The sequence below is a fragment of the Jaculus jaculus genome, chromosome 5 (assembly GCF_020740685.1).
Source record: "Jaculus jaculus isolate mJacJac1 chromosome 5, mJacJac1.mat.Y.cur, whole genome shotgun sequence".
NCBI classification, from domain to species: domain Eukaryota; kingdom Metazoa; phylum Chordata; class Mammalia; order Rodentia; family Dipodidae; genus Jaculus; species Jaculus jaculus.
In genome coordinates this window covers 89983604-90127782 of record NC_059106.1, presented here as the reverse complement: position 1 = coordinate 90127782, position 144179 = coordinate 89983604, and the positions used below count along the sequence as shown (strand labels likewise).

Sequence of the window (144179 nt, the reverse complement as noted above, 5' to 3'; positions counted from 1 at the left end):
TGGAGGTAAGGCTGATGAGCTACCTTGAGGCTGTGGGATTCTGAGGATGCCCTGGACCCCCTTTTGGTGGAGCCAGAGAGCTCCAATTTGTTGGAGCCCATTTATGGGATAGACTGCCATCTGATGGGACTGGAAAGCTCCAATTTGGTGGAGCCTGAGAGCTCCAGTCTGACTCTGGTTTTGGTAAATGCTGACAGGTCACACCTGTCTGGCAGAGCCTGTTTATGGGATAGGCTGCCCTCACCAGTGTTTTGGTTTCTTTTTTGCTTCCTGGGAAATTTGTTTTTCTGTCTGTGTCTTGTCTATCCTTTTCTGGTTTCTTGAAAGTTATATTGAAAGTACTATGGGACAGGCAACCAGTACCCCACTGGACCTACTCCAGTCACATTTCAAGGATTTTAGATACCTGGCGGACAATCCGGGTTTAACAGTAGGGTCGGGGAAACTAACCATCTTTTGCAGAAATGAATGGCCTACTTTCAATGTGGAATGGCCAGAGGGAGGCAGCTTCCACCTCCCCACCATTTATAAAGTTAAAGATATCGTGTGTGGGAGTCCTGGGCATCCTGACAAGGTCCCATACATCACAGCCTGGCAATACCTGATAGAAAGCCCCCTTCCTTGGTTGAGCCCCTTTTTGCTGCCAGCCCCACCCATCTTGTCTATAAGGAGTCTAAACCACTGGAGGATCATAAGCTGGCAGTCCTGTCCCCTTCTGCCCCTGAAGAGGACCTCTACCCACCTTCCTATGTGCCTGCACTAGGAACTGCACCACAAGTGGCAGCTGACAATCTGGGCCCAAGGGAAAAAGGAGTAAACATGATCAGTCCTCCTCATACATGGGCCCAAACCGCAAGATAGGCAGACCTCACAGCATTTGCACTGCCCTTGCAAGCAGTAGGCCCCCCTGATCAGGACGGCCAACAGTTCATGGCCCATATCTCCTTCTCCACTAGTGACCTGTATAATTGGAAGATGCAAAATACCAAGTTTTCAGATAAACCCTCAGTCCTCCTAGACTTGTTAGATTCTATAATGATAGCTCACCAGCCCACCTGGGACTACTGTCAGCAGCTTTTGCAGGTTCTCTTTACAACAGAGAAAAGGGAACAGATTCTAGCCACTGCCTGCAAGCTAGTTCCTGGACATAATGACCAACCTATGATTGTGCAGGCTGTCATGAATGCAGCCTTCCCCTTAGCCCTCCCTGACGAGGACCCCAGTAACCCTGAAGGTAAGGAGAAACTCAAAGCCTACCACCATATTCTGAATGGGGGTCTCCAAGAGGCTGCTAGGAAGTACACAAATTTATCTAAGGTAGGGCAGGTTATACAAGGTAAGGAGGAAAGCCCAGGGACCTTTTTTAGGGAGACTACTAGAAGCATACTGGACCTACGCACCACTGTACCCAGAAGCAAGAGAAAACCATGCTGCCATGAACATGGCCTTTGTCAACCAGGTGGCACCAGACATTTGCAGAAAACTCAAATGACTGGACAGTTTCACAGGGAAGCAGATATCAGAAAATGTAACAATAGCAGAAAAAGTTTATAATAATAGAGAGACTCCAGAAGATAAACAAACTAGAGGCTTGGCCAAAATATTACTGGCTGCCACTGGAAAATCTGACCCAAGGGGATTAAAAAATGGCTTATGGGAGACACAGGGGCAAACCAGCCCCACAATTGAGAGGGGAAGGGCAACACTGACCCCATCTCCAAAAAGACCAATGTGATTATTGTAAAGAGATGGGACAATGGAAAAATGAATGTCTGCAAAGACAAAGGGACAAAAATCCTAAAATCCTGGAGATAGGAGAACTCAGTGACTGAGGGTGTCAGGGCTCATGTACCTTCCATGAGCCCTTGGTAACTTGAAGGTGAAGGAGAAACCAGTAGACTTTCTAGTTAATACTGGAGCTCAGAATTTGATCCTGAATCAGCCCATGGGACCCCTGTCCACCAAAAGGGCATGGGTCCAGGGAGCCACTGGGAAAAGTCAATATTCATGGACTATCTGAAAAGAAGTGGACTTAGGAATGGGATGGGTAACCCATTCATTCATGGTCATCCCTGGGTGCCCATATCCACTCCTGAGGTGAGACCTCTTGACTAAATGGGGCACAAATCCATTTCAGCCCCAAGGGAGTACAGGTTCTTAATCAGAATGGTCCTGTACATGTGTTGACTGTGTTCCTGGAAGGAGAATATAAACTCTATACCTCTCCCTCCCAAACCACCCCTGAAAGCCCATATCTGGGGGAACTATGGGAAAGGATTCCAAGTGTATGGGCAGAAAGAAATCAGACTATGCTGGCCAAGTATCAGGCCCCAATCATGGTCCAACTAAGGGTTAATGCTAGCCCAATCAGAGTCTGCCAATACCCTATGCCCTGGGAGGCCAAACTGGGAATAACACCTCACATAAATCAACTTTGGGAACAAGGGATATTAGTCCCTTGACAGTCTGCCTGGAATACTCTCCTGCCAGTAAAGAAGCCCCATTCCAATGACGACCAGCCTGTGCAGGATCTGAAGGAAATTAATAAATGGATGGAGGACATCCAACCCATAGTGCCAAACCCTTACACTCTGCTAAGCACTCTGTTGCCTGAACGCAATGTGTATATGGTGCTGGACCTCAAGGATGCATTCTTCAGTTTGCCACTGGCCTCAGCCAGTCAATAACCTCTGTTTGCCTTTGAATGGTGCGATCCAGAACATGGATTCAATGGACTTGGACCAGACTGCCACATGGATTTAAAAACTCACCCACCATCTTTGATGAGGTACTCCATGAGGATCTGGGTGAGTACCGCCAGGCCCATCCCCAAATAACCTTGTTGCAGTACGTAGATGACCTTCTCATAGCAGCCTCAGATGAAGAAGCCTGCCGCTCAGCCACAGAGGCCTTGCTGAGAGAATTGGACCGCATGGGATACTGGATACTGAGTTTCATCCAGAAAGGTGCAGCTTTGCCAGAGGGAAGTAATGTATCTTGGGTACGTACTCAAAGGGGCCAATGCCTGTTGTCTCAAGCACACAAGGAGACAGTCCTCAACATTTCCTACCCAAAAACCTGGTTACGGGTATGTGAGTCCTTGGGGTCAGAGGGGTTTTGTAGACTCTGAATACACAGATTCACAGAGATTGCCAAGCCTCTATATGAGACCATGAAAGGATAGGAAAATTCCCTTGAATGGGCCCCAGAAAGGGGAAAGGAAAGGTCTTCCTCCAGTTGAAAAAGGCCCTCCTTGAAGCCCCGGCATTAACTTTTCCAGACATCCACAAACCTTTCCATCTTTCCGTTGATGAAAACAAAGGCATAGCCAACGGGGTACTTACTCAAACTCTTGGCCCCTAGAAGAGGCCAACTGCTTACTATCAAAGGAATTAGACCCAGTAGCAATGGGATTGCCCCCATGCCTCTGAATAATAGCAGCCACCACCTTATTGGTCAAAGACTCAGATAAACTGACTTTGGGCCAAACCCTGAGAGTAACTACTCCTCACACTATTTTTTTTTTTTTTCAAAAAAAATATGGAACGTTTCACGAATTTGCGTGTCATCCTTGCGCAGGGGCCATGCTAATCTTCTCTGTATCGTTCCAATTTTAGTATATGTGCTGCCGAAGCGAGCACTACTCCTCACACTATTGAAAGAGTGCTAAAGCAGCCCCCTGACAGGTGGCTGACCAGTGTCAAACTGACTCATTGTCTGGCTTTTCTTCTCAATCCCCCATGGGTCCAATTTGTCACCAGTCAGGCCCTCAATCCTGCAACCGTGTTACCTGAACTGGACCTGGACAGTCCCATACATGACTGCTCAGAGATCTTGAGCAGTTTACAAGGGACCTGACCAGAGTTCAAGGACGTTCCCCTTAAAGTGGCAGAGCTGACCTGGTATACAGATGGAAGTAGCTTCCTTAAGGAGGGTGTCCTGTATGCATGAGCTTCAGTGACAACAGAAGAAACAACTGTATGGTCAGAAGCCCTCCCATGGTATATGGGACATTTTGAACTCAGAAAAGGGCAAAGGGAAGGAGAAACACCCAATCACTGCCAGTTTAATTTAATTAGGATCTCCTTTAGGGTCCCATTCATTCTTTCTACATGTCCTGAACTCTGGGGATGATACACACAATGGAGTCTCCAATTTGTCCCCACAATTTTAACTATGGCTTGGGTTACCTGTGAGATGAAGGCTGGTACATTGTCTGACCCCAAAGAACAGGTAAACCATACCTTGGAATTATGGCATCTAATAATTTCTTGGTCACAGTTGTGGCAATCTCATTCTTAGTTAGAAAAGCCTCAGAATCCTCAAAAGGTGTCTATAAATACTAGTAAATACCTGTATCCATATAAACCAGGTTTTATCTCTGTAAAGTCAATTTCCCAATTTACTCCTGGTCGGGTTCCTCTTTCCCTGATTTCTGATCAAGAAACTTCACTTTTTGCATTTACCAGGTGGCAGGCATGGCATCGGGCTATGGCTTGTGCTGCCATTTTTCTCAAGTCAAAAACTTTATGGTGGGCCCATCTAAGTAAGACCTCAAGCTTGTTTTCTCCTAAATGAGTGCTCTGATGTATTTGTCTGATGAGTTGGCTAGCAAAGTCTGATGGGAGGATGATCCTTCCATCAGGAGTCTTATACCCTTCTTGTTAACTGAATTTGATGAAAGACTCCTCTCCTTCTTACAAGCTTTATTTCAGGAAACATCTCTGGCCTCAGCTGCAGGCCATCCATGAGAAGGCACCTCCACCTCCACCCCACAGATTCAGGCCTGGACATCTAGTGCTCATCAAAAGACACTGAAAGGAGACTCTTGAACCTGGCTGGAAGGGACCCCTCACCATGTTCCTGACAATCTCAACTGCTGTCAAGGTGGACAGTGTCCCCGTCTGGATACATCACTCACACATGAAGCCTGTTGATCCACATGCAGGTCCGAACAACTATGCACCTGAAGAGAATCCAGGACTGCAGTGAGCCATTGCACATCCACAGGATCCACTCAAACTGAGGATTCATAAGCTAGAGACTCAGCAATGATGCTTATGGTTATGTTTCTTACTATGTTTGCTTGCTGCTCAGTACTCTAGGCATCCCCCACGAACCTCGCCCCCCATCACTGTAACCCACATGAGCCTTATACTCTCACCTGGATAATCTCTAACCCCACCACTGTGACTATTATCAACTACATCTCCTGACTGGCCCCACCATATACATGGTGGCCAGAATTCACGGTAGACTTATGTAATATCTTTGAAGGGAAATGGGAACCTAGTGACCAACAACCCTTTCGGATGCACTCACCCAGCTAGGAGGCAATGAAATTGAGCCTTAATTATTTACATTTGTCCTGGGAGTGACCTGAAAACAGCCCAAAAGTCTAGATGTGGGGTCCCCAACTATTACTACTGCACCTCCTGGATATGTGAAACAACTGGCACCTTTATATGGGTGTCTTCTAACAAAGGAAAAGACTTAATTACACTAGAGAGGGCCACATGGGGAAAAATACAAAACACCTTATAAATGGGACATGTAAGAAAAAACAATGCAACCCCCTAACCATCAGATTTACAGAGAAGAGCAAAAGGACTCGAAATTGTACCTATGGTAGGACATGGGGACTCAAACAATACATAACAGGGACAAATGCTGGTGCTCTATTCACTATTAGAATGGCAGTTGATCCAGTGGGCCCTCCCCGACCCCTAGGGCCCAACAAAGTGTTGGAACCACCTCAAGTCCCACCTCAAAAAAACATAGTCCCCTCCCTAATTGCTCACATTTCTAGAACCCCATCCCCATTCCCCAACATTGAACCAGTGGCTCATGTGTTCCCTCCACTCAACATTGGACCAATGAAACTATTGGAGGCAACTTATAAGGTCCTCAACTCCTCTAGACCTGAATTTATTAGGGCCTGCTGGTTGTGTCTCAACCCACAACCCCCTTTCTATGAAGACATAGCAGTACCAGAAAGTTATTACATGGCTACAGAGGCAATAGCCTACCATTGGCAACAATCAGGAAAAGGAAAATTAACCCTCCAGTGACAGGCAATGGGCTTTGCATTGGAGATCAGGTTATCCCATCTATTCAAACTCAGTATCATACTGGTTCTGGGTACTTAACTCCCCCAGAAGATAGATGGTGGGCTTGTACTATAGGATTAACCCCCTTTGTGTATACCAAAGTCCTTAACCAACAGGAGACTTCTGTGTATTAGTACAGCTGATTCCCCAGATAGTCTACTACTCCGACCAAGACGTTCCTTCACAATTAGAGCCAATGGGACCGGGGAAAAAAGATATTGTTACTGCTGTTTTATTGTCTTCTCTTCTAGGCCCTGGTTTAGCTATGACAATAGGCATCAGTACCTCCACTTTGGTGCTTCAAGACAAAAATTATAAATACCTAAGGTCAGCCATCAATGCAGATTTAGAACAATTAGAAAAATCAATCACCTACTTACAAGACTCTCCGCCTTAGCTGAGGTAGTACTGCAAACCAGAAGAGAACTAGACCTACTGTTCCTCCAACAAGGTGGTCTCTGTGCCACCTTAAAGGAAGAATGTTGTTTCTATGTTAGTCACTCTGGTGTTATAAAAGAATCCATGGCCATACTTAGAAAAAGACTATGTGAAAGAAAATTAGAAAAAGAACAATCTCAAGGATGGTATGAGTCCATGTTCTATTCGACCCCCTGGTTAACAACTTTAATTTCTGCCCTAACTGGTCCCCTTATTCTTTTACTGCTTGCCCTCACCTGCAGACCTTGTATCATTAATGCTTTGGTCAAATTTGTTAAGGATTGCTTAGCCACCATCAAGTTAATTGTTCTGAGACAACAGTACCAACCTTTGGAGCCTTTAGATACATCTCAAAGAGTTGAGATGAGGCCATACTCAAGGGGGAATGAAGGGACCAAACTGATGCTTTAACAGGCTTCAGTAAGGTGCCGCTCTAACTAGGCCTAAGTTTCAGTTTCCTGGAGAGGCAGTCAGGACTTCTGGAAAGGCTATCTTCCCTGACATGTGGCTGGGAAGATACTGCCCAGAGGCTGAGTCAGTTCATGGACATGTCCAGACATGTCCCTTCCATGCCTTCTGCCCCAACCAATCAGAGACACAGAAGTGTAACTGCTGCTTGCCTAGCCAATCATTTTAAAAATTATCTAACCTGCCTGAAATTTGCCTGCCAAAACCTTAGGACCAATCAAAAGAATACAAGTACAGTTACTGTTCAAATTAGCCAATCATGTTAGAAAAGACTAAGCCCACCAAAATTCCTCTAGCTGTGCTTTAAAGGAGCCTGTGAGTTCCTCTCAGGGTCACCATTTTGCATGAGTGATTGACCCCTGCATGCTGGTTGGTTCTGCAGAATAAATGCTCTTTGATTTTACATACTATTTGAGTCTGCGGTCTTTCTTCAGCCATCCTCGGACTCTTACACTTGACAGACTTCTTGAAGGGGGATTCTACCTACTTTACTCTCCTAGAGGCTCCAGAAGCCCACCACATTATTGGTTGGATATTGAGCTCATTGTCATCCATAAGCCTGCAGCCCTGGCCTCCTGGTTGGGCAGCTGCTGGCCCCAGAGAAGCCCAGAAGCAAAAGCTGGAACACTTCTTTAGACTTTAAAAATACTTAGGGCTGGAGAGATGGATTTGCTGATTAAGGCACTTGCCTGCGAATCCTAAGGATCCAGGTTTGGCTCCCCGGAACCCCCATGAGCCAGATACACATGGTGACACATGCATCTGGAGTTCATTTGTAGTGGCTGGAGTCCTAGCTGTAACCATTCTCTTTTTCTCCCTAATAAATTAAAAAAAAAATAGTCAAAAATAATTATAGAAAATAGGGGCAGTAAATGGTAAGGCTTATTTGAAACACATAAAAAAAACTTTTGCTAAATCAGGTATGGTGGTGACATCTATACTTCCAGCACTTATGAGGCTGAGGTAGAAGGATCGATGTGAGTTGGAGGGTAGCCTAGGCTACAGAGTGCATTCCAGGTCAGCCTGGGCTAGAAAGATCCTACCTCAAAAACAGCAGCAAAGTCTTTTGTCATGTAGATAGAAAGCACATAATCTGTCAATGGAATAATCCCAGATAATTTATGTAGTTTAAATAAAATTAAAATCATAAAACACTAAAATTTTTTGATAGGGCTGGAGAGATGGCTTAGTGGTTAATCATTTGCCTGTGAAGCCTAAAGGACCCTGGTTCAAGGCTTGATTTCCCAGGACCCACGTTAGCCAGATGCACAAGGAGGCACATGTGTCTGGAGTTCGTTTGCAGTGGCTGGAGACCCTGGCGCTCCCATTTTCTCACTCTCTCTATCTGCCTCTTTCTCTCTGTCTGTGGCTCTCAAATAAATAAAGATAAGTAACAAAACTTTAAAATTTTTGATAAAACGTGTAAATTCTAAATTATCAGAAATGATTGAGACTGTATTTTCTTATATTCCTTTCTGCCAGGAATAAATGACGATTAGTTTTCTAACAGTTTTCTTAGAAATACCAGGAAGCTATGATGACCAAAGCAACACTAACCCTGAACTCTATCTTTGGATTCCTTTTAAATCCCATACATTTGCTTAGTATTATTTCTCACATTTTTTACATACTCTCTGACAGATACTAGCACTGTTATTTTTATCCTATTTCCAAGTTCTGACTAGAATGGTCTTGGGGTTGTATGTTAATATTATTTACTGTTTAACCATTGACTAAGAGAGAGGTAGGAATCAGACCTCATGGATGTATCACTTCCCATTTTGGCCACGAGTTACAATCTCTTCCCATAGTTGTTACAGCCATCCAAGTTGACTTGGGAATTACCATTTCTTTATGGTGACCTCTTTAAAGAGAATAAAATAATTATAAATGAAAGCAATCCCTGTGTGGTTGAAAGTTATCTGATGTTTAATATATTTTATAAGTACAGATTATAAAACATAAGTGTAAGTTAACTTTAAGAATTTGCATTTATGTCAATAATAGAAAAATATTTTTGAAAAATAAATGAGTAACAAATATATATAGATATCTTCACACATACACACACACAAACACACACACACACATATATATGAATATATAAATATATACATGGTGAAGGTATGTTTGTATCTCATTGAACAGTATTTTATTAATTTTCAAAATAGTATTACTTTGTATGACAGTTTAAATGTTTTATTATATCCAAAGTGCTTTTGTTTTGGCTTTAATAAAAAGCAAAGACTAAATATTTTATATATCATAAAAATATTTTTTTTCAGGTTCTTTCTCCACCTAACAAATTAAAACCCATAATGACAAGACCGATTTGGTTGAGAATGATGAGAAATGAATAGATTTTTGCTGTGATCTTTTTGACAATGTTGCAATTAAGCTGCCAAAAGCTAAGAGAGAAAGAACACATGTGCACACTGTATTTGACTAAAGAAAGGCTGTTCTAGGAGAGAGCACATTATGTACAACAGACTCAAGGAAACAATTAGTGCATCTGACATATAATAGGTGGTGTGCAGTGAGCTATTGTACTGGAAATAGCTGCATATTGAGTGTTGTATCCACTTCACACAGTTTTCAGGCTTAGATCTTTGTGTATGAAAAGAATGAAAATATTAACATCTTAATAAGTTAATAATAGAATAAATGCTGCTTTAAATACACTGATGATCCAAACATTTACATGGCCTCTTTTTAAATTTAATTTAATTAATTTGTTTGACAGATTGAAAGAGTGAGAAAGATAGAGAGAAAGAGAGAGAATGGACACACCAGGGTCTCCAGCTCCTGCAAACTAACTCCAGATGCATGTACCACCTTGTGCCTCTGGCTAACGTGGATCCTGGGGAATTGAACTTGAGTCCTTTGGCTTTTCAGGCAAACACCTTAACTGCTAAGCCATATCTCCAGCCCTACATGGCCCCTTTTAAAAATATCATGCATCAGAAGATGACGTTTCAGTAGACAGTTCTGGGTTCCTGAAGCTGCCACATTTATTGAAGTCTCATGCTTCTATATCTTTTGGGGCTTGTAAAATTATAGGAAATATTAGTGTAAATGTTAACAGCTATGATTATCTGAGAAGGATGGCTGGTTTATACAGCTTATCTCTGCAATTTATTTTAAAAAATATAAGCCTTATATGAGTTTTTGTCTCTTTCTTTGCTTTTCTTTCTTTCTTTTTTTTTGAGAGCAGTACTCACTGTAGACCAGGCTGACCTGGAACTCACTCTTCTGCAGCCCAGGTTGGTTTTGACCTCTTGGTGATCCTCCTACCTCACCTGGGATTACAGATGTGAGCTGCCATATAGAAATTCCTCATATAATTGTAATAAATATTAAACTTCATGAGCACTTGTGGCCATTTTTAAATGCTAGTGAGAAAACTAAGCTCACAAAGAAAAATTTGCTTATCTAAACAATAATAGTTAAATAGACAAAAGAATAAGTTTTGACAATTTTTGAAAGGCATAGGCAACATTAGCATGTAGCATCAACAGATTTTTTTTAAGTTATTTATTTATTTGCAAGCAGAAGGAGAGAGAGAGAAAACAGGTGAGTCACTGCAAATGAACTCCAGATACATGTGCCAGTTTGTGCATCTTGCTATATATGGGTACTGAGGAATCAAACCCAGGCCATTAGGCTTTGCAACCAAGCATCTTTATCAGAGTTATCTCTTCAGCCCAAGAGATTCTTATAACCTGTCTTAGAGAATCAGGAGACATGAAGGGTATTGAATTTCTTTATTTTGACATAGCACAATTTAACTAAAGTAGCAATACTCCCATGTACTTTGGAGTAATTCTTAGTTTCCTTCCTCTAAAACAGGGGTAAGTAGGACTCTGTGAGTTAAAAGTCATGCAAGGCCTTTCAGAAGATAACAGAATACTTAACATAAAAATGGAATACAATTTATTAGTTTTCTTTTCAGCAAATACAGGCAATTTGGTAAATTAAATTAAAAAAATATATTGAGTTGTGCACATCTTGCTTTATAGGCAAAATTGTGAGCATGACTCTTTTTCAACACATGCAAAATCTATTCAAAATCTATTCAAACTATTCAAAAGGATGGATTATTTATATGGCAACAAATATATAACTTTCAATTAAAAGCCAAAAAAAAAAAAAAAAAAAGGAATACAAATGTTTTCTCTAATTGTGAGGTAACTGCTCTCAGTACATTTTCTCTCACACTTAAGACAGGCAAAATCCAGTGCCTGAAAACACTAGCTGGTGGTACCTGGAGCTATAAACCACTTCACTATTAGAGTCTAGTTCACCAGCAAAGACAGAAGGAAGGCAAAGCTCAACAGACATGTGGAGACACTCCTTTCTCCATCTTGGTGTGGTCAAGGAAGGAACACTTCAGCTGGTGATCAACTTCCATTTTCTACCGCAGTGAGAGGATGAAGGCGTCAGACAGCAGGTACTGCATGTACGTACCATGCCATATATACACTCCTGGGAATGAAACCACCCCAATACACTTCTCTTCTCCTTCCTCCCACCACCTTCATGCTTATGTTCTACTGAACCCTTTCTCTTCTCTTAAAATTTATGTATTTTGGGCTGGGGAAATGGCTTAGTGATTAAGGCATTTGCCTGCAAAGCCTAAGGACCACGGTTTGATTCCCCAGGACCCACGTAAGCCAGATGCAGAAGGGGGCACATGTGTTTACAGTTTGTTTGCAGTGGCTAAAGGCCCTGGCTTGCCTATTCTTTCTCTCTCTCTCTGTCTCTCACATAAATAAATAAAATTTAAAAATTGTATATTTATTTATTTATATTTATTCATTCATTCATTTGAGAAAGACACAAAAAGAGACAGGTAAGAGTTATTATGAGCATGCCAGGGCATCCTGCCACTGCCAACAAACTCCAGACACATGCATCAATTTGTGTATCTAGCTTTATGTGGTTACTAGGGATGGAACCCTGCCCTTCAGGCTTTTCAAGCAAATGTCTGTAACCACCGAGCCATTTTTACATCCCCTGAACCTCTTCTTCTTCCCAATTCATCCCTCATTCTGGCTTGATGTCTTTTTTCTTTCTTTCATCTTTGCATGTGATCCACTGAGTTTAATTAAGATTGTTTGCATTAGAATTGATAGGGGATTACTTATCACAGCACATAAAATTTACCAGTGGCTACACCACTGAAGAAAAGTTCTCCAGATTCCTTAGCAACCATTAACTTCCAATGACTCCATGGAGAAGGATGGAAGTCTCATGTCCTCCTCCACCATCTATAACAGAATAATAATGGGCCCAATATTGTAGAGGCAATGAGAACTGTGTAGTAAGTCATGAATGCAATGGCTGTATCATGTTCAGAAGACAGTATTCTCAAGCACTCCTTTTCATCATTTGGTTCTTATATTTTTCACCCCCTCTTCCACAATATTTCATGAGCATTGTTGGGAGTGATACAGATGTCTCAGTGTGTGCTGAACACTTAATACTTACTTATCTTTAGCATTTTGAAGGGTTCTAAGTCTTCTCATTAGTTACAGCTAACTGAAAAAAGGACTTCTTTGACCAAAGGTGAGAATGACACTAACTTGTGCTGATAGACATAAGTAATTAGAGGGCAACTCAAGGGACACAACATACCTAGTTACATAAAAAAGAGTATCTTCTCTCCTAGGGCCTATGACCTCCTAAACCATAAATTTTTGACCAGGATTTTATTTTCAGGCATGAATTCTTTCTTAGGTGCTGGACTAAAATCCAATCTGAGAGCTGTTGAGAGTCCCCATAGCAATCGTGCCAGTATTGCACCAGTGTGCACATCTTGCCCTGCTGGTTGGTTGTGCAGTTCTCAGGACACACTTCTGGGTAAGAACACTGATGGCTTTTCTTCCCCAGCAGCCTGTATCGTACCTTCCAGCATTATGACAACTAGCCAGCAAAGAGGAAGCTTTAAGTTTAGTTCCAATTTGATTTCTTAGTTTCCTGCAGCCAAAGTGTGTGGGGCATTCAGAATAGGGTCTTATCCTTTTAGTTGAGGCAGTCAACCAAGATCATTTCCAATAGCCTGTATGGTTTGAGGGTACGCAGAGGCCTCTCTGACTGCTGTGATTTGAACATAATAGGTTCCCCATTGGCTCATGTGCTTGAACACTTGGTCTATAGCTTTTAGTGAGAGGATTCTAGAACCTTTAGAAAGTCAAGCCTTTCTGGTGGACATGGGTCACTGAAGGTGGGGACTTAAAGTTTAATAATACAGCCCCACTTGCTGTTCTCTCCCTCTTTTTCTTGTATGCTGGTATGACATTGTTGCATAGGCTTCCCACTGTAGCCTGACCTATCTCCCCCTCCAACATGCATATTCTTTTGTGCTGACACTGAAGTTTTTGTACTGTTTCAAGGCCATATTCTGTATTGCAGCCCCTATTGTAAATGATTCTATGCTTATTTTTATCTCTATAGTGCAACTGCACACATCTGCCCACTAGTTAACTAGTATATTTTTGTTTCTGTAAAACTTGCCTATTTCATATTCAAAGTCTCTGGCATCAGGCTGGGGCTCTGAGCTCAGAAAACAAGCAATAATGAATAGCTCAAGATAAGGTATATAAACTCTTAGCCATCAGAGCTCAGGGTCCAGGCATTAGAATAGATTTTCCTTGGCCCACACTGGTATGAAAATAAACTGATTCTCCACTCAGTCTCTGGTTCCAATTCTGTGTGCCTTAGCTTCCTGTATCATTAGATCTTCCTTCTAAATTTGGTATAATTTTTCAGTAAGTCATTCAGACATTGAGCATCTTTTTTTAATTTTTATTTTTTTGTTTATTTTCATTTATTCGAAAGTGACAGAGAGACAAGGAGGCAGATAGAGTGCGAGAGAGACAATGGGCACGCCAGGGCTTCCAGCCACTGCAAATGAACGTGCGTCCCCTTGTGCATCTGGCTAACGTGGGTCCTGGGGAATTGAGCCTTGAACCGTGGTCCTTATGCTTCACAGGCAAGCGCTTAACTGCTAAGCCACCTTTCCAGCCCACATTGAGCATCTTTTTGTGGGTAGATATAATTATTTTTCAATCTCATTACTTCTTATTGAGTCTGGTTACAATGTTTCTACCTTTAGTTTTTGCAAGTCATCTTGTAATGTATCATTTACTCTATATTTTTTCAACTTTGTGATATATATTTCAATGATTTTCATTGCTATTTTCTGGATTTTGTTGGAGCCCATTTTAACCACTCCCCCTTTTATTGATAATTTTGTTGTTTTCTTTCTTTTTATTTGGTTATTCTTTTTTTGTTGTTCATTTTTACTTATTTATTTATTTGAGAGCGACAGATGCAGAGAGAAAGGCAGAAAAAGAGAGAGAGTGAGAGAGAGAGAGAGAGAGGGGTGGGGGAGAATGGGTGCGTCAAGACCTCCTGTCACTGCAAATGAACTCCAGATGCGTGCACCCCTTTGTGCATCTGGCTAACGTGGGTCCTGGGGAATTGAGCGTCAAACTGGGGTCCTTAGGCTTCACAGGCAAGTGCTTAACCTCTAAGCCATCTCTCCAGCTTTTATTTGGTTATTCTTGCTAGTGGTTGGTCAACCTTATTAATCTTTTCAAAGAGCCAACATTGATTAATTCTATATATTGCACTTTTAGTGTCTATCTCATAATTTCTGCCCTGATCTTTATTATTTCTTATTGTCTGCCACATTTGAGTCTGGTTTCTTCTTGTTTTTCTATAGCTTTGAGGTGCATCATTAGGTTATTTATGTAAGATATGTATGTGTGTGTGTGTGTGTGTGTGTGTGTGTGCACGTGTGTGCATGCCTGTGCACACTTATAGCTCTAAAGATGCCTATTAGGATTGTCTTGGCTGTGCTCCAGAGGTCCTGGCAAGTTATATTCTCATTTTCATTTGATTCTAAGATTTTTTAAAAAAAAATCCTTTCTACCATCTTCGGTAAACCATATATCCTTCATGAGTATATCATTATTCAGTCTCCAAGTATTTGTGTATTTTCTCAGGTTAGTCTTGCTATTAATTTGTAATTTTATTCCATACTGTTTTCTTCAGTGCAAGTCTGGTTGTCATGAATTGCCTTTCTTCTCTTTGTCTTAAAATATTATTGCTATCCCATCTATATTAAAGAAAATTTTGGTGGTTATTGCAGTCTTTTCTAGTGTTTACTTTTAAGTATTTAAATATAGCATTTCTTGCTTTCCTGGCTTCTAAGAATGCTGATGACAAATATGTTTTTTCTGATGTTTCTGTTTTTATATGTGAGTTGATGTTTTTCTCTTACAGCTTTATGTATTGCTTCTTTGCTTTGTGTTTGTGGCAGTTTGAGATGGTTTCTCTAGCCTCATGTGTTTTGAATACTTGGTCCTAAGTTGGTAGCACCTTAAGAAGTGGAGTTTTGCTGGAGAGGGTGTATCACTAGGGACACACCTGGAAGTTTATTAGCTAGCTTGCTAGTGCTCAGCAGCTCACTCTTTGTTTCCTGCCAGGTTCCATGGTAAGATGTGATGTACTCTCACTGCCTCTGCTCTACTATATTTTTCCTGCCAGAATGAAGCTTCTCCTTGAGACTGTAACCCCCAAGTAAGCCCTTTCTTGCCTCAAACTTCTTTTGGTGGGGTGTTTTATCTCAGTAATTAAAGGTAACTGCCACAGTACTCTTGACATCTTCACTGTGATATGCCTTGAGATGGTCTTTTCTGGTCATGTCTGTTTGGTGTTCTATATGATTCCTGTATTTGGATGCCTATTTATTTTTTTTTGTTTTTGTTTTGGGGAATTTATAATTTCATTGAATAGCTTCTCAAAGTCATTTGATTTTTATCTCAGGTTCTTCTCCCTGATGAATCTAAGGATTGCACACATGAGTGCATCTCAGACATTTCTCTTGAAAGTTTTAGATATTTCTTGATATTTATTCATTAGAAAAGTCTGTATGTATTTTTTCAAACTTTTCCTCCATTCTTTTATTTTTTATTTTAAATTTTATTTTATTTATTTAGTTATTTATTTGACAGACAGGAAGAGGGAGAGAGAGAGAATGGGCACACCAGGGTCTCCAGCCACTGCAAACAAACTCCAGACCCATGACCATCTTTACATTTGGCTAACGTGGATCCTGGGGAATCAAACCTGGGTCCTTTTGTTTTACAGGCAAATGTCTTAACCACTAAGCCATCCCTCTAGCCCACTCTTTTTCTATTCTTAATACATATTCCTCTGCTTGGTTTTGTCTGTTGTCCAAAGCAAAAGAAGCTTAGGAATCTATTACATATGCACACTGTACTGAATCTTGCTTCCAATATGACCAGATTCCAAGTTTAATGCATATCTACAATTAGCCAAGCCTCTTCTTACTGGCTTTCTGTTCTGTCTGTCCACTTTGTGTTATTTTGGATCCTCCATTACTGTCTTGAGAACTACTATAGATTCTTTTACTCCAATTTATATTAATGTAAAGTTTATATCCTCATTTGGATACACAGCCATGACAATAAGAATGAATAGTTCTAATTATGCTGTTCTTTTTAATGTGTTTCATGCATAATGCTCATATTTTTTCTTACAAATCTCAAATGAAAAATACCATTGGGGTAAACCTTTCCCTGGGGTAATGTGAACATAAATATCCCCAGACAGCACAGGCAACAGACCAAAGGGCAATTATACCAAAACAGTTTTGGTGAACCAATGAGTTTCTTGGGGTTACTTGAAGAGCAGGGTGAGGAGTTGATTACAGGAGCACAGATGACTCAGACAGATGATAGATTACCAAAAACCCACTCCAGGATAGGTGACAACTCAGGGAAGTTGCATCTGTGGAACACACTGTACCACTTGTAGGCAGCTCAATAGGACAATCTGATCCCCAGTCATTTCTTTCCCTTTTATATAGCCTTAGGGTAGGATCTTGTAACCATTCCCCAAACTATTTTACTTCCAGAGTCCCTGGAACGTCCTTCTTGCCCCTCTGAGGGAGGAATGTTTCAGTTTCTAATTAATAATCATAGCAAGTGGTTGAGTGACCTTTAAGTTTCAGGTCTCCCAGACTTAACTTCCTAAACCAGAGCCTCATTCTTATCTTAAATTTAGAGGAATTTTCTACACAACAATTACATTTGTGATTCACTTTGACTTTAGATTCTTGTTTAGAAAGAGCATGTTAAGATTTTAGGCATCCTTATTTTGTTTATAGTTTTTGCCAGTTACTCTGTAGTCACCTTACCTCTTGTCAATTTAGTTTCTCATTTTCTTAGATCCACAAAAATGTCACTTGTATTTATATTTTCATATTCACTATCTGTTTAAATAAAATTCCGTAGGAATTCTGTTCCAAAACAAACCCAGTACCAGTGTGGATGCAACACCAGAGTTTGTGTTGCCTGTCACCACACACCCCATTGAGTGGAGACAGGAAATGAATCTTAAACAAACAAACAAACAAACAAAAAAAAAAAACCCAACTATTTCCAAGCAGAGAAAGACAGACAGAGAATGAATGGGTCAGGACCTCTAGCCACTGCAAACAAACTCCAGATGCATGTGCCCCTTTGTGCATCTGGCTTTAAAATGGATATTGAGGAATTGAACTTGAGTGGTTAGCTTTTGCAGGCAAGCACCTTACTTGGTGAGCTGTCTCTCCATTCCCACAATATGCAGCTTCAAACTACATTATTAAGACCAAACCAGTGATCTGCAAAGACAGTGGATTAATATTATAGAGATCCTGCATACATTACTCTCTTTCACCTAGCAAACTTCATAAGGAATGGGAATATAGAGGTTGGTTGTTCCAGTCATTAATCTTGTCTCTCCGGTTAGCCTTGCCTCTGGAGTTCATGGTGTTGGTGCTTCTCTCCTTATTGTCTCCTACATTTTTCCTTCATTATCATCCCTCTCTATGTGCAGCAGGTTTGCATACTCCCAAGGTCACCAAGGTTTGAATCTTCCCTTCAAGTTACCACTTGTGTTAGGGGTTAACTCAGAACAAACCATGTGCAATGTGTATTTGCTGAGAAATTTACCAGGTGTACATGTAGATTGGTCTTGACAATGTGAAGTAAAGATGCACGTTTATAATACAAAATGTACACATGCTCCTACTTGCCCCCTAGTATCACTGGTGGCTTATCTCCAGTCAACCATTTTATTTCATTTCATTTCTATTTACCTTCAATTTCTAGTTTGAACACATCTACATTCCCCATGGTAGTGGTATCAAGCTGTGAAACTTATTTCTGTTATTCAAATGTCATGGTTTCTTGTGTCTAAGTTATTTTCTAGAGAGAACATTAAATGGTCTCTGAAGAAAGAAAAAAAATGCAGCATTATAATTTCTTGTTTCAAAAACATACCAGTACAAATTCTCATGAGTACACCTTCATTAACACACAGCAGGATAAAATGAGTAATGGTAACAAGTTGCACAACAAGAATCTACTTTTGACATTGTATAAGAATAATACTAACCCTATGTGGCACTTATACCTAAATTCTATTTCATTGATCCACATGTGTTTTTTTCTTTGCCAGAATAAAATAGTTTTTAATCACTATGTCTCTGTAGCATAATTTGAGTTAAATATGATGATACTTCTAACATAGGCCAGAGGATAGTGTTGGGTCTTCTCTTCTATATTAGTCATCTGCATATTTCTTTGAGATGGAGTCTCTTACTGTACTCAGATTTGCCATTTTTGGCTAACCAGTGATCTCCAGCAATTGTTTTGCCTTTGCTTCCCAGAAAACCAGAGTTACAGGTATATGTTGTTATTTACTATTGAATTTCATATATTTTCAACATTAACCATTTGTCAGATTAATTTTTAGTCACTTTTGTTCCTTCATTTTAATAGGTTGTGTCTTGATGGTGTTCATTGTTTCCTTTGGTAGAATATATAAATTTTAAAAAATATCTCCTGATGAGTCTCTCAATTTCATTGGTACCTCCTGTAATGTCTCCTTTTTCTTGTTTAATATTGATTTGGCTCTTCTATGTCTCTTTTGGTTAAATTGCCTAAGGATTTGTCATCTTGTTTAGCTTTTTTAGCTGTTTCATTAAGTTTTGCTTTTTTGTTTTTATTTTTAAATTGATTCCTGCCATGATCTTTGTTTTTGAAGTAAGGTTTCACTCTAGCTCAGGAGGACCTGGAACTCACTCTGTAGATCCAGGCTTGCCTTGAACTTACGGCAATCCTCTTACCTTTGCCTCCAGAGTGCTGGGATTAAAGGCATGTGCCATCACACTTGCCTCTGCCCTGATCTTAATTATTTACTTTCATATAATACTTTTGGGTTTGGTTTCCTTATTCTTCTAAGGCTTTTAGATGCATCATTAAGTTATTTATTTGATCTCTCTCTGTTTTTTTGTGTGTTTGTGTGTGTTTGTTTTTGTTTCTTGAAGTAGGGTTTCATTCTAGTCTAGGCTGACCTGGAATTCACTGTGTAGTCTCAGGGTGGCCTTGAACTCATGGTGGCGATCCTCCTACCTCTGCCTCCTATTTTTTGATGTTACTTACTCCTGTACTTTAATGAACATCTCTTTCCCTATATTTGGGAAATTTTCTTCTATAATTTTATTGGAAGTATTTTTTCTATGCCCTTGGACTCAAATTATTCTCCTTTTATGCCAACTATTTGAATTTGGTCTTTTCATGGTACCTTACATATCTCTCTCACTCTGCTCATATAGTTTCTTAGATTTTTCACTGTTTGTAAATAATTGTTCCAATTAGTCTGCCTTGTCTTCCAGAGCTGATAGCCTGTCTTTCACTTTACACATGATATTTGTACAACTTTTCATGGAGCCTTTTGTTTGACTCATTTCCAGCCAGCTTCATTTCAGTTTGGTTTTACTTTAGGATTTCTATCTCTCTACTAAGTTCTATTTTCATATCCAGCTTTGACTTTCTCATTTACTTGTATATTATGTTCTCTTTGAATTCACTTTGGTGTTCTTGTCCTCTGAATTCATTTAGGTTTTCATTCATCTATTTATCAATGTTTTTTTAAAATCCTTTGGACATATGTATAATCATTTTTTCCAAGTCCTTTGGCATTTTCTGTAAGTAGCTCTCATAGGGGTCATCTAGTATAGGATTGATATTTGGTGGGAGAAATGGATTGGCTTTTTCCCCCTATGTTATCTGTTTTGTGTTGAGAAGAAGGTAAAATGTCCCCAGAGTGTCAGGGAAAACATGACTAGGATTTTAGCTAACATCTAAAGAAGAGATACAGAGGATGAAAGAAAAGGTTACACTTTTTCAATTATAACTCAGTAAACCTCTGAGGATCTGTAAGCAACTGCACAGAGGGAGAGCTTCTCAGGACATACATACATTATCTCCTTAAGAGGATCCCTATTCCTCCATCTTCCTTAGCATGTTTTTAGTTAAGGAGTGGCCTCAGCTAAATCAGGTAAGTGATTGATAGGCTTCCTTCGATTAACTCTTAAGATAAAGGATCATAGTATGTCTTTGTGATTTTAAGTTTTGGGCAGTTTAAAATGTCATGTTTCTATCCAAGGCCAGAACATTTGTTCCTTTGGCCAAGAGGACATAGCCTTTATCTTAATGAATTTAAATAAAAGTTCAGAGAACCCCGTCATTCTCACTTTTATATGACATCTTAAATCCCAATGTGAAGCAATTATATTGCTTTCCTTTTTAATGCTATCAAGGAAGTTGAAGGTGAAGTCTGCTCATGTCTGTCTAACTACAACATACCCACAGTTGATATCAATGGGCAGCAAAGGACAATATGATGACTCAGCAATACCATCAGAGAATCTTCCTAGTCCCTTTAGCTAGAATCAGATTTAGATACTTAACACGGGACATACAGAGCTGGGCTTTAGATTCTAAATTGTGTATTCCCTGTCATCAAGATAGTTAAGAAGTGCCGGGCGTGGTGGCGCATGCCTTTAATCCCAGCACTCAGGAGGCAGAGGTAGGAGGATTGACATGAGTTCGAGGCCACCCTGAGACTCCATAGTGAATTCCAGGTCAGTCTGGGCTAGAATGAGACCCTACCTCGAAAAAACAACAACAACAAAAAAAGATAGTTAAGAGGGATCTGCATCCCATTCTTTTCTTCCTTCAGTCTGGCACAAAGGAGGATATCATCTATGTATTGTGAAACTTTAACTTCTTGATAAACAAAATGAACAAGATCCTATTAGTGGGCTTAGTGTGATGGTTAATCTATGATTGTCAACTTGATAAGATTTAAAATCATTATAGGAAGAAGTCTCTAATCATGTCTGTGAGGGTTTTTCTAGATTAGAGTAGTTGAAGTCGGGGGACTTACATTAACTATGAGTGGTATCATTCCATGGACTGAATTCCTGGACTACATAAAAAGGAGAATGCTATCTGAGCATTCAGCAGTCATCATTCAGCTCTACTTCCTCCATGCTGATGTGAATATGTAATGCTAGTTTCCTGCCTGCCATGCTTTCCTTATCATGATATATTCTACCCTCTGAGACTATAAGGTGATATAAACCCTTTTCCTTCCATAATCTGCTTCTGGTCAGATATTTTGTCCCAGCAGTGAGAAAGTAAGTGATACACTTGACCAAGAAAGTGAAGACTATCCCTGATTCCTTATTCCAATACTGTCCAAGTTGATAGAGTGGATTGAGAAGAAAGGAAAACATATAGATAATGTGAGTTTGCTTCTAGTGGACTGCAAAAGAATTCATTCTTTACATCAAGAATTGAATACCAATCAGTACCAAAATTTGAGCCAATAATGTGTAAGGATTAGGTACTATTGGGACACTGGGTATTATAGCTTTGTTAATGAGAGAGAGGTCATGTATTAATCTCCTAAAACCATTAGGCTTTTGGACTATTAGTATAGGGTTATTTTAGTCAAAGACCTTGATGTTTTAAATTGTCTATTGCTGGTAGCAGGTATTTTCACATCTCTGATCTTAAAAAGTATTGCTCCTGATGGGAGAAGGAAGAAAGATTTTTGAGTCAATTATACAGGTTTATCAGGCTTAACTGGTATTTTCTTCAGTGGTCCACTCCTCAGGGTTAACATTTATCTCCATTAGGGGGAAACATACTACTGGCTCAGAGGCCAAAAGGATGGGAATTTACTACTTAGCAAGAAAGTTTCACTCTGATAATGGAGAAAGAGACACTGACATAATCAGAAAGGCATGTAAGAAAAATCAATTCTCCCCAATTACAACTATAAGGCGTGGAAAAACATCTGGCCATGTGTTTTCCAGAGATGTCTACCACAGTCACAGTTTGGGAAGCAGTATGGCCAGGGTTAGAGAAAAAGAGAAACTATGAGGCTCCAGTATGTAGAAGGAGATTAATGGGCTTCACTTCTATGTTGAGAGCTACCCAGGGTTCTTGATAATTTGAGTAGTGGGAGCCAGAGAGGAAGCCTCAGGCCCTACACTTGGAACATTTTACGGAGTTGTTACTGCCTTTGAAAGTCTTTGCCTTTGAGGACAGTCAGTTCTATAATGGTTCCCTTGTCATAAAGGACAGGATTGGGGTGGTGGTTTCCTCTGGGGATGCTCTGTTTGGAAGTATCCCACAGCTTATACATGCAGTAGTCTCTAGATTTTTCCCTTGAGTTTCTAAGTTGGTTTTGTTTTAAAACTGCTATTGAAGCCTGAGCCTGAGTCATTTATCCTCCTCCTGACTGGTCTCCAAATTCTGGTAATGAAAGTATGTAGTATCTAGAGAACTCTCAGGCATAATATCCACTCATTGTAACCTTCCCCTGATGTCTAAGGCTGACTGAGTTAAAAATATAAGACCTGGGCTGGAGATATATGGCTTAGTGGTTAAGTGCTTGCTTGTGAAGCCTAAGGACCCTGGTTCGAGGCTCAATTCTCCAGGACCCACGTTAGCCAGATGCATAAGGGGGGGGGGCACACGTCTGGAGTTCATTTGCAGTGGTTGGAGGCCCTGGCATGCCCATTCTCTCCCTCTCCTCCACTTTCTCTTTCTGTCTGTTGCTGTCAAACAAATAAAAAAATATATGTATAAGACCTGAAACTCTAAATGAATGTAAGAAAAAAATAGGAAAGCTTTCCAAGATATAGGACTAAATAATACCTCATTTATCCAGGAAATTAAACACTCAGCCACTGCGATGTCATGAAACTAAAAAGTTGTTATACAGACAAACATACCATAAGCAGAGCCAATAGACAACCCATAAAATGGGAGAAAATCTGTACTTGGAATAGAGGCTTAATATCTAGAACCTACAAAGAACTCAAAAAAAAAACCAAAACTGAGCAATAAAAAAATCAAAAATCAATCCACTCAGAAAATGGGACAGAGAACTGAACAAACAGTTCTCAAAGGAAGAAATTTAAATAGCTGTTACTTCTTTACTTGTTTCTTTGGAAATGTTGAATATCCTTAGTCATCAGGGGAATGCAAATTAAAACAGCTTTGAGATTCTATCTTACTTCAGCCAGGATGGCAGTCATCAAACATTCAAATAACAACAAATGTTGGTGAAGATGTTGGGAAAGGGGAACACTTACTCACTGCTGGTAGGAGTACAAACTTGTACAACCATTCAGTATGGAGCTTCCTGAAGAAGATGGAAACAGATCTACCATTTGACCTTTGACCTAGGCATTCTTTACCCTAAGAACTCGACTCTACTTTAGAGATACTTGCTCAACTATGTTTATCACTGCTCTATTCACAATAGCTAGGAATTGTAATCAAACCTGATGCTCATTGACTAATGAATGGATAATGGATAATGAAGGTGCGGAATTCGACTCAGTCATAAGGCAACTGAATCTTTGATTACAAATCTTCCTGTTGGAAAATCAGGATAGGTTGGTGTGCTTGATCAAAATAGCCTGAAGCCTTTCTTTTTTAAATTAAAATTTTAGTATTTATTTATTTATTTGAGAGTGACAGAGAGAGAAAGAGGCAGATAGAGAGCGAGAGAGAGAATGGGGCCAGGGCTACCAGCCACAGCAAATGAACTCCAGACGCGTGTGCCCCCTTGTGCATCTGGCTAATGTGGGTCCTGGGGAATCGAGCCTCGAACTGGGGTCCTTAGGCTTCACGGGCAAGTGCTTAACCGCTATGCCATCTCTCCAGCCCAGCCTGAAGCCTTTCAACAAACTCAGTGGGGTTTCATTCAGCTTTTGCATGACTAATGGAAGTCTGAAATAATTAAGGGGCTTTAAACAGGTCCTGTGCAGCCCCTGTTAAAGGCGTGTTTGAAAACGTCTACATCTTTATTCTTCTTTCCCTTTTACTCCTTCTGATTCATAGTTCCAATCAGGATCAACCAGGGGAATAGCTTTAACCTGTTGCAAAGTGGAGAATGGGAATTACTGAAATAGTTTGTCCCCTGAGGGAAGAGGCTGCTGAGTTCAGGTCAGTCTTACTGACTTGCCTCCTGGGAGTAGAGGTTTAGTTAGGCCAGTTTAATTTGTGTCAGACCCATGTTCTTGTCCCCATGACATAAAGATATCATATCCATACTTTATAGCTGCCTGTGACTTGTTTCTAAGGTCTGATTTAGGAGTAGTATTATGTCCTCCCATGTTACTCTATTGATAGCAGTCAAATTCTGACATGTCATGTCTCAACCGAATGAGAGAGATCTTCAAATAACTTTCTTAAATCTGTTTTAATCTGTTTGAGGGTCTGTAATTTGATTAGGACATGAACCCCGTTTAGTCCATGTTCTCCTGCTAGCTCTTGCAGAGTGGAAAGAGAGGTTGGAAACTCCAAGGTTGCAGACTGAATGTTCTAAAAGAGGGACTAATGAAAGAGAAGAAGGCTTTATTTATTGGCAGGGGAACAGGGTGGTACTGGAGCTGTAGCAGACTCCCATTCATGTTTAGTCATTTTGACAGAGGGAATCTGTCCCTTGAGGAAGATCCACATAATGCAGTCATGGCTACCACCAGGTCCAAACTTACCTTTTAGGTTTGACAAAGACCTGAATTTTCCCACAATATAAAAAACAGTTTGTATAGAAGAGATTTCTTACCATTTATCATTCTCAAGACCAAAAAGGTATAGTTAAAAAAAAATCGTATCATAATTTATACTCCACAAGTGGCCATGCCTCCTCATCTTCCAGTTTTTAGTCAGGCCATGCAGTGGAACAGAGAAAGATTATATGTTTTTTTTCTGTAAGCTCTTGGGATCAAAGGAGTCTTCATTTCTCAGGATGCACTCTAGAAGTGTGAATGTGGTTGAGGACTTGTTATACATTCTGAAAGAAGGGGAGGCAACAAGAAACATTTCTCTGTTAGTCCCTACCCTCTATCATCCTTCAGGGCATCTGGCAAAGCTGGAGCTTAATTCATTTCTAATCACCAATAACCTAGAAAGGAAAGTGGAGCCAGAGTATCCAGGCTCATTCCTACCTGGCACTTTTCTTCCTTACCCAGAAACTTCCTTTGTCCTTTACAAAACCAGTGCTCCATGATTAATCTATGGACACCAGACTACCTAGCACAATGTGTAGTCTCAGAATAAATGAATACCTAAAGATATAGTCATGAAACTCAGGAAGGAACCTACTCATCCATTCTTTTGACAGTTAGGAAAATGAGAGGCAGTATTTGTTCTAGGGAAGTCTTTTCTCAGACAGGGTGGTATAAAGGCATGTTTCCTCTTAGCTGTTTCCCAGGATCTACTCAGAGGAATCATAAGTGAATGGATGAGGGTAGTCATGGGCACAATTACAATAACACCTGGGAAGATATTCTATTCATCGTAAGTACCCTTTTCAGTCTCTGTGTTCTATAAAGAACATCTCCTCTCAATTAGATGGTGATCACAAGCCAAATAGTAACTGTGCTCTCTTGGGAGAGAGAAACTTACCCAATTGATGAGTTCCAGATACTCCAGTTTGATAGAAAAGTGGACTCATACCAGAACTGGATACTCAACTGAGCAGTCAGGGTCTAGGTTATACCAAAGAGACCTTTAGTTGTCCACCAAAGAGTAGCCTCAGCCAGGAATCCTGGCTCCTCAGTTGTCTTCATGGTTTTCCCACAGAAATGTACATCTGGAGGTGTCATTTTGAAAGGAATCCAAGACCCTCTCTAGACCCTTCCTTTGCTAAGGAAAATATATACAGGGTGTGTAAGTGCCAACAGCTTAGACTCCAAGTGGAATCCAGGAAAGATGCCAGGGTATCTCTTATCTGGGTCTTTTGAGATCTGAAGCTTCAGTAATCTTTTTTTTTTTTTTTTTTTTTTCCTAGCTGATGGGTGCTCAAAGTGATAGAGGCATCAGCTATAAGAATAGGTTAAAAAATGCAAGATTGCAGGTTTAACCAATTTCACTTACCCCTCTTATTTTGGTGGAACCTCCAATATGCATCACCACTTTTCTGCTTCTGGTTGAGTTTGTTGTCTTATCATCATGAAGAGTGACAGAAAAAGGACAAGCAGGCAGAGTTTTATTGAATAAGGAAAGGTAATATCTTCCTGTGACAGGAAGGGAACATGGAACTTAGTTACCAAGATGGAGATCTTAGGGTTTTTATGTGTTGGAGAACAAAGAAAGTAGTTTGATCGGTCTTAAAGAGGACTCTCCAATCCGGATAGGGACCTCAACTAGGTCTGAGGGTGTTTTTCCTTCCCTTCTCCCTTTCAGATATCACACTAAGTGAGAAGAAATGGGTCAGCCTTGTTGCCTGAAATAATCTGTATTCTGGACTTTTTTTCTCTGGGACTGATAGTTGTACCCAACCCAAAGGCATCTTTATCAGGCTATTCCAGTTGGGGGGGGGGTCTGAGGTCTGTGTCTAGACTATAGGATGTCACAACAGGATGCTCTCATGGGATGTCACTAGTGTTTGTCAGGGTGTGTGGATACTTATTGGTTGTTTGGGCCTAACACACAAAATGGGGGCTGCCTTGCTCCTAATGCTAAGGGAGTTGAGAAGTGATGGGGCCAATTACTCTCCAGACTCACATGAATAAGGTTCTCAAGTTTGTGTCACATGCTGAAGAAGAATTAAGTCATGAAGGTGAGGAGGGCAAAGGTAGTCTTTACTAAGGAAAATATAGAAAAAGACTGGAGGAAAAGTGGGAGAAATAAAGAATACATTGCTGGGTCAGGCGCTTGGAGCTGGAAAAAGTACAAAGTGTAACTGTTATCCAAAGAAGAGATAGAAAGGGAAAATAAAAGGAAAAGTTAAGCTTTTAAATTTGATGTTTTGGTTTGATTCCCAGTGCGCATATAAAGTCAGATACACAAAGGCACACATGCATCTGGAGTTTGTTTGCAGCATCTGGAGGCCCTGGCATGTTCATTTCTCTCTTCTTCTCTCTCACTCTCTGCTTGCAAGTAAATTAAAAAAAAAAATAAAAACAGAAGAGTTTTGTATTTGTAAATTTTCTTTTTTTTCCAGTGGGTAGTATTTTATTTTTTTATTACTTTATTTTTTTTAAGTTAGTTTTCTTTTTTTTTTAATATTTTTTTTTTGTTCATTTTTTATTTATTTATTTGAGAGCGACAGGCACAGGGAGAAAGACAGATAGAGGGAGAGAGATAGAATGGGCGCGCCAGGGCTTCCAGCCACTGCAAACGAACTCCAGACGCCTGCGCCCCCTTGTGCATCTGGCTAACGTGAGACCTGGGGAACCGAGCCTTGAACCGGGGTCCTTAGGCTTCACAGGCAAGCGCTTAACTGCTAAGCCATCTCTCCAGCCCTAAGTTAGTTTTCTATTCTGCAAGTACAGGCAGTTTGGTACCATTATTAGGTGTATTTGTAAATTTTCTAACAGCACCAATAATAGTAATAGTAGTAATAATAATAACAACAATAATAAAACACTGAAAGGGGTTATCAAGTAAGAAAAGAGGTGTAAGGGCACTAAATATAAAATGTATTTCTGGTAAATAAGATTTGAAAAAATAAAGTGGTTTTAGATGAAAAAGGACCTTTTATGGTTGGATCAGTTACTTTCTTGTTCCTAGGACAAAATACCCATTGAGAAACAGCTTAAGGAAGGAATGGATTTATTTTCAGTTTAAAGTTTTGAGGGGGAGATTTTTCATGGTGGCATCTCATCACCAGGGAGGAAGTAGAAACCGAGAGAAAGAATGTCAAGCAATGCTGACCTGTAATAGCTCAAGGCCTGTCCCTAGCAAGTCTCCACCTCCTAAAGATTCCACAAATCCCCAGACAGTGCCAGCAACTAGGATTAAGTATTCAAAAACTTGAGGCCATAAGGGACATTATGCATTCAAACTACCAGAATTGTAAAATGAGATTTTTTTCTAAAGTAAAGGATTGTTCCAAATGGAAGTACAGAGATGAAAAAACAACAGCAACAACAACTAGAAGTTTAAAGTATGGTGCAAAGTAGGTTTTGAGAGTGAAATTTGAAGAAAGATGACATGATTATAACTAAATTGATATAATTAATTGTTATTAAATTCCTAAGGTCATAATTTAATACCCTGAGATAATACTTATGATAACTTCTATTTACAACAATGGTTTTTCTTAAATACTGACTTGCTCCTATGAAAAAAAAATGACTTGCTAATATAAAAATGGCTTAAAACCAAGTGTTTTATCCTTTCATTAAATGAGACATTTAAAAACTATGATTAAATTTTATGTAAATGTTAAGTGTGTCTGCTTTTCCATTGGATAAAGCCTTCATTTGTTATGTGGCCACTGCCTTAGCATTAAATTCTATTTAATATAATTATTCCTACTTTGGGAGTTCCAGATAAGTTACATAATCATAAAACTTATTTTAGAGGACAAAAGTTTAAATTTATTTGTAAAATTTGGCCTCCTATACAAAAATCTTCACTTTGCCTATGATCATCAATCCTCCACAGTGATGATTAAATAACAAAGTGCACAAATTGTCAAAAGTAACTAAATCTTTGTCTCCTTAGCTTAAGACACTTGCATTAGTTCTTCTAAATCTTTTATGAACCCTTTTGGAAAACAGCCATTATCTCTCATAAAACAAATACCGAGAATTCTATAAAAATTAAATGATAGGGCTGGAGAGATGGCTTAGCGGTTAAGCGCTTGCCTGTGAAGCCTAAGGACACTGGTTCAAGGCTCAATTCCCCAGGACCCACATTAGCCAGATGCACAAGGGGGCGCATGCATCTGGAGTTAGTTTGCAGTGGCTGGAGGCCCTGGCACGCCCATTCTCTCTCCCTCTGCCTCTTTCTCTCTCTCTGTCTGTTGCTCTCAAATAAATAAATAAAATAAACAAAAAAATTAAAAATTAAATGATAATATATTAGCCATAATTTTTTTTTGTTTGTTTTTCCAAGCTAGGCTGACCTGGAATTCACTATGCAATCTCAGGCTGTCCTCAAACTCATAGCAATCCTCCTACCTCTGCCTCCCAAGTGCTAGGATTAAAGGCATGAGCTACCACATCCTTAGCTATCATTATTAAAGGAAAATATATATTATAATAAGGGACTTCCCCCCCCCTTTGGTGTTTCAAGGAAGGGTTTCACTCTAGCCCAGGTTGAGCTGGAACTCAGTAGGTAGTCTCAGGGTGGCCTTTAACTCATGGTGATCCTCCTACCTTTGCCCCCCGAGGGCTGAGATTAAAGGTATGTGTCACCATGCCTGACAATAATGGCCTTAAAAATATTTATTTATTTGCAAGCAAAGTGATAGAAGAGAGACAAAAGAGAATGGGTGTTCCAGGGCCTCCAGCTGCTGCAAATGACCTCCAGATGCATGTACCACTTTGTGCATCAGGCTTTTATGTGGGTATTGGGGAATTGAACCCAGATCATTAGGCTTTGCAAGCAAGCACCTTAACGTTTATCTTAGCCATCTCTCCATCTCCATATGGGAATTTTCATTATGATAATAAGCATTTAGAATTTGGAGTCTTTCCACAGTAAGCTTTTTGGAAACTACCTAGAAAACCAGGTACTTTTTAAACTGAAATAAAAGTGAAATCACATCAAAGAGTCCCTTCTGTCTGGAAGGAGAGAACTCTTATCAGGTACTTTTATCCTGCAACACTTCAAGATATGAACTCTTAGATTTGTGTTACTGGCCTCAGACTTCTGAACATACATCTATATGGACTTCAGTGATGGATGGCACTCATCTCCAGTTTACATGCACAATTAAGTGCTCCATGTAACTCAGCACTTCTAACTCTTACTTCTCTATGACTCCTAAATAAATTTACACTAAATATGTAAAAATTTGTCTAAAGTATTTGAAATTAACTTTGGGTATTCCTAAGTGATGAAAATAGTTTTAATTTTGATTTTGTTGAAGCTATAAATGAAAAGGATATTATATGCTTTCCTTAATCATGTTTTTGGTATACCTACTTGTTGGCTGAGACTTCTCATCTTACAAAAAACAAGATTTCATGTTTAAAAGGATTTAAGACTGTTTCACAATATTATGTATAATTTGAATACAAAAAGTCTAGTTCAAAGAATATTTATTTATTTATTTGCAAGCTGAGAGATATGGAGAGGGAGAAAGAGAGAGACAGAGAGAGAATGGGCGCATCAGGGCCTTCAACTGCTGTAAACAAGCTCCAGATACATGCACTGCCTTGTGCTTGTGGCTTACTTGGGACCTGGACAACTGATCCTGGGTCCTTAGGCTTCACAGGCAAGCACCTTAACCACTGAGCAATCTCTTCAGCCCAAAATATAGTTTTTAAGTTATCAAAGATTTATTCAAAGCTTCAAAAAAGAGCTCCATGATGGGGTATCTCTATTTTAAATCTAAGCTCTTTGAGTCAAAAATAAGCTTTTCATGCATTAATATTATTAATTAATTAATTTATTCATTCATTTGAAAGAGAGGGAGAGAGAAGTAGAGGAAGAGGCAGATAGAGAGAGAATGAACATACCAGGCCCTCCAGCCACTGTAAACAAACCTCAGATGCATGTGCAGCCTTGGGCATCTGGTTTACGTGGATACTGAAGAATTGAACCTAGGTCATTAGGCTTTGCAGGCAAATACATTAACCACTAATTCCTTTCCTACATTAAAAAGTAGAAGAATATTAACTGAGCCAATCCTTTAGGATTATCTTTCTATTGATCTTAAAAGTGTTAAAATACCTTAATGTAATGTTGCTTCATTTACTTTTGCTAGAGCTACCCAATGATTTGTCTTAACACTTGTTACCCAAACTATATGAAAGACACTAATCTCTCATAATAATGATATTTGTTTTTTCAACATAGAAGCTGATATTTCTTGTGTAAATGAATATTTAAGGTGTCCTCTTGTACAGTTAACCTGGATGAAAATTTAATTGAACAATATTTATATTTTACTAACAAAAATGACATAAGTATCTGGGTGTGGTGGCGCACGACTTTAATCCCAGCACTAGGGAGGCAGAGGTGGGAGGATCGCCGAGAGTTCGAGGCCACCCTGAGACTACATAGTGAATTCCAGGTCAGCCTGAGCCACAGTGAGACCCTACCTTGAAAAACCAAAAAAAAAAAAAAAGGCATTAGTGATATTATAAAGTGAATTCCACTAGTCTCATTTCTTTTTTTCTAACTGTAAAATAAATAACAAAATTTGGGTTAGCATCTAAAACCTGTAAATTTATTTTCCTGACATGTCTCACCTTTTGTTTTTAAGCTTATCATTGAGAATATTTGGTACATAGGAAATACAATGTTCTTAAGACAAGTTAAAGTGAAACTGCCTTGTTTGCTAATGTCTTCTGTAATGTGACTTTCCTTTTGTATTCTAAAACTAATATTTAGTACAACAGTAAGATTATGGATTAGATTAGATTATTGCCTTAAGTAAGAATTCCAATCATTTATGTATCATATATTTACTACAATTAAAAGCTATTCAGTTCACAGAAAATCATAGTTATAGATGCAAACTGGCCAGGAGAAAAACTAGATTTCAAAGATAATAATGTGTTTTAAGTCCTACAAACATCAAATAAAAGTATTTTGTAGAATGCAAAAAACTGAAGACACAGGGGAGAATGTACAATCAAAGTAGTTTAAAATATATAATATATATTTTTAATTGATTAAAATACCTATTTCCCTCATCTGGTACCTTTACTTCTTTAGGCCATAGTGTTTTCTACATTACCTTTTAAGTTATAATTCTCTTACTATATATCAGGCATAAATGTTATATCAAATATACATAATAAAAAAGATCTATTCCAGCTTCTAATGGCTATAGATGTAATGGCTTGACTAGCTATTTGTCTCCTCTGAAGACTGTTTTTCTGTTTACTGCTCAGACTTCATAGCAACATGTGAAATGAAATAATATTTAAAATAGTTTTTTACTTCTGCATACACAAAAATGCATTGCTTTGCCAACAGGGGAGCTGTGAACTCAAATTTCCAAAAAGACTGGAGTTTGGGACCAATGTAGCCACATTGAATAAATCTCCATTATCTGCTTTTTAGTATTAAATTGCCTTTTTAAATTGGCTTATGGTGGACAGGTGGCCACAACTAATTTGTTAGGCATGCCAGAGCATGGGTCTGACCATCACTCCAATAACAATTTCATTCAGAATCATTGCACGGAAGCTTAACAAAAAGCTGAGAGACAGCAGAATAATATCATACAGTTTAGGAGGAATGGTAACTGACTCCCACCTTAATTTATTTCTCTTTCCACCCCCTTAACAGAGTAAAATCCATTTCAGCTTATAATATCAATCTAAAATTAGGCTTCCTAAATAATTACAAAAAGGGCCATGTTATTTACAAAGTTTATGATCCAGGGTAAGCTCCCAAGAAGGTAATAGTATCATATTACCTTCTCCAAGAGAAGAAATGGGCTTACCAAACCCAGGAAGTACAGGAAGAGCCCACATCGTTTAAAGTTTTGAGTGGTGATTATTGGTATAGTATGGCATATGTTTCCCCAGCATAACATAATCGCCATCTTGAGAAAGATTCACATGACTCCATAGCCATGACAATAACAGGTCCATAGCAAGGTCTATGGCATGATAACAGAGCTATTGGGTTGCCCTAGTAAATGGATGGGAGGGCTCCAGGATCCTCACATGGGATTCCAGTCATTACTCCCTCCTGTCCATGTCCCCATATCAAGTGATCTTAAAAGATTGTTAAGAGTATATAGGAAGTGGAAAGTTAACTGAAAAGGAGACTCCTTGATGCAGATTCTCAAGAGGTGTCATCTATGATGAGATGGGCCTTCGGAGCAATTCAGCTAGTTTGGGGCTAACCACACTCCTGTAAGTAACTCCTCACCCAAGCTCTGCAAATCAGCCCAATAAACTCATTGCTTTTGAAGTTGGGCTTTTGTGGAATAGTTACTTTGGTCACTTGTCTGTGCCCTGTCAGATTAATGCAGCACTGCCTTTTTAGAATGGAGTTTTGAGGGCCTTTGATCTCAGTCTTTCTCTCAATTAATCAAAGAAATTCATGCTAAGATGAGTTTTGAATTCTGGAGATTCAGGAACAGAGATGGAGAAGTTTAACCTGTTTCCTGAGAGTCTTTACAGCTTTCAGATCAAAAAGAAGCTTGGGGCTGGGAGATGGCTCACTGGTTTATAGCCTGTCAGGTCAGGTTCTCTAGAACCAAGGTGAAGCTGGATGCAAAGTGGTGCATGCATCTGTGATCCCACTGCAACTATGATGGAAGATTCCAAAGCGCACAGGCTAGTCTAATGTTCATTTTCAGTCAGCAAGTTCATTTTCAGTGGTAATAGACTCTGTTAAAAGAGGTGGGGGACAGACACCTCAAAGTTGCCCTCTGACATCCACATATGTATCATGACACATGTGCACCCCCATAAATAAATAAAAAAGTTTAACTGAAGAAAAGATAGAGCTTAATGCTGCCGCTTGTGTTCTTAAGTTGTCCAAACTTATTTGCTGTGGTACAAGTGAGGGCAATGCATGGCTATCACTCAGTCCAATGGCGAGTACTGGGATGAAGCTTATTATTGCGTGCTTCCCCTAAAAAGCATAAGTACAGCTTTCTTGTACTCTTTTCTACAACTACTTAGTAGTTACCTAATAGTCTGAACTTATAAAACTTTTTTCCTCTGGGGTGAACAAATCTCATTATGTAAAGTGATTTTGAAATGCTTTAGTCATTGCTTTCATGATATAGGTACAACTTAAAAGAGTGTATCGGTGATTCATTTAGCTAAAATGGGTTGCCCAAATTGACTTTTGTCAAAAACAACCTAAGAGAAGAGAATTGATTAATTCAGGACCGCACATCTCAACTGACATCTCCATTTATGGTATAAGTACATGCCACTCTTTTAAAGGTAAGGTCCATTGAAAAACAGAAAATAAAATTTTCTATATTTTACATTGGAAAGCTTGCTTTGTAGGTTATAGAGGTATAGAGGTATAGAGTTGACCTTTGACAAAAAAGTGACTCATGCTCCCAATCCTGACTAAGAGTGATTAGTCTTCCTTTTTAAAAAATCTGTTAGCATTTTCAGAAAATTGAAGCATAATTGCACATGTTGGATGATGCAATTTAATAAAGGTGAAATTCCCTGAGGACTTTCCATAGCTGTCACCCTATAACATCCAGCAGCTTGCTCCTCTACTCCATCACAAAATATCAAACGTCCTTTTAAAGCTCTGGGAATCTTGAGAACTGAGAGCCCACCCCCTTCTACACACTACTGTGGTGACATACTGCATTTTCTTGCTATACTCAGACCTAGTCACTCCTAGATTTACAGTTCCACCTTGTTCTAGGGGTCCCCTCCACTGATCCAATTGTTTACTCCTTTTATATTCCTCTAAACCCCTTTCACTGTGCCACTAGTTCCTGATATATGCTAAACAGTCTTCTATGGCCTTAGCTGTATCAATGTATTTTCCTTAACCAAACTTCCAAGAATTATTCAACCATAAGAACTTGCTCATCTTCTCAAATCACATGAATCTCTAGGTAAAAGCATGGGAAACTGTGGTTGTTAATACCTGAACCAGTTGCCTCAAATGGATTTCTCTCACTGATCTTGTACTTTCTTTCTCCCGCTCCAAGTTGTTCTGTTTTAAAACATCTCTGCATATGCTTTATTGGAATACCATACCTTATGGTAATTCTTGTTGGCATATTATAGATGGTGAGCACAACTGGTTTATTATTCTTACGCTGTAGCTCTTTCAGTATCAACCTAAACTTATTTGCCTTTCTCATAAGTGTTTAAAAACTTTCCTTTCTAGGTTTAATGTCCTGATCTGTTTATCTTCCATTACTCTTAGCAAATTATTTGTATGTTTCAGTCACCCAGTATATGGAAAAAAATCTTCTGAATCTTCTACCTATAGCAGGAGCATTCCTCATTTTGTGTTCTAGATCTCTGTTTCATTCTTGTACATCTCCAATTTATTCAATATTTAAAATTGTAAACGTGACATTCTCATCTGCAGGCACCTCATTTTCTTTTTCTATTTTTTTTTTTTTTCGAGGTAGGGTTTCACTCTAGCCCAGGCTGACCTGGAATTCACTATGGAGTTTCAGGGTGACCTCGAACTCATGGCGATCCTCCTACCTCTGCCTCCCGGGTGCTGGGATTAAAAGCATGCACCACTACACCCAACCACCTCATTTTCTTACTGGTAAATTGAAACACTTAATAGTGATCAGATGGTTATTATCTTCCTCATCTTAAATTGATTCTCAATTTGTCAGCTTCTATGTTCTACCCACAATCAGCAACCTTTATTATTTTTACAATATTTATGATTTTTGTACAGCCAGTTTTCACTGCTGACCACTTGTGTTAGTCACTATTCATATCTGTGACAAAATATGCAAGAAAATAACTTAAGGGAAGAGGAATTTTGTATTTCTCACCTTTTCAGATGCCTCAGCCCATGGTCTGCTAGCTCTGTTGTTCATAGGCCTGTGGCCAGGTAGAAACAACATAGCAGAATGGTGTGGGGGCTTCCATGGACAGCTCCTGACATCCAACCTCATGGCAGCCAGGAAGCAAATGGAAAGGGATCCAAGATAAAATATACCTTCCCTTGGCAGTCCATCCTAGTCAGTCTCCAACTCCTCTCAGCACATCCATTATGAGCTTGTGACAGGGTTGGTCCGTTGAAGTAGCTAATACCCAAAGGATCTAGTCCCAATAGCACCACTAGCTGGAGACCAAGTCGCCACATAGGCCTCTGTTGCATTTTATGTTCAAATCATAACACTATTTTATGGGTTTATTATAGACCTTGAAATCAAATGCTTACTTTAATACTTGTTATTTTGCTTGTTATTTTAACTATCTTGGGGCTCATATGTTTCATGTGAGTTTTAGAAATTATTTTTTCTATTTCTGTGAAGAATACCATGGGAATATGAATGAAGATTTCTTTTAATGTCTAGGTTACTTTTGAAAATATAGCTGTTTTCAAAATGTCAACACTGCTGATCCATGAGCATGGGAGGTCCTTCTGCTTTTTAGTATCTTCTTCAATTTCCCTCTAAAGTGATTTACATTTTATTGTAGAGGAGTTTCACATATTTGGTTAGGTTTATTCCAGGTATTGTTATTTTTAATGTTTGGTATAATGTTTTTGATAATGTTTGATAATTTTATTTTTGTATTATTGATAACATTTTAAATAAAATTATTTTCCTGAGTATATAGAAAAGCTATTGCTTTTTCTATGTTTATTTTATACTTCTGAAAGTACTTATGAATTCTAACAGTTTTCTGGTAGAATTTTTACACTCTTGTGTACAGGATCATATCATCTTCAATATGTAAAAATTTGACTTTTCCTTTCCCATATGTATCTCTTGTCTTATGGATCTATCTCATTCTTTAAGAACTATTATCCATAAGAGTTGGATAGGGTGATGGTTTTTCATTCTAGATTTTAATGAAAATATTTAATTTTTTTCCATATTAAGCATCATGTCAACAATAGGTTTGTTATCTTTGACATGTTGAGGTGCACTCATTCTTTTCCTAAATTTCTAGGGTTTTTTTTTTATCATAAAGTTATGTTGGGCTTTGTCAAAGAACTTTTCTGGATATATTGATTTGGTCAAGTAATTTTGTTTTTGAGTTTATTAATATAATGTGTTACATTAACTTGACTATGTTGAACAACCCTTATATTACTGGGAATATATTTTAGTACAATAAAGGCTATTTAATACAAACATATAGCCAACACCATATTGAATGGAGAAAAAAATTGAAGCACTTACACTAAGACCTAGAAGAAGACAAGGGTAGACCTACTCCTACTGCTATATAATATAGTAGCTGAAGTCTTAGCTAGAGTGCTAATACAAGAGAAAGAAAAAAAAAGGGGGGTATAAATTGGAAAGGAACAAGTCAAATTATTCTAATTTGCAGATGATATGATTCTTATAAGGTTCAGGAGTGACCAAGACCACAGAGACCACTCTGAGGCAAAGATGGAAGCTTTTATTCAGGAAAAACACAAGCTGCCAGGACTGACTCTCAAGAGTGGAGCAGTCAGTTTTGGGATTACAGATAGTGAGCTGTAGAGGGGGAAGGTGAGGAAGGGAAGGAACTCCTTTGTTCTTTACATTAGCCATAGGGTGTGAGACCAGAAGTGAGGAGGTGGGAGATAAGGGGCAGGAAACCTAGACCTGGGGCTTGTTAGGCAAGGAAGGGATGGTGGCTGGGTGGTTCCTTGAGGAATGTGAATGACACAGTTCCTTGTCTCTGTTGCCCGCCTGCTGTTCTCGGTGACTCTATTTTGTCCTGACCTAACAATTTTATATATAAGAGAGTCTAAAAACTCCATCAGAAAACTCTTAGAGCCAATAAACACTTTCAGCAAAGTGGAAGGTTACAGAATTCACATGCAAAGACCACTAGCCTTCTTATAAAACAATGTTAAATATACTGAGAAAGAAATCAGAGAAACACTCCCATTCAATACAGCCATAAAGTTAAATATCTTGGAATATCCCTAATAAATAAGTGAAAGGCCTCTACAATGAAACTTTAAAATACTAAAGAAAGAAACTGAAAAAGACATCAGAAGATGGAAAGATCTCTCATGCTTATGGATTTGAAGAATTAATATTGTGAAAATAGCTAAAATGGCCTCCAGCTGAAAGCGGGATGATGGCTATCATCATTCCTGATTGCATGTTATAGACTGCACAAGCATAACATAGCATGGTGCTGACACAGAAAGAAACACTTAGATCAGTGGATAGAATACAAAATCCAGGTATCTATCTCAGTTAGTATAGAGGCTATAATCATACATTGGAGAAAAGATAGCATTTTCAACAAATGTTGGTGAGAAACTGGATATCTGCATGTAGGATAATTATATATATATACACTTATCTTCCACCACGAATAAAAATGAACTCCAAATGAACCAAGGATCTCAACATGAGACCTGAAACCCTGGAGGAAAAGTAGGAGTATTTAAAGATACAGGCATAGAGGACTTTCCAATTGCTGCTTTCTTTGGAAGTTAATACAATGGGGTGACATGGGAATTTGAGGACATCTCTGAGAGTTACAGAGCTTTTCTCAGTTTTTGGTTGGGCAGTGACTCAGGATATGGGTGTTGGACACTCACAGTCACATAACGCTTCCAGAGTCAGTGACCTCCTTGTTTTTGTCTCATTATTTTCAATGAATGAGACCTGAATACCAGAAGATAAAGTTTAGAAAGACATTATTGTACAGATTATAGAGCTCAATACCAAGGAAGAGGACAGTACTCAAGAGTTCCTGCCCAAGAGACAGGAGGGGGTTTCTGAAAATGGGAAATCCCACTATGAGACCCACATTGGGGTGGTTTACAGGGGTTTTCTGGATGGGCAGGTGAACTGGTTACTCTAACCCCAATTCCAGGTGTCTAGGTACTTCCAGGTCATTAGGTAATGGAGTGATCTCTGTTACTCTCAGAGTTCCCTACCCATCCTCTACTCCCTTGCCACCTAACTAAGATTCAACAGTCCATCTAGCTAGCCTGGATCCTTCCCTGAGAACTGGTCCTCACCCTCATGAGCCACACCCAAGGGCCTTGACATAAAGGCCAGGTCACATTCTCATTCATTCACTCTCTCTCTCTGTTTTTTTTTTTTTTTTTTCATGAAGATACATATTTCCCTATACTGAAACTCTATCTCTTTCTATCTGTGTCATCTGACTTTTATCTTATTTCTTTTATATATGTACCTTTCTTTCTGCTGCTTTTTCTTTCCCTCTTCCCTTGCTTCTTGGCTCACTCCAGGCTCCCCTCCCATTGCTGATCCACCATGAGAGACCATTACATCTGGGCTGGCAGAGCTACAATCTATCACCAATTGTGATTTTTCTGTCTTCACAATGACCTCCTTGCCTAAAACTCTTGCTTTGAGCAATCAGTAAATTCTGTATTCCCAAAAGTGTGGTATTGGTCCTATAAATTTTGAACCTTAACATTTTAACAATCTCATCTCTTAAGTTTCTGTTTTAGGAAAGTAAGAGATAAAACTTTAGGCAACTACTCACATCAACTGGTGAGATATTAGGGGACAAAAAGATAAGAAAAAAAGAAACCTAGAAAACAGATTCTCTCTTACAGGCTCAAGATATTCCTCACTTTAACTTTTGGGGCTCTTCTACCTTTAAAATGTTTTAATAGCTGTCAATCACCTGTTCAAGAGACAACCCCTCATCTAAATATATGCTAAGAAGGTTGGAGGAACAGTTGTAACCTTAATGAAATAGTTTAGTATACCTACAAAAGCCCCTCCCTCATTGCAGTTGCTTACAGATTTTCACTGCTAAGCACTCCTGTTTCCCCTGACTCTTAACTCAGGAGGCATGAGAGGCATAACTTTCCCTTTCTTTCTCTTCTTTGGATACCATTTGAACTGCTAATCAAAGTTGCCCTAACACTTTGGGGTATTTCCTCCTTTTTCTCAATAAATATCCTTTGCCTTACTCACCATTTATCATTCATGTGACTGATGTTTTTATGATTATGAGATCAACAACTGAACAGCATGAAAAGCTGCTGCCTGCACACCTGCACTCACACACAAACACACATATCCATCATGCACACACATATGTACACATATTGCACACAAAGACTTTTTTAAAGTTTTAAAAGAAATTCATAAATTGAACCTGTATGGTTATTTGCTCCTATACTCCCAAAACTCAAGAGTTCAAGGCCAAACTGGGTTACAAAACAAGGGAGAGATAAGGAGAGAAAGAAAGAAAGAAAGAAAGAAAGAAAGAAAGAAAGAAAGAAAGAAAGAAAGAGAATTGTATTGTTGTTAAAGAGAAACAGACAACATAAATGATTCTTATTATGAAGCCATTATAAATAAGAGTTGATTGGGATAAAACTTTTGCTCATATTTATAGCATTTACACATCTTTTGAGTACTGATACAGGAAACCTATTATGTGTGAGGTTTGTATGGAGGATAATTTGAAAATGTTTCAAACTTAATTTTTTGTATGACATTATGAATCTGAGATATAAGAGGCATTTCTCCCCACAAGGTATCTGTGAGGAAGAGAAATGTATAAGAAGTATGAAATTATAATGTAATTATACTGGGAGAACCAAAGATTTCTAAAAAGCGACACTAGTGTCTCTCCCTTGAGATGACTGTCAAACTACTGAGATATTGAGTCCAAGGAATGAGAATTTCCCCAGGAATCTTCTCCTGTTGAAGGAAAAGAATGGGGCTCTGGTACAGCCTGAGGAAACTTAACTCCTGGAAAGAGATTTCACACAGTGCTGACAATTTGCAGGAAAGGACATAACATAATGGGTAAAGGATAGGTGAGACTACCTAGTTATTCATGCCTCTTGCCTTGAAACCAAAACCTCGTCTCAGGATCCCAAAGATAGACTTGGAGGGTAAGTAATCTACTTTTTTTTGTTGTTCATCTTCTCAATTTGATCACATTGAATAAACCTTTCTTCTATGCTTTGCAGTTTACTTGTTTCTTTAATTGGTAAATGGAGGATTAGTGGTCAAGCCTAGTTTCATAGGGATTCCAGAGCCTGGGCTTTGGTTTTAAAAGTTCTGATAACAATACTGTTTGCTGAATTGTTGAACACATTGAGTTGTTTATTACAGTGGATTTCATGAAACTATGCTTTAAAGGTACAGCTTGAGAAGGATTGAGAAGTGGCTTTGACATTTTAAATTTCTCTTGATATATATATATATATATATATATAATATACATATATATTAGATATACTTGATATATATATATATATATGATATACTTGATACATATATATTAGATATACTTGATATATATATTAGATATTCTCCCTCTCTCTCTCTCTCTCTCTCTCTCTCTCTCTCTCTATATATATATATATATATATATATATATATATATTAGAGAGAGGATGGGCCTACCAGGGCCACTGCAAACCAGCTTCAGATGCATGACCATTTTGTGGTCTTACATATATATTGGATAATTGAGCCTGGGCCATCAGACTGGGAAAGCAAGGGCCTTTAACCACTGAACTGTCTTCCCAGATGAATTTTATTTTAAAATGCCAACATCATATGTTAAGGTTTTGAAGGTTTGATTTGAGGAATCAAAAATAAAAATTTTGTCATTTTCCTTCTTTTCAAAAGTAGAAGTATTGAGGAAAACCAAGCCTTTAAGAGAGTATGTAGGAATGATACAGATAAGAATTCCCCAAACAATCAAACAAAAGGTAAACCTAAAACTATTGTTTTGATATATTATATTAGAAAATCACAAAATATAATTTTAAAGTTAAATATTGTTAGGATTCTGGAAACAGAGGCTCTAAGGCCAAATATTTAGGTGTGGAGAATTTATTTATTAAAGACTTAGAGTAGAGTTGTTCGAAGTAGGGAAGATCATTTTGGGAGAATGGTGAGATAGAAAAAGAGGGAGAGACAGAAATACTGAGATTTGCATGTTCCCTGAAAGCAAGAGAGCTAGGAAAGAAGAGGGAAAGAGGAATGTTTGAGGTGGTTTTTATATCTATCCCCTTGGGTGTGAGGGGAACTGACCTTAGATGGGAGTCAGGTGGTGTACAGAGGTATGGATTGAGGAAAATGGCCTCCCCCCCTCTTAGCCTAAAGGTATCCTCAATTACCATCCCATGTTGTAGACCCAGGTTTAGCATGGTTAGGTGACTGGGGAAAGGAGGGATGGGTAGAGAGTTTAAGATCCTAACAAATATTTTGTGAGACTATCTATAAACATGTTTTGGAATATTAGAACTGCCCCCTATAAGCTCTACTCCACTGTCAGTCTTATTTTGCTTGTTTGTTTTCCTTGTGTTTTGTTTATATTTTGAGACAAGGTCTTGATATGTGGACCAGGTTCATCAGAACTTATGGCAATCTTCCTGTATTAGCCTTTCAAGGACTGTAATTATAGGCATATTCCACCATGCCCTGCCACATTCAGGTTTCCTTATGCTAGCCTTTGGCTATCAACAATATTATCACCACTCTTTCATTTTTCCAGTGAGGCAGTATGGCAACTGATCCAGTCTCACCTAAGATGGCTGCAAGCAACACTCTCCAGCTGCAGCTTCCAGCTTCTTAGAGCTTAGCATGCCTTGGTTGTCTGGACCCCTTCTGGATCAGCCTCTTGAGTCTACCAACCAATCAGGTCTCTCCCCGAGTCTGATGATAAGGTTCATCCTAATTGAATGTCTGACCCATATAAAAGGAGCCTAACTGCATGTGTAAATTTCTTAGACCTGCTTTATTCTCCTTGCACCTGACTCTCTTGGTCTTTGCTTAGGTAAGCTCTTCCTATTCCTAGCCAGGCTGAGAAGGGAGAGGTTTTCTTTAATTTTTCTGAGCATTTTCCTGATGGTTTTCTACATGCATTTTGTTCCTGGATGCATTCTTGCATTGCTACATATACAATCTCTTTTTATGAGTCCTTTCATGCTTCTTAGTCTCTTCTGATAAACCTATGTGATGGGGATCTTTTGATTTGAGCACTCATGCTTTGCCTTCTCTCTTTCTCTTTCTTTGTGTATGTTTGCAGACTTTTCTTTATGTGAGGAAGGTTTTCTTCATCTCCCCACTTCATTTCAGCCAGGCTGGGAAAGGGGAGAACCTCCTTTGTGCTTAGGATTCCTACTTGCCCTCCCTCTGGATCTTAAGTCTCCCTAAAAATAAGCCTTATAATTCATAATTTACCACACTCTGAATCCATGCTTTGCTACTAAAGATAAGAACCCAAAAGTTGGGGTCCAAAGGCCTTGAATCTTTTTTAGATGGTATGACTTTGTACTAAGATAAAATAACTAGGTTTTTCTAATACAGAGAAAAGAAAGATAAAGACAAAACTAGAGTGCTTCAGCATGCTGCAGAAAGTCAGAGTAAGTTACACAAAGTGTGTGAAATATGAAGGTTTTGTGTATGTATATGTATGTATGACACACACACACATACACACACACGTGTGTGTGGATGTGTGCATAGAAAAACAGAAAACTAAATAGTGTATTTACAGTGGGTTCAAGAAGCAAAGCCTGGGCTGGAGAGATGGCTTAGCAGTTAAGGTGCTTGCCTACAAAGCCTAAGGACCCATGTTCCACTCTCCAGATCCCATGTTAGCCAGATGCACAAAGGTGAGGCAAGCACAAAGTTGTACATGCCCACTATTGGTGCAAGTGTGTCTGGTATTATGTTGCAATGGCCAAGGCCCTGGTGCCACTTCTGTCTCTCTATCTCTAAAAACAAAACAAAAGAAAAGAAAACAAAACAACAACACAAAAAAGGCAAAGCCCCAAAGAAGAATAGTAAAAATGGTAAATACCAAGAGCTAAATTGAAACAAACACAATAGCTTAAGAAAAACCCTTGACAATGAGAGATTAATATGATATAGGTGTCAACTTAGAAACAGAAAATAGGACATCGGGCATCAAGAGATTCTTTGTAAAGATGTCACTAAGACAAGAAGTATGAAAGCCAAAACAGTTTGAGTTAACCTTTCTCTAGGGAGGTCTAAAGGAAGACAAGGAAGATTCCAAGTTGAACACAGATAGTTTAAATAAACCATGTGACCTTAAGGTGTACTGCAGGATGTAAAGTATAGGTAAGTTTGTGTACTGTCCAACAGGTATTTTTCTTTAACTGGGGTCTCCTGTAGAGAAAAAGATATTGAAATAGATGAGCTTTGCCCACTAACTTGTCCTCTTCTATTCTCTAAGGAGTAGCTTCAAGCTCCAGAACTCCAGCCATTTTGGGGGGCTAGACATGTCAGCTAGACATTGCTTGCAATATCATCAAAGGAAAGAGGCACTGGCATGCTTTTCTCCTTTCATATGAGTAACAGACCCACCTGCAGCTTGTATTTCCTTAGAGTAAGAATCAGTCTAACCCCCATAGTTTTCAAATTTTTCAGGGTGTGGTGGTTTGATTCAGGTGTCCAACATAAACTTAGGTATTCTGAATGCCAGTCTACCCAGTTGATGGCAATTGGAAATTAAAATCTCCTGGAGGTGGTATATTGTTGGGGATGGGCTTATGGGTGTTATAGCTAGTTTCCCCATGCCAGCATTTGGCACACTCTCCTATTGATGTTGTCCACCTGATGTTGGCGAGGGGCTGATGTCTACCAACTGCTCATGTCATCATTTTGCCCTGCCATCATGGAGCTCCTCCTCAAGTCTATAAGACAAAATAAATCTTTCTTTTTCCCCACAAGCTGCTCTTGGTTGGGTGATTTCTGCCAGCAATGTGAACCTGTCTGCAACAGTACAGTTGGTACCAGAGGAGGGGGATTGATGCTAGACACTTGACTGTGTGGCTTTGGCCTTTTGGAGCTGATTTTCAAGAGGAATGTGAAGGATTTGAAACCTTGTCCTAAGAGATGCCTTACAGCACTGTAAGTATGGCTTGATGGACTATTCTGTTCAGAGCTGAAAGACTTGAGTGCAGTAAGAACTATGGACATAAGGCTTATGAGGGTAAAAAGGAGCTTTGTCTGGACTGGGCTAGAAGCAGTTTGTGTGAGAGGCTTGCTGTTATTCCCATGTTCCTGAGAACCTGAGCAGGGTTACAGTGTGTAGAAAAGGACTGGTGTGTGCAGAGGGATATGGCACAGAAAGAAATTTTGGGGCTGAAACTGCTGCCTGTTCAGTTGTAATTGTATGAGAGATTATAACCTTTGAGATAGGGGTGATAGGAAGAATGTAGACTCTTTTCAAGGGGCCTGAATGCACAAAGAGTGTCCTATTCTTCAAAGTCTGCATATTCTCCCCTGAATTAACAAATTGACACCTTATCTGGTATTATGTAGTATAAGAATTGTAGGAAAGAGGGGGTAATTGAATTTGCAACATGGTCTTGTGTTTTGGAAATGGCCATGGGCAGTGTCTAGCAGGTTTGCTGGATTGCCTGCATGGAGACCAGATGGAGCTGTGAGGATGAAATGTGGATTGCAGTAGAGACCCAGTGGAGATGCCAGGACCACAGATGGCTGCTAAAGAAAGCTGCTGGACCTGGATGATGTTTTCTGGGACTGTGAGTAGCCTAGATAGAGGGGCAGATGTTGGAACTCCAGAGATTTGCTGCTAATTAGAATTATTGAACTAGGAGACTCATCACTGGCTAGAGTTGGTAGACTTGGAGCTACAGAGTTTGATATTTGCCCTGGCTGTTTGAAATCTTGTATTGGCTGAATATTTCTTTGCTATGCCCATTGCCATCTTTTGTAGTGTCAATGTTTATTCTGTGCCAATATTTTTTTGGGGGGGATTATGGCTCAGTCAAAAGACTTTGGATTATGGGAATGTTTGAACATCATTAGGATTGATTAAAAAGTCTGGGGCTTTTAAAGTCATACTAGATGCACTGTATTTTATATCATGTATGGATATCGGTTTATGGGGTTCAGGGATTGAATATGGTGGTTTGAAACAGATGTACCCATAAACTTCAGTATTCTGAATTCTAGTCTCCCCAGCTGATGGCAATTAGAAATTAATGCCTCCCGGAGGTGGTGTATTGTTGGGTGTGGGCTTATGGGTTGTATAGCCAGTTTCCCCATACCAGTGTTTGCCACATTCTCCTATTGCTGTTGTCCACTTGATGTTGGTAAAGGGGGAATGTCCACCCTTTGCTCATGTTGTCTTTTCCCCCTGCCATCATGGAGCTTCCCCTCTGGTCTGTAAAACAAAGAAAACCTTTTTTCCACTCCTCAAGCTGCTCTTGGTCAGGTTATTTCTGCCAGCAATGTGAACCTGACTGCAACACAGGGCAAGCCACAGTGCAGTCTATGTCTTTGCCCTAAGTTATAGGCCAATACATCTTCCCTCATACCAGACCTACTGCTGCTGTTTCGTTTTACTATCCAAAGTCTATTCTCCAAATTTGCTAACCCAAAATATCTATGCTAAGATGCTTTAGTAACAAAGGAACCTTAAAGCCTCATAAACTCAGCTTCTGGACACAAAGCAATGACATGGCAGCCCTGACTCTTCTACAGGGTTAAAAATAACTATGGTCGTTTGATTCAGGTGTTCCCCCATAAACTCATGTATTCTGAATGCTAGATTCCAAGCTGGTGGCAATTTGGGAACTGGAGCATTGCTGAAGGAGGTGTGTTGTTAGGGGTGGGCTTGTGGGTTTTAGATCCAGCTTCCTTTTGCTAGTGTTTGGCCCACTATCCTGCTGCTTACTGTTGCTACCTGCTGTGGCAAGGAGGCCATGTCCAGCCTCTGCTCACCCATCTTTCCTCTGCCATCATGGAATTTCCCAACAAAACTATAAGTAAGCCAAAACGATCACTTTCCTTCCAACAGCTACTTTTGGTTGGGTGTTTGTGCCAGCAACAAGAAGCCAGCAACAAGAAGATAACTGCAACAATAACCACAGGCTGACCAAAGATAGTCTAACAGATTTCTCAAGAGTTAACCTTGTTCCCTCAGAAGATAACAGAGTGACTTTTTACCCTGTCGACATAATTGTGTCATGTTTGTTTATAATTATCTTCATGTGATTCTATGTTAAAATATGTAACAAAACTCAGTCTGCCATTAAAATTCCCCAAATAACTGAATGACAAAATATTTGGTTACATCCATTTTCCATGTATTTCTAATGGGTTTATTATCATTTTTATTTCTTGTTAATCAAACAAGATTTGTGAATAATATGAAATAATGTGTTAGGAATATATTAAAAGGACTGAAATGTACTGACTTATAAACTTATGTCTACTTAACTTCTTTTTTTTTAATATTTTTAATTTTTATTTATTTATTAGAGTGAGAGAGAGGGAGAACGAGAGTGAGAATGGGCGTGCTGGGGCTTCTAGCCACTGCAAACGAACTTCAGACATGTATGCCCCCTTGTGCATCTGGCTAATGTGGGTCCTGGGGAATTGAACCTGGGTCCTCTCACTTTGCAGGCAAGCGCCTTAATTACCAAGCCATCTCTCCAGCCCTCTACTTAACTTCTTGAAACCTGGTAAAATGATATCTTTGATCTATTGAACATTTCACAGAACCTTAAAATGCTACTGGTTTAATAATAACTTCCTTCCAAAACAGGTTTTAAAACATTTAACTCTATTTTTATTTTTTAATATAGTCATGGGTAACATATCATTGCTTTATGCTATGAAAGTACCTCTAATTAATGTACACTAGAAGTCCTTGTACTCGATTAACTGCTATATATTTCTTCTTAGTATTAACATTCAAGTATCAAATTTAATGTTTTATATACTTGTTAAAGATCTTTATGCTAAATATCCTTTTAACAATAAAAATTACACGTTATAATTCAAAGATATATTAGCCTTCAAAATCTCAATAATCATGTCGATATGTAATAAAACATGGCTATAGAAGCTTGGAAGATGGCTCAGTGGCTTAAGGTGCTTTTTTTTTTAAATTTAATTTATTAGTTTTCATTTCAGTGAATACAGGCAGTTTGGTACCATTATTTAGGCTCATCTGTGATCTACCCCCTCCCATTAGACCCTCCTTGTTAATGAAAATGGGTCATGCATTGTGGAGTTAGCCCCCAGTTATTAGTATGAGAAATGTCTCTGCTAATCATGACCCAACATGTAACTCTGACATTCTTTCCGCCCCCTCTTCTGCAAGATTTCCCTGAGCCTCTCAATTTTCCGGGTGCTAACTTACTCTCCGTTGGAGAATCTGCTTCTCTTTTCCAGATAGATGCAGATCCTAAGAAGAGAGCTGCCCCAACATACCTCAAAAGGGGCCCAACTGAAACTAAGGACAACTGGCGAAATAAGCAAGGGTGATGTTTTCCTGTGAACCGGATACCAGCACAAAGGGGAAGGAGATCACTGCAGAGAAAAATCAACTCCTACCAAATCAGAGAGCCAAAGCCTCAGAGGCCCCCAACACCTCAGCACTGAAGCAGACCAAAAATGAACCCAACATGGCTCAGGGAAATCTTAAGGTGCTTTCTTGAACACCCTGCCAACCTGGGTTCAATTCCAAGTTGCTCACATAGCTTAAACACAAAAAATGGTGCAAGCTTCTGGCTTTTGTTTGCAGTGGCAAGAGGCTCTGGCATGCCTCCCTGACCCCATGTGCACACACACTGAAAGCGAGACAATCTTTTTAAAGACTATGTTTTAAAATAAACTTTAAGTTACATTGTGGCATTAACATAGAATTTCCTCTTTCAAAACCATGTTGTAAAAGTTCTTTATTTTTATTTATTTATTTATGGTTTTGGTTCTTCAAAGTAGGGCTCACTATAGCTCAGACTGACCTAAAATTTTTTTAATCTTGTTCAATTCAATCCCTAAGGTGGGGTGGAAAAGTGTCACATATTTTTGTCCCTTCCATATTGTACATAAAAGAGGCTGGAAACTAAATTTATTTATGTGTTATTGAGTTATTGATAAATGAATGGTTACCTGTAATGAATGACAATAATGTTAATGAATATTAAAGAAAACAGCATGGAGCTACCACTAATAAATATGGAAAAGATTTTCCTTAACGACAGACAAGATAATTTTAGTCACTTTATTTTTTTCAAATTGAATATGAAACAATAAAATAAGATTTCAAGTGCTTTTCCATTTTCTCTTACAAAATTAATCATAAACTATACTTCATAACAGCTTTGAGGTTTCATTGTTACATAATTCATCTGAACCTTAAAAATATGTTCACACATTCTAAAGAAGGCATTGTAAAAATACTGCAATGTGTAACATCTTTTAAAGGTGGTTGGAAAAACATTTGTCCTAAGTAATACAATAATTATATGCTATCAAGTTTCACAAATGGATGGTCACAATGTACAAAAGCCAGAAACACAAATTCCAAAAGATTTTAAGTTCAGTTCTAGAATATGAAAGTCAGAGCTATTGAGTTAAACAATGGCTAAGTATTAAATCACAAACTTCAGTTAAAAAGTCACCTTAAGAACAATACTCTAGGGTACCAAAAAAGACCAAACATGATTCATCTGAATTGTCTGATGTCATGTGTGAGATAAAGAATTTATTAGTTCCTGTCAACACAGAATAAATGACAGTATCTGTTTGTGGATTTAGAGTAATTGTCACATTTGTACTGTGAGGCAGTTCTTTTCTACTTTGCTTTATTCTTAATTCTGAAACGAAGCTTTCACTTTGTTGCATTCCCGAAGTTTTCCAAATTTATAGGTGAACTTGGTTGTTTCTCAGTTTGAAGGAGCAAAAATATCAACATTAACTTAGAATTAAAAAATAAACCAGAAATGCAAATATTTTATATTTAGCGTTCCAGCTGCTTCTTACTTATGCAGTGGAAAATTACATGAAGCTCTTGGTGCTGGAGATGCTTATGTTTTTTTAAATGGAAGTTTAAATGATTTCAACAGAAAAATAATGAAAACCATGAAATAAATTACATTAATATAAACAGATTAAACCATGCAATTTTCATAAAGAATGATTGTTTGGGTAGTTTTCCATATTCATAGGATGTGTTGTTTTGATGTCAACAAATTTTATTTTATGGCAAAATCAGAGCCACATCTAAATCCCTATATTAGCATTCAGTTGAAACACATACATAAAAACAAGTTGAAAGCCATGGTAAAACTTACCATCTGCATTAATCTTTGATCATCAGCGTTTAATTAACAATTTTTTTGACTCATATCTATAATATGCACTGATATTCAATAAATTATTTTTACAAAACAACAAAAACGTCTGTGGAATTGAATTTAAACTCAGTATCCCATGTAGTACTGAACATATATACAAATGAACAAAATTTCAGAAGAAACTGACTTAGTTTATCTCTCTTGTGACAAGATCAGGCATAGGTTCTTTCTTTGGAAAGGGTTCTTATGGTATAGGTGCAAAATTATTATAGGTTTGAGATTAAAGCATTTTCATACAAATATACTTATCAATAATAATCATTTGTAATGTAGTAATATAGTTAATATTAGGATGAATATAATCAATTCCTACTGGGAGGAGAGTATTTAAACCATCTAAGGATGAACAAGCTTATTATTTCTCTTAAGCAACCTTTATTTATTTGCAATTATTGTTTCTAGTATTATTTGAATTCTTTAAATTACCTTCAGGTTATTTTGAATCATTACTTCTTGATAGCAATGTATATTTTATCCTAAATTTTGTAAAAGTTAATCAGAGGAAACTGTAAAACAGATTTTCTTTATATTTTATATAAGCTCAATGATTTTCTCAGAAATACATTTGTATTCTTAGAAATACAAGTTTTCTCTTTTAATTAGCAGGTAACTAAATTGTATAATTAAAAATCACAACCAACATGTTCTTCCCCCCAAAAAAACAGAACAATTTAATTCTATGAAAATATACTTTCTTTTTTTGAAAATTTACTTTCATAAATATCATCAAGGAGCTTTTTTGAAGTTATTATAAGAAATAGACATGCATTCAGTGTTGGTTTTGCATTTCCTTATTTATAATGGTCCTTAGCTTTTTGAGTAAAATTGTGTTTTGTTTTATGAAGGGTAAAATGACACAGTAGTGGAATTTTAGGTTTTATACTTCTGAAGCAACTAATTATTAAATTAAAGGCATCAAGAGCTATTTGTTTACTGAACCTGAAAAATTCTTAAATCATAAACACTATAGGAGAATAAGCACAGTTGTAAATGCAATTAAATATCACAACCAAACATTTCAAAAATATTTGCTTTAGTGTAAAACCTGAGCTGGTGTTGATCACTCGTGATCTCCCTGCAGCAATTAGACCACGCACACACCCTGCGCACCTGCACAAGAGGCATGCGCTTGGCTTTGTCTTCCTATCACTATTTCCCTGGCACTAATCTTGATGGCCTTTGCTATTGAACCATGCACATATGAGTATGATGAATTTTATATGTTAAAAAAAGTACCAGAAACATGGACTGGCCTGATAAAGACAATTGAAACTTAAGAAAAATGTATTAAGAAACCAGTGATCACTCATTGTCACTTTGAATAAGATCAAGTGTATGAAAATAGTGAGAAAATAGAACAAAATATTAACTGTTCAGTTTTGCAAAGAAATGATATACTAAACCTATATTTGTGTTTGTTTCACATCCGTTATATTTGTTCTTTTGATTAGTTGTTGGCAATTCAGGTGAAAACATTTTTAAAAAAACCTGAAAAAAAGCTACAAAGAGCATCAGTGTTGTTACCTAAAAAGTAATCCAATGCTGGATCCTTTTCCTAAAGTCATAATCCCTGGATAAATCCCTGAAGTTAAGAATTTCTTACATTCCTAAACTACTAATCCATAATGCATCAACACTGCATTTACATGTGCTATCCCACAGGTTAGTGGAAGATATTTGTAACATCAAACCTTATTTTAAATACTGAAGCTAAAAATATTTCATCTGTAACAAGCAGAAAGAAATGTATCGATATGTGGAATTAGAATGTGTTGTGTAAAATGCTGTAGGATTATATTTATTATTATTATTATTTTCATCTCCGTGTGTATGTGTGTCAGTTTGAATGTGGAATGCTCCCCACAGCCTCATGTGTGTGTAACTAGTCTTCATAGTCAGTCCCTACTGGGTGGCAATTTGGGAGCTGGAGCTTTGCTGGAGGAGGTGTGTCATTGAGGGTGGTCTTTGAGGTTTTATTAGTCTAGCTTGCCAGTGTTACTTAGCTCACTCTTTTGTTTTCTTCCATTCTGTCCCCATCAAGATGAAGCCTTCCCCGGAGATGCTAAGCCCAACACAAACCTTTTCCTTGCTTAGGTTACTTCTGGTCCTGTGTTTTGTCCCAGCAGCGAGATGATAACTATCACAGTGCATGTGTTATGTGGTGGCACACTAGGGTTTCTTGCCACTGCAAATGAACGGCTCTATGTGGGTGCTGGGGAATCAAAGCTAGGCCAGGAGCCTTTTCAAGCAAGTGCCTTCAAGCACTAAGCTATCTCCCCAGCCAATATTTCCCTTTTAAAAATAACTTTCACCTTTTAACGATCATGCCTCATCATTCTGATAGTAAAGTTCCCTCTTATATTACCTGAAAAATGTGCTGTGAATTTTCACCTCTTAATCTTTTACACAGAATGAACAAGTTCCCTGGCATTATTTTATTTTAGTGTAATGATGATTAAATTTTTTTATTTTATTTATTTTTTGCTTGATGTAGTATGTATGTATGTATGTATGATGTATGCATGTGGTGTATGCAAACGTATGTGCCCATGGGGTGCTCCATATGCTCACGTGCAGTGTGGTATGCTAGTTGGCAGTGGCCAGAGCTCATCAGGGTCTTGCTCCATTGCTCTTCTGCCTGCTTTTATTTGAGCCAGTCTCTTACTGGTCCAGAAGTTTCCTGTTTTTCATTAGCTTCAAGCTTCTTGGGTCTCTGCTCCAAAGGCCTAGAGTCACAGGCTTGAATAGCCACTTCTAACTCTTGACTGCTGAGCCATCTCTCTGGCCTCTTAAAAGCTTGATTTTAGTCTATTAGCCTCATTTTTAAAGCCTTTGAAGTAGCTGACAGTTCATTTCTTCCCCATAAGCATTAACTACTACTCTCCCTTAGGATATCAGGAAAAGTACAAATTTTGAATGATGAATAAGTCTTTAAAGTACCTTTTTGGGTAAAAATGCATAGTATGATAGTTTAGTAAATGTAGTCACTACTTTACATTATAGCAGTGGCTCTATTAATAAATCATCTCTATCACTTCTTGTACTTTTGATTAAGATCAAGTGTAGTATCTGTTCTTATCAGTTTAATAAATCATCTCTACCATGTCAAAAATTAAGAAGATAAGTTCTTTTGTCCCATTTGACAGTTTGCATTTTCCAATAAAACAGACTTAAAAATTGTCACCTTTAGTCATTTTGTCTGTAACAAGTTGTTCTTTATAGATTTAACAAGGTAGCTATTTTTTCCTTAAGATTTCTCTTCTCATTTTCTATAAGAAAAATGCTACCTTACAATACTTGTTGTCATTATGATGAAATAAGCATTTTTGAAAAAAAATTTAGGCAGAACTGTTTGTTTTGAAATGCTAATATGCAAAATATTTACATTCTAACATGTAATTCCACCCTTAAGAGCGATACCTGCTAACAACATTTCAAAGTTTTTGAAATTCATTTTTTTACATTTGGAAGAGGAGATTATATGAATATAAAAATTTCATAATTAGTGACAAAATCACCTCATCCTGATGCATTTACTTTTAAATTCCATGTATGAATGTTTTTGTCTGTTTTGGTCCTTGTTTTTTAAAACCTATTTTGGAATAAACTCAAAATATGAATATCTCAAAAGAAAGGTTGAAAGAATTCAATAAAAATTACAAATACCTTCCAATGAAATGAGACAACAGAAGGCTGACCTACTTTCAAAAAAAGATCATTCTTGTAAAAACATTTGCATAGTTTTAACATTTAGTGGCCTAATCCTGTTAGGTATTTATTTATTTTTTTAGACAAGAAAGTTGCATTACATTACATATAGAATACTTCACTAATTTGCTGGAAAACAAGTTATGCATACCGTAAGAGAGTACCCAATTGTTATGATGAGCTTCTGAGTGGGTTAGTCATCACTACTGTGTATGACCAAAATGACAAAGACATAGATAGTTTAGTGCCTGCTAAGGGTTGTCTGGTCAGAAGCACAGGATTTATAATAGCTTCAAGCCACAAAAATACATGTCACAGTATATGAGAACCTTAAAAACAGTTAAAAGATAAATTTCTGATTCTAGTCACTCAAGAATACCAATGTTACACATGAAGCTAAGATTACTAGAATTAAAAAAATATATTAGATCTGATTAGACTTAAAAGATTGTGAGATTGTTAGAATTTTTAAAATATCACCTAAACAGCATAACAGATATGTGAACTACTGTGACAGTGAAAGAATATAAATGGTTCAACTTCCATTCACCATATACTAAGTATCTCTTCTTAACTTTATATTCAAAATGATGCCTTATGTTCACATGTTTTAAAAAAGAAGCTTGAGACACAAAATTTTGAGTCTGGCAGGGCCAAATCTCACCATGAAAAACAAGTTGCCGAGCATGAAATAAAAGTTACTATCAGATTAAGGTACATTAATCTGAATGTATAAGGACTTGATGCTCTGTAGTTAATTTTAAAATGACCATTTAAGTTTATATAGAGCCATGTGCACAACTGGAAGTAAAAACTTAGATGTAGTAAGATCAAAACCATATACATGTGATACACTGCTTTATACAATACCAAAATTATTTTTAATTTTAGATACATATGGGCTCATTTTTTGAAATGAGCAATTCTTTGCTGTGCAAAGAATTACAATTTAGGAAACACTGTGCTGACAGATGACATGAAAGCTGAAACCCTTTATGTAGCAAAGCATTATTAGTAGTCAAGGAAAATGTATTAAATGTTCAAAGTTGAAAATAAGACCAAGAGAAAAGAACATTTTATATCAAGTTTGTTCATTACTATGGATATATTTTAACTGGGGACATCGTAGCTTTTATCAATAGATCAAGAATGAAGACTTTATGGTGTGGAAGGTAGTTTGGGAGAAGAACAGGATCCTTGACTATCAAAACTTGTTGCCCGGCCAGGTAACTGAAAGACAATCATATAAAAAATATAAAAATAAGAATATATTATACATTATATAATACATATATATATAATAAACAAAAACATATGGCCCATTGAAGTAAAATAATGTAATGATTAAGTTTTTCTCCCTTTTAATAGTGAATAGTCATATACAATATGCCAGTTTCTAGAGAATATTTATGTAAATCCTGTTTTTCAGAACTTACCTTTCAGGTATAATGAGATGCCTTTCATGAAAGGACTGGATGCTGGGTCCTTTAGAATTTGTTTATTTTTATTATATGTGAAAGTTGTAATACTTCCAACACCAAGTATAATGTTTCATAGACATGTATAGAGCAAACTTGATACAAAGTGGGCACAAGGTGGTACTGGCCAGCAACCTTTATGTCTGTAGAATAATTTCACACCTTATGACAATTTTTTTTCTTTTTTTAAGGTTTATTTTTATTTATTTATTAGAGTGAGAGTGAGACTGAGCATGTCAGGGCTTCTAGCCACTGCAAATGAGCTCCAGAAGCAGGCACCACCATGTGCATCTAGCTTATGTGGGATCTGGAGAATCGAACCTGGATCCTTAGGCTTCACAGGCATATGCCTTAACTGCTAAGCCATCTCTCCAGCCCTATTCTTTTTATAATATAATGATTTACTGCCCTAGTGCTATGTAAGAGTTAGGTAAGAGTAACAAGAGATCCTAGTATTCCACTTGCTCTTAAGTATGAGGTGATTTTTATCAGGGCAAATAATGAGATGAGAAGGACTGAGTTTGGCAACTGAGAGCCCTGAATAATTTCTCATGATCCTTCATATATATGTGTGTTTAAAAAGTTTAACTACAACAGAATAAACATTCGATTATCTAGATAGAAGTAACTAGATTTTCTAGATAATACTTCAGTCTATGTTTCACCAACTTTTGAGTAATTACTGCTTTTCCAATTACCCTATTCTCTGGCAAGAGCAAATATAATTTCTCTACAAAATATCTGCAGCAATGCATTCAAGATTCTACTTTTGTAACTGGCCTGAGACTAAAACCTGGTTCCACTAACATATTTAAGCGAATGAATGTCAAGCCTCTCCTAGTCTTTAAACTGGTGCCTAGTGCCACAATCAAAGCCATATCTTATACATAGGAAGAAGGCAATTATTATTCACTTATTATGTGGCTATGATAACTACTTATTTTGTTTAAATACAGTTATTTACATCCTTTTGTGAACTTTCACTACCTCTAAGTTGATCAGTTTCTATAAATTATATAATTAGTGGCTCTTGAGGTTCCAACAATTGTTTTGGGGAAAGAATGTCATTGAGCCAAGCGGTGGTCCATGTATCCAGGAGACAGACAAATAACTATGAGTAAAAGTCCTGATGAACACATGCACTACCTATTGCTATAACCTAACAAAATCTAGGAGAGAATTCTGAGTCCTAGTCTGTGTTAAGGACTCAATATTAAGCCCTATTTCATTTCACTCTGAGTTTACTTCTGTTATAGAGTCACTGTAGAAACTGAAGTAATTTTACAAGTAGCCAGTTGGGCTTAGCACTGACCAGGATGAACTGAAACTTTAAAATTGGAAAGCTCTGTAGGTTCTTCTGGATCAGGGCTGGGCAGGATCTACCAATTTCCTTACATAGAAGAGTTATATCATGTGGCAGTACCTCTTTCACAAAGAAGAAGCACTAAATTTAGTTTCCAGTTTGTTATAAACTTACTAGATTGCTCTCCTGCTCAGTGGATAAGCTTTCAGGTAATGCAAAGAAAATAACAGATTCTCAGTGTGTATGGGCTTGTTAAACATAAAATTCCCACAGGGCACATAAAACTGAATATATCTATAATGGTAGAGATGCTGGAACAAAAGCAAAATGGAGAATATATAACATATCAAGTAAGGGCTATCAGATGAATAAAATTAAAGCAAAAAAAGTGAGTGGGCAGAGGTTGTGAAGTCAAAGTCTTACCTCTAGTAAAGGGTGCCAATGTGTTATTGGCTTCCTGTGGTAGGCCAGCATTTCATTCCAGTGGTCTCGCCCAAGACCCTCAGCATCCAATCCTGTTCTACATACTCCAATGACCTCATTGTGTCCCACCCTATGATGTAAAGAATATTATACATTCACTTTCAACATTCAGAAGTTAAGTGGACTTTCCTATGTCTTAACATTGCTTTAAACATGTCATCAAAACACCACATTCTGTGATTTTCCAGATTCCTGTAGTTCTCCTAACCCATGGTTTTACTTTCTGCAGTTTTAGTAATCCTTCATCAATTATGGTCTGAAAATATCAAATGGAAAATTCCAGAAATGACTCATCTGTTTTAAATAAAATTCAATGCAGTATATTATTATAACTGTTCTATTTTGTGATTAGCTATTGTTAATCTCTTGTTATAGCCACCTTCTAAAGTAAACTTGGTAAAAGGTATTTGTACGTAAGAAAAAACATAGTATATATAGAAGTCACTGCTATCTTTGGTTTCTGTCATCTATGGAACATACTGGAATATATCTTTGGCGGAGAAGAAGGGATTATTGCATACCTCTATTGAGCAAATGAAGAATCAACTAGGCCAAGTATGACGGCATTGCCTGAAATCTGAGCATTTGGGAAGTAGAACCAGGAAGATCAAAACTTCAAGGTCATTCCTGGCTACAAAGTGTGAGGTCAGCATGGGATATAAGACACCTTATTTAAAAGCAAATTCAAAAACAAGATATTATCAGCATCCAAAAATGAATCTGTTTGAGGGACACTTTAAAACATTTTAGAGCTCAACCACTTGAGTACATTTGACAACAGTGAAAATACTGTGCATGGAAAATGATAGCAGGCTCTTTACCCTCATGACATGTTTCTTTCACTAGTAAATGTGAGTGATGTAAGGAAACTATGCATTCCACAGGCTGCACACTAACAGTAGTCCCCTCTTAAATAAAAGACTACATTTAATTGAGTAAATATTTTGACAATGTCCATCACTGCTGGCACTACAATTCAGTAAGACAGGGTTATATTCAATCCCCCCACTTAAATTTATTATTGCATAACAAAATACACTGAATAACATTCCTATTTTCAATGTATGTCTTTCTTTCACAGCAATAAATCAAAAATAATGGTAGTTAATATTTTTGAGACCTTATTATGTACAAATAGTGATTTAAGTAATTTGAAAGCACTAACTCACTTAATCCCTTCATACATAATACCTGTAGCTATGAATATAATTATCTATGATAGTAATTATCAACTCATTATATAATTACATAAACTAGACATCCAGGTTATGAACTTCACCTTAAGCACTTCATAAGAGGCAGAGGCAGCAGCTGAATCAGAAAAGCTCACTCAGGAGAGCCCATGAGATGCTGCCATCCCTCCCTCCTTCGTCTCTCCCTTTCTTCCTCCCTCCTTCCCTCCCTTCCTGTTTCCTTCCTTCCCCTCTCTCTCTCTGTCTTTTTAATTCTTTCTCTTCTTTCTCTCCTTCTGTCCTTCTCTTCCCTTCTTCTCTCAACAAGGTCTCATGTACTCTGGGCTGACTTTGAACTTACTATGTAGCTGAGGACAACCCAGTCTCCTGACCCTCCTGTTGTGAGCTCCTAAGTGGTAGGAACATAGAAGTGCATTGCCATGGCAAGCTTGGTAAGCTGCTTCTTGAGACAGAATATATTTTAAACAAATACTTTCTATTGGGTTACTTTGACAAACATCTCTAAAGAGGCTTTTGAGATGACTTTTTTGTTTTTTTTTTTTTTTTTTTTGAGGTAGGGTTTCACTGCAGCTCAGGCTGACCTGGAATTCACTATGTAGTCTCAGGGTGGCCTCAAACTCACAGTGATCCTCCTAACTCTGCCTCCCTAGTGCTGGGATTAAAGGTGTGTGCCACCATGCCTGGCCTGAGACGATTTTTAAGACATTTCATTGCTTCCTGTTATTTCTTCCCATGTAAATTACCCTCAATATGAAGTTTCCCAAGAAGCACATTTGTAGAACTGTATTTATCTTCGTTGTTTTATATAACATTTGGATCCATCTCCCTGAAATTGGCTAGATGACAAATGTTGTACTGTATCTACCTATACTCATTGCTGGGAGAAGTCTGAAAGGGTAACTGATAAAGCAAACTAGGGTGGTTGATGAAAATACTCACATTTTTGGAGTTTTAAAATGTTAGATAATTAAAGACTTCTTTCCTTCTAAGTAAATTATCATATTTTCCCTTTGATATAAATTGAAATAGATCATTCAATTTTATTTATTTATTTATTTATTTATTTATTTATTTATTTATTTATTTATTCACTCATTCATTCCTTCATTCATTTAGGGTGGGGATAGCTTTGAGCCAGTGTGGCACAATAATTTTCCTAATACAGGTTGTAGGGTCTTGGTTACTACCATTTTCATGATAGTATAAAATGCCCATTCTTTTTGTGCATTTTTATGCATGTTCTAGACCACATGCATACTGAAGAGAATACACAGGCACTATGTGTTGACAGTTTAGTTGGTTAAAGATACAGTACTTTTTCAGAAAATCTTATAAACATAAAAAGAAAAATAATAATATATATTCGTGTGTGTGTGTGTGTGTGTGTGTGTGTGTGTGTGTGTGTGTACACACATATACTAAGGGCTCAGGAAACCTAACCGAGGAAGTAGTAGATTAAATATGGGTGCTGCTGTCATTGCTAACCTGAGAACCTCCTTCAGGGAGATGGCAGTAGATGCTGAGGAGCTCAAAACTCATCAAAACAGAAAATTAGAGGTTCTGAGAGCTCAACACTGACAGAGACTTCTGATACACACTCCAAGGCTTAGGAAACATTGCAGAAGATGGAGTGGAAAGAATTTAAGAACAATGGTATAGCAAAGTATACTCTGAGTCATTTTCTCCATACCAAGATTGATTGATGAATTCCTGATCCACAATGAATACTGATAACCTCACTATGGGCCCTCAGTGGAATGGGGAGGGGGAGAGTAACATAAGAGTATAATCTGGTGGGAATATGTGCTGGGAATATAACCAGTTTGCAATATGTTCAAAGTTCTCAATAACAAACGTTAAAATAATTAAAATAAAGTATAAAGTAAATAAGAGATATGAACCTCTAGTGAGACTAATATAAAGGAGGCTAGTTATGCATGAAAGACTTTCAGGGTTCTGATATGAGCAAAGCCATGCAGAATAGGTAGGGCAAGGCTCATGAGGAAGGACATTTTTAGAAAAAGAGAGGAATGGGAAGGGGGAATTGGTTCTATGACAAGAAGAACCCCTTATAGCTATACTGAGGAGCCTGCAATTTATTTTATAAAAGAAGTGTCCTAAAGAGTGTGAGTTGGAAGAGTTATCAACAAAATAAAGTTGTATTTTATATTTTAAGAGAGAGAGAGATGGAGACACAGAGTGAGAGTGGGGTGGGGGTGAGAGAGGGAGATGGAAGGAGAGAATGGGCTCACGAGGGCTTTTGCCATGGCAGTGAACTCCAGATGCATGCACCACTTTCTGTATCTGGCTTTAAATGGGTGCTGGGGCATCAGTTCCTGGCTGTCAGGCTTTGAAAGCAAGTACCTTTAGCAGCTGAGATATCTCTCCAGCCCAGAAACAATGTTTTAAAATAGATGTTTAAGCATCAATGCTGTTTACCTAAGGCCACCATCTACTCTGAAGAATCATTGCTCATAGTTCCATATCATGTTAATGTTTCACCAATGGAGAAAGCAACTCCAAAAAAGAGGAAGCTTCTGGCCCTACCATATGTGGTGTCTGCTAGAACTTGAGATAGCACTATGATTGTCATACTCCAGCCCCACTGGAAAAACCAAGTCAGAATAGTTTGTTTTTCTAGACCCATTCTCTCTGAGCTTCAGGCAAATTTTAAGAATAATTTTTTTGGGAGGGGAAAACAGAAATATAACATAGTTTCAAATGAGATAATCCTTATTTTTTATAGAGAATTTAATAGGTGTAGGCCTGCTTGTAGCCCACAATTAGTGGTTGCTTGATAAAGGAGTGTGGGCTCATGTTTGGATATGTTTCTGACTTGTTTCCCAGCTCCAGCTATGGGTCTCGTACCACTGAGGGGATCAGTTAGCCAAATCAAGAGCAGTTGGTTTCCCACCATGGCTGTGCACCACTATTGCACTTTTGTGAGCATCACAACAGGTTATTTGCTGCTAAGTAGGTTAGACCATGAGTTGTTTGGACAAATATTGGTCATTTTTCCCCAGTCGCCCATGTAGCACCTTCTGGCACTAGATGCGCTGACTGTCTGGGGACTGACTCTCTTCCAGCTTCCAGCCATGGCATTCCATTTTACGTGTCAACCACATATAGTGTCTCAGCAGTAGAGTCTTAGTCTTACCACTAACCTTTGGTGGGTCATCAAGTACTCTGACAGAAATCTGTCTTTCTTTTAGGAAACCTTGTAGGTTTCTCTGATAAAAAGTTCATTGTGGATGAAAGCTATATGCTGGTACTAGGAGTTACAGGTCAGTGCCCACGAAGAAAAGGAAGAAAAAGATAACTAATATAAAAGAGTTAGAGAGAAGAGAGACAGAGAGAGAGAGGGAGCAAAGCTGTAGAAAATTAAGGTCAGTCTTCATCATACCCTCTCCAGTGTCTTCTGGCTCAGGTGTTCCGTCAAGGGCCTGATGAAGGTTCAACCATTGGTCTGCCTTTTAGGACCATTTAGTACCATTTAGGACCTTTTAGTACCATTGCCTTTTGGGTCTAGATTTGTGTCTCCCATCCCCTCCGTTGTCCTCCCTTTCCTCACAACCTACCCTATTGTCTAGTCCTCGAGATGCTTGCTGGGTATGTCAGCATATTGGGTAGATTCAGTTTAGGTGCTGTAGATGAGTGAGACTATATGGCCATTTTCTTTCTGTAATTGGGTAAGTTCACTGACAATGATCTGTTCCAGGTTCAACCATTTTTCCACAAATTTCATTGTGTCATTCTTTCTTATTGCTGTGTAGAATTACATCTTAGTTATCCATTCTTCTAGTGATGGACATCTGGGTTGATTCTAGCTCTTAGCGATTACGAATTGCACCACTGTAAACATGGTTGAGCATATCTCTCTGGACTGTGGTTTAAAGTTTTTAGGGTACAAGCCCAGTAAGGGAATAACTGGGTCTGTTGGTAATTCTATAGTCAGCTTTTTCAGGAGTTCCATATTGCTTTCTAAAGAGGTTGTACCATCCTACATTCCCACCAACAGTGGATGAGGGTTCTTAATTCTCCACATCCTCACCAGCATTTATTTTCATGTGATTTTTTGATGTTTGCTATCCTTTATCTACTTTAAATTAAAGCTGCCATATCAGTAATTAACCTGATAAGGTGAATTCGGCCTGTCTAGGACTGGCTGCGGCTGTATTTCAGTGCGTAGAGATACATACTTACCTGTCATAATCCATGACCGCTATGCACAGGCTGACCTGGTCCACATTCTCTGGAGGGATGTCGAAAATAATTGCTTCATTGTACACAGGGTTGAGAGTATTTTTCTTTGTAGTTGTTTTCCGTTTTTTTAATCTTCGGCCTTCACACATCAGAGACACTTTAACATAAGGATCTGGAAAGGAAATATAATTTTATTTAACAAGGATATTCATAATACACATCAAAAAGCATCTGTAGTTCATCTTAACTAAGTAAGAAAATGTGTATGAATCCTTTTGTATAATAGTTTTAAACATATTGTGGGGCAATAGAATCACTAAGATATCTAATTTTAAGGGTAAACAATTTATCCTGAATACTTTAAAAATTAAATTTAATGCCACTGTTTTGAATACAGGTGACAAAACTCAACAGTTTACCAAGAACTAATCTACAACTGAATGTACCTTTCAGTCACAGCGTTTCAGGATTTTCTTCTTATTTTTTTTTTTTGAAGTGATTTACAGAGGATGTGGTCCCAGAAAAAATTATTGTTGTCAAGATTCTTTCCTTCAGAATGATTAAGAATAAGGTAACTAAATTTTAAGATAGTAAAGTTACATCAAGATGAGTTTATATCATCACAATGACTAGAAATGGGAAAGGAATTATAAACTAATTTGAAATTTCTTCAGCTAATGGTAAGATATAGAAGTTGGAATTATCATTTTACTCATAGTGTTGGTGCCTGATAAAGAATTTGGAGTGAAGTAACAATCACTGGAAGTCATTTATTAAATGTACTACACCATATGATGAAAAGGATGATACCTACTTTAAGGTATCATGAAAGACATTGAAATGATATTTTCTATATGGTGTTAATTGGTAAGAGAAAATTTTAGTTGACTAAATTTTTATGGGCTCGAGAGATTGAATAATTGTTAACAAGTTCTTTCTTAACGATTTTAAATTTTACCATCTCACTCTTACTGCCTTAAATGAATAAAAAAATAGTGTTACAGAACATTACATAACATTATACAGTGGCACAAACTGGCTTATGTCTTTAGGGGTGGGTTGGCATTGGGTGAACATGCTAGATAGTTAAGGCAATCAGTGGCTATTCTTTAATTTTATTTATAGCAACGCTTTGGGTGGAAGAAACAACTTTTCTGTAGTCATAGACTTTATTTCTTCAGAATAAAGCAATAGTAATTTATTGAGTAAGTCTTTACTTAGATTTTATTTTACATGTGTGTAGCAGTGCTGTGTGTATGTGGATGCATGTGCACAAGTTTGTGTGGAGATCAGAGGTTGACATCGGGTGTCTTCCTTAACCATTCTCTATTTACTGATGCAAGGTTTCCCACTGAACCCAGACATAGCCAATTCATCTAGTCTCACTAGCCAGATTGGCTGGGGATTCCTTGTCTCTGTTATCTAAGCACTGGGATTAAAGGCAGAATGCCTAGCCACTCAGCTGGGAATCCGAACTCCTGTCTTCACACTTGCACAGCAAGTGCTTTATCCAGTTTACTGTCTTGAGTCCAAGCTGGTGTGTACATTTTAAACCATAGAGAAAGGTATCTTTATATTTTAAAAAATAGTCCATCATGGAACCAAAGTTATTTTGTGACTAATGCAATGGGCTAGGCAACAGAGCATGTCAATGTCTGGTTCTTGTTCAAAATTATTTGTTGGTGATTAAGAAGTTTGTCTAAAGCAAGAAGCTCACTTCTGTGTGAGCTGCAGACCTGCTGACATGGGAATGAGGCATAGTTTGTGCTCTGCTCCCACCATCACATCTGCTACTACATTTCTTTGCTTCTGACATGGATAATTTACTGGCTCCTGAGTTTACTCACAAGCCTTTTGTGAGAATGAAGTAGTTCCCTCACAGCACAGGAACCTCTGGTGAAACTTCATATAAATAAAGAGTAAACTTGCACTTAATTATAAGTTCAATGCTAGTTTGCTTGGCTCAAAATATATGAAAAAAGAATAAACAATAATTTGCCAAGAATACTCTTTATCTTAAGTTCTACAACATGTACTGAGCCAAGATTTTTTTTTCACCAAAATAAATGTTGAATTTAGTTGCTGTTCTACTTTATGTTCTACTATATTATGTTTTGTAAAATTTTTTTTAAATAAGTAATTTATTATGTATGTCCAAACTTAGATGTTACAGGAATATGTACACTAGGAATTCTTCCTCTAATCCTGTCCTCATCCCTTTTAACCTGTTGGTTTTTATCATTTTATTATTTTTCCATGCAAGTATTGGCAACATGAATTTCTTCTATAAAACTTCCCATTCTAATACAAGAGTGAACACAGAATATATTTTCTTGTATGTCCTGGAGCTCATTCCATACAAAATGTTTCAGGTTCTCTTATGTGCTTTGTGATATGAGTTTAGCTTATTTTGTTGTTCTATAGAACCACAGATTTATAAATTCTCCAACTAATAACATCTTTTACTCTATTTCCACTGTTGTTAATTTGTGCTTAACAAATAGTTACTAATTTTTCTATCCTTCCCTTACCATTCCCATCCATACTGCTGTGCCAGTTTTCACATATTAAGTTATCACTAACTCCCAATGGAAGGAGTACTGAAGCTATGTGCATTTTCACTTCTTTACAAAAGTTTAACATGAGACATATTTCCCTCAAGAAGCTAACAGCTTCAAGAAAAATCAATATTATTTTGTAGCATCTACAGATTTCAAAAAATTTGGTTGGACAGGTGGTAAGAATGTGACTGCAAATGGTGGTATTGTTTATGGCTGCTTCTCTACAGACAGTGTAAAAGAAATGAATTCAGGGCTGGAGAAATATCTCAGTGGTTAGCACTCTTGTCTGCAAAGACTAATCACCTGGGTTCAATTCCCCAGTACCCATTTAAAGCCAGATGCACGAAGTGGCGCATGCATCTGGAGTTCATTTTCAGAGGCTAGAGGCTATGGTGCATCCATTTTCTTTGTACCTCTTCTATCTCTCTTTGCTTGCTAATAAATAAATAAAAATATGTTTAAAAAGAAACAAATTCAACTAAAAATGTCTTTATATGGTCCTCATTCATAGCTGAAAGTAAGATTCTTCCCTTAGCTGAAAGTGGGGTAATGGAAAGTAAATTTGTATTTTTTAAATATATTATTAGGTCAGTAAACACAGATAAACAAAAACCCAAGTTTAAAGTCTATTTGTTGATGACTTTCTTTTCTATGGTTTTTCAATGTAAGGGGTCTCACTTTTGGTCAGGCTGACTTGGAATTCACTATGTAGTCTCAGGGTGGCCTTGAACTCATGGCAATCCTCCTACCTTTGCCTCCCAAGTACTGGAATTAAAGGTAAAAGTGTGCATCACCACACCTTTGACTTTTAAAGATCTAATAATTTTAAGATGTTTATTTATTTATTATATAAAGTATAATTTGAAACATTTTAATTGGGAATATTTTTCAGCTTTGATTGTATTCCACAGCAGACGAGTAATTGAAAACCCGGTATACTTTTAGATTCATGAAATATTCATGAGAATTTGCTCATGACTGTACTGTATACACACCTGATGAACCAGTAATATCCATTGCCTTTAGATTTCTGCACTTGATGACTGTCAAGGTCATACGTCCAGCGGTCGGCAAATAGCAAAGGGAAAACATGATCTCACCTAGGTCTATACTTTCCTGGAAAGGCAATTAGTAATGTTAGCAATTTCAAATACTAAATAGTAAATACAAAATAAAATGGAAGATGGTAAGTGAGAAAAATCACTATAATAGAATAGTGGGAAATTTTAAGTAGTCTTATTGAGTATATAGATACATTTCAAGAAAGCTGTTCTGAATGAAGTAAGAAGAAATAAGCCAGTTGACTATTTGACATGTCCATTTGGATTTGTAGCAAGAACCTAAAACTTAATGGTCAAAATACAGTACTGGTTCCACCCATTTCCCATAATCTTCTTACCTTTCCACAGTGAACAAATGACTTCATGATTTGCCAAGGGCTAGAGTGAAACTAGCAGTCACTCTGATTCTTCTCTTACTCTTCTCTCTACATGCAGCTATGCCAGTCAGGTTTTATCTACACTATATAAAATATACCATGTATCAATGACTCTTTTTAGCTTTCCTATGACCATTGAAGCCACTACCATCATATCAGGATTACTTAATTGGTTTCTAAAACTTGACTGTCTATTCTAGAAATTAAGCTTCATATATCAAAGTGATTATTTATGAAATGAAAAGCAAATGATATAGGACCCACCTGCTTAAAGACATCACAAGACTCATAACTGTACTAGCATAAAAGTTAATCTCCCTACCCTGATATAGAGATGAAGTTAAGTACAAAAGCCTTGATGTGCTTGGAAAATTCCCAGTTTGCCCCTGATTTCTTGGTGCAATTATTAAGAGCTTCCCCTCCACTCTTATATATGAATTAGTTTGGAAAATATACTACAAGTCCCTATACATAAGATACATGTCATCAGGATTCTACCTTTTAAACTTCTTCTCTAGGTATCCAGCCCTAGTTCTCTTGTAGAAATAGTAGCCTGTTTTCCTGTTGGTTAGTGAATAAGGCTTGCTTCTGCTTTGGAGCTGTTGCAACTTCTTATCCTTTTGATGGAACCTGTTCCTCTCATGTGTTCATTTGGCTGACTTACCAAGCTGAAGTCTAATCAAGCAGTGAGTCAATTCCCTGTCACTCACTCTAAGTCAGAACCTCTGCTGGTTCCTTATCATCATTCTTCCAGCTTCCTCAGTTTTTCAAAACCCTAGTCACTGACTGGAACCATCTTCTAAATTCGTTTTTAGTGTGTTTTCCTGGCTCCCATACAGAATGCTCAGGATACTGGGGTTCCTTACTGCCTTATTTTCTATGTCATAGAGGAAAGCATGCTAGTTTTCAGTACTTAAAAATAATCACAGTGCTGGGGATTGAACTCAAGGCTTTGAGCATGCTAGGAAAACATCTAACCACTGAGCTACATCTCCATACATTTAGCACCTACTTTTAGAAAGAATGAATAAATTATTCAGTTATAGTGGATGAAAACTGATCTGAATTATTTCATGATTGAAAATAACCAACAGTACCCTGATGCAGATTTATGGTTTTTTTTTCCTGCATAGATGGTAGACAAGTGGAAACAAATGTTGACAATAGATAGTAGATAGATAATTTCTCTATAAACTGCCTTACAAGATTCCATGAAATCATTCTTGCTGAGACAATTTGAGGTAGGTTCCATTTTGAAAAGGATATTGCTGACTATGTACTCAGAAGAACCAAAAGTTCTAAAACATTTCTAATTCCTGATCTTCCCTTCCTCCACCATTGGTGCTGACTCTCTGATCTGCCATTTGGTCTAGGACTCACAGTGAGTTTGGGATTTAGATCCCCTAGCACACTTCCCTTCCTCCAGTAATCCAGCATTTGCAATAGGACCACTCACAATTTTGGGGACTCAGATTCCTCCTATTATGTCTTCATTCCTTCACCACAGGTGCCAAGGATCTGTCATTTGGGCTAGGACCTGAATATCAGTGTGTGTGGGCACTCAGATTCTCCTCGCACCTCTTTCTTCTTGCACTGTGGCTGAACACAAACTGCCATTTGAGATAGGACCCATGTGTCAGCTCTGGCACTCAGAATGCCACTAGCACTCATCTCTTCTAATGTCATGGGCACCCACGATCCACCATGTGGACGGGGACCCATGCATGAGGGCAGGCACTCAGAACCCCCATAGTAGCCCATCCCTTCTTCCACCTCAGGAAACTGCCATTAGAGAAGACGATTCAAGTGTGAGTTTAGTCACAGCTGCAAGTAAATTCATGTGATTTATCCCACCTATGAAATAGCACCAAACACAGCAAAGATAACCACTAGTAGACAGGTACTATGAACAAAACAAACAGAAGATCCAAGAAACAGTGGGGCTAAAAGACACCATAGACCAAGTGAAGCTGGTGCACATTTTATAACAGTCCATATCAACACTGCAGAATGCACATTATTCTCAGCAGCCCATTGAACTTTCTACAAAATAATTCACATCTTAGGACACAACAAAATAACTTCATGTAACCTAAGTGATAAAGTTAAAATATGCAAAATATTAGAGGTTAAATAACACACTACTGAATAATTAATGAGTCAATGAATAAATCAAGAAGGAAATAAATTTCTGAGAACTGAATGAAATTGAAAAAAAAATACCAAAACTTATGAGAGACAATGAAGGCTTCCCTAAGAAGGAAGTTACTAGCTCTAAAAGTTCACATAACATAAACAGAAAGATCTCAAATTAATTACTTAATGATGAACCTTGGAAATGGCCTTGGAAAAATAAGAACAAACCAAATCCCAATATACCATATGAAAAGAAATAAGATCAGGGCAGAAATCAATAAAATATCAACAAAAAAATTAAAAAAGTTGTGAAACTATGACTTTGTACTTTGGAAATGAAAAGAAAGGTTAACAAATCTTTAAACAAATTAACCAAAAAGTATACAAATCAGTATTATTAGAGATAAAAAGGACAAGTTACAACAAATACCAATAAAATTGGGAGAATCACAAAGAGCAGCTTCAAAAACATATTCTAGGGCTGGGGAGATGTCTTAGATGTTAAGACACTTGCCTGTGAAGCCTAAGGACCCAGGTTTGATTCTACAGGTAGATGCACATGGTGGTGCATGCATCTGGGGTTTGTCTGTAGTGGCTAGAGACCCTGGCACACCCATTCTCTCTCTCCCTCTCTTTCTTTCTTCCTGTCTCTAAGAAATAAATAAAAAATAAATCTTTAAAAATAAATAAATAAAACATATTCTAGCAAGTTGGAAAATCTGAATGGGACAAAATTCTAGATGCACATGACTTACTAAAGTTAAGCTACAACAATATAAATAATTTAAACATATGTATAATAAGCAAAAATAATAGGAATAATAAAAACATTTTCCAACTCCCAAAAAGTACAAGTCTAGATGAGTTCACTGCAGAATTCTATCCAACCTTTAAAGAAGAACTAAAGCCTCTGATTCTCAAAAAATTTCATAAACTTGAAAAAGAGAGCATTCACTTTTTCTACTGAGCCAGCATTACACCAACAGCAGAACCAGATAGACACATAGTAAGAACAAAAATCCAGAGCAATATTATCCCTGATGAATACAGATGCAAAAATTTAAGACCATATCACAAAGATCATCCATCTTAATAAAGTAGGCTTTATTTTGAGAGGCAGGGATGTTCAACATAAATAAATCAATAAATGTGATACACCATATAAATCAACTCAAGTACAGAAATCACATAATCATCTCAGTAGACTTGGAAATGGCCTTGGACAAAATATAGCATAACTTCATGATAACAGTGGGGAGAGATATAGTAGCTATACATAACAAACATTTAGCCATCACCGTCTGAAATGGAGAAAATTTTGAAGCATTCCCACTAACATCTAGAACAAGATAAGGGTATGTATTCTCTCACTTCTATTTAATGTAGTGTGTGAAGTTTTGATGAGAGTGATAAGACAAAACAAAGAAATAAGAGGGAGACCAATTGGAAAGGAAAAAAATCAAAATTTTCCTTACTTACAGATGATATACTTCTACGTACAAGAGACCCTAAAGACTACACCAGGAAACACTTATACTTAATATATACTTTCAGCAAAGTTGAAAACAAAATTCACACATAAAAGTCAGTAGCTTGTTTATATACATATGGAAAACTTATAAGAACAAAATTAGGAGAAAAAAACTCCATTCATTATAGCCATAAAAATTAAATATCTCAGAATATCACCAACTAAAGAAGTAATAGACTTCTACAATGGAAACTTTAAAACAATGAAAAAGAAATTTGAGACATTAGAATGTGGAAAGATCTCCCAAGGTCATGATTCAGAAAAATATTGCCATTCTACTAAAGCAATGTACAGATTCAGTGCAATTGAAATCACAGCTCAAGTGATTTCAGAAAAAAAACAATCTTAAGTTCATGTGAAACTACAATGAGCCCAGATATCCAAAACTATCCTCAGCAAGAAAAATATTGCTGGAGGTATGACCAAATCTGACTATTAGAGCCACAGTAATAACAGCATGGTATTGTCACAGACAGACATGCAGATCTGGGCAATGAAATAAAGGACAAAGATACAAGTCCATGTAACTAGAGCCACCCGATAGTTGACAAAAATGCACATTGAGGAAAAGACAGCATTTTCGAAAATGATGCTGGGAACCTGAACAACTACATGTTGAGGAAATGAACCTTGACCTTTATCTCGCACCCTGAATAAAAATAAATTCCAAATGGGCCTCAACATAATGCCTGAAACCCAGAAGTTACTAGAGGAAATAGTAAGGCAACCACTTAAAGATATGTAGGCATAATAAAAAAAAACTTTCTGAATAGGACCCCAGTTGTCCAGGAAATAAAACAACCAACCAACAAATCAGGTCTCATGAAACTTGAAAGCTATGGCTAAGGAAAGTGCTCCAAGTCAAGAGGCAATGTAAAAAATGGAAGCAAATCTTTGTCAGCTCTACATTTGACAGAGGATTAATATCTAGAATAAATAATGAACTCAAAAAACTAGGCAATATAGAAGCAATTATCCCAATTTTTAAAAAGTGATATGAAACTGAGCATTGAATTTTCAAAAGATTGGGGCTGGAGAGATGGCTTAGCGGTTAAGAGCTTGCCTGTGAAGCCTAAGGACCCCAGTTCGAGGCTCAATTCCCCAGGACCCACATTAGCCAGATGCACAAGGGGGCGCATGCATCTGGAGTTCTTTTGCAGTGGCTGGAGGCCCTGAAGCGCCCATTCACTCTCTCTCTCTCCCTCTGCCTCTTTCTCTCTCTGTCTGTAGCTCTCAAATAAATAAATAAAATAAACAACAAAAAAAGATGAAGTGTAGATCGTCAATAAATATTTATAAAAATATTCAACATCTTTATCATCATAGAAATGCAAATTAAAACTTCTTTGAGATTTCATTCCAAGTCGGGCGTGGTGGTGCACACCTTTAGTCCCAGCACTTGGGAGGCAGAGGTAGGAGGATAGCTGAGAGTTCAAGGCCACCCTGAGAATACATAGTGAATTCCAGGTCAGCCTGAGCTAGAGTGAGACCCTACCTTAGAAAAAAAAAGAAAGAAAGAAAAGAGTTTCATTCCACCTGGTTAGAATGGTTATCATCAAAAAGTAAATGACAAAAAGTGCTTTTGAGGGTATGGGAAAAGTGAAACCCTTATTCACTATGGTTGGGAGAGTAAACTGGTGTAGCCATATGAAAGACAGTGGGAATGGTTCTCAATAAGGCAAAAATAGGTCTATTATGTGACCTAGCTAAACAATTCCTGGGTATATACACTAAGAAATCTATACTTTACTATAGAGGTACTTGCCCATGCATGTTTATTGCTGCTATTTTCATAATACTTAGGAACTGAAATCAGTATAGATGCCTGACAACTGATGAAGGGATAATGAAAATGCAGTACACAACAGAGTTTCATTCAGCTGTAACGAAAGGTGAAATGACATCTTTTGCAGGAAAATTTTATACTAAGTGAGCTAACCCAGGTTGAGAATGACAAACATGGCATATGCAGATCCTAACATTGAATTTTTTTTTATTTGTAGGCAATCTGGAGTAAAAAGATAGTAGAGGCCAGAGAGCTAGAATGGATCTTTGAGAGGGGAGTTCTTAATGAGAGGGGTGTACCTTTGTAAGTAGAAGAGTGGATTAGTGGAGGTGAAAAGGTCAGGGGTCAGGGCAAAAGAATGGAGAAGAGAGGTTGAGAGGGTTACCCCAAACTAAGAATGCCATATATATATATAAAACAAGCCATAGGGAAACATACATTTTGGTAGCTAATAGAAAGAGTTTTTCCAAAAACTCTATGGACCTATCCAATGCTGTTCTCTGAAGTCATGGGTTGTGCAAGAAAACCCCAGTTCCAGGATATCCAAGGATAACTGGAGCTGGTGGCTAGTTAGGGAGCCTGCTGAGGTCTCCACTATAACACAGGCTATTGCCATGGTTTTTGCTTGCCCACCAGAACTACATAGTAAGACCCTGTCACTGAAAACACATTTATCAGTTGCAGTACACTGAATGATCAAACTGGAACAGAGATGGAACACTTTTCCCTGTTGGTTTTCTCTCGTGCTAGAGAATGCTATGCAAGCTGAAGTGAGAGAAGAGCTATCAACAGTCCTTACTACACTACTGACCAGCCAGGCAAGATGTACCTACTGGTGACATAGTGGAATGACTGTCATGGGGGTATTCAACTGCTCTCTTGATTTGATCTGAAGCCTGTTCCACAGGAGAGAATTAATGCCTCTTAGTGAAAGCATCAAAAATGCATGGTGGGAAAGTCATCTATGCTAGTGGGGAAGGAACTACTGTTTCTTTGATGTGTTGTGTCAGTAAAACTGTCTTATGAATATTTAAGGTTATTCCCATAGACTAGTTCTACTCTTACTTTTGGATAGAGAAGCTTCAGTTTGCTGATGAGACACTGGGATACTCAAAACTATGAAGGTCCTGAACAAAAGTGACTGTTGAGTACTGACTGCTAAATAAGATAGCTTTACCTTGTTTTTCAAGGCTCAGAGAACATTGCAGAAGTGGGGGAAGAAAGAATTTAAGAGCCACAGGGTGGGAAGGAGTACATTAGGACATTAACCTCTGGACATGAAATAACCATTGTTGTGGTTTGAATAGAATAGATGGCTCCCAATATATTCAGTTCTTTATTGTTTGTAGTTTGTGTTCTGAAGCCACCTGGCTGGAGGCAGTGTCACTGGATGGATCTTTAGGTGTGGTGGTGGGTTTCAGATTTCAATCTAAAGATAAGCAAAGTGTACCTAGCTGGAGTTGCTGAAGTATGCTGTGCTGTGTGGCTTTTTGGCTTTTGGCTTGTATTTCTGTCTCTGTGAACCTGAAGCTGTCTACTACAATTGTATTCATGATGTTGTAGCACCTATCATTACCACCTTGGTCATGCACACAAAAAAAAGATGAGTCCATCACCATTTCAACATGGATAATGGAAGTGGGAAAAAAATGAAGTTGAAATTATTGTCTTTTAAAAACATACATTAGTAGTATCACATATTCTAAAACAGAGGTATCTGGGTTTCTTCTGAGCTAGAATCTCTAGATCACTAGACACCAAATATATGACCAAGGTCCTGTGGAAGAGAGATGAGTAGAGCACAATCCTCTCCTAAGAAGGATGTTCATTCTATTTATGACCTAAAAAATATTAAGGCCGGTACAGTGTAAGTTGCTGTGTATACAAAGATGGAGGGGCATGATTTTTCCCTTGAAGGTCTGAGAAAAAGGAGATGAGCTTATAAAGGGGTAAGAAAAAAAGTCTCAGGCTGGAGAGATTGCTTAGTGGTTAAGGCACTTGCCTGCAAAGCCAAAGGACCTCAGTTTGAATCCCCAGGGCCCACATAAGCCAGATGCACAAGGTGGCCATGCATCTGGAGTTTGTTTGCAGTGGCTAGAGGCCCTGATGTGCCCATTTTCTCTCTCTATGTCTCTCTATGCTTCTTTCTCTCTCTCAAATAAATAAAAATTAAATATTTTCAAAGGTATGACATTTTATCTAATGGTTCTCTCCTTGTTTCTTTACTCAGATATTATTTAGACTCAGCTAAAATTTTCTGACAGCTGTTCCCATTTCCCTTGTTAGGTTTTTTTTTTTTTTTTCAGTTGCTATCAATAACAAAGGCATATTTTGTTACCAGCTACTCAAGGGATTTCTTTAGGCATTTTGAACAATCTGATACCACATTCCACCAAGAAACACAGTACAGGTCATCCAAGAGAAGCTCAGAAAGAAATAGGAGGCCTGATCTCAGACATGAAATGCTTAGGATCTGAATGAAATGTGCCACATAAAACTGGGAAAAGTACAAAAATATCCATTTATATGGCTTAATCAATAAAACATGTATAAACATGTCTGAGTGACATGAGCAATCTATGAAAATATTTCCCTACTTCTCTAGATAAGAGTTTATTGGCATGTAGGTCTCACCTGTTAAAGACATTTTCTATGGATTTGGAAGCAACATAATATTGATGGTTACTTACAGATACTAATAAATATAGAGATGTCAAACTTGGGAGTTGACCAAAACATGAAGCCTAATAAGCAGAAAGCAAAAATACAATGGAAGTATGTCCTCCAGCTAGGTGTGGTTTCTCACACCTTTAATCCCAGCACTTGGGAGGCAGAGGTAGGAGGATCACCCTGAGAATACATAGTGAATTCCAAGTCAGCCAGGACTGGAGTGAGATCCTACCTTGAAAAACCAAAACCCAAACAAAAACAACAAAAAGAAAGTATGTCCTCTAGCAGACCTTATCTTTAGCTAATGATCCTATGATTTATGCAGTGTTAAGAATTTTACTAAATACTAAAACTCTACTTAAGGAGTTTTAAGGAAATTGGGCTGAATTGGGTGGTAAAAATTAGCAATATAGCACACACACGTAATAACTGCACAAAAATGTGATCCTTTGTGAAACTAATTTTTTCATTCAGGAAGCATGGATATGAATGAACAGAGAGCAGAGTACGCCCTTATGTAAATATTTGTATGCTGAAACTTTTTAAATCTGTAAATGACATGAGAGAAATAATAATGACAAAATGAACTCAAGGAAACTAAATGGCTGTATGGCTTTAAGAAACATCCTACAGCTGATGTAAGGCAAACTATAGATGTATTTGCAGTGCTCTGAGTTGCTGAGTGCACTAACTCACGAGTCCATTTGGCTCAACAGTCTGACTACAGTAAGCAGATACACTTCTAGTTGATGCCTTTTCTCAGCCTGCTTAATACTACTGTAATTTATAAGGCCATGCTCACATCCTACAATTTGAATTCTCTAGTACCCAATAAAAAGAAACCTAGTCAAGTTGAAAAGTTTCTAAACATGAAGCATGAATAAGTAAAAGGAAACTGTACAAAAGAGTTCTTGTGTCTGAGTCAACTAAAGTTTCTTATAAACTTATTATTCTTTAGAGAAAATTCCAACAAGAATGTTTACTTGCTGTATCAATCTACATCAGGTCAAAATTCATATGAAATGTAAAGGTAACGAATTAATAGCAGCAATAAAACCTGGATACAAAAACACAACATAATTAAAAATAAAGCAAATATTCTAAAAAATAGCAATCTAGAGTCATTTTGTATTAAAAGGAACTGTGGTAGTCTGAATTAGGTGTCCACTATACACTCATGTGTTTTGAATGCTTGATCCCCAGTTGATGGCAATGTGAGAGGTAGACCCTTGCTGGAGGAGATGTGTTGCTGGCATTGGAACTTGATGGTTTATTAACCCTTGCTTGCCAGTGTTAGTTTGGCTCATTTTCCTGATGCTGTTGTCCACCTGATGTTGACCAGTAGGTGATATCCAGCTTCTGCTCTACCATTTCTTCCCTATCATCATGGAGCTTTTCTTTGAGACTGTAAACCAAAATAAAGAAATTCTTCCTACTGGCTGCTTTTGGTCAGGTGCTTACACCCAGCAACATGCAGATAACTTCAACAGAAGCTAACTTAACAATAAAGTTGCACATCCAAGTACTAACCAGGCCTGACCCTGTTTAGCTTCTGTGATCAGCTATGTTCAGAGTGGTATGAACATAAACAAGTCTCGGTAATTTAATCTCTTAGTGTTTCATTGTAAATATAAGCAAAAATAATATCAAAATCATGATCTAAGTCATCAAGAAAATAGCTCCTGCAGAGGAGTGTCCAGCACTGAAAAATCTCTATCACACCTTCCAAGGCCCAAGGTTCATTGTAGAAGCAGTGGTGGAAAGAATGTAAGAGCCAAAGGAAGGGGACCACTCCTTATGATGCAACTGTCCAGACAATTTGGCCTTGATATCCATGACCTCGCAGTGCCCAGCAACACCTTCACAAGACCCTCATGATAGGAGAAAAAGACGATGACATTAAAATGGAAGAGAGGCTAACTAACAGAGAGAGGGAGGGGATATGACAGAGTGGAGTTGTGAAGGGGAAAGTGGGGGAGGGGAAGGAAATATCATGGTTTATTGTCTGTAAGTATAGAAGTTGTCAATAAAAAACAAATAAAAGATTCAAAACAAAAGCAAATAGCTCCTATGTAGTCTATTTAGGAAGACAGAGGCTTATTCACTATTGTTTTCAAGTTATGTTAGTCCAAAATTCTTATAGTGTTTAAAGTTGTAATTTCACCTTAAAATGAGAAAGGCTTTTAGCATCTCAAAATGTACTCATGGCTACCTGATTGTGAATTTCCCACATTAGCCATTAAAGAAGCTTTCATATCTTTGGAAAAACACACTTGAAAACATACCAAAATGGCTAAGGTCCAGCATTCCATACATTTCCTTCCAGGTAAGCTTTTTTTTTTTTTTTTTTTTAAATTATTTATTTATTTGCAAAGAGAGAGAGAGAATGGGTGCAAGGCCTTCAGCTGCTGCAAACAAACTCCAGATGTTTGTACCACTGCACATCTGGCTTTATGTGGGGAATCAAACTGAGGTCATTAGTTTATACAGGTGAGTGCCTTAACCATTAAGCCATCTCTCCAGCTCCCAGGTAATATTTTTAATCCATTGTTATACATGCTGATTTAGTTGGTTGAGCATTTACAGTGAAAATCTTGAAATTATACTTGGAAAGGGGGCTTCTAAAGGCAAGGCAACCCCAAAGCTGGGTTGGGGCTTATACACTTGAAATTTTTTTATCCTGTCTCCAGCATCATTCTATTGAGGTCTAAAGAATTAAAGCCATGGTGGTGACCTTTGGGATGACACAAAAGTCACCTTAGTGCTGAGAAGAAGTGACAGAGGAGTGCTCAGCACTGAAACATCTCTATCACACCTTCCAAAGCTCAGGGCCCATTGTGGAAGAGGTGGCAGAAAGAATGTAAGAGCCAAAGGAAGGGTAGGAGTGCTAACAATGTGGTCTTTCAGATGCAAAATGGTCTGGATATCCATGATTTCCCAATGCCTGTTACTATCTACACAAGACCCTCATGATAAGAGGAAACGATGATGACGAGGGTGTGGTGGCGCACACCTTTTATCCCAGCACTCAGCAGGCAGAGGTAGGAGGAATCCCGTGAGTTTGAGACCACCCTGAGACTACATAGTGAATTCCAGGACAGCCTGAGCTAGAATGAAACCCTACCTCGAAAAACAACAACAACAACAACAAAAAAGATGACATTAAAATAAAAGAGAGACTAATGGAGAAGGAGGAAAGGATATAATGGAGAGTAGATTTGTGAAGGAGAAAGTGGAGGAGGGGAGGGAAGCAACACTGTTTATTTTCTATAATTATGGAAGCTTTCAATAAAAAATAAAAATAAAAAAATCCAAAGAAAGAAAGAGAGAGAGAGACAGAAGTAGAGAATGGTTGTGCCAGGGACTCTTGCTGTTTCAAATAAATATGCATTACTTTGAAAAAAAAGGAATTAAAGCCATGAGACTTCACAGAGAATAAAAGGAAAAACATATATAATCATTGTGACACATTTTCAGATATAAAGATGAGCAGAATGTGTGGGGAATGCACAGTGACACATGAGAGGAAGTTCAGATAGGTGGAGACTAATGGTTGCTAAGGGAAACAGGAATACATGTGCTGGTGATATAGAAGCTTGACAGGGTGGATAGGTACAGGTTTCTACTCAGAAACGTTGGAGTTAAAATTATAAATCTTCTAATTCCCAAGACCAAGGCAAAATCACTTGGCCTCCTTGCACTTGGTTTAATTGCAAGTAAGATTGAATAATTTATCTTACAAGGTAAATATCTGGTAAATAAAGTACCTGCTGTAAGTGCATTCATAAAATCATGAGAGTAACTGTGATAGTTTGAATGTGATAGTTTGAACATTTGGCCCCACAGACTCAGGTGTTTTATTTAAATTGAGCCCCTAGAAGACCGATGCCAGCTACAGAAGACTTGTCACTGGGGGAGGATCTTGAGTTCATCCCTAGGATGTGTGGGGAGCAACTGGAGTTCTGTTGTTTGTGCTTGTCTGTGTTTGCTGGCTGTTTGATGGTGTCTCTCTGCCATTGATCTGCCATTGACCACTGGAAGGAAGTCAGCTTCTTCTGCCATTGATGGTGTTCCCCTGGAATTTGTAAACCTCAAAAAACCTTTTTCTTCTCATAAGCTGCTTCTAGTGGTTTGTTTCAGCAATGCAGAACTTGCTGCAACAGTGGTATACATATTCTTGAAAGGCACTTCGGTGTCTTTCATAAACTAGATTAGGAAGGAAAGACAGAGGAGATGCAGATGAAGTGATGCAGGAGTGGGAGGTGTTGGCTGAGGAAGGGTTTGAATTCAGAGATATATTGGGGCATAAGACTCATGAAGACTTACTGAAAAAAATAAATAAACAATTGGTTGCTGTGGTGATAGGAGTCATCACATCTTTGCTCCCTAAATACAGCCTGCCTTCCACATTTCCTTGAAGGTAAGTAAGCAGTTTTCTGTAAACTGCGAAACTGAGATGTGTTACTAAGTAGGTCAAATGAGTTTCTTCAGCAAGTTACCAGTCCTTTGCCCATGTGCTGAGAAAATTAATCTCCAGTGAAATGTAGAGGGTGGTCTGTCAGACTATGACAAGCATGAAATTGTTACTTCTTGACACAACCTATCATTGACCTGAGAAAAATTGTGAAATTTAACCATGAGTGCTACACACTCAATCTCATTTGGCCTTTCTGTCTTTGGTATAAGATAAGGGTGTTCAAAGAGATTAATGAATTTTTTTTTTTTTCCTTTTTCCAGCTCTAAGGTTTTGTACCTATAAATACTGGTCACAAATGAGGCCTAGGTAGAATAAACAGTTGAGGCATGTTCAAGAATGTCTGCATAGGTCCTTCCAGGATTGTCTGCAATAGCAATAGAGTAGAATCAGAAGGCATCAACTCATATTTGTAGCTCAATTTCAAGGTGAAATTGAGAAATATTGGCATTAAAAACCTGTTATCACTTCAATTTCTAGAAAACGTTCCAAATAGGGAAGAATATAATCTTTAAGTCAGGGAGTATTAAGGTTGTTCTAAAAGGAAAGACTAATGAATGCACTACATATTACTTGTATTATTCTTGGTTCTGCTAAATATTTCAAAGGTCTTATCCGCTTTGTGTTGGGCACACAGTTTTACAATATAAAATCCAAATTCCTTGATATGATGTATGGGGGCCCCAAGAAATTTGGCATTTAACTGTTTTCTACCTTTTTCCTACAAATCTTAACTTGCCTCCACAATCCCAAATCTCTGAATTTAACTCTATCATATGCCTTATCAATAATTAGGCATTCATTTATTCTTTCATCCATTCATTACCATGTTCATATTTATTGAGAGCATCCAAAACACTGGGCATTCAGCTAGTCATGAGGACAATGGTGATCAAAATCAGTGTTTCACCTGAGTCCTGACAAGCAATTTTGGACATTTACAGTTTCAGAACATTAAACAATTAATTAGAAGATGAGATAGGATAAAATCATAGGTCTTCATCTTTTAAAAATTTTATCTTTTGGAGGGCTGGAGATATTGCTCATCAGTTTAGTACACTTCTTATGCAAGCATGAGGGCCTGAGGCCAGCAGAGTTTGAGACTCCAGCACCCATGTCAACAGCTAGGCATGATCATGCACCACCTCTGCAACCCCAGTACTGTGGCAAGAGGGGACCAGAGGTTTGTAAATAGCAAGCTATGGAATCAGTAAGAGATTCTGTGACAAGGAAACATAGATGGGTAGATGACTGATGGAGGGAACACCTGACTTTCTTCTTCAGCCATGGCAGGTGAACCCATGGGGTGCTGCAGATGAGCACATGGAGTGCCACGTCAGCACATTTACGTGTACACCACACAAATTCACTACACATAACACATACCACATCACATATAACATGCACATGCAAAATATGTATCTTTTTTTCCTTTCAGATTTAGTGTTGTAAATACTGTTTAGAGGGACTTTTGGGTTTTAATTGTAGGAACAATGATGAACAGAACCAGATTCTTTCTAGGATGTCTAGGTTCCAAATGCAGATGACAAATTATCTGATCCTTGCCAAATGAGGAAAAGCAAAGGGATTTTTGAATTATAGCAGTAAGAACAGTGTCTACAGTGGCCCTGCAGTGAAACCTGAAGCGTCTGACAGTGACTGAAAGGTCAGACAGGAAGTATGGCTCTGGCAATGCTGAAGTATCATTTCAATGAAAATACAGTGTTTTTTTTCTAAAAATTTCTCCTCCTCAGGAATATTTGATATGACTAACTCTACTTTTTTCTACAGTCAGGAAGAGTTCTATTTACACAGCTAGTAAAAATAATTTTGAGGGTTTGAAATTATATTTAGAAGTAATATAGTGCCATGGACCCAGCTTGCAGCCTGACACAGAATAGATGCTAAAAAAATCCACTCCTTTTTTCTTGCTCATATTTTTTCTGGGCTCAATGACTGACATAAAATTGTTGCTCAATGAAGTGTTTATTTAATAAAAATATTATAAAAGTATCAGGCCAGGCCATGGCTTCAAGTGCAGCAGGGCATTTGTTGTTTGAAGGAGGAAACACTACTTAGTAAACAGGTAAGCAGAGACATCCTGATGGTGCTGCCACTTGTAAGGTTTTGTCCAGGTACAGAATACAATGAGCAAATGGTCACTGCAGTTTTGAGCTGTTCACAGAGGCATGCAGTCTGGGAAGTAACATTGAGAGGATGTTCTATTAGTTTTATTGAAACGTGTTATCTATGATCTATGATTCTACTGTGAATTAAAGCTTCAAAACCAAATGTATTCTTAGGGTATACAAACTGGTTTGTCTGTCATTGAACATCTGGCCAATCCCTTTAATTAGCACAAGCAAGATGGTCCCAAAACAATGATACTATATGGTAAATGAGCAGGAAGAGGAAGCTGTGTGTGGAGTCCAATTAAATGTGATTAACATTATAACCCTCTCTAGTTTAGAGCTTCCTTCTCCCCTTTTCTTTCAAGGAACCACAATGCTCTCACAGAATTTCTTTTGCTTTTCACCAGCAATTTTGATTAAATTAAATTTCACTAGATTCAGTTGAGTTGGGGGAAAGGCTGGAAAAATGGGGCCTCAAACCACAAATCTGAGGTAGAACTTAGAATGTTTGTATCACAATTCCTCTATTCACTATCCCCTACCATCTCCACTTAAAGACTCAGGAAGCAATCAACAGATGCCCTTAAAAAGATGTCCTGGGGGCTGGAGAGATGGCTTAGCGGTTAAGCGCTTGCCTGTGAAGCCTAAGGATCCCGGTTCGAGGCTCGATTCCCCAGGTCCCACGTTAGCCAGATGCACATGAGGGCGCAAGTGTCTGGAGTTCATTTGCAGGGGCTGGAGGCCCTGGCACGCCCATTCTCTCTCTCTTCTCTCCCTATCTGCCTCTTTCTCTGTCTGTCACTATCAAATAAATAAAAATAAAACAAAAAAAATTTAAAAAAAAAAGATGTCCTGGTACTTCTGTATGGAAGAAGGAACACATCACATACTAAGCACATGATCATAGATATTTTTTCTTTCACAACTATTTTTTAAATTACATGTATTTGAAATTTAGAACATAATGATATGGGAAAATATAAAGAAACAAAATGGCTATTATAGGGAAGTGAGCACACAATCTGAACTATTGTGTTTAATGAATACAGGTGAAGTCCTTGGTCAGAGTCAGTAAAACTGGGATGAAAACAGCAGTGCTCAAGACAGGGTGGTTACAACTCCCATAGGGCATTCCAGAGCCAATGGTACCAACCCAGAGCTACTGTTGCTAGGGATGAATAGAACCTGTGTTTCTTCTTGATGAGAGGCATGTTTACAGTGAGAAATAGCCATGCTTGCCAAGTCTGCTTACTCTATTCTTGTCCAATACAGCCATGGTCTTTGACTTGAACCAAATCCAGGAAATGGAGACAACTGAGGCCTTAAAATAATCTGCTAGCATAATGAATCAAATCTCATAGTTACCACGGTACTAAGGTTGCTGAAGCAACAATGAAATAGTCCAACATAGATACTGTGACAAATGTAATGTTAAGCATAAAACCAGGATGTAAATTTGATAAAACCTCTTCTCTCATCAGAATAGTTAAGAGATGCAAGATTCTTGGTGAAAGAAAATGCATATTTATTTTTTAACCTTAATCACTATTAATGGACTCATACAATAAACTATATATACCTCTCTCCTTGAAGTGTTTTTGTAAAACTGCTTATATACTTGACAACTATTGTTAACTATCCTAAAAAAGTCCCAATTAAAAGAATCTCTCTAAGTATTTCAATCTCTGTACTGGATAAATCTGGGTCCATTGTTTTGGGTCTATCTGAAATTAATTTACATAGTCTCAGTCCTGCCTCTTGGGTTTATTATCCTCAAAAATTTCCAGGGAACATATTGATTCTAAGTTAGACTGAAGCAGGCAAGCATAAGGCATAGTTTAACCACTCAGGAAAGTATTTGGTTTGAAGAATAAACACACCCTTCTACACAATGACCTAGAAAGCAGCTGGGAAGCTGTAACCTGCCCCCACTCCATCCAACCAACCTGTACAGAGCTGTACACACTATTAGCACCAAACAATAAGCTGGTTTTCATCTCTTCTTAATGACCATTATTGATGATCAGTATCTATTCAAGTACCTATTCAAATATATTCTTAGATACATGTGTTATCAGAATGGCAGGTGCCATCCAACTTGAACCAGTTTTGTGAATATGTGCAATAAGGCAAACTGTCCTCTAAGTGAAATTTTAAGGAAAAGCAGCTACTTATCAGCTTTTGCCTATGAACAAGTAGACATACATATGATTAAAATCAGATGCATCATTTGAAGGGACATGTGTTAGATAACCCCAACCTGTCATTCAAACCAGAGCACCACCCAAAGTATGGCCCTAGCAACCAATGCATCTGTTCCTAAAAATCCTATAGAGAAAAGCTCCATACCACTTTCTGGGGCAGTCCAGTATGGCCTGTTGTCCTTCTGGCAATGCATTCAAACCTTTAATTTCACCTTGCTCTTAAAGTGTCATACTGCCTGACTACTTCTGTACACCTTTCTTGAAGTCTTTGAGTAAGACACCAAGAACCTAGAAATATCCAGGGACCACTGGTAATGTATTATTTGGATAGCTACCTAGGAGGCAAGATTTATCCTTAAATTTTAGGAACTTTAACTCAAGAGAACACTAAGTGTTTCTGAACTGCTCTTTCTAACACACTCTTGACTCTTCAGTCCTTTTCATTCTAATATCTTTGGCTGACCTCCAACAGAAATACTCAGCTTGGGCAAGGGGCCATTCAGATGTGGCTCTACCTTCCACTTGCCTAACTCATGATGAGTAGGGAATAGCAATGGCTATGACCGCTCCATCCCAGTTTCACCTGAGATGTATACATCATGGGGAAAGAAAGTAGGAATACTGATAACAAACTAAGTGTGGTGGTTTGAATTAGTGTCCCCCAGAAACTCGTGTGTTTTCAATGCTTAGGTCCCAGTTCATGGTAATCTGGGAGGTGGAGCTTTGCTGGATGAGGTATGTCACTGGGAGTGGACCTTGAGGTTTATTGACTCTCAGTTTCCCAGTGTTACTCGGCTCACTCTCCTGCTGCAGTATTACACCTGCTGTGGCAGATGTCCAACCTCTGCTCTTGCCATGTTTTCCCCTGCTATCATGAAGCTTCCACTTGCGACGATAAGCCAAAATAAGCAACTTTCCTAACATCAGTTGCTTTTGATCAGTGTTTATCCCAGCAATGAAAAGATCACTATATCTGTAAGGTACCCTATTTCCTGCCTTCCTCTTGAGAGGGTGGTACAGTTAGGGTGACTGGATCCCTGGAAGTAATAATAAAGACAGAAAAATCTATATTTGTTAGAAATCAAAGATGATCTTACTTTTTATCTCTTGTCTAGTTTACTTGACTTGTATTTTTTACAAACAACCAGGACTCCTCCCAGGAGGGAAGTCTTTCATAGAGTTTAAACATTGTGATTGGTTAAGTTCAGCCCCAGGAACTTGGTGTCAGAGCTAGTTGAAACAGCCCCTATCACTGACCAATGAGTTGTACCTCTGGTTAACCTGAGCTGGAAGACGGACCACCATTGTAAGGTTATAAATACCTTTACAAGAGGAGGGCAGGCGCTGTGACAACTTGGGAGCTTCCAGCTGTGGGTGAGTTTTTTCCTTGGCTTTGCCCAGGCCCAGCTGGAGAGCCCCTAGTCTTCCTCTCCACTTGAGTTTATTTATGTATTTTAAATCTCTGCTATCTCCCCACATGGTAGGAGACCCTTGAATTTTTTTTCTTTCTTTCTTTTTTTCTTAGGCCCTCTACATGGGATCTCTAGCCACACAGGTGTCTTTTCTGGGCTCTGTTCTTTTTTCAATAAATATAATAATTTAATAATTTTCTCTTTTAGTTTTAAAAATTCAATTCTTTGATTAAAATTACACACAAACCTAGGATCTAGGGTTTAAAGACTTTCCTAGACCATCAATACCCCATTACAGTTGGTGACTCTGGCTAGACTATCCTGAGAAGGAAAATTATGATTATTATACTATGGGAAAAATGGGAAGCATATTTTCTGGCCATGAGTTCAATCTGGGGTATTTTTACTGCTTCTTTCCACTTGCAGACACCTGGCTTTCTTTCTCTTCTTGCTGGAGATTAAGATCACTATATCTGACTAAGCTGAAGGGAATGAATGATGTGTGGCTTTGGCAGTGGCCAGGCAGACAGACAGGTCTTCTTTCAGACTGTAATCCTCTTTCATCTACCCACCTCTGCACATTGGCTTTTCTGGCCACTGTGCTCCACCCTCCTAGGATTGTGAGGCCTGTTAAAATGTGAGCTATCACATTTTAACTGGACAAAATGGGATGTCACCAGGCAGGAATCTTCTGTAAAGGTGACAACTTTTAGAGGGAAATACACTTAATCGAGCTTCACCAAACCCCAGCCACACTTAAGAAGTCTGAACTCCTCTGAGCTTGGGAACTTGTTCTGCTGAGCCCAGGGAGAGAGGCCTTATGGTCACAGAGGCGCAAAAACCAGACTGCTGGCCTAAATGTCTTCCAAGCTTGTTTTCTCCTTCTATTACAAACCACTGTACCACAAGACACATGGTTGCCCATGGGGCATGAGAAGATGGAGCTTCAACTTCTGCTCTGGGCTGTCTTCCTGTGGCACAGACCTTTGCCCAGTTCAACTGTAAACTTGAGGCTGTACCTCTGGAATGGAACCAGCCAACAAGACTGCTGGTGTCTGGCCACCTAAATGAGAAGGAGACTGAAACTGCCACAATCAAGCCCCGAGCCTAAGCACTTGGCTGGAAAGGTTTCTTCAACAGGTCTGGGTCTGAGCCACATGCTTCCTCCCCACCATGGAGCTGAGGCCTGTGGCTATGTCAGCTGGGTGGGGAGGTAACTACACTGTCCTCAGAAAATGCAGAGACACAATGGGAAAGACATGCCTGATGGTGCTTTCTAACTACCGTGATTTTCTGCAAAGTACTCTATGACAAATATATTTTTACATAACTGTAAGTTATTTATTTATACAGGTATTATAAAAAGTAAAATGAGCTAAGCCTGAGAGTGCAGACTTATTATCCTAGCTACTTGGGAAGCTAAGATAAGATCTCCAATTCAAGGCTTCATTGTGATAGCCCAACCCCACGTTTAAAAACCATTGACTTAAAAAAAAGCATTATTTATTTATTTGGCAGATAGAAAGAGGGCGAGAGAAAATACGTGCATCTGAGCCTTCAGCCACTGCAAATGTACTCCAGAGGCATGTGCCATCATGTGCATCTGGCTTACATGGGTCCTGGGTAATTGAACCTGAGACCTTTGGCTTTTCAGGCAAGTGCTTTAACTGCTAAGCAATCCCTCCAGCCCAATCATGTGACTTTTAAATTGCTTGGTGAAAATAAGTACATAATATAGGTGAGGGCTTTTGTGAAGAAATAATCAAATTTTGTATAAACACTTCAGACCCATGCCAAACAGGTTTGGAATCCTGAATATGATCATTCACAATAGTCATACCAGATTCTAGATCTCTGAATTGAAAGAGTGGGAAGATATTTCTATTCTCCAACTTTCAAGTGCCTGTTTTCAATTAACTTTGAAACTTACATTATCTTTAAAACCTGAAATGTGTACAAGAAATCTGGAAGTAGAGCCACAGGAAAAGCCATGTGAGGGGAGTTTCCACTCACACCCTGTCTAAAAATAGCCCAGGCCCAGATGAATTCACAGCTCAATTTTACTAGACCTTCAAGAAAGAACTAATTCCATTGCTTCTTAAGCTTTTCCATAAAATTGAAAAAGAAGGAATCCTACCAAATTCCTTCTATGAAGCCAGCATCACCCTGATACCAAAACCAGGCAAAGCTTGAACTAAAAAAGAAAATTACAGACCAATCTCCCTCATGAACATAGATGCAAAAATTCTCAACAAGGTATTGGCAAACACAATACAAGAATATATGAGAAAGATCATTCACCCTAACCAAGTAGGCTTTATTCCAGAGATGCAGAGATGGTTCAATATATGCAAATAAATACATGTATATATTATATAAATGGACTGAAGGACAAAAATCACATGATCATCTCATTAGATGCAGAGAAAGTATTTGACAAAATCCAACATGCCTTCATGATAAAAGTCCTACAGAGACAAGGAATAGAAGGAACATATCTCAATATAATAAAGGCCATTTATGACAAGCCTACAGCCAACATATTAGTAAATGGAGAAAACTGGAAGCTTTTCCACTAAAATCAGGAACAAGAGAAAGGTGAACACTGTCCCGCCTTTTATTTAATATAGTAGTGGAAGTCTTAGCCATAGCAATAAGGCAAGAGATGCACATAAAATGGATAGAAATTGGAAATGAAGAAATCAAGTTATCATTATTTGCAGATGACATGATTCTATATATAAAGGACTCTAAAGACTCTACCAGCAAACTGTTAGAGCTGATAAAGCCATGTAACAGGATACAAAATAAATACATAGAAATCAGTAGCATTCTTATATGCTAACAACAACCACACAGAGGATGAAATCAGAGAATCACTCCCATTTACAACTGCATCAAAGAAAATAAAATACATTGGAATAAACCTAACAAAAGAAGTAAAAGATCTCTACAATGAAAACTATAAAACACTCAAGCGAGAAACTGCAGAAGACACTAGGAAATGGAAAAACATCCCTTGTTCCTGGATTGGAAGAAACAATATTTTGAAAATGGCAATCTTACCAAAAGCAATCTACACATTTCATTCAATCCCCATAAAATTCCAAAGGCATTCTTCACAGAAATAGAAAAAAAATCCCAAAATTCATTTGGAATCACAAATACCTCAAATATCTAAAATAATACTGAGCAACAAAAATAAGTCAGGAGGTATCACTATACCTGATTTTAACCTATACTACAGAGCCATAGGAACAAAAACAGCAGGGTACAGGCACAAAATCAGATATGTAGATCAATGGAACTGAATACAGGATCCAGATTTAAGTCCAGGTAGCTATAGCCACTTGATATGCAACAAAAATTCCAAAAATACTCATTGGAAAAAAGACAGCCTCTTCAGTAAACGGTGCTGGGAAAACTGGATATTTATCTATAGAAGGATGAAAATAGATTATTCTCTTTCTTCATGCAGAAGAATTAAATCCAAATGGAGTAAAGACCTTAATATCAGACCTGAAACTCTGAAATTGCTAGAGGAAAAAGTAGGGGAAACCCTTCAACATATTAGTCTTGACAAAGACTTTCTGAATATAACCCCAATTTTTCAGGCAGTAAGATCACAGATTAGCCAGTGGGATCTCATGAATTTACAAAGATTTTTACTGCAAAGGATGCTGAATAAAGCAAAGAGGCAACCTATAGAATGGGAAAATATCTTTGCCAGCTATATATCTGATATAGGATTAATATCTAGGATATACAAAGAACTCAAAAAGTTAAATAACAAGAAGTCAAACAAGCCAATTAAAAAATGGGCTATGGAGCTAAATAGAGAGTTCTCAAAGGAAGAAATAAGGATGGTGTATAAGCATCTAAAAAAAATATTCTACATCCCTGGTCATCAAGGAAATGCAGATTAAAACTACATTGAGATTCCATCTCACTCCTGTCAGATTGGATACCATCATGAAAATAAATGATCAAAAATGCTGGTGGGGATGTGGAAAAAGAGGAACCCTTCTAGACTGCTGGTGGGAATGCAATGTGGTCTAGCCATTGTGGAAATCAGTGTGGAGGTTCCTAAGACAGCTAAAAATTGGTCTACCATATGACGCAGCTACAGCACTCCTAGGCATATATCCTAAGGACTCACCCCATTTCCTTAGAAGTACATGTTCAACCATGTTTATTGCCACTCAATTCCTAATAGCTGGAAAATGGAACCAGCCTAGAAGTCCCTCAACTGATGAGTGGATAATGAAGATGTGACACATTTATACAATGGAGTTCTACTCAGTGGTAAAGAAAAATGAAGTTATGAAATTTGCAGAAAAATGGATGAATCTGGAAAGGATTATACTAAGTGAGGTAACCCAGGCCCAGAAAGCCAAGCACTGCAAGTTCTGCCTCATATGTGGATCCTAGCTACAGATGATTGGGCTTCTGTGTGAGAAGGAAAAAACTCAGTAGCAGAGGCCAGTAAGTTAAAAAGGAGATATAAAGGGAAGAGAAGAGGATACATAATAGGTTGGTATTATATATATATATATATATATATATATATATATATATATATATATGTAGAAGAATAGATTAACGGGGGTGAAAAGGCCCAAAGTGAGGTCAGGGGAAGAGATTGAGTAAAGGAAAGGTGGGGGGAGGGCTAATCAAAATCTAAGAGGATGCAAATAAATCATATGGAATCCTCCAGTTTCAGACAATGGAACACTCAGGAGCCATAGATCGTTGTTAGATTATTTTCAGTGCCAGGGATGGGATACTTTCCCTGAGTTGTTAGCCAGGGAGGTCCCTGATGCCCCCAAAACATTATAGGCCATTGCCGAGGCCCTTGGTTTCCCACCAGGAATAGATGGTAAGACCCTATTGCTGACGACTCCACATACTTGGGCTGCAAGGCCACTGAGTAATCCTGCTGGAACTGAGCTGATAACCTCCTCCATGTAGACCAGCTGACAGAAAGCTGGAAGAAGCCATTCTACATGTAGTTCAATGGGAGAAACAGATACCACCAGTGAAGATACTCAATAGTGGACACTGCAAACCTTATAATTGGCTAGCTAGCCAAAATGAGCCAACGGATGCAATAGCGGCATGTCTGTCATGGTGGAAACTAACTGCCCTTTCATTGGAATGGAGGCCCTCTCCATGGGGGAAAACACATCCCTGATACTGAAAACTTAAAACAGGGCTAGTCATGAGTCCTAGGGGTGTAGCATCTACTGATGTCTGGAAAAATGTATATACTATGCTTATCAAACTGCCCAGTAAGCACTTCTCTTAATATTTATAGCCTTATATTATGCTACTCTCATATGCATCTGGCTTACATGAGTCCTAGGGAATCGAACCTGGGTCCTTTAGCTTTGCAGTTTAGTGCTTTAACTGTTAAGCCATCCCTCCAGCCCAGCTATGTAACTTTCAAATTGCTTAGTTAAAATAAGTACATACTTTTGATTGATTTTCCCAAATGACTTAATTATTAAAAACAAGTCATTAGCAATTGTAACTGATATTTCTTTATTGTATAGGCTTTAAACAAGATGTTTTTTATAGACACCTTTTAATTTCTTTATTAATCTAAACAGTACAGCAGATCTTTCCTAAAGTTTTTGTTGACATTTGATTTATTTTAAAGACTTTTTGTTTTGTTTTTGTCTTTTTTTTTTTTTTTTTTTTTGGTTTTCCGAGGTAGGGTCTCACTCTGGCCCAGGCTGACCTGGAATTCACTATGGAGTCTCAGGGTGGCCTCGAACTTATGCCAATCCTCCTACCTCTGCCTCCCGATGTTTTTGTCTTTAAAACATCAGATATTTAATTGAAGCCTACAGTGATGTCAAAATTTATAAAATACGCCATACTTTTTCACATGATATCATAAATATAATTACTGAGTTTATGTTCTAGGTCAACTTCAAACTACATAGAGGATTAGTGAAAGCATCAAAATTCTCCCTGAACTGGTGACTCATAATTTGCCAGGGATTTTAAGAAACTATAATGGTCCATTCTCTCAAAAGGAAGAAACAACTGGCTTGAGTTCCAGGCCAGTCTTCCTCAAGACAAAAACAAAAAATTGCCTTAGTTACTCTCAAAATAATTCCCAACTGTGCTAGAGGGATTGATAAAGATTATCCCCAAAACAGTTGTCATGTTTTGCCTGTATTTACAGACTTATGATTTTTAACAATGTGCTTCATGGAGCTTATTAATAGGTGATATCTCAAATCAATGGCTTATATAACACACACACACACACACATGTATGTATGTATGTATGTATGTATGTATGTATGTAAGACAAGTCTGGTTTTCAGGTAGATATTTTTGGTGACATAAATACTAAAGAGATTGTAAGGTTTTCTGCTAAGGTTGTTTCTCTACAAATTTCCAGTAATAAGATGGTTAATTAACCCTTTGAGGCTAGACCACTTCCTTCTTTTTGGTGGGTAATAAGATTAATCAGTTTGTTACAGTTTCTCTAAAGTCTTATAAGAAAGATGATTAATTATGGGTTGAGATGGAATGATTGAATGAACCAGGAAGAAATTTTTAAATATTGGACATAGAATGCTTATTAAAAATGCTTTTTGTATATCTTATGTTTATTTATTTATTTGAGAGAGAGAGAGAGGAATAAGAGGAGAGAGAGAGAATATGGGCATTACAGGCCCTTCCTCAGCTGCAAATGAACTCCAGTTGCATGACCCCTTCTGTCCATCTGGCTTAGTGGGTCCTAGGGAATTGAATCTAGGTCCTTTGGCTTTGCAGGAAAGTGCCTTAACTGCTAAGCCATCTTTCAGCCCCAAAATGCTTTTTTGAGTGGAACTTAGATCAAAATGTTAAAATATGTGGATGAAGGTGAGCATATGTAAAAAAGATGTATGAGATTTAAACGAGCCAAATTTTGCCTAAAAATTAATTGCCTTTTTTAAGGAACCAAAAGCTAATTTTCAGGCTAAACAGATAAATACCATGCTTAAAATTATGTATGTTTCAACTGTTTACAGACACTTGAGAATGCTCTAAAAGTTTTACACAGGGACACAGACTTACTCTAAATTAAGCTTACATTAGACAAGGTGATATACTGACCTCTGTGGGTAACAAAGTCATAAACACAGATGTAACTTTGGAGATCTAACAAGACATAGAGCATACCTATCACCTTGTGTATTACTAATGGGTAAAATAGTTTTCCTAGGTAAAAGCAAACAACTTCAGAAAAGGACAAGAAATGTCAGGATGCTTAGCTCTCTGCTGTGTCATTTCCTTTTGCTCTTTCTTACTGCTATATGCTATTTAAAGTCAGAGCAAACTGGACTCTAGAAAAAGAGATGGCACCCCTTTATCTCAGATCTCAAACAGATTTAACCTGTGCTTCTCCCAGACCTTGTCCAGAGATGAAATGGTCACTAATAACAAAAGGAAATAATAAACAGCATATAACTATGGTTCTCTTTTTAGTTCCTCTCTTTTGACTACCTAAAGTCAACCCAGTCAGATAAAATTTCTCAGTAGACAAAAAAGTCAAATGGGTAAACTGAGTCAAAGTATTTTTGGTAGTTTGATTAAGATGTCCCCTATAAACTTAAGTTTTCTGACTATTAGATTCCCCAGCTGTTGCACCGACTCAGTTGATAGATCTTAGATTATAAGAATGTTTGAACATCATTAGGATTGATTAAAAACTATAGGGACTTTTAAAGTTGGATTGAATAATTGCATTTTACACTATGGAGGGTTATCAGGTAGTGGGGGCCAGGAGTCTAATGTGGTGGCTTGATTCAGGTGTCCTGCATAAACTTAGGTGTTCTGAATGCTAGATGCCCAGCTAATGACACTTTGGGAATTAAAGCCTCCTGGAGGCAGTGTATTGTTGGGGGCGGTCTTATGAGCAGTATAGCCAGCTTCCCCTTGCCAGTGTTTGACACACTCCCCTGTTGCTGTTGTTCATCTATGCTGGCCAGGAGGTGACATCCACCCTCTGCTCATGCCATGGTTTTCCCCTGCCATCCTAGAGCTTCTCCTCACTTCTATAAGCCAAAATAAACCCTGTTATCCCACAATCTGCTCTTGGTTGAGTGATTTCTGCCAGCAATGCAAACCTGACTGCAACAGTATTTGATCAGGTTATAAGCTCCTTCTTTAAGGCAAACATAAGGCTTATCTAAAGTATATATCAGGGTAAAAACATGATAAAAACACACAAGAAAATGATCTCTTTCATCTGTATCTCTCTCTCTCTTTAAAATAATGTTTTTAGTCCCTAGACCATTCTGAAACATTTACAAATTGGGGGGTACCCATACCCCAGACTCCCAGAGAGTGAAAAAGGAAAAGTGGTACTAGATTTCTTCTCCCAGATGGGCATTTAGCCTGTCAAAACTGGAGAAAATGCAGGAGTCTTCACACTCGGACCTATTTTTCTAGTGGCACTGCATATATGCCATGATATAAGTCACATGCAGGCCTGGGGGAATGCTGGAGGTACTCAGGGTTGGGAGCTATCCTTGTAGGATGAGCACAGATATCCTATCTTGAAACTTTCTTGCTCCAGGAGGCACAGAGACCATGTTTGATTGGGGTGGAGGGAACAAAAAAAAGTGGGTTAAAACCCCTGTAAAAAGATTAAACAAACTCTAATTTCACCTGGGTGTGGTGGTACATGACTTTGATCCCAACACTCAAGAAGTGGCGGTAGGAAGATTCCCATGAGTTCAAGGTCACCTGAGACTAGATAGTAAATTCCAAGTCAGCCTGGGCTAGTGCAAAACCCTACCTCAAAAAAACAAAAACAAACAAACAAACAATCTCCTAATTTCTTCTCTCCTATCTGGTAAGGGGAGGTCCACCTTCTATTAAAATACATGAGCCATGACTAAGCATAACCTGATCTAGACTCTTCAATTTCCTCCATTTCAGATGGGATTATGAGCTTCCAAGATGCCCCAAAAGTCTCTGCTAGCTTATCTCCTTAAAAATTGGGCTTGCTTAGCTAACACAGGGAAAACAAAATTTGCCTACTACTTTTCTCCAGAGACTTAAGAAGACAATTAGAAAATATACTAATGTAACCCCAGATACCTTAGAGGAAAAATTTCTTCTTAAATAAATTTTTGACTTCTTCAACACCTTATATTTATAAAAATTTACAAAATTGGTAGCCAATCCAGATAAGAGCTTAAAACAGTTGCTCCAGGTGGCAACTTCTGTGATTACAGTCAAAAAGCCAAAAAAAAAAAAAAAAACCCAAAAAGTTGGGGGGGCTTCCAGGTAAGATGGCAGCAAAGGAGCCAAGCCAAACTACCCTAGGGAGTGATTTAAGCAAAATACACTCTTCTTCCAAAAAGTGAAGGTGTGTATATAGGTTTTTATCAGCCACAGCACAGAAGCAGGAGACACCAAGATCTACCAGATAGGAGGAAACCATCCTGAATCCTGCCAAGGTACTTAGGGCCCTGATCTATGCAGACCTCTACTTTCACCTAGCCTGGTGCACAGGTACAAGAGCAGAGACCAAACAAGGGGGTTCCCAACCTCATCAGCCTCCTTGAAAAGTCAAGAAACCTTAAGGGGAGATAGCAGAGACCAACGGAAGGGGATACAGGTGGGACCAGCTGAGCAGTTCCAGTACACTCCAGGCTCCTTGTATTACTAGCAAATGGGCCTAGGAAACAAACAGGGGTTGCTATTCTAATATCTGACAGGATGGACTTCAAACCAGCATTAGTGAGGAAAGATAAAGAAGGTCATTTTATACTGATTAAAGGAACACTTCAATAGGAGGACATTACAATCCTAAACATATATGCATCTAACATGGGGGATTGCAATTTCATCAAATAGTATTAGACTTCAGGTCACAGATAATACCAAACACATGATGTCATGGAACAAATGGACCTAACAGATATCTACAGAACATTCCATCCAAATACTACAGAATATACATTTTTCTCAGTAGCACATGGACATTCTCCCAAATACACCATATATTAGGACACAAAGCAAATCTTAACAAATTGAAGAAAATTGAAATAATCCCTTGTACTCTTACCACAATGGGATTAAACTACAAATCAGCAATCAGAAAAACTACAGAGCATACAGAAATTCAGGGAGACTAAACACTACACTATTGAATGATGAATGGGTCATTGAAGAAATGAAAAAGAAATCAATAAATCCATAGAATCAAAGATGATGAGAATATAACATACCAAAACCTTTGTGAGACAATGAAGATAGTCCTAAGAGGGAAATATATAGCTTTAAATGCCTATATTAGAAGTTAGAAAGGTTGCAAGTAAACAACTTAGTGCTTCACCTTAAGGTTTTTGATAAAGAAGAACAGCACAAACCAAAAATCAGTAGATGGGAAGAAATAATAAAGATTAGGGCAGAAATTAATGAAATAGAAACAAAAAAAATTCCACAAAATCAATAAAATAAAGGGTTGGTTCTTTGAAAGGGTAAACAAGATTGATAAACCCTTAGCAAATCTGATAAGAAGAAAAAGAGAAGAGACAAAAAATAATAAAATTAGAAATGAAAAAGACCCTTACAACAGATACTGAAGAAATACAGAAAATCATAAGGACTTACTTCAAGAAGATATGAACCTCTAAGTTTGAAAATCTGCAAGAAATGGCTTATTTCCTTGATTTATATGACCTACCAAAATTAAATTAATATGACACAAACCATTTAAATAGACTTATAACAAGTATGGAGATCCAAGCATTTATAACAAGTCTCCCAACTAAAAAAATGTACAGCCCCAGATGGATTCACTGGTGAATCTTACCAGTCCTTCATGGAAGAACTAATACCACTGCTTCTCACCCTTCTCCATAAAACAGAAAAGGAAGGAATTCTACCAAACTCCTTCTATGAAGTCAGGATCACCCTGATTTCAAAACCAGACAAAGACAGAACAAAAAATGCTAATTACAGACCAATCTCTCTCATGAAGATATATGCAAAAGTTCTCAACAAAATATTGGCAAGCAGAATACAAGAATATATCAAGAAGATCATTCACCCTGACCAAGTAGGAATCATTCCAGAGATGCAGGGATAGTGCAACATATGCAACTCAATAAATGTAATACATAAAATAAATGGGATGAAAGACAAAAATCACATGATCATCTCAATAGATGCAGCAAAGGCATTTTACAAAATCCAACATCCCTTCACAGTAAAAGTCCTACAGAAACTGGGACTAGAGGGAACATAACTCAACATAATAAAAGCTATATATGACAAACCTACAACCAACATAATACTAAATGGGGGAAAACTTGAAGCTTTATCACTAAAATCAGGAAGAAGACAAGGGTGTCCACGGTCCCCACTTTACTTAATATAGTACTGGAAGTCTTAGCTATCACAATAAGACAAGGGACACATATAACAGGATTCAAACTGGAAAGAGATCAAATTATAATTATTTGTGGTTGATATGATTCTATCCATAAAGGACCCTAAAGACTCTACCAGCAAACTCTTAGAGCTGATAAACAATTTTAGCAATGTAGCAGGATACAAAATAAACACACAGAAATCAGTAGCTTTTCAATATACTAACAACAAACATGTAGAGAGGATGAAATATGGGAATAACTTCCATTCATAATTGCCTCAAAAAATAGAGTGCTATGGGATAAATCTAACTAAGGAAGTGAAGAATCAATGAAAACTTTAACACACTCAAGTGAGAAGTTGCAGAAGACACGGGAAATAGAAGGACATCCCAACTTCTTGGATTGGGAGAATCAATATTGGGAAAACGTCAGTCTTACTCAAAGCAATCTACACATTTAATGCATTCCCCATTAAAATACCAATGGTGCTCTTCATGGAAATGGAAAAAAAAATCGTAAAATTCATTTGCAACCACAAAAAATCCCCTTGACTAGAAAAAACAATTTTGAGCAACAAAAATAAGGCTGGTGGTATCACCCTGGCCAATTTTAAGCTATATTACTAATCCACAGTAACTTAAAATTCATTTGCAAACAGAAAAAACACTTCAAATAGCCAAAACAATTTTGAAAAACAAAAATAAGTATGTGGTATCACCCTAGCCAATTTTAAGCTATCTTAAAAAAAAAAAACAAAAAAACTACAGTAACAAAAACAGCATGGTACTGGTACAAAGATGGACACATAGATCAATGGAACAGAATAGAGGACCCATATTTTAACCCACGTAGCAATAGCCATCTGATTTTAGACAAAAATTCCTTAAAAAGGGCTGGAGAGATGGCTCAGTGGTTAAGCACTTGCCTATGAACCCTCCCAGGATCCATGTTAGCCAGATGCACAAGGGGGCACCCACATCTGGAGTTCGTTTGCACTGGCTGGAAGCCCTGATGTGCCCATTCTCATTCTCTCTCTCTCTCTTTCTGCCTCTTTCTCTGTCGCTCTCAAATACATAAATAAAAATAAAGAAAAAATCATTTAAAAAATTCCTCCAAAAAATCCTTGGAGAAAAGATAACCTCTTCAACAAATGGTGCTGGGAAAACTGTATATCTATATGTTAAAGGATGAAAATAGATCCTTGTCTATTTCCATGCACAAGAATCAAGTCCAAATGGATCAGGGACATTAATATCAGACCTGAAACTCTGAAACTGCTAGAGGAAAATGTAGAGGAAACCTTTCAACATACTTGCATAGGCAATGACTTTCTGATTATAACCCCAGTTGCTCAGGAAATAAAGTCACTACTGGGATCTCATGAAATTACAAAGCTTTTGCACAGCAAAGGATGCTGTGAATAGAGCAAAGAGACAACGTACAGAATGGGAGAAAATCTTTGCCAGCTATACATGTGACAGATGATTAATATCCAGAATATACAAATAACTCAAAAAAACAAGACAATAAGAAATAAAATAATCCAATTAAAAAATGGGCTATGGAACTAAATAGAGAGTTCTCGAAAGAAGAAATTCAGATGGTATATAAACATCTAAAAAAGTGTTCTATACCCTTAGCCATCAGGGAAATGCAAATTAAAACTACTTTTTTCACTCCTGTCAGAATGGCTATCATCAAGAAAACAAATGACAATGAGCTGGCAAGGATGCAAAAAAGGTACAACCCTCCTTCTACAATGTTGGTGGGAATGTAGTCTCATTTAGCCATTGTGGAAATCAGTATGGAGGTTCTTGAGTGAGCTAAAAATAGATTTGCCATATGACCCAGCTACAGCACTCCTAGGCATATACCCTAAGAAATCTTTTCACTACCTTAGAGATACTTGTGCAGCCATATTTATTGTTGCTTTATTCACAATAGCTAAGAAATGGGACCAGCCTAGATGCCCTTCAATAGGTAAGTAGATAATAAAGATGTGGTACATTTACACAGTGGAATTCTATTCAGTGGTAAAGAAAAACGAAATTATGAAATTTGCAGGAAAATGGATGGATCTGGAGAGGATTATACTAAGTGAGGTAACCCTGGCCCAGAAAGCCAAATGTCACATGTTCTTTCTCATATGTGGATCCTAGCTACAAATGAGTAGACTTCTATATGAGTTTGAATAAAACTCAGTAACAGGAGCCAGTAAGCTAGAAAGAGGCTATAAGGGAGAGAGGAGAGGGAAGGACTTAAGGGGATGGTATTAGATATAAGTAAGTAGAAAAACAGATTACAGGGAGTGGAATAGTCTGAGGCCAGGGGAAGAGATTAAAAGAAGGGTTGGGGGGGAGGATCATTCAAAATTCAAGATATTCTGAATGAGACATATAAAAGCGTACTTTTTTGGATAATGCTACATCCCGAAGCCATAGAGTGTTACTAGAAAAATTTCAGTGCCAGGAATGGGATACCTTCCAGTGAGCTGTTGGCCAGGTAGGTCCCTGTTGCCTCCAAAACATTACAGGCCAGTGCTCTTTGTTTTCCACCAGAAACAGATGGTAAGACCCTACTGCTGAAGATGCCACATGCTTGGGTGGAAAGGTCACTGAGAAATCAAGCTGGGGCTGAGCTGAAAACTTTCTCCCTGTAGACCATCCAACTGAAAGCTGGAAAAAAACCTGCACTGCATGTAGCCCTATGGGAGATAGAAGTCATCAGCAGTGAAAACAGGGGACACTGGAAGCCTCAAGTTTGGCCAAATAGGCCAAATGCCTGAAGGGGTGCAATAGTGACATGTCTTCCCTGGGGAAAACTCAACTGCTCTCTAATTGGACTGGAGGCCACTCTATGGGAGGGAATACATGCTTGGTACTGAAAACCTAATAAAAAGCCTATGGCAGGGGAGGTCATAAGCCATAGGGGTGTAAAGCCTGCTCTTATCTGGCTAAATGCATATATTATGCTCACCAAACTTCCCTGTAAGCCCTATACTTAATTTTCATATTCATAAATTAATGCTCTCACTTTTTGTTAGAGAAGCTTCTGTTTTCACATCACTGTCACCAGTTGAATGACCTAAAAGGCAACATGGTTCTGAGAAGAAGTGACAGAGGAGTGTCCAGCACTCAAACGTCTCTATCACACCCTTCAAGGTTCAGGGACCACTGAAGAAGAGGTGGCTGAATGAATGTAAGAGCTAAAGTAAGGGTACCACACCTTACAATGCAACTGTCTAGACAGAAATTTGCCTACATATCCACAACCTCACAGTGCCTAGCATTACCTTCACAAGATCCTCATAATAGGAGGAAAAGATAATGACACTAAAATAAAAGAAAGACTAATGGAGAGAGGGAGAGGATATGATGGAGAGTGGAGTTGTGAACGGGGAAAATGGGGGACGGGGGAATTATCATGGTTTGTTGTCTATAAGTATAGAAGTTGTCCATAAAAAAGCCAGGTGTGGTGGTGCATGCTTTTAATTTCAGCCCTTGGGAGGCAGAGGTAGGAGGATCATCATGAGTTCAAGTCCACCCTGAGACAGCATAGTTAATTCCAGATCAGCTTGGACTAGAGTGAGACTCTACCTCAAAAAACCAAAAAAAAAATATATATATATATACACACACACACACACACACACACACACACACACACACACACATAACCCCCCCCCAAAAAGACAAAAGAATGTCACCAAAATGTCATAATGATAACAAACATTGCTCAAGAAAGAGCCCCTTCACTAAAACAATTAAGTCAAATCTAAAAAAATTTTATTTAATGCCAAGGTTTTAACCAATAAAGAATTAAGTGTTATGATGAAGGCTTCACTCATTAATAGCTCACTAGTGCTAATTTGTTATGTTTTAAAGGTTATTAAAAGTGGCTTTAAAACTCTCTATAAGGGCTGGAGAGATGGGTTAGCGGTTAAGGCACTTACTTGCCTGCAAAGCCAAAGAACCTCTATTCGATTATCTAGTACCCACATAAGCCAGGTGCACAAGTTGACACAGTCATCTGGAGTTCATTTGCAGTTGCTGAAAGCCCTGGTGTACCCATTCTCTCTCTCTCTCTCTCTCTCTCTGCCTCTTTCACTCTCTCAAATAAATAAATAAATAAATGAATAAAAATAAACTCTCTATAAAACAAATTAGTTTCCTTTGTCAAGGTTTTAAGTATCTGAAAAACTAAGTCTTAAGATAATGGTTCACATATAAATGTTTAATTTCCAAAGATGAGATGCTCATACCTAAAGACATTGTGACTTTAACTATAGCTTCTGTTTTATTTATGCTAATTTTCCCCAATAAGAATCACTAGGTTTAATCACTTAAGTTTAAGTGATCTAATTTCAGTCACTATAACCTTTAATAAGAAGAAAGATTCATTTCTTTAAATCAAGGATCAGCAAAACATTTAGCATTATGAGTATTGGGTACCATGAACAGGACACTCCTTGGCATTTGTCATGGTAAGGTCTCCTTTTTCAAGCAGTGCTTGACAGATTAAAAAACCAGATTCATATATTTATACCCACAAACAATGTGATATGCTCACGAACTTCTCCTATGAGAATTTCATGGTCTATAGCCATAGTTGGTTTAAAAAGTTTATTAAATTATTAATCAAGTAATATTTAAAATGAAGTTTTGATAAAAAATGGAATTGTTTTCTTCACTTTCATTTCCAGTGGCTTTTTACATAAGAATGAAAAAACATTTAAATATTCAATATATGTTAGTCTTCCTGATAACTAAATTTTCAAGAGCTAATTAGACATCTAAGTAATATAATACTCATGGTTGAAAAATTAAAATACATAAAGCAACACACTGCAAGTCACTATTTTTGTAGATCATTTCTATTGTTTCTACTATCACAACTATTATTAAATTCGTGTGCATCGCTGGGTGGATTTCTTTGTATGTATAACTTGATATGAATGTGTGGGTGGCTCTGCTATCACAGAAATAGTGGTGTAGGGCATACATTACTCTTCAGTGTGATTCTTCCCTTCTGTAGGCAATTTTTCTGTGTTAATAGGAGAGGTGGCTGACTTCCCACATTTGTGCTTTGCAGTAGGTTGACCCACAGGAGGAAACTAATATTTTATTCATAACAAACACATATTTTTATTTTTTCCTTAGCCAATCAGTGTTAAATTTTAAAAGAAAATGAACTAATTCCTGATAAAATATTAATCATTTTTTAAATAAATGATGCATTACTAATAAAGTAGTAAGTATGAAACATTCAAATTTCAAATATGTTGGGTTTCTTTTACATATGAATATATGTTTATATATGAAGCACAAAATATAAAAATGCTTAATAAAGAGGCATGGTGTCACACAAGTGTAGTCTCAACAGTTGGAAAGCAGTGGCAAGAATATTGAGAGTTTGAGTTCCAGCCTGGGCTGTATAGTGAGTTTTAGGCTAATCTCAAAATATGTAATGAGATTCTGTTTCAAAATACTGAAAAAGAAAACAGAAAAAAACCATGTAAAACTGGGTGATGATATTTCAAAAGTTGAACAGAAGTTTTAACTAAGTACATTTGTTCATACAATGAGCAATAAAATGATTAAATAGTCTAGAAATTTAGCTTTCAGTACTCTGTTCCCACCTCAGAAGCCTAAGCATCATCTTGAACAATATATGGCTTAATGTTCCAGTTAAAGGAAAATGTCCTTTTACAGGAGTAATTTAATAATAAATTTTATTTTCTGCCTACTTGTTTTGATATTCAGAAATGGAACTGTAATTGTGGTAAGTAGAGTAAAGGCACTCCTAGGATGGCCATGCCTTAATCTCTGATTCTGCAATTCTGTCACTCACAGGGCTTTGCAAAAGTAGTTATGATTGGAGAACTGGAGACAGGAATGTCTGTGGTCTCTAGAAACTGGAAAGTAAAGGGGGTTGATCTTTGCAATGGTTGCTGGAAAGGACTGTCACACACACCAAATTATAATGTTTGGGATCTTTTTTTTTTTTTTTTTTTGGTTTTTCGAGGTAGGGTTTCACTCCAGCTCAGGCTCTCCTGAAATTCACTATGTAGTCTCAGGGTGGCCTCGAACTCACAGTGATCCTCCTACCTCTGCCTTCCAAGTGCTGGGATTAAAGGTGTGCACTATCACACCCGGCTGGGAATTTTTATGATAAGCAAGGGACGTTATTATCCCACTAATATGAAATAGTTGATATAAAACAAATAATGTATTAATATTTACCAAAAATAATATGTTAGCAGTTAAAACTGACATTTTGACAAGTAATGCCAACTTTTTCTGAGGACCAGTTCAGATACAAAATATGATTATAACAAAACTGAGCAAACTAAACCAAACAAAAACACTACCAATCTCTTTTTTCTACTAACCTTTAAATTTCATTTATGGATTACTTACCTTGAACCTGAACATAAAAACAAAACATGTTATATAGCAGTATTTTCAAGATATTTTTATATTTATTTATTTAATAGAATGAGACAGACAGACAAAGAGAAAGAGAGAGAATGAATAGGCAAGCCAGGGCCTCCAGCTACTGTAAACAAACTCCAACAATGCCTCCATGTTAATCTAGCTTATGTGGGTACTGAGGAATTGAACCTGTGTTCTTAGGTTTCATAGGCAAGCACCTTAACTGCTAAGCCATCTCTCTAGCCTAGCAATATTTTTTTTTGCTATAGATATTATTGCAGCTCTAATACTTAAAACATGCATATAAAAATACAGTAGGCATTTAGTAAGTATTTGTTGAACAAATAAAGAAGCAATTAATAGAAGACTTAAAAGTCCAAGGAAAATACCCAACAGCCACTTATAATCTACATTGCAGACTTCTAGATGGTGCTACAGTTTTGAAAGCATCAAATCATTGTTCACCACATTTTTCCTATAGGCAATCAGCAATAAGATGAAAAGTCAATGCTATATCTAAGGACCCTAATTTGTGCCTGTGAAGCAGGATCCAGCTTCACAATTTTCTTTTTATTTCCTAATAACAAGGGATAGGCCATCAGCTGTAAACAACAACCCAGTAATTGGAAATGTGATGATGTAATACAGTATCAGATTGTCAGTATAAATCTGTTATTATATACATAATTTATACTAATAGAAGAATCATTCCAGATACTGACTATACTTCATAAAATATTGATAAAGGGAAAACAACACAAAATGAGCTATTTTTAATACAAATAACTGTTTTTTAATATGTTCATAATCAGTTGTCTCTAGTCATCATTTTAGGCTCCTCAAATTTAGTAAAACTTTGACTATAGATAATAAATATATATAGAAAACCTGATGATGAAAAGTGAAGTGGTCCCATTGTAAAACTAATAAATCAGAAAAGTTAGCAATTTGACCTGAGACCAGTTCTCTAATTTAGCTTCTATAATTCTTATCAACATCTTGACATAAAAGGTAGCATAGCTCATACTTTCCCAGTGCTCCCTAAGGAGTTATATGTAGTTAATGGTCAATGGGGAAGAGAGATATATTTTCTTCAGTGGTGAAAGGTAAGGTGTCCATGCTCTTGTAAATAAGCCCTTGGTGATGCCTACATAAGCAGCCCTCATGAAACTGATTGAATTATCAAAAAAGAAAGATACAAAGTTAGAAGGGTTTGGAAGAAGAAGAGAATATGTGGAATTGGGATGGGTACAGAGAGGATAGGAAGGAGAGATAAAGTTGTAGTTATTTCTAATTGCTGGGATAAGCACCCAACCAAAAGCACTGATGGGAGGAAAGTTTTTTTTTAAACATATTTAAAAAATATTTTTATTTATTTGAGAGAGAGACAGACAGACAGACTGAATGGGCATGCCAGCGCCTCTAGCCACTGCAAAAAAACTCCAGACACATGAGCCACCTTGTACATCTGGCTTATGTGGGTCCTGGGGAATTGAACCTGGGTCTTTTGGATTTACAAACACCTTAACTGCTAAGCCATCTCTCTAGCCCCAGGGGGTGGGTTTTTATTTTGGGTTTAAGGTCTGGGAGGGAGCTTCAGGATGGCAGGGAATGCATGGCATAAGTGCAGGCTGGAATCACCTCCTGGCCACAGCAGGTAGAAAATAGTAGCAAGACATTGAGTCAAACTAGCAACAGTAAGCTGGCTGTAACAACCCTAAGTCTGCCCTTGAAAACGCACCTTCTCCAGCAAAGCTCCACCTCCCAAATTGCTATCAGTTGAGGACTAAGCATTCAGAACACATGAGTTTATGGGAGACATCTGATGTAAACCACCACAGTAAATAGGATCAAAATGCATTGTTCATGTATATGAAAATGTTATAATGGAACTCATTTTATGTATATTGAACATATGTTATTAGAAACATTTAAAAGACAGCTAATGTGAATAAATTTGAATTAGAAGTGATCTTAATTATTATAGTGTATTCATAGCAAAAAATTAGGCAATAATATCCCAAAATATTTATATAATGGTTAGTAATGTTTACTATTTTATTTACTGTTTTCCAAATTTTCAATACTATAATTGATATTTTATAATTAAAGACACATTTTGTAATGAAAAAGAATTCTTATGTGAACAGTTATATGTTTCAGTGTGTGTAATGTGTTGTGGTATGTATACGTATAATGTGTGTATATGTACGTACAGATGCATGTCCCCCAGCACACACATGTGAAAACCAGACGATAATGTTGGATGTTCTCTTTAATCACTTTGATCTGTTGTTTCCTTGGGAAGGAGTCAGTTGTTCACTGAACCTGGAGCTGCCATTTTTTGTTGTTGTTATTTGTTTGTTTGTTTTGTCAGACTGTCTGACTACCAAGCCCCAGTGATCTTCTGATCTCTGTTCTTCAGAAGACTAGCTTCATGGCTATGCCAAGCATTTTACATACACACTGGAGATTCAGGCCATCTAAGTCCCTCTCAGGCCCTTAGATGTGAAAAGTACATCTATCCACGGAGCCATCTCTCAGCCTTGTCTTAATTCTTTATCAAAACACATACTTAGTTTTAGTTAACCCTTCCCCTCCCCCTCCTTTGCCCCCTCTCTCTCTACTCTATTTATACCCTCCCACCTGGCATTTGAAAAGCTGTTTCTTGCTCCTTCAACATTCCATATACTGTAATCATGTATATTCCATGAAAACTTCTGAAGTAATGAGCTACTGTAGATCACACTAAACTGTACCAAAGTATATTTACAGTTAGAACTGTCAAACAAAACACTTTAAATAATGAAAGTCAACATTAACTATGAATAAACTGGTGCTGAGAATACATTACACAAAATATTTTATATGAAAAATGCCTATTATTTAACTTATAAAAGCTGTTTTGTTACACAATCATTAATGTTAGCTATATTGTATTAGGTGCCCACATGATAATCCTATATAATCAAATCTCACCTTTATATATTCTTAGGAATTTAAGTTCTATAACTATAGAATTTTCTCTAAAGTTGGTGGATAGTTTATTTTAACTATCACCATAGGTCAAATTAAAAGTATATATATTAGTGGAAATATTACTTACTGTGGTAGCACAATGAATATCTTTCCACACTGTGGCTTCCCTGGAGAGATCAGAGACTTCAAACAAATTATCAAGAATCACTTCTCCAATCATGTCATGTCTAGAAAATCTGTCAAAATCATATACACTGAAATGCAGTTTTCGGTTGCTTAGTTGATCATATGCTACAGGAAACTGAAAAGTTTCATCAAATAGAGGATTTAGAGTCTTTCTGTGCACACGGGTCTGAAATTTCATTTTCCTGTCTGGAAGAAGATATATCTTCACATAAGGATCAGAAGTTCCTGTGAAGTCTTTAGCAGGTAGATCTAAGGCTTTGATTATTTTCACAACTAGAAGCTCATTTTCATAATCATACTGGAGGGTAAAGTTCAGTTTCCCACAGGTCTTCACATCTTCTTTTCTGTTGCCCTCAGAGTCAACTGACTTCTGCTTGTAGAGCTCTGGCTTTATCCTTCCAATGCTGGTTGTTGTTTCTCCTCTTTGAAAAGCAGGCTCAGAGCCCATGCTAAAGTCGACACTGGAGACCTGCATTTGCCTTGGCAGGTGTCTCCTGAAGGAATTGTGGCTGTATGTACACATACACACACACACATGCACACACATACACATATACACAAAATCATATAGGTCAATCATTTCTGATGGTGTTAGTATAAACTCTTCCTGTCTTCAAGGATAATGAAAAGATATCAGTTCATGTCTGTGATTATGTCTACCTCTATAGCTGTATAGACCCACCCCTCCACACGCAATGAAACAGATACTTTGGGAACACCAGAAAAACAATATTCAAAAGAAACAAAGTCTAAACTTTTAGAAATAGCTGAAATACACAGTTGTTAAGAGATTTTGCTTTTCTCAATCAGAAGTAAATAATTAAATACCATTATTAAGAAACATGGTTACTAAAGAAATTCAATATTCCATAAACAATTATGCATGTTATCAGCCATCTAGGTAAAATTGTTGGAGAAAGTAATTAAGATAGTCTGTTTCTTTTCATCTGGATATTTAAAGTTTATGTTTTGGTGGTTCCAGTACTAAAAATGCAAGTACAATATTCTTATGTGCCTTTATTCTTCATATCTTAAGATTACTAAAGGAATATTTACTTCAAAAAAGAATATGTAGTTGTGACAATCTAAATGAATGTATTTCCCTTAAATTCAGTAGGCTTTAGAAGCTCTGAGGAAAAACACAATGTATAGTTTTAATCCATGGACCAAACTGAAGGTCTTATACTATTATTATTCATCTAGATAATATTTCAAGAATATTAAATATATAATCTTACTAATGCTAGTGAAGTGTGATTGATTTCAAGTGGAATCTACTCCAGTCTATGTGTCTCCTGTAGGCTTCATTTCATGCCCTATGTTCTGATCTCTCCTGAAACTGCCCATCAGACAAATCTGTCGTGAATATTATTCTTGGGTGAGTCTGGTTATTCTCAGTTATATCCCAGATAAATAAAGTTCTAATCTCATGTCTATTAAGTCTCCAAGATTTCTAAACAGATATCCTAATTCCATCCCAAACTGAAGCAAAAGCATCACTTTCTCCCTTTTGTTCTCAAATCAGGTTTCTCTCCTACAGTCTTTAACAACAGTTAAATGCACAGAGCATTTTTATACTCTGTGTACAGCTCCCCTTGGCACAAATGAGGAAGGTAAACCAAAATTAGTTGGTACAGTACTACTCACCAATTTTTTTAAATTATTTATTTATTTATTTATTTGAGAGCGACAGACACAGAGAGAAAGACAGATAGAGGGAGGGAGAGAGAATGGGCGCGCCAGGGCTTCCAGCCTCTGCAAACGAACTCCAGAAGCGTGCGCCCCCTTGTGCATCTGGCTAACGTGGGACCTGGGGAACCGAGCCTCGAACTGGGGTCCTTAGGCTTCACAGGCAAGCACTTAACCGCTAAGCCATCTCTCCAGCCCCTACTCACCAATTTCTCTGAACAAAAGGAATGGAAATGAACTGTAGCTTGAAATAAAGATTGAAACTAGTAAAGGGAAATAGTGCTACAAGTGAAAACCCAGGGCAGCATTTTGCAAATATCTCTATTTCATTATTTTGCTAAACCTTGCCGTCTGTGTGGTGCCTTCTCTCATATAGATGAGGAAAAATGATTTACAGAAAAAAATAGTATTCCAGTATCAGACTGGGCTACAGAATATAAGAATTAAAATAATATGCAATAATGGTTGCTGCACGGGCAGTGTGCGGGTGCAGACAGGAGGTCTGGTGTGAGTAGGCCAATGACGGTTTGGGACAAGATACTAATAAAATAAGGAAACATATCCGCTCACATTTGCATGATAAAGAGTAAAATACCCCATTCTTGTTGGATTTTTCTAAGAAAAACTAAGATCATGAGTACTTATGATGTGGTGGGCACAGGTGTAAATTTTTGTTTGCCCCTCATGCAACCTGATGATGTGTTTAGCACTCCGTTCTCTATTTTCGAAGAGCATGCCTTCAAATAAAAAAAATTTCTTTTATCCTTCCCTCAAAATTCATAAAATTCTTCTCTGTGCTTCTGAATGTTATTTGCATAGCTATAAAGCATATGCTGATATGAATCAAAGCTATAAAACCTCTTCAAACAGGAATTTTAAAAATGGAGTGACATTTTTTTTTGTAGCCAGTGTCCTAATTATAGGGTAAATAGTGCATATTCTAAGTCACAGTTTAGCTAGTCAGTTAAGAAACGCTTTAATTATTACAATGTTGAACTATTTCCATGACAACACAGATCTCTTCCTTTTACTCTGTCTCTTAGAATGACAATGATTACTGGCTAACAAGTGTCTGGCCAATCAAAGCACAAACCATTTCACCGCAACCTAATCACACTCTTACACTTTAAACCCAGTAGGGCTCCATCCAAGCACTCTGGTGAAAGTGCCAGACTAGAATTGAACTGCAATTTAGCCTCACTTGTCTTCCACAAGGACAGTAACTTTGCACAATTCACTTAACTTGTATAAGATTTATTTTCCTCATTGACAGAACTTTGAGTTTCTGTGAAGAAAATTATGACATAGTTGGCTTTTAAATGACAGTTTTTATATTTACATTCATTAGTACTATTAGAGTTAAGATTCAGTGACCCTAGTGTAAATGTCATAATGAGCTCTGTAGTTTGACAAGCTCAAATGTGTCCTATTTGTGGAGGCAGAGATGGTATGTACATATGTGCATGTCCTAGAACACCTCTGGCCTAAAAAGATACTCTAATTCATTTCTTATATTATAATAGATACTTATATCTGTATGCTATGATGTACAGACTATATGTAGAGATAAACATATCTAATAAATAAGTAAGCTAAAGATAATTTTTCTCTTCCACCCTAATTTTTTCCAGAACATATAAAGTGAACTTAATAGATGGTAATAGTGTTTAGAAAAAAAAACACTGCAAATAAGAGTGAAGGATATAGGTATCCCACTTTTGGAAAAGAGAACTGCTGGTTCTTAAGCAATATATTTGCTACAACATGTGCAAAGTTCTAATATTGTCCCCTATTCAAACTTTCTAGTCTATTTACTCTTGCCTTTTAAGGTGTCATACAAGTTAAAAGAATGTAAGTAGAGATTTTTGACAGTTTTCATCCCTAATGCACATCAGATATAAAGAAAAAGTCCTGGAATATAAAAAGTACTCAATAAATATCATTGAATACATTGATTGGTTAAATATTTTCCTTGAAAGTTTGAGCTATATGACTAAATTAGAGTCCACTACCAATAAAAACTGGAGAAACAACTGACTTTCTTCTCAATTTCATAATGCCATAGTTGAAAATCTACCTAAGTAATTTACCTTTATTCTCCACAAAAATATATAAGCATTATATTCTTCACAGTAACTAATAAAAGTCTGTTTATTTTAAAAATACTTGCATTGGCCTCTCTACATGTAAAAAAGTAAAATTATAATTACAAGAATAATAAACATCTGCTTTTAATCTGGCCTAATACATATAAAATACTCAGGTTAGAAAATATTTCTTGTTGTTTTGATCTATAAATTAGTCTTATAAGCATACTATTTGATATAAGATTTAAATATGGAATGAAAGTTTAAATATTAAAAAAATTCTCAATAGTGCTTTTCAAAATGATAAATTAAAACCATTTCATAGCATTACTAAACCTTAGGAAGTCTTCTGCATATATTTATATTTTAGCTTTATAGTCCTGTATGCAGTGTGCCATTTTAGGCCTCCTATCACTTTGGAACATATTTCTGACCATCATGAGCCCATCTCCTGGTGAGTTCAGCTAAGTTTGGACAAAAATGGTTGTCTTTCAGCCTAGTTGACTTACTACTTCTATCACCTCTTTGTACTTTTCTTTGTCCTCCGAGACTACAACTGACTTCTTGAAATTACCTGTCTTTGTATCTGTTTGCCAATCTTCAGCCCTTTCTTATATTGTTGTCTTTATAACATCAGAAACTAAGTAGTATTCATCTTTGTATGCATTTCATTATAAACGTACTGGAAGAAATGTCTACTTGACATCTGTGACTGATAATATCAAACTTCACAGCAATGACTGGCACTATCAAGAAGCATCAAATCAACTTACAATTAGAGCTTATTTAGAAAGAATACTATTTTTTGGTGCCAGGAAACAAACACTTCATTTTTGAGTGTGTTTTGAAAGGTTTTGTGTGAAGTCTTGGTCCAGAGAGCCATCCCACTTGAGAAGAGAAACATGTGCACACACAAGACACTTCTTCCTCAAAGGAGGTTATTATCCTCTTCATGACCAAAATATGTTTCATGAACTTATATTTCAAGGGCACTGATCTTGTTCCTTCCATTGTTCTGGGCAAGCACTGTTTCTTCATATCCTAGCTAGCAACATTAAATTCTCCCCTCACGGTAATATCTTTTTCTATTCCTCACAGTGGCCTGGAATGAAAATTTTCAATTTTTGCTATCATTTGAGAGTAATTTAATTTGAAAACAATAATCTTACAGTAATTAAAGTTATGCAGTTGTGCTTACATTGTTACATGATTCTTCATCTTCCTTATAAAAAGGTACAGTGAGGATTATTTCTGGAACTGTGTGTGATCATTTCAAAAATGACTATTCTAATCAACCAGAGATAATTGTAAATCCATCTGAACATGGTCAGAATCTTTCTTGAATACATTTCCCTGCTTTTGTTCATGTTCAGGTGGCTTTTCTATTATGTTTGCTTATCATTTTCAGCAGAAGTTAAGCATCCTCAGATCATGACAAACCTATATAATTCTTTGTTCACAACAAATTATGTTACCACTTTACATCGTTAGAGAATGCACAGAACATTGGTTCTCATTTTGTGAGAATACCGTAATTCATCTCCTTTCACCATGAGCAGTGTCACCTCACCACCTCATGTGTTTGACAGAGCAAAATGAAGTGGGACCATAAACAATCAACCAATTGAAAAGCCTTCACTTGACAATTACCAGGCACCTACAAAGTGCTGAAAAAGGGTAGAGCCTGGAACAGATCATTCTCAGTGAACTTACCCAATCACAGAAAAAAAAAAAAAAAAAAAAAAAAAAAAACTGCCACATAGTCTCACTCATCTACAGCACCTAACCTGAATCTACCCAAGATACCTTACATACCCAGCAAGCACCTCATGGACTAGACACTAGGATGGAGGGGGAGGGAGGGGAAGGCATCAAAGGGGTGAGAAACACTAATCTAGACCCAAATGGCAATGGTACCATAAAATGCTACTTCCTAAAAGGCAGACCAAATGGCTGAACCTTCACCAGGCCCTTACAGGAAACACCTGAACCACAAGACACTGGAGAGGGTAGGATCAAGTCTAACCTAAATCCTCTACATCTTCCCTCCCTCCCTCTCCCCCCGCTCCTCCCTAACTCTTGTATATTAGTTATCTTTTTCCTCATTTTCTTAGTGGGCACTGACCTGTAACTCCCAGTACCAGCATGGGGCTATCATCCACAATGAACTTTTGATCAGAGAAACCTACAAGGTTTCCTAAAAGAATGACAGATTTCTGTCAGAGTAATTGATGACCCCCAAAGATCAGTGGTAAGACCCTATTTCTGAAGACTCCATATGCAGCTGACATGTAAAATGGAATGGCATGGCTGGAGGCCAGGAGAGAGTCAGTCCCCAGACAGTCAGCGTGTCTAGCGCCAGAAGGTGCTACATGGGCGACTGGGGGAAATGACCAATATCTGTCCAAGCAACTCATGGTCTAACCTACTTAGCAACAAATAACCTGTTGTGATGCCCACACAAGTACAATAGTGGCACACAGCCATGGTGGGGAACCAACTGCTCTTGATTTGGCTAACGGATCCAGTCAGTGGTGTGGGACCCATTGCTGGAGCTGGGAAACAAGTCAGAACCATATCCAAACATAAGCCCACTCTCCAATATCAAGCTACCATCAATCATGGGCTACAAGAGGGCCTACACCTATTAAATTCTCTATTAAAAAAGTAAGGGTTATCTCATTTGTCCTGTTGCTAACTTACTCTCCGTTGGAGATTCTGCTTCTCTTTTTCAGATAGATGCAGATCCTAAGGAGAGAGCCACCCTATCATACCTCAAAAAGGCCCAGGCTGAAACTAAGGAAAATTGGCAAAACAAGCAAAGGTGCTGTTTTCCTGATGAACCAGATACCAGCACAAGGGGGAAGGAGACCAACACAGAGAAAAATCAACTCCTACCAAATCAGAGAGCCAGAGCCTCAGAGGTCCCCAACAGCTCATCACTGAAGCAGACAAAAAATGAACCCAATATAGCTCAAGGAAATTTTGCAGAAGAGGGGGCAGAAAGTATGTCAGAGCCACATGTTGGGTCATGATATGCAGAGACATTTATTGTACCAATAACTGTGGGCTAACTCCACAATGCATGACCCATATACATCAACAAGGGGGGGCTATTGGGGAGGGGGTAGGTCATGGATGAGCCTAATAATGGTACCAAACTGCCTGTATTTGCTGAATAGAAATCTAATAAAAAAAAATTTTTAAAGTAGAATATACAATTTGTTGCCTGAGAATTTAGCTTAAAAAACAGCAGTAGATCCTTAGTAAGATATTATAGTTAATTGTTACACAAAGCTATAGTTTTTCAAATAATAAGGATAATGGCTTATGATTGGGGATAAATACAAGACTTGGGTACATTTTCTGTAAAAGTTTTAGAGAAGATAAAATAGAAGGCAACATTTAGACAAGGAAAAGTGCTTGAGCAAAATCAAGCAAACACAGTTAAGATCTATAGGTGACTTAGGGAAAGGCACCACTCTAATATGCATTAAAGGAGGGCCCATATGGAAGGGCAAAATAGGTTATTAAATTCAATTATTTACTTTTAAATTCTATGTGTCTACCTTGAATTTCCTTAGTCCTTTGTCTAAGCACAAAAACAACAAAAGAAGTGAGTACACCAGAAAACAATGTTGTTGTAAGTGTGGAAGCATCTAGAACCTTGATAGTTAGATTATAATAGCCTACAATGTCAGGCTTCTAAAGGTTTCAGAAAGATATGGGATAATTAAAGTGGTACTTAATTTTTTTTTTCAAAAGTGATCTTGGGCTGGAGAGATGGCTTAGTGGTTAAGCACTTGCCTGTGAAGCTTAAGGACCCTGGTTCGAGGTTCGACTCCCCAGGACCCACGTTAGCCAGATGCACGAGGGGGAGCACATGTCTGGAGTTCCTTTGCAGTGGCTGGAGGCCCTGGCTCTCCCATTCTCTCTCCTTCTCTCTATCTGCCTCTTTCTCTCTCTGTCACTCTCAAATAAATAAATAAAAACAATTAAAAATTTTTTAAAGTGATCTTACTTTTTTTTCTCTACAAATTTTCTTATGTGTCTTTTTTGTTGTTTGCTGTTCTCTGATTTTCATTATGACTAATATAGTATATTAGTTTCAAAATTGATAGATTTTTTTTTTTGCCCTATAGCCTGTCCTATAAATCAATGTTGAGTTAATTATCCTGAAGTATAACTCTTATCCAAGTGACTCTCCTACTGCAAACATTTTTGTAGGATGGCCTTTGAAAATTTTAGCCACGATTTCAAGGCCTTGTTATACTTTAATTCCAGTTCACTTTAATCTTCCTTTATTATACCACTCAATTTTATTTTGTGACCAAGGAGCCTTGCCTAATGTTTTCTCAGCAATACTCTGTTATAGGACTTTTCACAATGTTTCTACCAGAATGCACACTCTCTTCTAATTGTGTATAGATTCTTACGTTCCTTCCCTCAATTGAATAGTACCTATCCATAAGTCAGCTGTAAATGTTTCTCTATACTCTGAATTTCACATTTCCCACCATATTTGACATTTGTAATACCTTACATCAGAGTTGCTTTACATCAGTTTCCCAATTCCACATTATAGTGTACATTTCTTTGCAGACCCTTGGAGTTTTCACGGAGGAGAATGAAAATTACACTAACTATATCCATAAGAAGATATATGTTGAAAAAGGTTTCTGGATGAACAATCAAAATGAGCATTAGATCAATCTTAGTAGGGAAGAAATACATTAATTCCAGCAGGGAAATTTATTTGTTTGGCAGGCTGATGAGGTCAAATGTCCAAGTATTTTAACGGGAAATGAAAAATTAGGAAATGTGGCAGCTGCCAGCAATGCTGGTAACTTCTGGACCTATCAAAATGATATTTCAATAGAGATATAGAAAAACCTTGAAAGAATAAGATATCATCTCTCAACTAAAACACAGAAAAGGCAGAACTAAGGCCAGAACAAAGTGGGAATTATTAAGATGAGGGATCAAGTAGCAAAGTTAAATTTACTCTGTGTGCTTATTTATATAGTGTATACAGTAGGTTTGATTTTTGCCACATCTCAAGGAAAAGTTAACATTTGAGCTGAATGACTTAACTTATAATAATGTACTCTCCATCTTTGTGTTCAAGTGGACTGTGTTGTGTGATAGACTGCAGTTTCTTCTTTGTTTCCATGTAAAGGTTATTTATATTATGATGAAATAGTTAATATCAGTGAGTGTTTTGTGAAGTAATAATCAAATTTTCTATAAGGACTTCAGCCCCTGCCAAATAGACTTGAAATTCTGAATATGATTATTCACAATAGTCATACCAGATTCTAGATCTTTGAATAGGAAGAGAGGGGAGACGTTTCTAGTGTTCAACTTTCAAGTGCCTGTTCTCAACTAACTTTGAAACTCACATTTTCTTTAAAACCTGAAATGTTCAAGAAATCTGGAAGAATTTGTGCTCTCTCTTTTACCAGCTACATGACTTCAGGCAAAATTCTGATCTCTCTGAGCTTCAGGTTAACACCATTAATGGGATAATTAGGAATACTTCATGCAGGACATGGAAGTATTAGCAAGAACTAATGAGTGACTAAGTTGCAAATACTCAAAAATAAATTTTGTTCTTCCTTATCTAGTACCCATATAACCCGTACAAATATAGGCATTCAAAAAGAAAGTTGAAATGATATCAGAGTTCCAGCCAATTCATGAATTAGACTGTATAATTTTGGAAAATACCAGACGTGTATAATATGCTTTTATGTTTCACAAAATAATTTTTAATTAAAAATATTTGTTTATCTGAGAGAGAGAGAGAGAGAGAGAGAGAGAGAGAGAGAGGTAGATATAGAGAAAGAAAGAATGGGCATGTCAGGGCCTCTAGTCACTGCAAACGAACTCCAGGTGTATGTGCCCTCTTGTGCATCTGACTTACATGGATCCTGGGGAATTGAACCAGGGTCCTTAGGCTTCACAAATAAATACCTTAACCCCTAAGCCATTTCCCAGCTGTATTTGTATTTATTTATTTGGCAGAGATAAAGAGGCAGATAGAGAAAGAGAATGTTTGTGCCAGAGCCTCCAGTCACAGCAGATGAACTCCAGAGGCATGCACCATGTGCCTCTAGCTTACGTGGGTCCTGGGGAATGGAAATTGGGTCTTTTCACTTTGTAGTCAAGTGCCTTAACTGTTAAGCCTCCTCTCCAGTCCTACTTATATGTCTTTTAAGATCAATAGAAAATGTTTTGTTGGCAGTATTACTGTGTTTTTTTTTTTTTCTCACCAAATTACTAAGAAATTTAGGACTAACATGATATGCTTTGGTTCCTAGAGGCCCATTGTGCATCCAAAGCCAAGTCTTCACATATGCTTTAAGTAATCTTCTATCCTCCCCTAGTAAGGGTCATCACATAGTCTCCTTGCATTCAACAGGCAATATTATAGAGTTAGAATTTGTCTCTTATGATGTCTCTAAAATAATTATCTCCAGCTTTTTTCAACAATTGAATTTTGTATTTGAAATATATATTTCAACTAAATGAACTGGATAACTCTAAACACTGAGCTAACATTTATTCATAGCCATTATGAAAACAGTACTCCTCTCTGATTCTCAGGCTCACATTGCCTGGTTTTTATTGACTGTTGTCTCAGTTACCAGAGGTTTGAAAATATTGAATGGAAAATTCCTGATAAACAATTCATAAATTTTAAATTGTGTGCTCTTTTGACTAGCCTGATGAAATCTTGCAGCCTAGCACTACCTCAACAATACCTTTATCATTTGTCTGTCTTTCTTAAATCACATAGGCAGTATAGTTACACATCACACAAAAAAGAAAAGTGATTATATAATAAGATACTTTGGGACTGAAGGACCACATTCATATAATTTTAATAATACCACTGTTAGACTTTAATAGTAATTGTTGATAGTATTTTACTGTATACAATTTATTAGTTAAGCTTTTCCATAGGTGTGGTTGTGTAAGCCCAGAAAAATATAGCATTTGTGGAGTTTGGCACTTTCTGGATTCCAATAGGGTGTCAGGACATGTCCCTTATAGATAGGAGAGCCTACTGTATTCTTCCTTCCCACCTATGCATTTGCTTTTCTAAAACTCACAGAAAATTTTAACATGTGATACTCCTTACCGGGATGAAGACGTAGGCTCTGTGGTTTGTCTTTGTACAGGAGCATGTTTAATCAAGTGTTCTTTTAAAGCAGTTTGTACTTCGGCTGGAATATCAGGGGAAGTGTGGCTGATTTTTATTGCAGGCTCAATAGCTTTTAGTGCTGGCTTTCCATTTTCTTTAACCTCTTTTTTCTCTTCAGTCTCAAAAACTTCAGTTGGAGCATTTGAAATGCTCTGTGGAAGGTTGCTGACATTGGGAGTCACAAGTTTGCTCTTCCAGCATGGCCAGCATAACTTCCAAAAGACAAAAAGTGAGACAACCAGCAAGGCTAGGCCACAGAAGCTGACAACAACTGCTAACAAGCTGACTGAAATATCTGGAAAAAACACAATATAAAGAAATATTAGTCATTATTGTACATAAAGAAGCAGAAATGAAGAGATCATAGAAGATATTTGAGACATTGTATCCCACAAACCTTTCTAACTAAATATAAAAACACCATGACCTATGTCACTTCTAAGTATATCATAAGGCATTAAATATTGTATAAAGGTTACCAATCTGCAACCTACTATGAAGCCATAAAGTTAAACTCAAGCTGTGCACAACAGAATATTGTATGCTTCATCTTTGATTGAAAGATGCTCCTCTTAATGTCTAAGCAGTGGAAAACCTTAAATATTTATGTGTTCTTCTTTCTATCAGTGAAAATAACACAGTACTACCTATGAATGGGTAAATTCTTAGTTATGTTTTCAAGCTCTGCATGTCCTTTGTATTTTGTTTGTATGCACTTTTTTAATTTTGTATGTATGTGATTTTTTTTATGTTTTACGTTAATGAGCTGTGCTATGATCTGAGTTTTTGTTTCCTCCCAAAACTTACAAGTTAAAATTCTAACACTCTGGGCTGGAGAGATGGATCAGTGGTTAAGGTGCTTGCCTGAAAAGCCTAAGGACCCAGGTTCAATTCCCAGTATGTAAGTACATAAGCCAGATGCACATGATGTGTCTAGAGTTCATTTGCAGTGTCTGGAAGCCCTGGTGTGCCCATAATCTCATTGTCATTCTCTCCCTCCCCCCTGCTTTTTACTCTCTGATATAAACAAAAATTAACAAAAAATTAGCTCTCAAGGCAATGGTATTAGGATGAGTTAGTTAATCTCAATTGTCTTACCTGTTTTTATCAAGGACATTTCAAAGACACACCTCCTGGCATATCTCTAAGGGGTTTTGAAAAGGACCCGAGGAGAAAAGACCTACCTTGAATGTGGGTGATACCATCCCATGGACTGGGGACCTTGATGAATAAAAGGGGGAAAAAGAGAAAGCCAGATGATACCTGACATTGTTTTTCCCTCTTTTTGGCTTGCTATGATATGAGTTCCTCTACTCTAACATATCCGCCCCATCAAGACAGACTGACACCTCTAAAACTGTAAGGCAAAGTAAATACTTCCTTAAAGTTGTTTTCTCAGGTATTTTATTCACTGCAAGGCAAAAGTTACTAATTAACACATAGGAGATATAGCCTCTGAGGAGGTAAGTCAGGAGGGTAGAGTCTTCATGAATGGGACTTAAGACCCTTTAAGATAAATACATGGGAGCTCTTTTGTTCTGCCACATGAGAACACAACAAGAAATTGCCATCTATGAACTAAGAAGGTACAGCTACAGCTTTAAATCATACTCCAAAATGCATATGCATGAGTGAAAACTGTAATTGGTCAAGGCTGTAGTGTTGGGGGTAGGGCATTGTGGAAGGTGTTTGGGGGGCTGCAGGAGGAATCTCTCCTCAGGATTAGCTATAGCATAATGCCTGAGTTCTAGCTATGTAGGGACTGGGTCTGTGACCTTGAGAATGGACAGTAATAAGGCTGCTCCTGTGTTTTGCCTCTTCAGCACAACTTCTTGTCTTTCAACCTTCCATCACAAGTTGAAACAAGAATCCCTCACCAGATGTGGCCACATGATCGTGAACTTACCTAGCATGCAGAATGGTAAATCAAGATAAATATCTTGACTTCATGGATTACATGAACTCGGGTATTCAGTATAGCAAAAGAAAACAAAAAACTTCCTCACTAGTCATTGAATCTACAAGTGCTTTGACCTTGAACTTTCCAGCCTCCAGCCAATGACAAATCAATTTCTATTCCTTATATAATCTACCTAATTTACATTTTGTTATAACAAACTGAATGTGTTATGACAAATTGATACCTTAGTATTTTAAAATATTCTTATTGAGATAATTATAGGACTGGGAAGATAGTTTAGTTTCTAAAGTTCTTGACTCACAAACATGAGGGTCTGATTTTGAGCTATAGTATCAATGTAAATGCCAGGCATAGTGGTATATACTTGTAATCTAGTGCTGGAGAGATGGAGCTCCATGACCAGCACTCCTCAAAGATTGTCAAGGCCTTCAAAAAGGCCTTGAGAAACAGCTACAGTTATTGAGCATCTAAGCAGAAATAACCACTAAATGCAATGTGTGTCCTGGATAGTATTGTGAGATAGAAAAAAGAGTGTATTTACTAAGGCCTAAGGAAATCTGAATGAAGTATGATATAATAGCTAATGTACCAATGTTAGTATGTAAATTATTAAAAATGCACCTACCATTCTAATGTAAGATGTAAATACCTGGAGAACATGGATTTGGGGTATGTTGGAACCTTGTACCATCCTACTAAATTTTCTGTAAATATAAAGCTTTATTAAAAAGTAAAGTCTTAAAAATAAAAATTAAGATTCCCATTACCCATTTCCATCCTTTTAATGTAACCACTGTCAGCAATATGGCAATACAATGCTAAAAATTTTTTTTCTTTGAGGTACGGTCTCACTCTAGCTCAGGCTGGCCTGAAATTCACTATGTAGTCTCAGGGTGGCCTCAAACTCACGGTGATCTGCCTACCTCTGCCTCCCAAGGGCTGAGATTAAAGGCATGTGCCACCATGCCTAGCTACAACATTAAAATTTTGAAAGCCAAGTACATTCCCAGTGAAGGACAATCTTTCTAGATTTGATTAACAGTACCTTTCTATTACAGATTTCTTCAGCCTTCTAAGGAAATGGTACCTTATTTTAACTTAAATTTTCCTGATTGAAAAATAGTATTTCCAGCTAATGACGATCCATTCAGAAATTGAATCGCTCCCAAGTTTTTATTGCTACTTAATCATGAAAATGAAAATTAATTTGATATGTGATAATAATGTTGTGTTAATATTTCCCTTCAATTTCCAGTTGCTTTCTGTAAAAGTTATTAAGTGCTTCCTGTTTGTATTCTATTGATGAGGAAGTATGATTATATTTCATTAATTTTAGAGTTTTGCTTTTACTGTTTTATTAGTCATTATCACCATAACTTAATGAAAGGAGAAAAATTTTAAATGAATGTATGTCTTGATTATTAACTGCAGTTTAAAATGGGTGAATAAGGGGCTGGAGAGATGGCTTAGCATACTCACATAACACTAGTGTTATAATAATGAACTGACCTATGCTATAACACTTGTAACTGGAACTCGTGAAATATTTTATTATATATTATATTATTTTATTTTTGATATAAGGAATGTAATATAGTATATAATATTGTGATATTTTCCAGTAATCACACACAGCACTGTATCAGTAACAATATATGTTATACCAAATGGGTTCTCCAAATGTCTCAATAATTTATTATCAGTAGTAGTAGTAATTAACATCAAGTCAGGTAAATTACTGGTGTAGATTACTATAATTTACAAAATGAGCTTTAATTGTTGGAGGTTTGAAGCCCTTATAATTCTGGATGATAAATTGTGAAATTCCCAATTGATTTGCCTATCCAAACAACATCCTTAACTCATTCCTTGGTTTTTTAGACTAGGAATGAAATATATTCATCTTCTTATGTTTAGTGCCTAGTTTGAACGGAATAGTAAGAAGCTGTGTAGAGTTAATGAAAACACATTTTTTGGAAGTTATTTGACTCCTAGTTTTTTTACTGTCATGACAAAATATCTAGCAAAACGACTTAAAACGGAGGAAAGATTTGGGTCACAAATTCAGAGGGTTTAGTCTATTGTTTCTTGATCCACAGGCACTTGAGTACAATATCATGTTAATGGGACATGTGGCAGGGGAGAGTATTCCCCTCATGGCAAACAGGAAAGTAGGGAATGAAAAAATGGTAAAATGAAACCTCCAAAAGCTGGGTGTGGTGGCAGATACATGTAATCCCAGCATGTGGGAGGCTGTGGACAGACAAGTCCATGACTTCAAGGCTGGCCTGGGCTACATAGCAAGTCTCAGGCAAGCCTTAGCTACAGAGTGAGATGCAATCTGATAAAACACAGACACACACACACACATACACACACACACACACACACACACACACACACACACACACACACCTACGCATACAAAACCAGCCATCCAATGACTCACCTTCAGTGACATATCTCTTCCAGCTAAGCCCCAACCATTACAGTTTCTTCCACATTCTAAAATAGTGCTGGGGACCAAGTGTTAAATACATGAACCTTTGGGGTACATCTCAGAATCAAACCATAACATTTGAAAGCACCCTGTGCATTTAAGGTGGCTGTATGGCTCAAAGGAGATTTGGAGGGAATGTGCAGAAGGCATTCTACAAGGAAGATAGCATAACACACCCATAACGGAGAACCATTCACATCTAAGTTTAGATAACAATTCTACCACCATGAGACTTTGATTAAATTAGGCTTTAAAGTTTTCAAATAAGAGTACTAATACTTAGTTCAGAAAATGGTTATAAGGTTTAAATGTGGAAAGGTAGGCAAAGTATTTGGCGTTGTACTTTGTATGGCAAGTGTTAAAAATAAAAAGAAATGTCAATGGGTGATCTTGAAGACAAGGCTCGGATTTTCTTTCTTTTTTTTTTTTTTTTGGTTTTTCTAGGTAGGGTCTCACTCTTGTCCAGGCTGACCTGGAATTAACTCTGTAGTCTCAGCGTGAAGGCTCGGATTTTCAATGTTCATATAATTAAAAAGAATCCACTATATGATATTCATCATATTATATTTTGGTCGGGTTATGAGTAAATAAAATTTATAAAAATTGTATTAGGCTTCTGAGATAACAAGTTTAAAACTACCCCAATTCTAGTTTGATTGCACATATGTATTCTTATTAATGGTTTGTTGCCATTGCTAATAGCCAGACAGTAATCTTAGTATTGTTTTCATTGCTTGTATATGAAGTATAGCATAGAAATTCATACAATGTTTTGAAGGTTTGAAAAAATGCTGCAGAAATTGTGAAGCACACTCTTTAACCTTATAAGCCAAACTATTGTTGGAAATTGGTTGGAAAGATATTGACTAAGTTGTATTTAGCAACATTGTCAACATTCAATTTTTTTTTTTTTGTACAGAACAGAAACAATAGAATTAATATATGTTATAAAGATGGTTAATTAGATTAGCTTACAGGGTACAGGCTGAGCAGTCCAACAGTATCTGTTTGCAAGCTGGCCAGCCTGAGAACCTGGTAGCTGCTCAATCCATGAGGCTGGATGCCTCAGCAATCCTAATCTGGCACTGAAGGCCTGAAGTATCCTTGGAAAGTCCCTGGTATTCAGTCACATTGGAAGGCTAATGAAGCTGAGTTCCAATGTCCTTGTAGCAGAAACAGGGTCGATAGACACACCACCAAGTACTAAGGTCAGCCAGTCAAAAGGGACTGTGTGCTCTCGGAGCTTCTTCATACCTCGTCAATCACTGGATGAGCTTCCTATTTTGGAGTAAGGACTTTCTCCCTCCATCAGTCCTTCCTGGAAATGCCCCCACAGACCAGTCCTAAAGATCTATCTCTTATTGACTCCAAATCTTATTGAGCATACACAGCATCTTGGATTCAGTCCCCAGCACAGAAAAAAGAAAGAGAGAGAGAGATTTTTAGCTGTAAAATCATTTCATCTTCGCATGGTGGTGCACTCCTTCAGTCTCATCACTCAGAAGACTGAATTCAAGGCCACCCTGAAACTACATACTGAATTCCAGGTCATTCTGGGCTACCTTGAAAAACCTAAAAACAAAAGTTACTTCAAACTATTCATTTCTTTTTACATTTTCTTTCATATGTTTCCACAAATACTATAAATGGGTTTTGAAAAAATCTACATCTAAGTTTAAATGATACCTTTATATATATCTTAAATAAGAAATGTCATGATATAAGACAGCACTTTGTCCCAATTTATTGGCAACATTCTCTTAATTACCTTGGTGCTATGCAAAACAGTAGAGCATCCTACAATAAATGGCATCTTAGACTCCAATGTCATGCCGATCAATATAACACTCAAATTATCAAACATATTAAAAATCATATACTTATTTTGTATTAGTAACTTATTATCACATTGTATTAATATTATCATCACAGAGATCATCAAATGTACTTAGTAGCATTTGTGCATTGCAACAATGGCTTTCATCTAGTAAGTAATCAGCAGAAGGCTGAAGGTATCTTTAAGATATATTAACAATTCTGACTACAATAGATTAGAAAGATAAATCTCAGCATATTGTGTCCATTCTAATTCTATGAGTCCTGAAACAGAATTAAGGAAATTATGAAGACTGATGAGAACACAATAGTCATTGCTTAAGGCAATTTTGTAGTATGAGTATAAATGTTTACATTTCTAAGCTTTTAAATACTGACAGTAATGTTCCCTATGTAGTAGTGGTATGATAAATGTATAATTGATCATAAGAACTGTAAAATATTATTAATATCAGTAATATTATATTAGGCCCCACATGTGCATGCACTTGCAGGCCAGAGGAAAACCTCTAGTATATTTCCTCAGAAATACCAGTAACTTTGAAACAGGGTCTCATTGGCCTGAAGCTCACTAATTAGACTGGTTGGGAAACTAGCCTCAGGAATCTGTTTATCTCTGCCTCCCCATTTCTGGGATTGCAATACCAGCGGTAGAAATGGGGAGGCAGAGATAAGCACACTCAAGTGTTCTGTGCATTGAACTCTGGTCCTCATGCTTTTAACATATTAACAAAGCTATCTTCCCAGCTCACAAATGACATTATTTTTGAGGTAAACCCAACAGACTGGCCTTTTGTTATGTGAGAGGGTGAGAGAAAAAAAGAGAGAGGAGAAGGGAGGAATTGGTGCACCAGGGTCTCCAACTACTATAATCAAATTCCAGATACATGTGCCACCTTGTGCACATATGTGACCTTGTGTGCTTGTGTCATATTGTACGTCTGGCTTACATGCAACCTGGAGAGTCAATCATAGGTCCTTAGGCTTCTTAGGCAAGCACTTTAATTGCCAAGCCATTTCTCCAGCCCACAAATGACAGTTTTAATAGGCTTTTTCATAATTTCAAATTTTAATACTTCTTTTTATTATAAATTTATTGATGAACATATAAAAGGAACTACATTTGAAACTGTAATACTTAAAAATGCACAGTTTGAACACACTAAAATGTTTTACATAATCTTACTGTTGATACAAGTCAATTCTGTTTAGTCAAGAAAATGAGTAAAGTAACAGTCACATACATGAGCATATTCATGGATGACTAGTATCATTGTGTCTTCTATTTGGGTGCTTGAAAGTCCAACATAAAGAGAGTTTGCAGGCTTGGGAGATGAATCAGTCATTAAAGTGCTGGCTACACAACATGAGGACAAGAGCTCAGATTCCTAGCACACACATACGTAGAGCCTGGTCGTGCATGCCTATAGTCTCAGCTCTTGGAAGACAGAGACAGAGGGTTCCCTGTTGCAAGCATGCTAGCAAGACTAGCTGGATTGGTGAGCTCTCGGTCCAGTGAGAGATTCTGTCTCAACAAATAAGGGGAAGAGTGATAGAGGAAGACCACTGATATCAATCTCTCACCTCCCCAATGTATGAATGAATACACATATATATCATGCACAGATACACAAATTTTAAAAATTTGAATTTTGAGTTGTAATTGCAAAAAAATGGTTGATACCTTCTTACATGCTAGTTTAAATTAGTTAAGAGCCTATGTTCACAAATATTTTCTTCAGTGTCATTTAATGTAAGGATGGTCTCAGCACCTCCTTTTTTCACTCCCATGCTTTCTGTAATTTTGGGTAGAATCTCAGAAGCCCTAAGTCCTTATTCTAGCTGCATCACTACCTGTTTTATTATTTATTTATGTACAGGCATGTGTGTATGTGTGCATATGTGCCACTGCACACATGTGATGATCAGAGAACAATCTAGGGGAAACTCCCCTCTCCTTTCACTCTTGCTACTATTGCTTACCAACTTTTAGACACTCCTGGCTGTGCCTCCCAATGCTGTGGGAAAGATGTATGTATGTATAGTTAGATGGATGTGCCGCTTTGCATCTGGTTTTATGTGGATGCTGAGGAGCATCAAACTCAGGTTGGCAGGCTTGCAAACCAGTACCTTTAATGACTGAATCATCAACCCAGCTCCACTAACTAGTTTGGCTTTGAAGTAAGTTGTAAATGATTGTTTCTTGGTTTCCCCAAGGACATGGTGATTCCTACTTTGAGTTAGAATAACTAACAAAAATTGAACCAAGTAGTTATTCATCATGTTAACAAGTGTTATGCCCAGTTCTCAGCACCCCTAGTGACCACCAAGGAGAACCAAACACTTATGCAAAGGCAAGGAGCTTTATTTCGGGCTTAAGCTCCGACTCTTGACTTCACCAATGCAGTGGATCCATACAAGAGCCCTGAGCAGCAGGGGGAGGGGGGCAGGTTTTTTATAGGGATTTGAACAAAGAAGTGGGGGAATGGTTACATGATTGGTAGATTTAAGTAATAGCTGCACTTGTATTTTTTTGATAGGCTTAGGATGCTGGGGGGCAGAGCTGGTGGGCAGGAGGCTAGGGGAATTTCAAGCAGATTAGGTAACCTTTATTGTGGTTGGCTATGTGTGTTTGAGGAACTTAAGCAACTTGTCTTATGACTATAGAAATGTATAGCATAAGCAATTTGTGATCTTTTTTTAGTAACTGTTAAATTCTTATTTAAACCTTGCTGGGAAACAGAAACTTAGGCCTACTGGTGACTCTGAAGCCTGTCATGGCATCCCTCTGGCTCCTGAGTCCTTCATTCCCCCCTCTGCTTGTAACTTAAGAGGACCCAATCTTGGGTCTTTATTAGGGAAGAGGTTGTGAAGTACTTAAGTCAGGTCACATGATTTGCTCTTGGAGACTATTACACTGAACTGATTACTTTATAATATGGGAAGCATTTTATTCATTCAATAAATATTAATTGAGCCTTTAGTGTGCATCAGATGTTTATGGGCATGGTGATAAAACAATAAGCAAACCTCTGTCCTCAAAAACCTTACATGCTGGTGACATAAAGTGAACATTATCTGTCTCTATAGATCAGAAAAAAATCTAATTGGATGGATGGCCTCTGATTAATGTCTCTGTTATTTACAATGGTGCAAATATAATATATAGAAACTATACTCTGAATTTTGATGTTTACGTTTCTTGAGCTAGCACTCTATACATGGCTATAAATTAATGTCAGAATCCGTGCGGGGCTCCCCCCGGCAGGTAGTGCTGGGGGAGGACCAGGCCGCTGGTTCCTCCCAAGGGGTTGAGGAGGAGGGTGGGTGTCAGGAACAAAACCACCAAGCCCGGAGTCTCACCAAAGCAGGAACTCACTTTATTGTTATGGCAGGTGTTTACATAATGTTGAGAAGGAAGGTGGGAATTTTAGGATGGGGTGAGATGTAAGGGCCAATAGCATACCGCGACCTCTGCAATGATTAGTTCTAACTCTAACTTCCTGTGCAGAAGTAGCAGGCCAGAGGCCATTTGAACCCCTGCTGAGTCTTAGCTGGCCAGAGGCAGTTCTCCAAACTTTAGCTAGGCTCAGGAAGTTCCACTAGGCCTCAAGCCTGGGCCTCTCAAGGTCCAACAAATCTGAGCATGTTTAGTATAGGATGGGATAGCTTGTGATATTCTGTAGGATAGGTTTATTAAGTGCATTTTAGCATTTTATTGTCATTTTCTGATGAGTTTATGAGGACAGGGCCTCACCATAAATCAAGGAGAATAGGTAATTAACAGATATTTCCAGCTGGCTAGAACTTACACTTACCTCACAACACTTATCCAAACACATTCTGAGTTCATATACTGTGTCTATTTGGTTTTACATGAGTTTTGATCTTAAATTCTAGCTTTTAAATGGCCTCAAGTAGTCTAATTCCTACTATTACAGAAGTCCAATATTCTGTATGTCTATCTAAAGAGGATATTATATTAGATGCTGGAGACGCAAAGATATAAGTATATACATTAGTTTCACAAAGGATTTGGAATTATTAAGTAAAACTCACTTTACAAGGAAGTCATTTTACCCATTTAGCAAATATTGATTGAGCCTTTAGTATGTGTCATAGATTTTTTTTTTTTGTAGGTGTTGTGGATATAACAGTGAGCAAACCCCTACTTTCAAAGATCCTACATTTTAGTGACTTAAAGTGTACATTAGCTCTACCACTAATCAAGAAAAACTAATTATGTTTTGAAACTACAGATAATTTTAATTGGTATTGGAAATCCCATTGAATATTCATGGTAACATTTGTCTTCCACTAAAGTTTTGTTCAAGAAAACTTGCAAACGAATACATTTGTTTCTCCAAAACTGTTCATTTCTTTTATAAAAACAAAATAGTGATGACCATCATCTTAAAGAAAATATAACTTGAAAGAAATGGACAAAGATATGATTTGTATGTGAAAATCCTTTTACAATAACCAGCTTTCAGAGATCTCTAGTTCATATAAGAAGGAAATACAGGTGTTAGTTTGTCACAAGAATAACACATTAAGGCCAAAAAGTCCCTCCAAAATATTGATAAATCATAAGTAGGGAAGCATGTTTTCCTGCTTTGTTTTTGAAGATAGTTTTATATTTGCCTTTGGAATAAATGAGATCAAGTTTCCTTCATCTTGAGCTGACAAGCATATGATGATTAGGTTTGTAATGGTAGAACTGAAGTGATAGAGAAAGAAGTAATCCCCTCATGCATCTTTCTTTCAGGTGCTCCTTCGAGTCTGAAAGCAATGTGGTTTAATTATTCTTTTTCAGGTTCTACAAGTATTGTGGAAATATTTTTACTGGTATATTTTAGACCACAATTCCTTGGACAATCATGTAGATTATTATAAAACTCAGAGTCATTGAAATGCAAAAATAAGTGCTCAATTGTTATCTGCTGTGTATCAATAAAGAAAACTTACTAAGTACCATTATTTATATTAAGTTTTAGCATATTCAAAATATGATGATTGAAGAAAAATCGTCATATAATTTAAAATTTTTTACTTAGCTGTTTACTTTTTTATAGCAAAATATTTCAATGCAATTCTTTGCCAAGTCACATAATGACTCTAATAAAACTACTTCATTATCCCTACTCCTAAGCCATATAAAGACTACAGGTAAGAACTCAGGAGAATTTGTCTAAATTCTTACTTTAGAACTTGTAGTCTTGAATTGAAATTGTAGAAACATGCAAAATTAAAACACTGATGAGTTAAATGCTTTGAATCAATTCTATTAAGGTTAGATTATAGAGCTGTGATAGGAATGTGGCTGCCAATTTAAGTGGAGCTGTGGCTTTTAAGAGCTGTCATTCAAGCATCATGGGTTTCTTGAACTTGGTAAGCCTTTGAGCAGCGATTAAAGGCTGACCAGAAATAAACTTAAATCCAGCCCCCAAATTATTATTTATTATTATTCAATTACATTATCTTTAAAAAATAATATGTAAGACCAACATATTGCTTGCATTTTGCTTAATACACTTTCCAAAATCATATCCTATTGTATGCTAAAATTAATTTACAGAGTGACAGATCCATTTGGGGGAAGGGGAGATTCAGTGGTTGATTTTTTTTATATGACTTTCTCCAAATCTAGTATTCTAAAAATTGCATGTGATAAACTTCTTAGTAATGTTGATTCATATAATGACTCTAATAAGCTACTTTAAAGGGTGGATTTACTGATGTTGGCAATTAAGTCTTCACAATTTTCCTCACATATGAAATTGATCAATTTGACCGGGACCCCTCAGTGGGAACCACACTGCTGCTGTTTCTGGAGATGGTGGTGCTCAAGAAAAAAATCAAAATGTGTGCAATTTTGAATCTTGAAGTTGTCACCTCAGTGTAAGAATAACACCATGTGGGCAGTGCTCATTACTTTCAAAGTGAATTACTGTACCAATAAGTGGTTGATGTCCTTCCACCAACAATGCATTTCTCATTAAACAGAGTGTAAAGATCAATTGCTGGAAGCGTTTTAATTTGGGAACCACCAATAAAGTTTTCAGAAAGTCTCCATAACCATATGAAGTCAACTGGATGACTGAGTAAGCATTTAACAAGTAATCAATGAATACACTTCACAGATATTGATATTGAAATCCTGAAAATTAGAGCAGTTTCTTTTAATGCATGCACAATTTCCAATTGGAAAATGCAGAAATTTCTTCTTTATCTCCATATGTCATACATAGCTAGTCAAATATCTTCTCTAGTGAGAACTGCTTAATATACATGTTCACATAATAAATTGAATATGTCACTTCTACGGCGTATATTTTGCATTTTGCCTTAGAGAGAAAAACTCACACAATTGTTTTAGACTATTTTTTTCTACTTTTGCTCTCAAGTGAAAAAACAAAAGGTATTAGGACTAAAACTGCTTCTTATAGTGCTCAGTATCTTTCTGTAATTTATATATTATACAACTTTATGCTTACACACTCATACATTACAGAAAGATTTAGAAGCGAGTACTACATTTAGATTCTATCATTCACACGCTTTCTACATTACCAGGCAGCGAGACCCCGGGGAATTACTATGGTGAGGATCACACAGGGTCCGAAGTAGGGAAGAAGAAATCAGGAGCTCTACCCACAACACCAATTGTTAAGCGACTGAAATACATATCCGTAAAACTCTCATTTCCTGTACTTTGTGCCTTCACTGTTTATGCCACTCAAAGATAAAACTGCTTATCTCATAACTTCACAGAAGCACCTGTGGTGGGATTATTTTGGTTTTAGCAGCTTCTTCCCCAATTTATTTCCATTGACTGCTAGGAACATAACACTACAAAACAAGCCGAAAAGACTCGTGGTTGTGTGTATACATTTAAAACCTGTCTCACTTTCCAGCATCTGCATCATTTTGCTCCAGGGTCCCAGCCACCACAGCCCAGGTTATGACCATCACAGGCAAAAGCCCCTCTTGGCTTCTGTTTCCAGATATTCTATGTCAACAACTCTGCGTAAAAGTTAAGACCAAATCCATGCCCCATCACATCTTGCTTTTTTTGCCTAGGTCTCCTGGAAGTCATTTAATGTGCCTTTCTTTCTTCCTTGCCAGCGCCCAGGGAACCATCAACCCTGAGCTTACCTGTTGCCTTGGCTACCCTCAAGCCAAGTACACACCACTTCCCATGAGCTTCCCCGCCATGCGACTGGCTAAAATGACCTAGAAAGGCAACGGAAACAAGACCCCACGGAAGGAAAGGCAAGTGCTAAAGGATGCCCCAAATCCCCAAACCAGAGTGTCTTCCGATGTAGCAAGTGACTTAGGATCAAGTGCTCACATCCCTCTCACCATTTCCTGCCAAGTTTCTAGCTAGGGAGGATGGATGCCTGTGTTTTGGGAGTATGTGCGAGAGCGCCAGTGAGGTTAGCGTTTATAGTTTCTTTTCCACTTCCTATATTGTAGCCTAAGCCTTAGATACAGCCTCCAAAATGGGGCCAAATATTCTTCCCCCTTCTTTTGCCACTGGCACGAAGCGCTAGAAAATCACATGTATGTAGTATGCAAGGGCTTTGGAGCTAGCAAGCATGCTCCTAAGGGATCCTTTCAGTTCCTAAGGCCAATGTAGTCCCATCTGTGCAAGCAGATCCTCGCACCAGGTCCCTTGGTCAAGAGCCAGTGAATCCAGGGAGCCCACCCAGAAGCAGCCGCAGCGCGGGGAACGTTGCCATTCCCCCCCCCCGCCCCCCCCCCTCGCCACATGGAAGAGCCGAGAGCACCCGCGGAGGAACGGAGGGAGACAGGGTGTCAGGCGCCGCTGGCGGGAGGCCACCCTGGAGCAGGAGAGACCAAAGACTCAGACGACCCAAACACCTCACCTTGGAGGTCCCCAGCGAGGTGAGTGGAGAAAGTATGGGGGCAGGAAGGTAGCACTCCAAAGATGTGCCCAAAGTCAGGCGTGAGGCGCAGCAGGCAGAACCCGGGATCTGGGCGCTGCGCTTACGGAACACCACGAAGCGCGCGCGCGAGTGGAGCCCTCTTGGTTACCTGTGCTGCCTTCGCCCTGGCTGCTCCTGTCCCGGGGGAAGATCCCAGAGCACTTGTCCCACTCCACCTGGCCCGCAAAGCACAGCTCCGTGACGATGTGCAGCGCCTTTTGGCACAAGCTGCTCACTCCGTCCTCCTTGCGGAAACTCATTCTGTAGCTTTTTCTCGGGTCTTCTTCTTTGGCTTCTGTCACCCCAGGCCTCACCGTTCCCGCGCCCTAAGTCATACCCAGCTAGCGGTTCTCAGGCAGGAGGTTGCGCTGCCCTAAACCCACGGTTCTCCCAAAGTGGATGCGCTGCCCAGAGCCCGCACCTTTCAGGAAACCGGAGTTGGCACCATGATGGGTGCCACGCGCGCAGGAGACGAAGGCTGCTGGGGAGCTTGGTGACCTCTCCCACTCCAGAGCACTCGCCGGCTGCAGCGGAGAGAACCGCGGGACTCACAAGCGTTCCTCCCCTCCCCGCGCACGTGTGCTTCTGGGGTGCGGGCTGCGCGTCCAATCGCAACCCAGTTTGGGCAGGGTCAGGAGACAGCGCCTGAGGTGGGCTGGGACCAGCCCTGGTACCCTGCAGAGGTTAAGGATGCTCCGCCCACTTCTTCCTTAAACTTTTCTCCACCTTCCTCCCCTGCCCTCTCTCATTTCTCCTTTTCAAACCCTTTTCAATCCAACTTTTCTACTTTAGTTTTGCATTTCTAGAAAAGTCATTTCAGAAAAACTGAAAATGCTAAGTTAAAAGTAAGGAAGGAAAGGGAAGAAGAAAGGGAGAAAAAGAGAAAAAGAAATAAAGGTAATCAAACTACATGTCTATGAAAAGAAAAAGGCAATTGTAAAGTCTTTAAAAATGATTTCTAATAATGACAGCTTAGAGATGGGAAACATTCCCTCAGAGAAGACTCCACTGTCCAGAGTGAAACTTAGCACACGGTTGCCTGTTAATCCAGTTCAGGTTTTCACCATGAGAAATATTAATAGGAAATTTTCACCACATTGCCTTTTCATCCTGTTAGGTAGATCACAGAGTGGAGTGTATCATCTACTAGGATTTACTGATTAAATAGTAACTCGTGATTAAGAATGCATTATTGCTCAATTCTTTCATCAAGCCCTGTGCTAGGAGCTTAAACACTGAAGATAAGACATGAGTGATAAAAGAAGCCCCATTCAGCACCACCCTCTAACACCAGCTTAATCGTTAAAGAAATGAGTTTAACTTCCTTTGATCAGCCTGTCCTGAAATGAAGGGCTTTACTAAGGTATCTTGAACTCTCCTGTCTAGAATTCTCTAATTTAAGTGGGTGTAAGTCACTAATGGAGCAGAATACAAAATAAAGTGAGCAAGTATAGCCTATTGCTTATGATAAAAGCATCTACACACTTTCAAAACTTTTCCACACAGTTTTATCCCATATTATTGTTACCTGAGGATTAACCAGAATTAAGTGAGTCTTTATTTTCAAAAAAGAACATCTTAACCCTATTAGTTTATCCTGATAAAATAAGTAGTTTTTCTTTAAATTGCTAGGCAAGTGATGGTACATTATTTCTGTTAAACAGACAACATGGTAAAGCTTACTATAAATACTAAGCACAGTGTCCCTGTGGGCGAGCTTTCATTAGTTGAATCATTTCGGCCTGATTCATAGGACAATTGGCTTGACTGGGACTATTTTTACTATGATTTAAGATAAAACTGAAATCTTCAAGATTCATTTGAATTTTATTAGATATGGACATATATAATATTAATGAAAACATATTTGTACCATTCTTTCTCTCCTCTCTGTCCCTTTTCTGAAGAGGCCTTCCTCGTTTGGGATGCAGGTCAACCTCATGGGGATTGTGGGTCATATGTTATGGGGGCAGCAGTCAGTTGTGGGGGAGAGGAATTGTCTCTGTGCAAAATGTCCCAACTTGAGGCTCTAACAATCTTTCCACCTCCTCTTCTGCAAAATTCCATGAGCCATGTTGGGTGCACTTTAAATGTACTTTAGTGATGGCCAGTTAGGAGCCTCTGGATCTCTGGTTTGGTAGGTGTTGAGTGTCCTCAGTGTCTATCTCTTTCAACCTTGTGCTGATATCAGATTCACTAAAAAAGCAGCACACTTGCTCATTTCCCCATTTCATCTGTGGTTTCAGCTGGGGCTGGGGTGGAGTGCACTGTGTTATTTATCTCCTCAGGTCCAGCTCCAATCTCAAAAAAAGAAACAGATTCTCCAATGGAGAGTAAAGTCAGCACCAGTTAAATGGAATAACCATTATTAATTTAGAGAAAATTTAAAGAGTATAGACTCTCTCATAGCCCAATATTCGTGGGAGCTTGACAATAAAAAGCAGAATCATTATCTGGATATGAATCTGACTTTTTTCCCAGTTGTAGATATGGTTTGCTTTCCACTGAGTGGATCTGTTAGCAAATCCAAGAGAAGTTGTTTACCCATCATGGCTGTGTGCCACTGTTGCACTTGTGTGAGCATCATGTCAGGTGGTTTGCTTCTGAGTTGTTTAGACTTTGAGTTGCTTGGACAGATGTTTTCCACTTAACCCCAGTAGCTCTTTTAGTGTCATCTAGCACTAGATGGGTTAATTGTCTGGGGACTTGCTCTCTTCCAGATTCCAACCAGGTCTCTCCATGGTCCTTGCCCACAGCATATAGTGTCTTCAGCAGTAGGGTCTTACCATTAACCTCTGATGGATAATGAAGCCTGTCTTGTTTATTTTGGGATATCTAGTAGGTCTCTCTGAAAAACAGCTCATTATGGATACAGACCACATCCTGGCAAAGGGAATTACAGGCCAGCACCAAGGGAAAAGAAAAAACAAAAGACAGAAAAAAAGGAGAAATGGGAAAAATTTACAGATTGGCTATATCTCACACTCTCCAGGGCCCTTCAATCCAGGCCCTCCCCCTAAGGTCCTCTGTGGAATCCAACTTTTAGTCTAACTTCCAGGATATAGGATTCTATGGTACCAGTTCATTTTGGGTTCGGTTTTGTGTCCCTCCACTTCCCCTTTTCCCAAGCCTTACCCTCCTTATTGTCCAAGCCTTGAGATGCCATTCAAGTATGTCAGCAACTTGGGCTGATCCAGGTTAGGAGCCACAGACAAATGAGACCATTTGACTATTGTCTTTCTGTATTGTGTGAGTTTGCTTAGAATTATTTGTTCCAAGGTCAAGCATTTTTCTACAAATTTCATTGTGTCATTTTTTTTCTTATTGCTCAGTAGAATTCCATCTTGTAGACATACCACATTTTTGTTATCCATTAGTCCAATGATGGGCACCTGGGTTGATTCCAGTTCTTAGCTTTAAACATGATTGAGCAAATATCTCAGAATTGAGATGTGGAGCTTTTAGGGTAAATACTCAGGAAGGGAATGACAGGGTGCGTTGTTAACTCTTTTTCAGGAGTCTCCATATTGATTTCCATAGTGGTTGTACCAGCTTACATTCCCACCAACTGAGAATGAGTGTTCCTATTTCTCCACATCCTCACCAACAATAGTTTTTATTTATTTATTTAATGCTTGCTATCCTTACTGGGATAATGTGGAATCTCAAAGTTGTTTTAATTTGCATTTCCCTAGTGGTTAGGGATGTTGAACATTTTCTTAAGTGTGTGTTAGCCATTGGTAATTCTTCCTCTGAAAACTTTCTATTCAGTTCTCTGTCCCACTTTTGGAATGGGACGTTTGATTTTGTTGTTGTTTAGTTTTTTGAGTTCATTGTTGATTCTAGATATTATGCTTCTGTCGATGGAATAGCTGACAAAGATTTTCTCCCACTCAGTGGGTAATATATTGGCATGTCCTACAGTATGTTTGTCTGTGAAAAATCTTTTTAGCTTCATGAGATCCCCTTGATTTAGTGCTTGTTTAATTTCCTGGGCCTCTGGAGTTTTGCTCAGGAAGTCTTTTCCCAGTCCTGTATCATGGAGAGTGCTTCCTATTTTTTCTTCTAGTAGTTGAAGAGTTTCAGGTCTTATATTGAGGTCTTTAATCCATTTGGACTTGATATTTGCACATGGTGAAATGAGTGGGTGTAATTTAATTTTTCTATATATGGTAATCCAGTTTGTCCAATACCATTTGTTGAAAATGCTGTCTTTTCTTCAGTCTACATTATTGACACCTTTGTCAAAGATCAAGTAGCTGTAGTTACTTGACCTAAGGTCTGAGTCTTCAATTCTGTTTCATTGGTCCATATTTCTGTTTTTAGTCCAGTACCATGCTGTTTTTGTTACTATGGCTTTGTAATATAGCCTTAAATCAGATATGGTGATACCTCCAGAGGTGTTCCCCCTGCCCGAGGATATGTTTGGATTATGTTTGTATATCTGAGACCTTTTGCCATTCCATATGAATTTTGAGATCATTTTTTCAATCTCTGTGAAGAATGATGTTGGTATTTTTATTGGTATTGTGTTACATCTTTATATTGCTTTTGGTAGAATTGCCATTTTCACAATATTAATTATACCTACCCAGGAGCATGGGAGGTCTTTCCATTTTCTCAAGTCCTCCTCAATTTCTTTCTTGAGTTGTTTTTTTAATGTTTTCATTATATAGTTCTTTCACATCCTTGGTTAGTGGTATTCCAAGTATTTACCTTTTTTTTGCTATGGAAAATATGTCAGCCTTGCTGATTTCTTTCTCTGTATATTTGTCCTTTGCATATAGAAAAGCTATTGATTTTTGTGCATTGATTTTATATCCTGCAACTTTGCTGAAGAAATATATCACCTTTAGAAGTTGTGATATGGAGACTGTGGTGGTTTGATTCAGGTGTCCCCCATAAACTTAGGTGTTCTAAATGCTAGGTTCCCAGCTGATGGAGATTTGGGAATTAATGCCTCCTGGAGGGAGTTTATTGTTGGGGGCTGGCTTATGAGCTTTATAGCCAGTTTCCCCATGCCAGTGTTTGGCACACCCTCCTGTTGCTGTAGTCCACCTTATGTTGGCCAGGGGGTGATGTCCACCCTCTGCTCATGCCATCGTTTTCCCCTGCCATCGTGGAACTTCCCCTCGAGCCTGTAAGCCAAAATAAAACTCTTTTTTCCAGAAGCTGCTCTTGGTTGGGTGATTTCTACCAGCAATGCGAACCGGTCTGCAACAGTAAAGTGGTACTGAGGAGTGGGATTGCTGCTAGACACCTGACTGTGTGGCTTTGGTCTTTTGGAGCTGATTTTCAAGAGGAATGTGGCAGGATTTGAAACCTTGGCCTAAGAGATGCCTTGCAGTGCTCTAAGTACAGCTTGATGGACTATTCTGGTCTGAGCTTCAAGACCTGAATGCAATAAGAACTATGGACTGTGAGGTTTGGCTTATGAGGGTGAGAAAGAGCTTTGCTTGAACTGGGCTAGCAGTTTGTGTGAGAAGCTTGCTCTTATGCTCGTGTCCTGAGAAGTTGTGCAGGGTTGCTTTGCGTAGAAATGAACTGGTGTGTGCAGAGGGATATGGCACAGAAAGAAAAATCTTTGGGTGAACTGTTGCCTGTTCAGCTGCAACTGAGAGATTACAACCTTTGAGACTGGGCTAGCTGACCTGCGCTGGGGCAACAAGAAGAATGTAGACTCTTTTGAAGGGGCCTGAGTGCTCAAGGAGTGTCCTGTTCTTCAAAGTCTGCTTTATTCCCCCCTGGATTAACAAGTTGGCACCCTACCTGGTATCATGGAGTATAAGAAATGCTGGAAAGAGGGTCATTGAGTTTGCAACACGGTCTTGTGTTTTGGAAATGGCCATGGGCAGTGTGAAGCGGGTTTGCTGGTTGCCTGCGTAGAGACCCCATGGGGCCATGAGGGTGAACCGTGGCTTGCAGTGGAGACCCAGTGGAGATGCAGGGACCATGAGATGGCTGCCGAGGAGCTGCCGCCCCGATGAAGCTTCCAGGACTGTGAGTAGCCTAGCTAGAGGGGCGGAATTGGAATGCCAGAGACTTGTTGCTGGTTAGAATTATCGGACTTGAAGATTTGTCACTGGTTAGAGTTGCTGGACTCGAAGCTACAGAGTTTGATGTTTGCCCTGGTTGTTTTAAATCTTGTATTGGTTGAATGTTTCTTTGCTATGCCCAATGCCGTCTTTTGCAGTGTGAATATTTATTCTGTGCCATTATGGGTTTTTTGAGGTTATATTTTGGTATTATGGCTCAGTTAAAAGATCTTGAACTATGGGGATGTATTAACATCATTGAGATTGATAAAAAAACTATGGGGATTTTTAAAGTCAGACTGAAAGTATTGTATTTTACATCATGTATGGATATCAGTTTATGGGAGCCAGGGGCGGAATGTGGTGGTTTGATTCAGGTGTCCCCCATAAACTTAGGTATTCTGAATGCTAGGTTCCCAGCTGATGAAGATTTGGGAATTAATGCCTCCTGGAGGGAGTGTATTGTTGGGGGCTGGCTTATGGGCTTTATAGCCAGTTTCCCCATGCCAGTGTTTGGCACACCCTCCTGTTGCTGTAGTCCACCTTATGTTGGCCAGGGGGTGATGTCCACCCTCTGCTCATGCCGTTGTTTTCCCCTGCCATCGTGGAACTTCCCCTCGAGCCTGTAAGCCAAAATAAAACTCTTTTTCCCAGAAGCTGCTCTTGGTTGGGTGATTTCTACCAGCAATGCGAACCGGACTGCAACAGAGACTTTGAGTTCACTTACATATAGGAGCATGTCATCTGCACATAGGGCTAACCTGACTTCTTCCTTTCCAATTTGAATCCCTTTTATTTCTTTCTCCTGTCTTATTGCTTGGGCTAGTAATTCTAATATTATGTTGAAGAACAGTGATGAAAGTGAGCACTCCTGTCTTGTTCCCAATCTCAGTGGAAACTCATTTGACTTTTTTTTAATGCACACCAATTTGAATAAGTTAGATCAGGTTTTCCAACAAATTAATTACTAAAAAAAAAAAAATCAGTAATGGTTTTAAAATATTGGATATTTATTGTGTCAAAATTAAGCAGCTAGCCAGATGTGGTGGCACGTGCCTTTAATCCCAGCACTTGGGAGGCAGAGGTAGGTGACTTGCTTAGAGTTTGAGGCCACCCTGAGACTACATAGTGAATTCCGGGTCAACCTATGCCAGAGCAAAACCCTACCTCCAAACAAACAAACAAACAAATAAAAAACAATTAAGCAACACTCTTTAATAAGGTCCTTTCCAACCTTACTTGTCCTCCATTTTTCCAGACTAGTATAACTCACCTGCAGAGCAATGCTTTGCTTTCATATGTTTATGAAAAAAATGTTGTTTGGGAGGACCAAGTGAATAATTTCTCTTTCTACTACCTACATCTTATTTACTGACTCTCATGCTCACTTTCAGAATCAAGTATTAAACAGATTCTGAAGAAACTTTCCGGGTATGTGTTTATGCCATCTTATCCCATTGCTACTCTCACTACTCTGTTTCTACAACAAGCAGGGCAAACTTCATTTGGATGTTCTTTTTTTTTTTTTTTTTTAATTTTTATTTGTTTATTTGAGAGATACAGAGGGAGAGAGAGAAAGAAAGAGAATGAATGAGAACGTGTGTGCCGGGGCCTCCAGCCACTGCAAACAAACTCCAGATACATGTGCCCCCTTGTGCATCTGGCTTATATGGGTCCTGAGGAATTGAATCTGGGTCCTTTGGCTTTGCAGGCAAGTGCCTTAACCACTAAACAATCTCTCCAGCCCTTGGATATATTTCTTTTTAATTCATTTGTCTGAAGTTACTTTCCTTTCATCCAAAATGAATTCTATGTAATACTAATCTCTTCTTGTTCTTTAGTCCTTCTTATGGTGGAATAAGTGGATCAAAACATGTTTACTTCTCATTTGTTAACAGCGTAGGTAAGAGTTTTGGGGGAAAGTACTTTACTCAGGGTTATTTCTTACTCAATGCTGAAGGATAAGAATTTAAAATTACATTTTTTGTCAGGCATGGTGGCACATGCCTTTAATCCCAGCACTTGGGAGGCAGAGGATTGCCATGAGTTTGAGATCATCCTGAGACTCCATAGTGAATTCTAGGTCAGCCTGAGATAGAGTGAGACCCTACCTCCAAAAGCCAAAAATAATAATAATAATAATAATAATAATAATAATAATAATACATTTTTATACAATATTTTGCCAACTATTTTAGCTACTAAGAGCCTTAAAAGTAGACAAAGCGATACAGACTTACATTCATTTCCCCCTCACACCAAGAAGAAAATGCTAAAATAGTAAAAAGAGGGCAAAGTTGGATGATACTCAGCTAACATCACTCGACATGCCAAGAACCATACTGAACATTGTTAGTTAGAAATGCTGGTTGTAATGCTCTCTGACAGAGCTTCCTTCTGAATGGCCTCTGCACCAAGTAGAGATGGAATTAATTGGAGGCAAGAAGCCAAACAGAAATCCTTGTGAACCAAGCGTATCCTGTAAGGGGCAGGGTAGTGATTTTGAAGATTCAGTACTCTCATTTCCCTACTCAGTCCTCTTTCATTGCCTTCTTCCCCTTCTCATGCCCTTTTCAAATATTTAAGGAGGGAGAGGAATATGATATGGGGTTATCATTTCTAAGACTATATTTTCTAATATTATGTTATCCCCAAATGGGAGCTAAGAATGAAATTTCAGTTTGAACAAAGATCTGAGACAAGGGACAAATTTAAGCATCTTAAAGTTTTCTTTTATTATTATTATGATCAACATAGTTCATGTAGATACATCATGTGTTGGTATCCTCTTTTCCCTCATCCCTGCCCTCACTCCACTGGGGACTTTTAAAGTTTCCTTTTATGTGTTCTATACACAGCTCAGACTCACAATAGTCTAACTTATTGTACACACTTGGCCCTGCTTCTGTATTCTCTATTTCAGAAAATGGCATTGCTATTCCTGACTGATGGTGACATAGTAGCCAGACTGCTGATTCCCACAGGTGAGAATTCTTGCTAAGAAGTCCAGATTCCTTTTAATCCAGGCTGAATCATCACTGAGAGGTTTGGTGTTTTCTTTTTGTCAATTCTGGCTGGCAGATATTAGTGAACATTTAAATTTGACATTCAGAGTTGAGTCCTTTAGTTATGAAAATCAGTATTCATTTATTCTTTTAAAAATATCCAATACTCCGTGTGTGTGTGTGTGTGTGTGTGTGTGTGTGTGTATGTGTGTGTGTGTGTAAGCTTCTTTCCTGAAACTCATCAGTGTTGGAATTTTGACCACCAAGATTGAAACTATAATTGTATTTTCTATTGTCATTGCCCTACTTCTTATATCCTTATTTGGGGTATATATTAATTTATTTTTGTCTTTTGATCTTTCTGTTAAATAACTATAAATTTTAGCTCTCGTGCTCCTAGATCTCTACATGCTTCTTTATATGCTGATCTTGTTTCTTTGTTTATTTCTCATTTCATGAATGCAAAGTCTTCTTTTCCTTTCCTGACCATACTGATGATTTTATTTTTGCTGCTGCCCTGTTGAGAATCAAAACCAGACTCTCATGCATGCTAGGCAAACATTATGCCACTGAACTATAACCCCAATCTTTTAATAATGTAGTTTTAACTGTCCACTATTTTCATCTACTGTCTTTTTCAATGAATAATTATTTTTTGGTGGTGGTGTATTGTCATTCTATATGTTGGTAGATTTATCAGGTGTGTGCTAAGCCTTGTATCTCCATTTAAAAGCAACAAAATATAAGTTTGAAGCCAATTTCTACCCTTGAACTTAGCCAAAAAGCCAAGAAGTGATTGAAGCCCAATTACATACAGTGTGTAGAAATGAATTGATCTACATTTTTCATTGTGATGCCCCCAAATCAATAGCTTTATTCTCTGTACTACAACAGTTCCTTTTAGAGAGAGAGACACACTCTTCTTTCACTAGGTATGCAGGATAATAACTAAAGTCTGATTGTTTTAACTTAACACTCCTTGTTTGTTTTGTTCCCTGTTTAGCATACTCTGCATGAACCACTGCAGGAAAGGAAGAGTTCAAAACACATCCCATGAAGAAATAAATATCAATTGATGTGATTTTTTTCTTACAAAACAAATATTCTGTTATTATTGTAAGCATTTTTACTGTTAGTGTTAATTTTGTATTATTTCTTAATGTTGAATTATTTAAGTATACACTTTCCTTTTATCCTTCATTTATTTCTTATAGCACAAATCATAAAGTTAAATAATTAATTTGTATGAACTCTGGAAAGAATTTTCAGGTGACTTAGACTATACTTGCCATAGTATTTGTCACATAAACTATGTCATTTGTTAACTTTATAGCTTTCTTTCTAGCCTCATTAATAATAAAAAAAATTAGTTACATTAAGAAGAACAAAGGTATGTAGTAGAATCTAATAAATGTTTTTATTTTATTCCAAGAAAAGAAACAGTACTTCCAGGAAAAGGAAGGGGTAATAAGGACACATGTTTTTGAGAACAGAGTACGATAACTTGTGTCTCAGGAACAGACACCAATTTCTCAATATCTACATTGTACCTAGGTCTTTATTACAGGTTTTTCATACATGATTTGTTAATAATCACAGTTATTATAATTGTTATAGAATCTTTACAATCTAAACATTTTTCAATGCAATTGTAATTACAATCTCATATATATTAACACATGTGATATAGTGAAAGGCAAGATTCTAAAATTTTTACATAAAATAATTCAATTAATTCTTGTCAAATTTCTGATGTAGATACTTTTATGCTCATTTTGCATATGAAAAAAGTGAAACACAGAGAGCTTACACAGCCTTTCTTATATTACCATTGGTAATGGAGTTTTAATTTGGACTAAAGTCTTAAAGAATTTAAGCTCTTTTTCTAATTTGTTTATTTATTTAGTGTATGTATGTATAGTGGTATGAATGTATGGGAATGTGTGTTCCTGTGTATATGGACACAAATGAGTGTGCAGGTGCTCATATATGTGTGTTCTTATGAGTATGGAGACTTATGTCAACATGGAGAGTACACTTCAATCACTCTCTACCTTTTTTTTGAGACAAGGCCTTTCAAACTTAAGAGTCCTAGGAATCTACCTATATCTGCTTCTGCAGCAGTGGGATTACAGGCACATGTCACCATTCCCAGCATTTCACACTGGCAATCTCCCTGAATTTGAATTCATAACTATTATACTTATCTATGTTGTAGGTAAAAATTTTATATATGCATCAGTGTATATATGTGTGTATGATTATATATATTTACAGGTTGACACATGAAGGAATAATGATAGGGAAAGAAGAAATCTTAGGGGACATGATTAATTGATAGGTAATATAATACACATCGCAGAGATCATAAAGAAGTCCTAACTAGGAGGAGAAAGGGAGTCATCTGGGTGAGGAGTGGGCATGTGAGAGGGCAGGAGACCATGGGAGCAAGTGAGAAAAAATTGATGTACCTGCTGATAGGAGTGTCCAAAGGGTTGTGGTCTTAAATTAAAGATCAACCAGTAGTGATTTTCACAAATATAACCATTAAATCATAGACATAAACATTAACCATAAATGAGAATATGAAAGGTAAATAGGATAATAATAATATGGATTAGATAATCTTATGTTACACAATTAGTCTTATGAAGACATAAAAACATAGAGATATGGAAGTTAATTCTTTATTTCTGTATGAGCTAAAATCCACATATAGGGTTTTGCAATGGTTGGTTTTACACCTGGTCTCTCATAAATCCAGAGTTCACCAATTTGTCTAGCTGAGCACTCAAGCTGGTCCTGGAAATTCTTTGTCTCTGCCTCCTGAGTACAGGGATTATAGGTAAATGCCACCATTACCAACATTCATGTAGGTACTTGTAGTGGTATGACTCAAGTACCCCTCATAAACTTAGGTTTTCTGAATGCTAGATTCCCAGCTGATGGAGATTTGGGAATTAACACCTCCAGGAGGCAGTGCATTTTGGGGGGTGAGCTTATAGGTGTTATAGCCAGCTCCCTCTTGCTAGTGTTTGGCACACCCTCCTGTGGCTATTGTCCACCTTGTGTTGGCCAGGGGGTAATGTCCACTCTCTGCTCATGCCATAGTTTTCCCCTGCCATTGTGGAGCTTCCCCCTTGAGCCTGTAAGCCAAAATAAACCTCTTTTTTTCCCCCCACAATCTGCTCTTAGTTGGGTGATTTCTACCAGCAATGTGAACCTGACTGAAACCTTGCTGAGGAGTAACCTCAGGTCCTCATGCTTATATGACAAGCACTTTACTCACTGAGCCATACCTTCACCAGCAGCTCAATTTAATGATTTTATAGGCTCATAGCAGGAGAGAAATTTTCCTCATGAGACACACCTTTAAGTTTCAATCATATTAGAGTAAGATGATATTTATATGATTCTAAATACTGCTTTAAAACTTTTGAGTTACACCAGGCATTGTGGTGCACAATTTTAATCCCAGGAGACAGAGGTAGGAGGATGACCATGAGTTCAAGGCCACCCTGAGACTACATAGTTAATTCTAAGTCAGCCTGGGCTAGAAACAAAAACAAAAACTTTTGAGCTGTTGGTGGGTGGAAGTAGAGAGCAATGAATGCTGGTACTTAGCTCAACTTTTCTTTTTATGTAGTCCACTAAACCAGCCCATGGAATTGTGCCACTTATATTTAGGGTGGATCTTCCACCTCAACCTAATATAGAAATTCCTTCAGAAACAGATAAGCCCAGATGTTTGTTTCTACTGTGATTCCAAATCCCATTGAGTTGACAAGATTCATCACCCCAGCTATAGTACCTTAAGTACACTTAAAGCTTAGTTAGTAGAACTGAGGGTGGTGGCTCACACCTAAAATCCCAGCACTTAGGCTGAGGCAGGAGGACCTTTATGAATTCAAGGTCAGGCCAGGATACTTAGTCAGCTCCAGGCCAGCCTGGGATATGGAATGAGATCCTGTCTCAACAAAACTAAAAATAAGAAAACATATTAACTTATGTGATGATGTTAAGTAGTAAGGCTTGTAGAAGTTGATTAATTTATGAGGGTAATCCCTCATCTATGGACAAGTACCTTTGAAGTAGTTGTGAAG

At 37.8% G+C, this 144179-nt stretch overlaps 1 protein-coding gene, 1 long non-coding RNA gene, 1 other non-coding gene and 1 pseudogene across 3 annotated transcripts; 2 read left to right on the top strand and 2 right to left on the bottom strand.

Moving 5' to 3' along the window:
- Nucleotides 1-3534: 3534 nt before the first annotated feature.
- Nucleotides 3535-3641, bottom strand: LOC123461052. The gene has a single exon (XR_006637370.1). It is a non-coding gene; the product is annotated as a U6 spliceosomal RNA (small nuclear RNA).
- Nucleotides 3642-53164: 49523 nt separating this feature from the next.
- LOC123461030 lies at nucleotides 53165-53274 on the top strand (annotated as a pseudogene).
- Nucleotides 53275-54959: 1685 nt separating this feature from the next.
- Syt10 (synaptotagmin 10) lies at nucleotides 54960-131507 on the bottom strand. Its single transcript, XM_004663231.3, has 7 exons — nucleotides 131146-131507; nucleotides 116765-117122; nucleotides 105783-106350; nucleotides 66059-66179; nucleotides 62503-62674; nucleotides 57047-57176; nucleotides 54960-55072 (listed from the first exon to the last, which is right to left on the bottom strand). Exons 1-7 carry the CDS (start codon nucleotides 131294-131296, stop codon nucleotides 55001-55003), a joined length of 1572 nt encoding a protein of 523 aa, XP_004663288.1. The 5' UTR covers nucleotides 131297-131507; the 3' UTR covers nucleotides 54960-55000.
- Nucleotides 130859-141282, top strand: LOC123460819. Its single transcript, XR_006637222.1, has 3 exons — nucleotides 130859-130995; nucleotides 139995-140055; nucleotides 141080-141282. It is a non-coding gene; the product is annotated as an uncharacterized LOC123460819 (long non-coding RNA).
- Nucleotides 141283-144179: the final 2897 nt, after the last annotated feature.

Excerpts from the sequence above, each read along its gene's own strand:
- Syt10 (XM_004663231.3), bottom strand. The coding sequence starts at position 131,296 with ATGAGTTTCCGCAAGGAGGACGGAGTGAGCAGCTTGTGCCAAAAGGCG. Across the intron at positions 117,123-131,145 it reads CCAGGGCGAAGGCAGCACAG|ATATTTCAGTCAGCTTGTTA; the intron begins GTAACCAAGAGG and ends TGTTTTTTCCAG. Across the intron at positions 66,180-105,782 it reads ATATTCATTGTGCTACCACA|GAAAGTATAGACCTAGGTGA; the intron begins GTAAGTAATATT and ends TTGCCTTTCCAG.